We start from the raw sequence: 144,179 nt of genomic DNA, 5'->3' as shown, positions 1-144,179 counted from the left end.
TTCATTTATTTTCTGGCTTGCCCTGGTTAACAGGAGTCTCAAAGGCGAACATATAGTTTAGTCTTAGGAAGTGCGTTAATTCTGAAAAATTGTATTCACATTTATGCATTACCTATGATGTTTTTAAACATTTTTTAACGTTAACCTTATTGTTATACTTTGTTACAAAGTGACTCAATTCTTTGGAGAGGGAAAAGATCAGCATTTTCAGTACATTAATAACATCTTCAAGATCTAGAAAACCTAGTAAGTGAAGACATTTAAGTCTCTTTTCTCACATCAATAAGCAATAGCTCCTGTTGACAGCAGTGAACATTGCATGTAAGATAATGGAACAAGAGGTATACCACAAATAAAACGATATTTATTCACACTCCCATATTAAGCTGTCAATTGTTAATTACATTTTGAAAAATAATGCTTTCCTCTTGACATACATGAAAATTCCTGTGAGTTTCTTTTTCACTTTCAATTATTTATGTCAAGAGGAGTCCAACGTTATCTTTCTAGGAATAAGACTACACCACCACTGGAATATGAATCGGCGTCATTCACTGACATGAAAGTTTTATTTTATCCAATAATGTAGGCTAACGTGCCAAACCACTTAGCGATACCTGTAACTGGAGTCCAACTGATGGCCAAATCTCTCAAACATTTGCATGAGCTATCCTTTCTCAGTATTTCCCTTTCATACATTCTTCATCATAAGTCAAGCAAAGCAATAAACTAGAAGACAACTCTTAGTGCAATCAAACTGTGATAATAATATACCTACATATCTCCCAAACCATAAGACAAAATCCAATTTAAAAAAAAAAGTAGTATCTAGACAGGATCTTTACAGGAGAAAACACTTGAATGTGGAAGACAAAAATGTGTGCAGCCAATGAACAATGGTCAACATCATCCAAAAATTTTTAAAAATGAGATACCTACAGTTTTTATTCAAGTTAGCAAAATTGAAAATATCACAAAGAATTAGAATATCTTCATACATTGTTTATGACGGCAATGGATTCCTACATTTGGGGGAAGAAATTTTTATCTCTTTAAAAACAGAGAAAGAATATATTTTGACCCCACAATCCCAAACTTGGTGATCAGTCATGCAATATAAGAGTACCAATATATGGTATAAATAAACAAGAATGTTCACTATAACACTGTTTATATAATGAATAAAATTCAAAGACTGATAGCTGCTGTACTTTTTGAAAATCAGTGCCATTCTCCATTCTTCTTACTTGTTCGGTGACCCGGGAGTATGATCTGTATGAAATGCACCAGGGATTTCTTACATTCTGACCAACTCTTCCACTCAGATTTAGATAGCGATGGGAAGGAAGAGAGGGGCTAAGCTCAAAGTTTTATTCTCCAGACTTATTTCCTGCTAGGTTTCCATGGATTGGTTAAGTCCATCAACCAAAAACCACAACTCCCGTCAAGAATTAATCTTCCTGCTGCTCTCTCTGAATTCTACTGTCTGCTCCCTTCTCTTGCCCATCCTGGTTTTTTGATGTTAGTGGTTCTCTGGTGTTACCAAACCCTTGTCGTTGTTTGTCGTTGCTGTTATTTTTCCTAAATGGTTTTTAAATAGTCACTTTGTTAAATTATCTTCTGCTTGAATGTGCCATTTCATTCCAACTGGGATCTTGACTAGTAAATTTATTAAGAAGAGAATGATTCAATAAATTCTAACATAGCTATACCCAGAAAGTGCCCTCGATCTGTATGTTTTGGCTTAGAAGAATATGTGTAAGATACAGTAAGAAACTCAATTTAATAGAAAATATGACATTAACAAAAAGAAACAACAGCACATTAGAAAAAGATCTATTTAACACAAAAAAACTGAACATATTAGCCTCCAAATTATACATGAAATATCATAAATCAGTTAGAAAAAGACAAAAACCCCAGCTTTAAAAATATGGCAGGGGGGCACACGGGTGGCTCAGTTGGTTGAGCGACTGACTTCGGCTCAGGTCATGACCTCGCGGTTCGTGAGTTTGGGCCCCACACCAGGATCGTTGCTGTCAGCTTGTCAGCATAGAGCCCACTTCAGATCCCTGGCACCCCTCTCTCTGCCCCTCTCCCGCTTGTGCTCTCTCAAAAATAAATAAACATTTAAAAAATAATAATAACAATAAAAATATGGGGCAAATCGGGGTACCTGGGTGGCTCAGGCATTAAGCATCAGATTCTTGATTTCAGCTCAGATACGATCTTGCAACTGTGAGATCAACCTGGCCTTAGGCTCCGCCCTGGGCATGGAGCCTGATTGAGATTCTTTCTCTCCATCTATGCCTCTCTCACTTGTGCTATAAATAAGTAAGTAAATAATAAATAAATAAATAAATAAATAAATAAATAAATAAAATTTATAAAAAATGAAAATATCTGGCAAGTAATATGAATGAATAATTTACATAACACAAAATATCAATAAGCTAACGTGAAATACATGTAAGACAAACACATGTATGAAAAATGTTCTATTTCACTTATAATCAGAAATATAAATCAAAATAAAGGCCATTTCACAGACACTAAGTTTTTTAATATGAAAAATATGAATTTTTTTTAATATGTTGGAGATGGTACAGAAGAAAGGCAGTACCAATAAATTGAGATATAACATATTTTATAAAATGAGTATGCACATAGGTTTTGATGCAGTATATATATATATATATATATATAGTGTCTATAGTTGTGTGTGTGTATATATATATATATATATATATATATATATATATAAACCTATATATAGTGTCTCAAGCAGGAGTCAGCAAATTCACCTGCATCAAAATCAGCTGGAGATCATGCTAAAACACAGATTCCTGTCCCTACCACCAGAGTTTCTAATTCAGTAGGGCTGGGGTGAGCCCTAAGATTGATACATTCTGAGAAAAGATAAAATGGGATTTGGGAGACAAAAAGATTCAGCTGAACCTGTAAAATACTGTACCTTAAGCTGATTTGAAGGGTTACATGGGCATTCATTATATTAGTCCCCACAACATTTTATGCATGAAGTTCTTAAGTCAAAACAAGTTATGGGGCAACATGCCTCATATAAGTTATGGGGCAACATGCCCCATTAAAGTTATGGGGCAACATGCCCCAACAAGTTATGGAGCAATTTTGTCATATTTGTGCGAATGCCCTCCGCTGGCTTATAGAAATGTGGATGTATAAGTATATAGAAATATAATTTACTTTTATATGTATTGAAATGATATCCCTTAGTTATTAGTTCTAGGAGGTTTGGGGGTTTGCAAACCTCCTTAGCTGGGGCTGAGGATAAAAGTGAAGAAAAGCCGTGCTATAAGAGTGGCAGTTTACGGAAGAATGGAAAAAGAGCTGACTGAAGATGATGCCCTATGCATGGGTCCAACATGCTTCTGCTGCCCACTGTACCACCTGATGACACTCTGCTCATATCGGTAAGGGAGGAAGGTTGATGAGAAATGGAGAAAGGACTTTGCTGCATGTGTTTCATGCCATTTTTTTTTTTTACACGGAGATCTAAAATACTACCAGTATAGCAAGGGCAGTGGATTGCTTCTTCCAATCTTCCTGTACCCTAAGCTCATTCATGCAGAGTAATCCAAGCTTGACTCAGAGCCCAGGACTAGTAACAATTGAAAGGCAAAAAACATGTGATAAGGAGACAAACACAGAAAAACAATGTGCGTGTTACCTGTTAAATGTATAAATAATTCACTATTGCTTTAATAAAAATGAGGGAAGGGATATTGGGAAATTTTCCAATTGATGAAGAGATAACACCTGGAAAATAGTGGCACAGTGTCTAGTTATAATAACTCAAAAGGGAAAATGTCTTTGATAATGCATTTGGTACACACATTTGTAGTTTTATTTTTGGCAATTGTAAAAAAATAAAGGTTTCTGTACAGTCACTGTAGGCATTGGCTCTTCTAAAAGTTACTTTACATATAAAAGATTAATGTCTTCTATTTCTACTTTTTTTTCTTGAACATTCTCAGAAACCTGTCAACTTGAGGAGTAGTAAATGTACACCCTTACATCTCTACCAGGGTGCCTGACTGTGTAGGAGTTCTACATGTAACTATTGCAAAATAAGTGAAATGACCATGAACATGTAAATGAATTTAAGACTGTAGCATTTGAATTATTTTATTATTATTTTTAAGGTATCATTAAAGATGTTACAAATTTAGTGCAAGAAAGTTTGCATTATGAGTTTAGCCACAGTTGAGCCCCCCAACCGTGGCAAACCCTCTTTGTTAATTATAAAATGCTATTTGTTTTAAGAGGGAAGCACAAGGATTTATTGTTTTCATTTATTGTTTCTTTTGCCAGATAGACTCTTTAAAATGTTCATTTAGAAATCATCTATTTTGAAGGATATTTATCCAGTGGTTACTATATCCCGAACAAAAACATTTTATTTTTATATTGTATACTGTATCTTGCAACAATCGTTGCTTAAAGTCACCACATGCCCATCTGAGGGTAGTAATGTATTTGGCAGATGGCCAATATCATCTCTGTTCATTCTTTTTTTTTTTAATGTTTATTTATCTTTTGAGAGAGACAGGGTGAGCAGGGGATTGGCAGAGAGAGAAGGAGACACAGAATCTGCTGCAGGCTCCAGGCTCCAAGCTATCAGCAGGGAGCCCAATGTGAGACTCAAACCCATGAACCACGAGATCATGACCTGAGCTGAAGTTGGATGCTTAACCAACTGAGCCACCCAGGTGCCCCATAATCTCTGTTCATTATTGAAAATATCTGTAAGAAACCACTGTATCTGACTTAAGGAGACTTTACTTTCCACACAAGATACTTGGTTTGCAAATCTACTTCCAGTAAGAAACTGACAGGTAATATAAAGAAACTGGGAGGTTCAGTGTTAACAATAAGGCATGGTGGGGACTGTGGCAAATTGGGTAATGCATGACTTTTCTAAAAGTGAAGCCATTAATGGTTACTAGATCTCCTGAATTTTCATGAAATTTTTTTTTCAGATCCCAGCCTTTTTTTTTTTCATGTTTTTAATTTATTATTTTTTAAATTTACATCCAAGTTAGTTAACATATGTGTAATAGTAATTTCTAGAGTAGAATCCAGTGATTCTTCAGCTACATATAACACCCAGTACTCATCCCAACAAGTGTCCTCCTTAATGCCCCTTGTCCAAGTAACCCAACCCCTCACCTCAAACTCCTCAAGCAACCCTCAATTTGTTCTCTGTATTTAAGAGTCTCTTATGGTTTGTCCCCCTCCCTGTTTTTATATTATTTTTGCTCCCTTTCCCTTATATTCATCTGTTTTATATCTTAAATTCTTCATATGAATGAAGTCATATGTTTGTCTTTCTCTGACTAATTTCACTTAGCATACCCTCCAGTTCCATCCACATAGTTGCAAATTGCAAGATTTCTTTCTTTTTAATTGCTGAGTACTCATATATATATATATACCACATCTTCTTTATCCATTCATCCATCGATGGACATTTGGGCTCTTTCCATACTTTGGCTCTTATCGATAGCGCTGCTATAAACATTGGGGTGCATGTCCCCTTTTGAAATAGCACTCCTGTGTCCTTTGGATAAATACCTAGTAGTGCAACTGCTGGGTCATAGGGTAGTTCAATTTTTAATTTTTTGAGGAATCTCCATACTATTTTCCAGACTGGCTGTACCAGTTTGCATTCTCACCATCAGTGCAAAAGGGTTCATCTTTCTCCGCATCCTCGTGGAGGATCTGTTGTTGCCTGAGTTGTTAATTTTAGCAATTCTGACTGGTGTGAGGTGGTATCCCATTGGCTTTTGATTTGTATTTCTCTGATGATGAGTGACGTTGAGCATTTTTCATGTTTCGGTTGGCCAGCTGGAGGTCAAAAAGTGTCTATCCATGTCTTTTGCTCATTTCTTCACTGAATTATTTGTTTTTTGGGTGTTGAGTTTGATAAGTTCTTTATAGATTTTGGATACTAACCCTTTATCTGATATGTCGTTTTCAAATATCTTCTCCTATTCCGTCTGTTGCCTTTTAGTTTTGCTGATTGTCTCCTTCACGGTGCAGAGCTTTTTATTTTATTTTGATGAGGTCCCAGTAGTTCATTTTTGCTTTTGTTTCCCTTGCTTCCAAAGACATGTCAAGTAAGAAGTTGCTGCGACCAAAGTGAAAGAGGTTGTTGCCTGCTTTCTCCTCTAGGATTTTGATGACTTCCTGTCTTACATTTAGGTCTTTCATCCGTTTTGAGTTTACTTTTGTGTATGGTGTCAGAAAGTGGTCCAGGTTCATTTTTCTGCATGTCGCTGTCCAGTTTTCCCAACAGCATTTGCTGAAGTGACTGTCTTTATTTCATTGGATATTCTTTTCTGCTTTGTCAAAGATTAGTTGGCCATACGTTTGTGGTTTCATTTCTGGGTTCTCTATTTTGCTCTAGTGATCTGAGTGTTTTTGTGCCAGTACCACACTGCCTTGATTATAACAGCTTTGTAATACAGCTTGAAGTCTGGGATTGTGATGACTCCAGTTTTGGTTTTCTTTTTCTGGATTGCTTCGGCTATTCAGAGTCTTTTCTGGCTCCATACAAATTTTAGGATTGTTTGTTCTGCTCTGTGAAGAATACTGATGTTATTTTGATAGGGATTGCATTGAATATGTAGATTGCTTTGGGTAGTATTGACATTTTAACAATATTTGTTCTTCCTATCCAGGAGCATGCAATATTTTCCCATTTTTTTATGTGTCTTCTTCAATTTCTTTCATAAGCTTTATATAGTTTTCAGTGTATAGATTTTTCACCTCTTTGGTTAGGTTTATTCCTAGGTATTTTATGTTTTTTGGTGCAATTGTGAATGGAATTGATTCCTTGATTTCTCTTTATGCTGCTTCATTATTGGTGTATAGAAATGCAACTGATCTCTGTACATTGATTTTATATCCTGTGACTTTGCTGAATTCATGGATCAGTTCTAGTAGTTTGTTGGTGGAATCCTTTGGATTCCATGATACAGTATCATGTCGTCTGTGAAGAGTGAAAGTTTGACTTCTTCCTTGCCAATTTTGGATGCTTTTTATTTCTTTGTGTTGTCTGATTGCCTAGGCTAGGACTTCCAACACTATGTTGAATAACAGTGGTGAGAGTGGACATCCTTGTCATTTTCCTGACCTTAGGGGCAAAGCTCTCAGCTTTTCCCCATTAAGGATGATATTATCTGTGGGTCTTTCATGTATGACCTTTATGATCTTGAGGTATGATCCTTCTATCCCTATTTTCTTGAGGGTTTTTATCAAGAAAGGATGCCACATTTGGTCAAATGCTTTCTCTGTATCTATTGAGAGGATCATGTGGTTCTTATCCTTTCTTTTATTAATGTGATGTATCACACAGTTTATTTGCAGATATTGAATCATCCCTGCATCCTAGCAATAAATAACACTTGATCATGGTGAATAAGTCTTCTAATGTATTGTTGGATCTGGTTCACTAATATCTTGTTGAGAACTTTTGCATCCAGGTTCATCAGGGAAATTGGTCTGTAGTTCTCCTCTTTAGTGGGTTCTTTGGTTTTGCAATCAAACTCAGAGGATGAGTTTGGAAGTTTTCCTTCCATTTATACTTTTTGGAATAGCTTCAAAAGAATAGGTGTTAACTCTTGTTTAAATGTTTGGTAGAATCCCCCTGGAAAGCCATCCGGCCCTGGACTCTTGTTTTTTGGGAGATTTTTGATTACTGATTCAATGTCTTTATTGCTTATGGGTCTGTTCAAATTTTCTATTTCTTCCTGTTTCAGTTTTGGTAGTTTATATGTTTCTAGGAATTTGTCCATTTATTCCACATTGCCCAATTTATTGGCATATAATTGCTCATAATATTCTCTTATTATTGTTTGTATTTCTGCAGTGTTGGTTGTGATCTCCCTCTTTTATTTGTGATTTTATTTATTTGGGTCCTTTCCTTTTTGTTTTTGATCAATCTGGCAAGGGGCTTATCAATTTTGTTAATTCTTTCAAAGAACCAGCTCCTGGCTTCATTGATCTGTTCTACTGTTTGTTGTTGTTGTTTTTGTTTTTGTTTTTTTTTTTGCTTTTTTTTTTTATTTCTAGATCATTGATTTTTATCTAATCTTTATAATTTCCCATCTTCTGCTTCTTTGAGGCTTTGTGTTCTTTTTCCAGCTCTTTAAGGGGGTAAGGTTAGGTTGTTTATCTGAGACCTTTCTTCCTTCTCTAGGAACACCTGGATTGCTATATACTTCCCTCTTATGACCACCTTTGCTGCATCCCAGAGGTTCTGGACTGTAGTGTTTTCATTTTCCTTGGCTTTCATATATTTTTTAATTTCCTCTTTAATTTCTTGGTTAACCCATTCATTCTTTAGGATGTTCTTTAATCTCCAAGTATTCGTGGTCTTTCCAAATATTTTCTTGTGGTTGATTTAGAGTTTCATAGTGTTGTGGTCTGAAAATATGCAAAGTATGATCTCGATCTTTTTGTACTTGTTGAGGGCTGATTTGTGCCCCAGTATGTGATCTATTCTGGAGAATGTTCCATGTGCTCGTGAAAACTCTTAAATCTAAATATTTTTAATATTAAATCTCAAAGCTTTGGAATGTTAGCAATTAATTAAAATTAAATCTCTGGAAGCCCAACAAAATATAATTACAGACTATACTCAAGTGCTGTCAGGGTCATACTTCTGTATGGTATTTTCCATATAGATTATGTCTTAGTTTATAATTTGACTTTTTTCTAACTTAAGTCCTCACCAGTAGCTTAACAGTTCCCTTAGATAAAGTAACACTTATTTGAAGGGGCCAAAAGTGGTTATTTGGTCACAGATTTTCAAAACTAAAGGAATATCAGCAATAACAAAATTCATGTATCAAGTAAGGGAGCAACATCATAAATAAAAGTTACCAGATAAATTGAATGAGGCCTTTAATAAGTTAAGTTCACTGAAAACGAACCCAGAAGGACTTGATATCCTATCTTTTAGGTCAGAGCTCTTTCTATTATCTCATGGAATCACTTATTTCTTAGCAAAATACACATGGAGATATTAAATCAAAAATGAGGTTAGAACAAGAAGCTAAGAATGAGTTCTTAGTCACATCTGTCATTTTGAATTTGTTGTTGGTAGAATCTGAGCATTTAGAGGAGAAAGTTAATTATGAATTTAACAATAATAAAGAATATTTCCAATGAAAGTCATTTGTTTTCTCAATCATCTTGACCCGGTAGGGATTGAATTCAGTAAATACATGAAAGGACACATAACCTGATATAAAAATGTAAGGGATTGTTTAAAAACAAAACAAAAACAAAAACTATAGTACTAAAAAACTACTCAGACCAAACACTATTGTAATGCAAAGATCTGACAATGAAAACTCATGACACAAATGGGAGGAAGTCCTCAATACTCTACAAATAAGAAAAAAAAATTCCAAAATTATTGACTACTAATGAACTATTTGTTTTTCTTTTATTTAATTACTCTTGAGGTTATTTTTCCATATAGTTTCATGGCTTGTGCTTTTTGTTTTTTGTGGTTTCTTTTTTTTTTTTTTTTCTTTCTTTCTGTTGCTTACTCCCTTCACTGGTTTCCATTAAATTTATTTCAATTAGCAATTTTTCCATTTCGGTGTTAACACATATCTGTTTTAAATCCTACTAAGAAGAACAGACAACACTAGCTTTCTTCCTCAAATTAAATCAACTTTTAATTTTGTTTAATGAATAATTCTAACATGTCTCCATGAAATGCATTTAGCAAGAAGATTTAAAGTGATGAGTTGACAGTTGTCTTGTTTTTTAAGTTAATGTGTCACTTTAGGCAATCATCTTGCAATATGCTTTCAAGAGTTAAGCTCTATGCATCAATTATTTCCATCCAGAATTTATTTCCATCCAGAGTACTAGAGATCTCACCCAAATACCAGATCTTAATATGGGAAAGAAAGCAAGCTCTTTAGGTGTGAAGACATTGAAAGATTTTTTGTTTTTCATTGGTGAAATATTTAAGCATTTTGTGATATTTTCTAAGAGGTACAAGGAATCTAGTGTGCAATGAGCATAAAGAAAGAATGTCTCTTTGAAGAAGGACACTTGTGTCCAAATTCAATGTTATGAAAAACAATTAGAACATATACTAGCTAAGTGCAGCAAACAGCACAAGTAGAAAGATCTGGGACACATGGGTGGCTCTGCTGGTTGTGTCCGACTCTTGATTTCAGCTTGGGTCATGATTTCATGGTTCATGAGTTTGAGCCTTCCATCGGTCTCTGTACTGACAGCATGGAACCTGTTTGGAATTCTCTCCATCTCTCTCTGCCCTTCCCCCACTCACTCTATCTGCTCCTCCTTCTCTCAAAATAAATAAGCAAACATTAAAAAAAAAAGTAGAAAGGTCTTACTACTGGGTTTTATCTCATTCTAATTCAAGAAGACCACTTTGTTCACTTACTGACCTATGTCTGAGAAAAGAACATTTAGAATTTCTTTGCAAACACATCCTTTGAGTACTATTTTCTCAAGCTGGCCTTAGAAAAATATAGATTCTTTTTTCTTCTTATTTTAAAGCAGGTAATGTTTAGAGGAAAGTTCTTTAGCATTTTTTCTCCTAACAGTCTTGTTCTAATTTTGTCTTTGACATGTATCAAACACAATCAGTAGGCTCAAATTCTATTGTTAAAATATTTGTCCTCTGTTCTTAAGGATGGAGATGTTGCAGGAGATTTTTTAAATAATTATATTGGGTATTTAGTGCAGTTAGTTCTACACAAGGGTGGCTTTAATTAGTGTAATTATATAAATCATAGCAGAGCATTTTAGAGCTACTTGGATTAACAAGCTAATTGTAATTTATTACTTCTCAAGAATTATTTTCTGGCAATCAAGCCAAACAATACACCTTACAATGAACATTCAGCAGTTCTTTGTTAATATAGTTCAGTTGTTCATTTTTATTTTAAATGTTCTCAACTCTATAGCAATGGCCTTTCCCCTTTTCCTTTGAATAAAAAGATTAAAGATAATTACTTTTAAGTGAAAGGTAGTGTGTTTCACTACACTTAGCACATAATAAGACAGTATATTCCTGAGTCACCAATTAAAAATGATGAGTACATCAACATGCAAAACAAGAATAAATTCACCAGGTTGTGGGTAATGGCCATTAACTGTATGAATGATGTATTCTACCAAAAGTCCCAGGAGTAGGGTAATTACTGAGTCAAATATAGTTTGAATCCAATACTTAATTATTTATGATAATCAGTCCTGTAGAAAACTTTCTGACTCAATGGCATACGAAAGGCTTTTAGAAGAAAGTAAACATACTTATTATAGTATTGTTTGGGATAGTCAAATAAAAAATAATTAACAATATCCAGGAGGAATTTTTAAAATATACATGCATCCAACAAAGCTTGATATCTGCCTTTGTAAATGTTCTGACCGTATTTCTATCTCATTTTTCACAACATATATTGGTCTTTACAACCAGAGAAATATACCTAGGCTTTAGTCAAAGACTATTTTAGCAACAGATAGAGAACAGAGTTGAATTCTTCCCCAGTTGACTACTTCTTCATCTTTTTATTTATTTATTTTTTGGTTTATATCATCAGACATGATTGTAATACCAATGTTAAAAACGGCAACGGTCCTGTGAAAAGTTGACATCATTACCTATGTCTAGGGATCATAGGGACATTACAACACCTGGCTGAATTAATGTACAGCAGCTCAGAGCAGCTTCCCATTTCCACAGAAACTACTTAAAAACAAAACAAAACAATTATCAAAGAAACAGAGGCACTAGAATACTGTGTTGTTCAGTCTGTCACATAAACTAATCTTCAGAGATTCACCTTCTTTATTCTTTTTTTATACACCAAGAGATGGCTGCTCATCCATCCATCCCCATCTATAACTATACCGTGATGTCAAGAAGGAACGCCACTGACAGACGATAACAGATTAGCCATGTCCACTAGAGACTGAGGACCTTTGGTCACTAATGTATTCCTGTTGCTACAATTGTCTTTGTTGGAGGGCATCTGAGTGGCTCAGTTGGTTAGGTCTAGCTCTGGATTTTGGCTCAAGTCATGATCTCACAGTCTGTGAGTTCAAGCCCTGCCTTGGGATCCTTGCTGACAGCACAAGCCTGCTTGGAATTCTCTCTCTCTCCCTCTCTCACTGGCCCTCCCTGCTCGCTCGCTCTCTCTCTTTTTCTCAAAAATAAATGAATTAAAAAGCAAAAACAAAACAAAACAAAACAAAAAAAACACAAAAAATGAAATGTCTTCGCTGGATGTAATACAGTCCCTCCTGTTGAGGTTAAAGACAAATAAAGGTGTTCCTGATTAGAACTCGGCCTTCTACATGGCATCCAGAAATCCAAGTTATCTTCCACATTGTGGCTCTGCCCTCCTTTAGGACCCCAGAGTGCTCTGCATTCGACCAATGAATAGAATCAACATTCTCAAACTAGTATTTGTCAGAATCACCCAGAGGATATGTTAAAACAAAAATTGTTCAGTCCACCCTGAATAAATTATGATTCAACAGACTGGGGTGAAGATCAAAAATTTGCATTTCTAATAACATCCCTGGCAATGCTGCTGCTCATCTGGGTACTCCACTGAGAAAATCACTGAAGTGGGGAATAAACACAGTGGTCACACTTGAAAAGATTTTATGGAACAGGTCTGGAAATAGCACATAACGCATCTACTCATCCCATTAAATACTGCTCAGGCAAAAGGCCTTATCTACCTGCAAAGGAGGCTGGAAAATGTGGTTTAATTTTATGTCTAATAAGAAGAGGAAATGGATTTTTTATAGGAAAAGTTGTTTTATTACTCTGAAGTAGCATAAGAGTTTTAAAATATCACACAAAGGAAAATATTGATAATTTTTCATTAAAATTTTAAACATAGGGACAAAATATAAAAACTAGGTTTATCAGAGAACTTTTTTTAAGTTTATTTATTTATTTATTTTTTTTTTTTTTCAACGTTTATTTATTTTTGGGACAGAGAGAGACAGAGCATGAACGGGGGAGGGGCAGAGAGAGAGGGAGACACAGAATCGGAAACAGGCTCCAGGCTCTGAGCCATCAGCCCAGAGCCCGACGCGGGGCTCGAACTCACGGACCGCGAGATCGTGACCTGGCTGAAGTCGGACGCTTAACCGACTGCGCCACCCAGGCGCCCCAAGTTTATTTATTTTTGAGAGAGAGAGAGCATGCAAGTTGTGTAGGGGCAGAGAGAGAGAGAGAGAGAGAGAGAGAGAGAGAGAATCTCAAGCAGGCTCTGCATTGTCAGTACAGAACCTGGAATTCTAATTCAGGAATGGTAAGATCATGACCTGAGCTGAAGTCAGACATTTAACCAACTGAGCCACCCAGGTACCCCATATCAGAGACCATTTTTAGAAAGTAAAAAGATAAGCCACAGTCTGGGACAATATGCATAAGTCAACAAATCAATTAGAAAAAAAAATTATTGTTGGGGGTGCCTGGGTGGCTCAGTTGGTTAAGTGTCCAACTTTGGCACAGGTATTGATCTTATGGTTTGTGGGTTTGGGCCTCATGTCAGGGTCTGTGCTGACAGCTCAGAGCCTGGAGCCTGCTTCATATTCTTTGTTTCCCTTTCTCTCTGTCCCTCCCCCACTCATGCCCTGTCTCTCTCTGTCTCTCAAAAATAAATAAATGTTAAAAAAAATTTTTAATTATTTTATTTTATACACAGTACATATGTAATGGAAAAGAAATATGCATATGGTACTATAAAATACAATTTTAGGGGCTAAATAATTTTAAAGGTTATAGATGTTAAAGGTTTCTATAAATTGATTTGTATATGAATTAAGTGAGAAAAAAATCTTGTTGACCCATCGCACATGAAACAAGAATATTTTCAAATAGTGGTTATGAGAAGTAAGTTATAATAGAGATTTAACTCAAATTTACTACCTAGAAAAATCACAAATTAACTCTAATAGTTGCTACTACCTCCTAGTTGTTTTGTCCATGTAAGCTTAAATTATTTCTATTGACATAGGGCTTCCTCATCGTTTTCTTCCTGTTGATATGAAGAAATGGATTTTTATAAGAAGCTGGCTATTTCTGCCACAGGTGACAACTATTCCATATTATTATTTTTGCCTTTAACAGGCCATAATCTATATCTATCTATCTATCTATCTATCTATCTATCTACCTACGTTTTTTCTTTCTATCTACATATTTAGATTTAATTCCTTTTTCTCCAGTCCATAACCAAAAACAAGGCATAAAGGAAAAAGTAATAGAATGTAAGAGAAAATTCTTACACAAACAAAAACAAATTATCTTCATTACTTTTGAAATTCTCAATTCCTAATAAAACTTATCAAATTCCAGGAATTTGAAAGCATGTCATACTAAAGATATCATAGAAGAATGCAAAACGTGTACTCAAAGTTATCAATATGGCATTATTTATAGATGTAAAAGTCTGATAAGAAACCAAAACCTATCAGTAAGGGCCTGATTGAATAAATTATGGTAAATAAATAAATATAGGTCAAAAGTTTTGTTTCTTTTTTCTGAAGTTCTCTACTGGGATAAGTCTTTTTGTAGAATTTCTAGAAACTTTGAATGAAAGATTCTCTGGAGAAGGTGAGAGGAGCCTGTGGGAGCATAATAATGAGATGTGCAACTTACCTGCTTGTACTCTCCTGAGCAGATTCACACATGGTGTTTAATTACTTTCCACGGCAGATTTGAGTTAGGGAGGTTGATTTACAGTCACTAAAACTGAAGCGTGTAACCAGAATGCCAGGTAAGTATATTACAAAATGTAATCTTGTGAAAAGATCAGATGTTTAGATCAGCTGAACTATTATATTCTCCTCTTGAGAGCCACAGAATATTAGGATTTTTTGAATGAAAATTTACAAAATGACTTGTTCATATTATTACTTTTACCCATTTGTATGGTGGACTATACAAGTAGCATTACTACTTTTCTGTTCAGTTCTTATACTTCTACTAATTTTGGTCTGTGTGATTCAAAGAAAGATTATTTACACTGGAAAAAATCTCTAGCAATTCTTTCCTTCTTGTGAGTTTTACCCCTTATTATTGCAAAATATTCATCACGATTGTCTTTATCTCTTGTCTTGACTAAATTTTGCCTAGGATAAGTATCATAATGACTGTCCAATTTCACTTGGTTTATGTTTGCCTTATGTAATGTTGCATGATTTTTGGCATTTATAATTTATGTGTTCTTCCTAAATAGTATTTTGTTTAGTTTTGTTTTGTAATTAGAACTAAGAGGCTTTAGTTTAACTGGAAAAAGTTATTACATTAGCATTTTCACTATAATTAGGATGATTATTTAGGCGTATGTCCATCATCTTGTTAGGCAGGATGAGTATGAACTACCTAGATTCAAATCCTATCTACAACACTTACCAGTGTGTGGTCTTGAGCTGGTAAGTAAAACTGTCCATCTTAGTACCATTTGTAAAAAGAGTAGTAACAACATTAGAATTCTACATTTTCATCTGATGAGCTCTTTGACTACATTCTGCATGCTTTTAACAACTGTTCCTCTCGTTATAATTCAGTCCTAAATAGTTATTATTTCTTCAGTAGTCATTATCTAGAATTTTTTTACTTATTAATTATATAAATAAATTCTATTTTTTGAGGTTGGTTTCTAATTTTATTATGTTATAATTGATAAATTTAACTTTCATGAAGGACCTTATTTATGAGGATTATACATTTTTGATACTTATACGTTCCTTTTGATACTTGTACGTCAGTTCCTTTTGATGAAAAATTTTAAAAGTTAATTATGATAAATATCAGTGTTTTCTTATATATTTAGATAGCAAATGTCAAGCTACAAAGTAGAATATATTCTCAAATCTTATAACTTATGAAACCAGCGTGGTCAGAATAATTGCTTTTTGCAATGCCTCACCAGAAAATGGAAAATTGCACATGATAATGTTTCAGTGACTTAGAGTAAGTCCAGACCTTCTAGAAGCATAAATGTGTCCCTGTAAGCCAAGTTAGAAAAGAATATCCCTGTACTTGTCTAACCTAGATGTTTAACCAGAGACCAACTTAACAGGTCAAGAGCACTTGATGATGTGACCTTATACACATTGTATAGTGCAAGATAGAACACACAATACACCCAGGAAAGAACCAGGCTACTGTGGGTACTGTCTAGTGGACATTCCTGAAATCCCTACGTGTCTCCAGAATCCCTGCCAACCTTTGACCAGAAAAAGTGTTTACCCTACATGTGTTCATTGTGAGTAAAATGTAGAGTTATGCAGGGAAGCATACTCAAAGAAGGCTTTTTCATTGTAAATAATGTCTTAACTTTTTTACAGGAAAAATGGTAATTTATTATTGTTTTAATTGTATTTGTGTCATGTGAAATATTATGTAAAATGCACAAGATAAAGGAATATAAAGGTGAAATCTCTACTATTTGGCAGTTCTAATGATTTTCTAATATTTTTATTTCAGAATTATGTCATCTTACCTTCCTCAAAAAAAGTTTCTATAACATTCTGTATATGTTTACCAGACTGATGAGTATAATGAAGTCATGAAGAGTTTGATTCCTGGAAATAGACTATCTCCATTTGATCAAGTCTTCTCCATGTAATAAATGTGTGATTTTAAGCAAAAATTAATCTATAAAATAGCAATCATGATAGTACCTACATCATTAGGCAATTTTGTATATCAGGTAAGATTTTCTACCTTAAGTTCCTAAGCACATACTCTGGCACAAAGGAAGCACTAGGTGAAGGCCAGGGATTATGAGATAATAGATATGAGAGGGGTAACCAGGCAAAAGTTAAAAAAAAATTAAATGCTATAGTTACTCATGTCCAAAAATGACAAATTTATTTTTGTGTCTAGTCTTATTTGATACATTAGGAAACTTCATTCGTGTGTCAGAATTATGTTTTTGTTTTAAATTGCTAACAGTAGTTGTGAAGATTATAAGTGGCCAAGACTTCACTTCATTAGGCACCTTAAGAAAAACTGATTGTCTCTTAGCAACTGGCTGATGATATCGCTAGGAAGAAGCATTTAATCTGTTCTATTTTCAAATCTGCTTTCTCATTACTGAAACAATACAGATATAATTAAGGCCTTTGCCAGGGATTCAAAATGATAGGAGGAAATAGAATGGCTGCCAGTTGTCCTTGGCTGGGGTGACCTGCTCTCAGTGAGCACATTGTCTATACATTTGGTCAGAGATGCAATGATATGATTTTTCCCCATAACCTGGTATATTAAAACTGAAAATTTGTAGACTATGCTTCTGTGCTTGTTTCTTAAGGACTGGGAACAAGAAAAAAGGAAAGAACTTCGAAGTTTCCTTGGAGGAGATTTAGTTAGATGTATGAAATAAAACTTTCTTCTCAGAATACTTGACCCTCAAGAAGAAGAAGAAGAAGAAGAAGAAGAAGAAGAAGAAGGAGGAGGAGGAGGAGGAGGAGGAGGAGGAGGAGGAGGAAATTGGGAGAATCAGAATAGAAGAGTGCAGTTTTCTGGGACTACAAAATCACATGGTAAATAAATCAATGAAACTGAATTGAAGTGCTCCTTTTTTAATTCAGTGTGAAAACTCATTATGAGAAAGGAAAGCTCATATTCCAAAAACAATAATGGCTCAGTTTTGTAATGAAAAAGTCATGTGCAACCATCTCATTCTCTGCATTTTTTAAAAAAAAATAGTTGATGAGAAAATGAAAACTAGGATGCTTTTTGTTCTTTTCATTTGAAAATTCCAAGCAGGCATTCATCAAATAAACCTATATTTATTTTACTTCCAGTATCCATTAAAATATGTGAGGAGCTTGAAATTACAATAGAACCTAAGGGAAGCAGTTACTACAGTTGTTTTTTGAATAAGTGCCAGCTGAGCACTCTGCCTTTTCTGAGTGCAACTACTCTTTGAATTAAATTATTTCCATGGTAATTTAACAGCATGAGCATTTAGAAAAAAAAAGTCCCCTAAAATAACTGTTATTATGTGCATCTATAGAAATGGTGAGTCAAGATAAGGAGACAAGGTTTTACTGAGGATTGAGGTTTGAAGTATGGATTAAGGTTCAGAAGAATCATAGAGGGAATAACAATTAAACCCGAAGAATACAGAGTCTATTTTGTGTGTGGTTGATTTCCCATAGGTAATGGCAAACACTCTTGAGTCTATGGAATTCCATTCATTTTTGGAAACGTTTTGACAATACCTCAAACTCAGAGAAAAATATATCAGTTAGGTTCTTATTGCTTTCTTCCTTTAGCTTCAGTCCATAATGGAGAATTCAACTGGTTTTTCTACTTGTATCCTTTTTTCTTTAAATATTTGTTAAGAATGTATTTTAGTTTTGGGGTTCTCAGCAAAATATTGTCATCGGAATATTATCACTTAGATATTACACTAGGTATCTTAGGTTAGATAGTCTTCAGGGCTATCTTTCTGATCTCTACAATTTTACAAATTTGGATATCTAAAATGTTCAAATATTTGATGAAGTTCATGGAACTGTGCCAAGGGCTATTAATAGTCTAAAGATATTTTTAAGCATAACTACATTTTGGGAAATTGATGACAGGAGATCCTTGAAGTATCCAAATACTCTGATCTGCATCATTGGTCACCTTGGTTTTCAACAAACAGATCAGACACAATGAATTTAAGTGGAAAAATAATTGCACAATACTAAAGATCTGTTAACTAAGAAATGTGTGTGTGTGTGTGTGTGTGTGTGTGTGCGCGCGCGCACGCACAGAGATAGAAGATAGATAGGCTGGTGATAATATGATTTTAAAGTATTATCTATTCCCCTTCAAGTTATTTGTCTGGGTTCCCTTATTCATTTTCATGAAACATCACTCTTTAGTTGTTCAAGACTCCCCAAATTTTAAATAATCTTCAGCAGTACCTTTCATTTCATTTACCTCCTACATTTACTCACCTAGATTAAACCTTTCCTTTATATCGGTAATTCTCAAACTATGGTGTCCTCAGAATCCCTGGAGAGCTTGTTAAAACACTGGTTGCTAGACCCTATCTCCGCAGTGTCTGATTCAGTAGGTCTAAGGTAGAGCCAGAGGATTTGCATTTCCAGGAAATTACCAGGTTATGATGATGATGCTTGCTTAAGAGTCAGATTTTGAGAATCATCACTTTTAAAAACATAGCCTCTATTACAGTTTGGCCCTTGTCAGCTGGCAATGATTGCCTACATTTTTCCTTGACTTCCATCATTACTCCCACCCCCAAGTAACTTGCTCTGCTAAATTTAGCTACATGGAATTTTTTTTCCAGTCATTGCTTCAAAATACTGTACATAATATTCCCATCCTTATTTCGGTACCTTTAGTGATTCCTTAATTTTCAATTATTTACAAAGTGTTTCCTAAATGCCTAGTATGCACTAACTATTAATCTAGACAGCGAAAATATAATAGGGAACAAAAGACACAAAATTCTGCTTTTATTGAGCTTACATGCTAATGGAGAGGTAAAAAATAAACCATATTAAAGAAAGTTTGATATACAGAATGCTAGTGATGGGGCTGATGGAGCATGAGAGAAATGTTGGAATGGGTTTGAACCCTTAGATAGGATCACTAGGAAAGCAGACACTGAGAAAGTGATACTTGTGTAAAAACTTGAAAAAAAGAATTAGTAGTTTTGTATTCTTTGGGTAAATCCAGCAATTGAACCATTAGGTATTTACCCAAAGAATACAGAAATACTAATCCAAAGGGATACGTGCTCTCCAATGTCTATGGAAACATTATCTATAATAGCCAAATTATTATGGAAATAGCCCAAGTGATCATCAACTGATGAATGTATAAAAAAGATATACACACATATATGTGTATTGTATGCACAATACACACATATGTACATATATATACAATACATATTGTATATACAATACATATGTATATACATACATATATATGTATATATTGTGTATATATTGTATATAATATATATACATACATAATGTATAATATGTATATAATATATAATATGTGTATAATATATACACATATGTACAATATATATGTATATAATGTATATGATATATATACATTATATACATATTTTATATATGTATATTGTATAATACACACATATGTACAATATATATGTATATAATGTATATATGTATACATAATATACATATATACATATGTATACATATATACATATATACATATATATACATATATACATATATATACATATATACATATATACACATATATACATATGTATACATATATACATATATACATATGTATATATGTATATTATATATACATTATATACATATATATTGTACATATGTGTGTATTATATATAATATATACATATGTGTGTATATATATAATACATATTCATATATATATAATGGAATACTATTCAGCCACAGAAAAGAATGAAATCTTGCCATTTGCAACAGTGTGGATAGAACTAGAGAGTATTATGCTAAGTGCAATAAATAAATGTGGTTTCACTCATATGTGGAATTTAAGAAATAAAACAGGGGTGCCTGGGTGGCTCAGTCAGCTAAGTGTCTAACTTTGGATCAGGTCATGTTCTCATGGCTCATGAGTTTGAGCCCAATGTCAGGGGGCCTGGAGCCTACTTTGGATTCTGTGTCTCTTTCTCACTCTGCCCCTCCCCTGCTCATGCTCTGTCTCTGTCTCTGTCTCTCTCTCTCAAGAATAAATAAACATTAAAAAATTTTTAAAAAAAGAACCAAAACAAATGAGCAAAGGAGAAAAAAAAGAGAGATAGAGACACAAACCAAGAAACAGATTACTAACTATAGGGATCAAACTGATGGTTACCAGAGGGAGAGAGGTGGGGAGATGGGTTAAATAGAATATGGGGATTAAGGAGGGCACTTGTTGTGATGAGCACCTGGTGTTGTGTGGAACTGTTGAATTGCTGTATTGTACACCTGAAACTACTGTTACATTGTACATTAATTGGAATTTAAATAAAATTTAAAGTTTTTTAAATAAAAACTTAAAAAAAACTGCGAAAAAAAAGAGAAAATTACGATACTAAAGGCTAAGCAAGTGAAAATGCCCTGAGGCAGAAACATACTTCATGTTCCTTGAAGAGGAACACTGGAAAACTAGTGTGGATGACTAGTGTACAGAAAATGAAGAGAAAGTTCTTATAAAACAATTCCCGAGTTCAGCATTTAACATTATCCAGTCTTACCCTCCTATATTTGCACTGCTCATTAACACTGTACTCATGCCTAAAGACTCCATGAGCACTCTCATCAATATTTTATTCTAGTCATTCTCCTTGACTATTGTATAGTCTTTTCTTTCTCTAAGCAATCTGTAGGTTGTCAAGTGAAATACTACGTCTGATGAAACCTATGCCATTTTCCCAACCTATAGCAATAGGTTTTTAAAGTTTGTTTATGTGGAGAGAAAGACAGAGAGACCGAGCAGGGGAGGGGCAGAAAGGGAAGGAGAGACAGAATCCAAGCAGGCTCCACATTGTCAGTGCAGAGGCCATGCAGGGCTCAATCCCACGAACCATGAGATCATGACCTGAGCCAAAACCAAGAGTCAGATGTAACTGACTGAGCCACTCAGGTGCCCCCCAACCTATAATAAATTCATTTTTCTCTGAATCTCTAATAGCACCATTTCTTTCCTTCTTTCTTTCTTTCTTTCTTTTCTTTCTTTCTTTTTTTCTCTTTCTTTTTCTTCCTTTCTTCTTTCTTTCTTTCTCCCTTGTTTTCTTCCTTTCTTTTTATTTTTCTTCCTTCTTTTCTTTCTTTCTTTCTTTCTTTCTTTCTTTCTTTCTTTCTTTCTTTCTTTCTTTTTCTCTGCTTGTTTCACACACCTACAAATGCCTTAATATAAGCATAATGTATTTATATTTTTCTATATCCAGATCTAAAATTATAAGCTGAGAAATGGGGAGCTATCTTAATAGTATTCTGTATCTTATAGCAACCAGAGTGCCTCACAGTAAGTCATTTTTACATGGATTTAGTTGTATTTGTCTGTAGGATTGAAAGATAAGTAAAGTGAACGATTATCTTTCATTTGACAAACACATATCGAATCTTTACTAAATATTGCACCAAGGATAGAGAAGAAGGCCCAATTCCCAGTGACAAAAAGATGATAAGCTAGTGTAGAAGACCAACTAGTAGATGTGCAAGTACACTACAGCCTAATGGGTGTCTAATTAGAGATACACACAGGGGTGTATGTGTTATTCTGAGTCCTCTGAGAAGCAGATGCCAAGACAGGATCAAGTTTGCAAAGATTTTCTTAGGGGAAATGCCTACGAGAGAACAGAGGGAGGAAGTGGAGAAGTTTGAGAAACAGTCAGTCATGATGCAAGTGTGACCCTGAACTGAGAGAGAGTGAATAGTGGATGAAGTTTCCAGGACTGCTGTGTCATCTAAGGAAGGTCACACAAATTAGAGGAGTCACTGAAGCATGCAAGAATCTGGAGTCTGATGTCTCCCAGGATTAGTCTGCCTGAGTCTCACCACACTCAGACATTGACTAGACACGGTCTATGAGGGTTGTTGCCTTGGCATGTAGCCATGGATTTCATAGCACAGCAGCTGGGTTCTTGGTCAAGGATGCTCCTTGTTCCAGGTGACTGCCAGACAAAGCATCAGTGCTGCTACCTTGTGGGAATAAGCTGGATCCAAAATTTAAAGGAGGACCTTTTAGACTCGAGTTGAGTCATAAATTTGTATCAAGAGTGACTTCCATGAAGAGAAGAGGGAAGAAACAAACTGGAAAGGCACTGAGGCATGAGGTGCTCCTTAGGTTCAGAAAACCACATAGACTAGGTGGTTTGAGCATAGAGTATGAAGGTCATGTGGTGAGGAAGGAAAATGACAATGGGAATGTGCAGAGGACAGATCATAATGGGTCCCATGAAAAGCATATGGGTTTTGTCTTGAAGGAGAATTGCCAGAGAAGGAGTTTTAACCAGAGCAAGTGCATGACTGACTACATGCTATGATGTTATTAAAGAGTAAAGAGTAATCCCACTACCATTTTGGCAATAGTCAGATTTTCTATTTACATTAAACAATAGGTTTTGAAGAAGGTAAACTGATCTTTTTCACAGTCTTATTTTTAGTTTGTGAAGGATTTAAAATTATTTTGAAAGAATTAATATCAAGTCCTTGGAAGAATCTAGACATTAAATTTCAAATCTCCTAAAAGAAGGCACTTAGAATTAGGGAGCTGGGATTCTTTTGTATTAGGAGCTGTTTTGTTAAAAAATTTTAAGTAAAAATTTTCTAAAATTTTATAAAACTCCCTGAAGAGGTTTTGGAACTATAAGGAAACTGACGTGCTTGAGCAAGTGCTTAATCTAGGAAAGACACTGAGCAGGAGTATTTGTGAACCTGTTTGGCATCCTCTGCCACTTCTCTAAGGACTTCTAACACATTCAGTCTTTCTATCACAGAAATATTAAAGTGTGATATTTACCATCAATGAACACAACAGGATATATGTGATCCTTCTGCAGGTTCCCTGAAGATTTCCTGTAATTCTGGCAACTACCATTATATAGTACTATAAGTGGTTCTGGGAATGCTACTCAAGTATTATTTACGCAGTGTTGTTAATTAAGACACAAGAGATTATTCCTACAATTCGAAGTCTTAATTCGTTCTTTCTAACAAAACGTTTTATTAAAATAAATATGGTCCCATGATTCTCATCACTAGCTATGGATTAATAAACACAGTAATTGGCCAGACCAGTTAATTAAAAAGATAGAGCAATACTTTGGATAACCAAAGTCAAAATCACTTCTACTCACTACATTCATACATATAAGCATCTACAAAATTAGACCACACAAAGAGTTTTGCACTGCATATGAGTGATTGTAGAAAAGTGATTCTGAACTGAGAGAGAGGTGAGATTTTATACCTACCCCTGGCGACTCTTGGCAATGTCTGGACACATATTAGGTCATTATGTTAAAAGGGTCACTACTTACATCTAGTTGGTAGAAGCAAGACGCTGCTAATCCTCCTACAGTGCACAGGATAACTCCCATTCCCCAAGAAAGAATTATCCAACCTAAAATGTTAGCAGATTCCATGTTGGGAAATCCTGTTGTGGAGTGTCCAATCCCAATAGGGTCCTTACTAGGACTCATCAAGTTCTGATCTGAGAAACAAATATAAACCAGCCCAGGATGGTACATAGAAGATTCAGACAAGTACAATCACTGGATGAGAGAAGATCTGCCTTCACTCCACATGATACACACATGAGACATGATGGGTACTCCACATGATACATTTTTTTAACCTGGCATACACATACTCTATGACTAGGAAAACATCTATTTTTTTTTAATTTTGAGAGAGAGAGAGAGAGAGAGAATAGGGGAGGGGCAGAGAGAGAGAGAGAGGGACAGGGAATCCCAAGCAGGCTCTACACCATCAGCACGGAGCCTGATGTGGGGCTTGAATCCATGAACCTTGAGATCATGACCTGAGCTGAAACCAAGAGTTGGGCCTCTAACTGACTGACCCACCCACATGCTCCACACTCGACTAATTTTTGACTTTAGTGACAGAGAGGATCTGAGGGCAGCATGAAAGAAAGTTCATTTGTATTTCTGGGGAGAATGTGGTTGCATAGGACATTCTATCATCCTAAATGGACAATAGATTAGGCCTCCACTATGTGTCCTAGACATGTAGTGACAGTCTCCATTATGCATGAAGCAATTAAGTGACCCTGTTTTATTATTTACTACAATACATATATATATGTATATATATATATATATATATATATACACATATGTGTGTATGATATGCAATATATATTTGTATATGTATTATATATAATTATAAATAATATGTATATAAATGATGTATAATTTATATTTGTTATATATTTAATATATTTACATGCATATATAAATTACATGTATATAAATTACATGTATACAAATTAATTATATATGTAATAAATATATAAGTTCCATATATTATATGTATCTGTATAACCTATTTTATTGATGAAGAAACTGAGGAAGAGAGGTTCGTTAGTTTGCTCAAGTTCTTACGGCTCATAAGCAGGGCAGTTTAATGAGTTGTATATCTTCTAAGCATTATCATTTGAGGTTTTTTTCCCCATTTGTGACTGTGGTTGCAGTTATTGTTTTTTTAATTTTGAAGACATTTTCTTGACACATCTTTATTTCAGTGAACTCATGCTGCCTTCAAATAAGATCCCAAATTACCTTCTAGTCACCGAATATAATTACCTTAACCTCAATTTTCATCTCTGAGGTTTCTGTTTCATTTGTTACTAGTGAGACTATCCACAGTGACATGACAACTGGCTAGTTCTATTAGTCTTTCTACCTGACTCATCAGCCTTTCTTCTGTTTCCCTGTTTTCTGTTATGACTATTTTTACACTCCTCCAAATTTAATTATCTTCAATGATTTTGTCCTTGAACCTCCTCCCCTTTCTGTATCCATGTTGTTGACATCTTAACTTCACCTCTCCCTTCAAGGCAGATAAAAAAATTAATTTTAATATAGCAGACATGTGAATATACAAGTGTTTGCTGAATAAAACTGATAAATATACAAGTGGTTTCTGAATAAAAGGTAAACATTATTTAAGTAACAAAAAGAACCAAAGAATAAAAAGTAGGGAAGACTTAAACTTTATGAGCTGGCAAAAGTATATTTATTAAAGGAGTCTATGACTTAATTTTTATGTGTCAACCTGGCTAGGCCACAGTGCACAGATATTTGCTCAAAGACCAATCTAGATATCTCTGTGAAGATTTTTTTAGATAAGATTAACATTTAAATCATCAGACTTTAGGAAAAGCAGATTGCCCTCCATAATATGGACAGACTTGGTCCAATCAGCTGAAGGTCTTAAGAGAAAACAAATTGAGTTTTCCTCAGGGAGAAGAATTTCTGACTCCAGCCTGCCTCCACACTCATTCTTCAACACCAATTAATTCTTCCTTGGGTGTCTGGTTGCAAACTTGCCCTGCAAATTTTGTACTTGGCATCCCCTACAAAGCTCTCTTTATGGACACACACACACACACACACACACACACACACACACACATCTTATTGGTTCTGTTTCTCTGGAGAACACTAACTAATACAGAGTCTGATATAGAATGGCTAAAAATGTTAGTAACAAGCCCAATATTATCTTCCAGGCCATCGAAGGAGTTTCAAGTAGCATTAGGTGTTCAGTAATGTCAAGTGCTACAGAAACTCTGTATTTGCAACAGAGAAGGGACCAGTGAGTAATAACCTCTCATCAATGATAAATTAAACAAGAAGAGTTCCAGGAGAATGCTGGGACAAAACTGTAATGAGTTAAAGAACAGGTGAATATGAGGATTGGAAGAATTAGGTAACCCTTTGAAGACATTTGATAATGTCAGATATTATTGACTGTATCTCCACTTTTTATGTTCTTTGTCAATCCTGAGTTAAAGCCCTCTGCCTGTTGCAGAGTCTATCATCCCATAACAGTTTGTTTTAAATAATAGCTTTGATATTTAAATCACATACCATAAAATTCCGTTTGTTCAAGTGCATAAGTTAGTGGACTCACAGAGCTGTGCAACCACCCCTAACTATTCATCACACTTCTGCTGACTCTCACTGTCCCACCAATCTGCTCATTGCCTCCATATTTATCTTCGTACAGTACAGAATAATCAGGTCTCTTCTCATCCAAAAATCTGCCAGTCTCTGTTTACTCTATTGTTGTTGTTGTTGTTGTTGTTATTATTATTATTATTTTGGTTTGGCCTCAAGGCCTCCAGACCTTGACTCCTTTCACATACTCTTACTTTTGCAAAGCTACAGGATTTTTTTCTAAATTTCTGAGCAGCCACTTGGCTTTCTAGGACATGCTGTCCCCTAATCTGGAATCCTCTACTCCCACCAAGCCAGTATTGTATACAATTCTTACTTATCAGTCAAACTTATCTCCTATGTCATGAACCACTCTACTTCATAACTGATTATCTAAATTTCAGTTTGGCTATGCATAAAAAATCATGGAAATGGTGTTTTACAAAGGTAGAGGGTTAAATTTTCTCATAAAAAAGTCCAGAAATGGACAGTATGTAGGGTGGGAATGATGACTTTCAGTTGTGGGGTCACAGGCTGTTTCTAACTTCATGTTTCACTAAGACAAGGATGTTACCCATGTCCCCATAGACAAAATTAGACTCACAGAAGATGCATCCTAAGCAACAAGATGGAGAAAATAAGACATATGAAGTCACATTCCAGTTCTCTTTTTAAAAAAATTAACTGAAAGCTTCCAGCTTTGACTTCCAACTTATTGATCAGCATGTATTCAAGCAAGTGATACCACCTACCTAAATGGATGCTGGCGAATGTAAATTTCATTCTTGACAGTGAGCATTCTAAAAAGGGACATTGGATATTGGAGCAGGCAACTTGACTACTCTGTCATAACTGTAATCTAAGCTCTTTGAAATTTTTGGCCTAATATTGCAGTTATTTGGGTAATAACCTTGGGTAATAATCTATTCCTATTTAGGTCATAAACCCTTAGAAGGCCAATATTTGACTTTTGTATCCACTGAGCCCCCACACTGTTAGTGCAGAGCTTGCTTGGGATTCTCTCCCTGTCTCTCTGGTATCCCCCCCACTCATGGTCTCTCTCCCAAAATAGATTTAAAAAACATTAAAACAAACAAACAAACAACTACCGCTTTACACAATTAGATCTTACTCTGATGCTTCTTGCACAGAAAGTGGAAATAGAGAGGACTTAAGCTCTTTAAGGGATGGGTTCAAGAGATGGGTTCTGAGAATGAGAGACAATAAGAGAGACAGCCATGAGTAACGCATTCTTAGCACCCCTTTTACTAATTCCACCAGATAGGTAAGTTACTGATTTTTCTGTCATATGGACAAGTAAAGGGTGCAGGAAAGACCCAGAGGTGATTTGTCAATACTTGTATACCTGGGTACCAGAATGAAATTCTACAGAAGCAAGAAGAATGGATAATTAGTGTTTCTCTTACCAAGTATGCAGTACACTTATTAAAGACATAGTCCTGAGAACTTCAATACTTTCATGCCTAATGACTTTGCACACATTGTGCAGTAATTATAATAGGAGCTCAGCATCATATGGATTATCAGTTCTCCCACTTCAGGTCTGACCATCATTTTTAAGTGATTTCTTAAAGACATAAGGAAAGCGAAGAGTTAACTGCTTTTTAAAATATGTATTAGAACTTATCTGGAAGTTGCCAAAGCAAATCAAGCAAGTATTGTTTGCAGGAAACACATTTTTTTCTTCTGTATTTTATTATTACTAATAGAGTCTTTGGTCACAAATGACCAAATCAGAAAATGGAAATTTATGGGAAGTGTAGTAGAAGCGTCAAACATTAGGTGCTAAAATTAATCAGCTTTTTCTGAACACTTTTTTAACTCCTCTATTCTAGTTCTTATCTGACTATATTGTTTGCTCTTTGAAATTCTGTCTTGCCTGCTGGACTACAAGTTCCTTGAGTGAAAGAAACTGGGTCTTAATTATCCTTGGTGTTCCCAGAACTTAGGCCTTTTCCCAGCACAAGGCATATTTATTATAAGACTAATGAATACTCCATTTTTTTGAGATGAAGAAAATAATATATCCCCAATGTGGGAAGCTGGTAGTTTCTATTTATCTACTTGTCTGTTTGTGAACAAAAATAATGACTATAGAAATGAGGAAATCATTTTGTTCCCAAATACACTTTGTTTTGAATTTATTAAGGCCTTAGAGCATACAAGTGCGTGAGAGGAGTTCGAGAGCGAAATACAAATTACTAAAGCCTTGAGAAATATTTTATAGGAATAAAGAAATAAATGATAATTACTGTACTAAAATCAAGGGACCTAGTAGAGGTGGACACCTACACATATCCAAGAGAGTAGTACAGCCATAAACTTTAACATGGACCCCATTTCACCAATGCCAAGAAATCCCGTTACTCTAAGTCACTCGGGCATGTAATGAAGTATTGTTGATTCAACACTTCACTCTTGAGGTCTTTCTCTGAATTAGTTCTTGGTGTTGAGTTTACGGTGCTGAAAAAGGCAGGCTTTTGTGGAGATTATGCTTCGTAATGGCAGGGAGTATGCACACATACAGAATGTTACTGAGATGTGAGAGATACTAAACAAACACCCTGATACTGTATAGCAAAGCTTTCTTCCCTACAGAATCTATTTTTTATAACAGAGCTTAAATTCAAACTTTAGAAAATTAATGATCTCACAATTCACTAAATCCTACCAAACTCACACACACACCATCTATGAAACAGATTATAGCTGTATTATAAATCATAAATCATCATGTTCCTGCCCTAATGAGATAACACAAGAGTAGATGGGATATTTATATTGATTATTTCCCCCTTGAATTCCTGGGTACATCATTGGAATTGCTCTAATCAGCCCTTATTTTTTCTTAAGTCTTGGGTCAATTCTGAGCAGGATAAAAGGAGATCAGCAACCTGTGTTCAACCAGAGGATATGGCCTAGAGTTAGTCTTTCTTCAATGAAACCAATATCTTGAGTAAGTTCTAGTTACCTATAGAGTTTCCCATTTAGCTTTCCAAGTGTCCCCATACCCTCTCTTCCTGTTCTTCACCCTCCTTCCTTTCATCACCAAAAGCTTGGACACATCTTTTGTGTCCACATGAGACTATTTTTTTCTTCAATTTTTTTTACCTGAACTTTCAATGATATGTTAGAAACAGAACACTGTCTTAAACTCCTTAACTGAAAAAAAACTATTACTGCCAACAATTGAGTCTTATTTCCCAGTCTTCAGTGCCTGATTGGGGTCCTTCTTAAAAAAAACCACCACTGATTTTAATATTAGCTCCAATCTGAAAACCAGCTAACACTGGCTGATAAATACTTCTTTCATGTACCACAACTTGCTTATACCAGGTGTTAAGTTTCATCCCTTTGGACATTGCTCACTATCATAACAGCCTGACCTTAAGCAAGCCAGCGAGAGTAGGACACACGGTTTTTTAGATACCATACAAACTCAATACCCTCTTCTTCCCCCCATACTGCTCATATTACTGAGAACTCAGTATATCTTCAAATGTACTCAAATTATGATCATATATAAAGAAATATTTTATTTTGCATTGCATACCTAAAAAGAATATAGAATTAATGTACACAAAGAAAGATAAAAATAGTCATGCTGGTGCATTACATTGACCAGCAAAGAACAAGACTCAGTTGTTATTCATCCTTTTCAGACACACTGCTTGAGTTAAGCGAATTTCAACTGGTTCTGCAGCATTAGTCAGACCTCCAAGCTTAAAATTTTGCATTGTTTAATATTTTCCATTGCTGTGAAGGTAAACATAGTCATTAATCCAAAATGTTGGCAACAGCAATGTTTTGTGTGTTACCACCAAGACTGTGGTAAATACATGAGTGCATAGGAAATTTTGATGTACAGTGTTTGGGAGAATGGATAAATAATGTTTTTGAAACATAGTTGACTGGATGTTTGTTCTGTAAATCACCATAACCATTTAAATAAGAAGCCTTAGGATGATGTTAAAATATTTTTGAAATAGTCCAAAAGATCCTCAAATATAATTCAAATTTATTTTCCAGAAATCATATGAAATCAAATCATCTTCTCCAGTTAAATGTTATTTTCCCCACCAAAGAAAATGAAGTAATGTTATGGAGTCATTTTTTTTAAGAGAGACATATTTGAGAGTAAGCCAAATATCTAAGCCAATACTTGTCTTTAAAATAAGAGAAAGCAAAAAAAAAAGTCAGTTTGGGTAATTTTTTATAAGTTTCAGTTTTATAAGACATGCAGTCTAGTAATAGTAATTATTTATACTTCTTTACATGAATTTGGGCAGCATAAACTTAATTCATAACATAATTATTTGCTATTTTAATGATCTCTATGGTTTACTGTAGAAGAAAAAGTAAAACCTAATGATATATAATTCCATTTACTGAATTTTCCATTATTGACATTTTTAATATGTGTATGGAGGAATATATATATTTTGTGATCTTGAGTTATAAAAGACATGTCATATCTGTACTTAATTTCCTTTCTTGTTGCTGCACGAAGATTTATTGAGGATGACCACTAAAGTGAGCCAATGGATGGTTGCCTGATAAACACAGACAAAAAGAAACAATTTCAGGATAACTATTTAATGTGTCAGGTTGTCTGGGTCCATAACCTGAAGAATGAGAAGGGGTCCCCACTCCTACTTCCAAATAAAATGTTTAAAATTTTTTGAATCCCCCTAATGGAATCTTATTATATGGCTAATTTCCTTCTGATGAGACTGAATTGGCACATATATGACCAAAATAATTCAGTAAGAGACAAAGCATTTTCCTAAACCATGTCTTTCTCCACTTTTAATTTGTTTATAAATTTCAGAGATAGAATAGAGAGCCAATTGTGTACAATATGATGGAGTAATTGTGGTTTCAGTCTGAGTCATCTAAGTTTCCTGGCTTTTTGATATAATTTATATTATATTTTCCATTGTGGAGGATAATGAATTTTGGGAAACTCTTAAAAATATTCATTCAGGATAAGTTGTATTATGTGGAAAGGATTTAAGGAAATAGAATTTGATATAGTTATTATATAAGATTTATGTGGTTCTTTGGAAAACAATGTATAAAACAATGTATATATGAAGTGGCCATCATAATGCCACACTTCCCAATCAACTACAAATATACAAAATGCTTACGACTGAAGACAAAGAACAAAGAGAAAGGAATAATAAAGAGCCACTCACCTCCTTTCCTCATTGATTGAATTCTGGACTTCTATCTTTGTAATCAAAGCCCAAGTAGAAAGTAGTAGACTGTGAGACGACATGTAAATAACTTTTCACTCTGAAGTCCTTTTGGTCTTATTTATAACATGAGGATTGTATCTATGTGGTTTTTAAGATCCCTTCCAGTGTAACACTAAATTACCATGGTATATCGCTGTGGTGTCCATAGGAAATTTAATTCTTATAAAATTAGCACAAGTAAGATTGATTTTGCAAACATGTATAAGATTAACATTTTATTTAAGTTTATTTATTTTGAGAGAGAGAGAGGGAGAGAGGGAGTACATGAGAGAGGGACAGAGAGGAGGAGAGAGAGAATCCCAAGCAAAATCCACACTGTCAGCACAGAGCCCAACATGGGACTCAAACTCACAAAGCCATGAGATCATGACCTGAGCCAAAAACGAGAGTCAGACATTTAACCAACTGAGCCACCCAGGCACCCTGAAGATAAACACCTTAAAAGAAAAGATTAACTTTTGGCAAAATTTTGCCAGAATTAAAACATACTAACAGGAGAAGTAACAAATATAAAGGAAGAATCAAGTGGAATATACCCCAACAAAGTTACTAGAACACATAGAACAGAAAGCATAGAAGTAGCTGTTTACTACAATGCAGGTCTTGACTAAATGGATGGAGAGTTTGTCATACTTCAAGAAAAGTTAAATACAGGGGTGCCTGGGTGGCTCAGTTGGCTGAGCGTCCGACTTTGGCTCAGGTCATGATCTCGCAGTTCGCGAGTTCGAGTCCTGTGATGGGCTCTGTGCTGACAGCTCAGAGCCTGGAGCCTGCTTCGGATTCCTTGGCTCCCTCTCTCTCTGCCCTTCCTCTGCACATGCTGTATCTCTCCCTCTCTCTCAAAAATAAATATAAAAAAATTTGTTTAAAAAAAGAAAAGTTTAATACTGAACATCCAAGGATAAGACATAAACTAGTATGTAATAAAAGATATAATTACCATTTTGAACCCAGACCATTCAAGCTCAACAGTCAAGCACTGAGAACTGAGAATCAATATCTAAAGAAGCTTCAGGGAAGAATATTAAATGTGTGCTCTAAATAAGGGTGACATTCACTTAAAAAGAAAACAAAACAACTTTTTGACATATACAAGAATTTTTACAAAATATAGCATCTCCACTAAAGTCTATTTGAAGATGTCATCCAGTCAGATAAATAAGAAACCAAAATTAAACACATATGAATCAATAGGTCAAAGAATGAAATGACTAGGAGAGAATTCTGAATCCAGGTAGACATACCATTAAATCCTAATAATTACAGCAACTTGCTGCAAAACAGAATGCAAGTACTTTAATTTTAGAAATAAAAGACAACACATTGAAAAATAATAGAGAAGCAAAAATATCATAAAGTATGCAAAATAATTGGAAGAGTTCATCAGATAAGGAAGGGGATAATAGTCCTTCATCTTTCACAGCAGGGGATCAAAGGATATTGTTTAATTTCTATAGATGATAAGCAAAAATGAAAGTTTAGACATTATAATTTAAAGAACTACAGGTAATTACTCTTCACAAAAACACTGAATAGACTATATGCCCTCTAACTTAGCAAAGATACAAAAGAAAGAATGACAAAAACAACTAAAATAAAGGTTATATATATTATAAAATAAAACAAAATAGAATGTTTAGGCTTAAATACCTGAAGCCATACAAAACATATGATAAAGCAGTAAATGAAATTTCACCAAACTGATAGGGTACATCCTGAAAACTTCTAAAGGGAATAAATTAAGCTATAAATGAATAAAAATCAGATCAACTTTTTATTTTTCATCAGTAAAACTGGATGCCAAAAAAAAAGCACCTTCAAAATTTTAGATTAGAAATAATTTTTAATCTAGAATTCTGTACTCTTGTAGATTATAGAATTACTGAAAAATATTCACTCCCTCATAGTAATAGGATTATATAACTCTGTCAATTGATCTATGATTTGCTTGTGCTTATGCTGCCACGGCACTGACAACAGATTTTGACCAGGTGACACGGTTTGGCAATTGGGATGGGAATGGACACGGTATTTGCCAGATCTGAGGCAGAAGCTTTAAATGTTGTTGCATAATTTGGTTTGACATGACCCTGTATCCCTGCCTTCTGCTGTGGAAATGTGAATCCTAGACAGGGTCTATTCTATCAGCATGGGGCCGGGGATGGGAAGAAATGGAACCATGCTGAGCTGCTGATCTAAGGTGAGCCATGCTGAGTCAAACCAGAGCTGAAGTTGGCCCACAGCCCTCATGTAATTGAGCCAGAAATAAATATGTGCTATTGTAAATCACTGAGATTTGGGGACTGTTTATTACCATAGAAAAATTGAATATAGCCATAACAAAGACGTTTACCCCTTGAAAGAGGAATTTATAGTATTCCCAACATCTATTCTCTCTTTATCTAAAGTTAACACAGAGATTTTCACTTGGGAACTACTCCTTCTCCAAGATCCATTCAAATAATTTGGGCGATTCTGATTCTCTGCACAATTCCTAACCCCATGAGGGAGGATAAGCCTATCACGAAGCATTCAACATATTCCTCCCATTTGGCCAAGCTGATTGAATCAGAAACATGTAGTTGATCCCCTTCAGGCAAGAATAGCATATTCAGTAGTTTTATTTAGTGGTATGGTTACCAATGCAGAAAAAAAAAGCTTTCTCTGTATTTAAGCTCAGATAAAGTCCAGATATCTCAAGAGACTTTATGAGAAGATAGACTGTTTTAAAAAACCAAACAAGAAAGCATAATTAAGACATGGAGAGAGTCTGAGCTGTGATGACATCATTAAGACCTTGAATACAACTACTGTATTCCTGGGTGTTTCCTAAACCAGTAAATCTCTTTTTATGATTTAGCCCGTTTAAGTTAGATTATTTTCTACTCATAACCAAAATAATGTGTATTATTATAGCTCCCATCCACCTTTTTTTATTTGATAAATTACTCAAATTAAGTAAATGTATCAAAAAAGAGGAAGGTCTTGAACTCAAGAAACAGCATAAAACTCAATGAAACTGACACTTAGGGAAACAGATGTACATTTGTAAAGTAATGGGTCACAGGGTAGGAACTTCAAGAAAGTTCCAAGAAAGATTTCCTCAAAAATGTGTCTCAAACAACAGAAAAAATTACTGAGAAACTGGAAAATATTAGTAATTGAGTAAACAATGTCCATGCTTTGTTTTTTTGTTTGTTTCTTGTTTGTTTGTTTGTTGCCTTGGTAAGAGAAAAGAAAGGCAGTCAGAAATATCCAACCCTACCACAAATAGCTCTACAGGAAAGTTATCATTTGTAGTTGATGCAAACTAGAAAGTACATTATTTTGTGAATTTGATGGAATACAGGAGAGGAAGATCCACCTCTCTATTTTGGAAGAAGTTAATTATGTTATCAATATTAACACAATTTTAAGGTAAAATTGACAGAAGTCTAGAAATGGAAAATCCTTCCATTAAGCAAATAAATATAAAAAGTTGAGAAATTGAGAAATAGGAGGTTAAGTGTCTTACATTATAACTTTATATCAGTTGAAAGGTATTTAATTTTCAATATTTGTAAATGTACTTTATAAGTTAGCTAAATTCTCAACTAGCATGGCAGAAAGTGAACAGATAAGATCATAACGGAAAGATAAGTCAATAAAAATAAAGCCATATCTAAATCTAGATATGGAAATGCCTCTCAGAACAACTAAAGTCATAAATAAAATGATTGCTTTATTATGAGAAGGACTAAGAATGCAGAAGGTTAGGAAGGACAGAAGAAATTTGCTTTTCATCACATGTAATTTTCTACAAACATACACACCTGAATTTCCCACCACTTTTGTGTATTATTTTCAATTTTAGAAAGTAACAGAGCTAAACTCAGCTATTAAAACAAAATTTTAATTGGGGAGCCTGGGTGGCTCAGTCTGTTACGTGTCTGACTTTGGCTCAGGTCATGATCTCAAGGTTTGTGAGTTCGAGCTCTGCATCAGGCTCTGTGCAGGCAGCTCAAAGCCTGGAGCTTGCTTTGGATTCTGTGTCTCCTTCTCTCCCTGTCCCTCCCTCCCCCACTCGTGCTCTGACTCTCAAAAATGAATAAATGTTAAAATTTTTTAAAAAATTTAATTAAAGTGAAATAAAATAATTTTTTAGAATTCACACTGGAAAGCAATCTGCCTAACATAAAATCTGCCTAACATAAAAACATATAAGAACAAAAAATAACAACCTGAACCCTAAAAATGTATTAATAAGGAAACAAACACCCAATTAAAAAAAGACGAAAGATTTGAAGAGACACTGCCAAAAACATACACATGATAAAGAAGCACATGAAAAAGTGCTCAATATCAGGAGTCATTAGGGAAATTCAAAATTAAAGTTACAATGAGATGCCACTACATATCTATTAGAAGGTTAAAATGAAAATGACTTACTATAACAAGTATGGGAGATGCCGTGTAGGAGTTAGAACATTTATATCCTTCTGATGAGAACGCAAAATTTTGCAAACATCTTGGAAAACAGTTTGACCATTTCTTAAAAAGTTAAACACCTGGGTCCCAGTTAGGGGCACCTGGATGGCTCAGTTGGTTAAGCGTCCAACTTTGTCACAGATTACAATCTCGTGATCCGTGTTTGAGCCCCATGTCAGTCTCTGTGCTGACAGCTGAGAGCCTGGAGCCTGCTTCCGATTCTGTGTCTCCCTCTCTCTCTGCCCCTTTCCTGCTCGTGCTCTGTCTCTCTTTCTCTCTCTCTCTCAAATGAAAAAAAAAAACAAAACAAAACAAAAAGCCCAAACTTAAAAAAATAAACAAAACGAAACAAAGTTAAGTTAAACACACATGTGCCATATAACCTAGCCATTCCACTCTTAGATATTTACCCAAGCGGGGGTATGGGGGAAGCATATGCCCACAGAAATGACTTTTAAAATAATATTCTTAGCCATTTTCAGCTTTCTATATATAAGAAAACTGGAAACAGGACTTCCAGAATGAGTCTGAGGAGCTCCTTCAAACTGCTCTTCAGTGAAATATCTTAAGAGTAAAAAATTCTCTAAAAAGGCATATTTAGAAAAATGTTGCTAAGGCCAATCTCAGAGAATTACTGCTTCTCTTCCAGAATTTTCATGGTTTCAGGTCTCACATTTAATTTTTAATTCATTATGAGTTTATTTTTGTGTATGGTGTAAGAAACCAGAGAGGATGTGGGGATGTAGGTGGGGGGGTTCCAATATTATACATTGGAAACTAACATAAAAGTGTATGTTAATTATACTGGATTTTCTTTTTTTTTTTTAATTTTTTTTTTAACGTTTATTTATTTTTGAGACAGAGAGAGACAGAGCATGAATGGGGGAGGGTCAGAGAGAGGGAGACACAGAATCTGAAACGGGCTCCAGGCTCTGAGCTGTCAGTACAGAGCCCGACACGGGGCTCAAACTCACGGACCGCGAGATCATGACCTGAGCCGAAGTCGGCCGCTTAACCGACTGAGCCACCCAGGCGCCCCTGGATTTTCTATAAGTAAGTCAGTAAGTAAACAACAACAAATTTTTTTTTAAAAGCTAAAAACCAAAAAACAAAACCCAATCCTTTAAATTCACTGGAAACTGTCCAAAGGATATACATCAAGTGAATAAATATTTACATAATGAAACCTACCAAATGCCAAAAGAACAATGGGTATCTATGGCAATTGACCCACAACCTGCTCCCTCTTTCCCCATCCCCAGCTCAACATGGCAGAAGCTCCACTCTGATCAGGTGTGGTCAAGATAATGGGGTTTTATCTCGTCCCACATCTGCATAAGATACTCTAGAATCTCCCCAGAAGGAGAAATTGCATGCATTTCTCATCCTCCCAGGTTTTGTCAGCAGAAGCTAAATTCCAAACAAATCCAGTCAAGAGGTAGGGGTCTCCCTTCCTCCACTGAGGTCTGAATCATTGCATGGAGGCTTTACCTAGGCAAGGCTGACTGAAAATAACAAGGCTTCATATATTTAACAAATAGTCTTTGCCCCAGCTTGTTCATGGGGCAGAGGTTCCATGCTGGTCAGCCAAGAAAACCAGAGGCTACTCTCCTCACACAGCACTTTGTTCATAAAGCAAGAGAGCCACTCCAAGAGAAGTGATCCACTGTCCTCTCTCTCATTCCTTTGGAAATGACTGAAATTTTGCCCATGGGGAGAGGCAGTCCATAAGACCAGAGAGCATCAGCAGTCACTCTGAAAAACAGTATGAAGGTCCCTCAAAAAATTAAAAATGGAACTACCCTGTGACCCAGCAATTGCACTACTTGGTATTTATCCAAGGGACAAAAACGCTTATTTTGAAGGGGCACATGCACCCCAATGTTTATAGCAGTGCTATCAATAATAGCCAAATTATGGGAAGAGCCCAAATGTCCATTGACTGATGAATAAAGACGTGGTACACACACACACACACACATAATTGAATAATACTCGGTGATCAAAAAGAATGAAATCTTGCCATGTGCAAAAATATGGATGGAACTAGGGTGTATTATGCTAAGTGAAATAAGTCAGTCAGAAAAGACAACTTTCATATGATTTCATTCACATTTTGAACTTAAGAAACAAAACATATGAACATAGGGGGAGAGAAGGAAAAATTAAGTAAGATAACAGAGAGGGAGGCAAACCATAAGAGACTCTTAAATACAGAGAACAAACTGAGGGTTGTTGGAGGGGAGATGGGTGGGGGATGGGCTAAATGGGTGAAGGGCATTAAGGAAGGCACTTGTTGGGATAAGCAGTGTTACATGTAAGTGATCAATCACTGAATTCTACTCCTGAAATTATTATTATACTATATGTTAACTAACTTGTATTTAAAACAAAAAGAGGGCGCCTGGGTGGCTCGGTTGGTTACACATCCAACTCCTGGCTCAGGTCATAATCTTGTTGTTGGCAGGTTCAAGCCCCGCTTTGGGCTCTGTGCAGCTCAGAGCCTGGAGCCCGCTTCATATTCTGTGTCTCCCTCTTTCTCTGCCCCTCCACTGCTTATGCTCTGTCTCTCTCCCTCTCTCAAAAATAAACATTAAAAAAAATTATAAATAAATAAATAAATAGGAAAAAAAAAAAAAAACAACTAGAGAGCTTCAAAATGCTCCTCAGGTGAACAAACTTTATTGAGAGTAGAGTGTGGGACATGTCAAGCCTAAAAGGATGCTCTTGAAAACAGTAAGTTTGGAGGACAAGCAATTAAGAGGAGGCTGGTAGCTCTAGGAGAGCAACAAGGCAAAATACAGGCCAGTTAGTTTATCAGAGGGAACAGGTAAGAAACAGCTAAAAATACCCCTTCTACTTTCAGAACAAACCTCGAAGACTGGCTCCTGAAATTATTCACACACACACACACAAAGGCACCTGTTAATTGGATCAGATAGTGCATCAATTTATATCCCAAAGAATTACCAAAAAACGACAGAGTAATCACCTGGCAATTAGTGGAGCCTAACAGCTGGGTGTAATACCAAGAGAGGCCGACATCTTGACAGAAAGAATGAGAGAAGAGTGAAAGAGACCTCTGCTAAAAAAATGTCATCCTTAGATAATTGATTATATATTTGTCCAACCCTGCAACCTCTGAGGAGTGACATCAGAGGTTTCACACTGCAGGGAAACAGGCTTCACAAAAATAGTCCATCCAAATCACTAAACAAATAAACAAATAAGCAATAGCAAGAAAAAGCCCTGAACAGGGAGATGAGCACCCAGAGTTACTATAATATATTATCTAAATGGCCAGTTTTCAATAAAATATTATGCGACATGTGAAGAGACAGGAAAGTGTGATACACACACACACACACACACACACACACACACACACACATGAGAGAGCAAGTAATAAAAACAGTCTGTAAGAGGGCCTGATGTTTACTTCAGCAGACAAAATCTTCAAAGCAAATATAAATATGTTCAAAAAGCTAAAGGAAATCATGTTTTAGGAAAGAAAGGAAGGAGTTGTATTGGTTGACAGTGTGAGGGGCTCCACGGGCCTACCTGGAAAATGCCAGAAGAAATTAAGTATGTACTGTAAGAGTTTATATAAAACTCTAGGAAATGTAAACGAATCTATAGTGACAAAAGGCAGATCAGTGGTTGCCTGGGTATGCCAGGGATGGGAGGGAAGTTGACAGATGTGATGGAGTAATTACAGGGAATCACAAGGAAACTTTTTGGGGTGACATATAAATTATTTTGATGGTGGTGATCCCTTCATAAGTGTATAGATATATCAAAATGTGTCAAAGTTTACACTTTAAATATGTACAGTTTTAATGTAAGTTTTTAATAAAGCTCTCTAAAAAAAGTTGGACAAAAATACAAAAGGGAAAAGCTAACAAAAGAATGTACGGGTCACAATTCAATAGTTTTGTCATAAGAGCATTTAGCTCAGGAGATGTCCTTAAAAGCTGCCCTCCCATAATATGTACTCCATTATTGCACATTTTGCAATCACAAAAAATTGTTGATTTTTTTTGAAAAACTTATAGAGGATAACACTAAAGCGTTGAATTAACCCTGCAGGAAGACAAAAACATTTTGAAGTTCTCCATCCATCCTCATACTCCTTTGCAATTGGAGGGTTATTCTGCATGCAGAATGGTTTGATTACTTGAACATCTGCAGAGATAAATAGTTTGTTCCTTTCTGAGACTAGTGTTTATCAAACTGCATAAGAATTACTGTGCTTATTTTATATACAAAATAAAATTATGTATATGGAAAGTATGAGCAATTTAGGGAGGTTTCAAGTGTAATTTGGTTAAGGTGTGATTTCTTTGCCTTACAAGCACGAATATAATCAAAATCAAAGCCAAAGGCATGAAATCAGACAGTTACTTTATCACAATGGGTACATAATCAGAATTACAAAAGTATAATAAAGAACCTTTATTCCCTCAAAAAAGTTTTCATCAAATATATGGAAAATGATATTAAGGAATACAAACTAGTAGCAGAAAAATACTAGTTTGAGACATTTTCTTAGTCCTTCATGATTATTTAAATCTTGACGAGTGTCAGATAAATCCAAATGTGCAGTAAATAAGTGATATGTCTTATTTTCAAAAATCTGACTTTTGTTTGTAGTACACTTATTAATATAAAATAATTTATATTTATTAGTCACTTAAGAAGTATAATTTGACATTAAGGACCTTGATTTTGCAGATATGTTTGACTCTACTTTGGAGACTGCCATTTGTGTTAATTTATTAACATTTGCATTTGCCATCATTAGCATTGGGTTTTAGAATGAAGATCATATCACACTATTTTCTATTGCTGCTCAACAAACCCCTCTAAACCTCAGCTGCATGCCAAACAAAAAAGGTACTTCATTATTTTTCTGTAATCTGTAAATGGGCTAGTGGTTCCTCTGATATTTTACCTAGACTCATGTATGCAGCTTCATTCAGGTAGAGGGTTAGCTGGGACTGGAATATGCAAGAAGGGCTAACTTTTCAGGCAGTTAGTGCTGACTTTTAGCTGAGGTATCTTAATCCTTCTGCATGTAGCCTTCCATCCTACAGCATTCTTGATTAGCTTCTGAAATGGTATTCTAGGGCAGCTCAAAGTGGCAGCTGAAACATTCTCAAGGGCCAGGCTTGGGAATAATTTTCTATTGGTCAAAGCAAGTCACAAGGTTACCCCCATGTTCAAGTGTATGAAACGAGGAAGGGACAACTGCTCCCAAGATTCTTAGAGACCCTTCTGGTATTCTTTCTCTCCTAAAGAGAAGGAAAATGAGGCACCAACTTAAATCCCTCAGAGAACGTAACAAAAATCATATTGCCACAGCTTTGATTAGATCTTTTCCCCTGGGCTCATTTTATGTTGAAAACGTTTTACTGCTAGACAGAAAGAATACAGCTACTTCTAACAACATGCTCTGGGCCTTCTATATTTTTCTAAATTCTAATTGCAAATCATTTCATTCTTTAGCTCATCTTTTCTTCCAATACCTTATCATATATAGGTGAATGAAACCCATCTACACTCTCAATATTCTGCTTATGAATATCCTTAATCCATTCCTGTTTGTTATGTGCATTTTCCACTTTCAAGTTCTTGCAGTCAATATTTGTGTTAATTGTTCTGCTGCTACATCACATTGATTGACCTTTCTCTGGCCTCAACAGGCCCTTTTGCCATTGTCCCTGTCTTTGCTTACAGATTTCTCACTCCTTTTCCAGGTTGTACCGGCTGTTTAGGCTCAAAGTCAATGACACAGTTATTTTAAAGTTATATTAGAGTAGCTCCCAACTTTTGGGTACCAGTTTCTGTACCTGTTAACTATTGGTACAAAACAAACCACACCACGACTCAGTGGGTTAAATGGCCTACATCACAAATATTTATCATTTCTCTTCATCCTGTAAGTTGGCAGGTGATCCCTCTACTGTTTTACCTGTTTTACCTGTCTACCCTTAATGTCTGCTAGAGGACAAATTGGGCTATTTGGGAAGAAAAAATAAGTTTTCTTTTACCTCTGTGAATTCTTGCTGAGGACCCCATAATAAAAGATAAACAATAAATAAATAAATAAATAAATAAATAAATAAATAAATAAATAAATTTTATTACATGTGTGCCTCCTATATACATGGGAGATAGCAGGGAAAAATCAGTAACTCAAAGAAGTGGCTTAGAGTTCAGACTTAAATGGGGGAAAAGAGATCTAGACCTCTTAGAGGAGAGTACATGACTTTTAGGAAATATGAATGGGCCCTTAAAAGAATAGATGAGAGCTATATCTAGTTTCCGACAGTTTGTCTGGGTGTGGCGTGGACTTAGTTTTCTTTCCCTATAATAAGATACCATCTTTCCTGATCGGTAAAACTCTTAGGGAAGGAAATTATGACAATTGATCTTTTGGAGGTTCTGTCTTTAAGCAAATAAAGGGAATCTGTAGAAACCTTCTCCCTGTGTTTGCTGTTTTTCAAGTGCTTCTAGTTCAAAATAATCAATATGCCAAAGTGGCCTGTTTAGAGATGGCATGTTTTGCTACCCTTAGCTATATAATGTAAAACACGGCCTCACTCACCTATCTGAAAATTGATGCTATGTCCTTTTTGTGACAACACAGTTCTCCAAGTTGTCTCTTACCTTTCAGTGGGCTGGACCACCTTTCTTAGAGTAGCAATTTAATAGAGCAAAGGCAAATACTGGTAAGCCTCTTCAGGCCATAGCTTCTGAACTCACACAACAGAATTTCCAGTGCATTATTGTTTACAGGATGTTACAAAGCCAGCCAAGATTCAAGACATAAGGAATTACTTTAACTCTTCACGCTAGTTGCTATGAAGAACTGGGGGCCTTATTTACTGTATCACAAAGATTAATACAGTGATAAAGGTGTTTGGAAACATTGTACTTTCAATGATACTAATTTAAAAACACAAATACTAAAGAGAAATAATAATCATTTTTCCTAGCTTTTATAGAAATTAAAATAAATAGTAAACTTCAGAAGAAGAGGAAAACAGCTAGTCCCTCCACATAAGCAACAGTTTTCTTTATTTTTTTTCTGTGAATGGCTTGACTTAATATTTTGGTTTTAATCTTCTTGAATAACATAGGTGTTCCAATAATGGAAACCATCATAATAAAAATTTCCTGGCATGGAGAATCCTACTTTTCATAATAAAAGAGGGAGAACAAAAAACATGGATTCTTCATAAAGCAGCTTCCTTTGGTGTCACTGAAACACAGGATGTGACTTACAGGTGTCACAAAAAGTATTTGGTCTACATGTCTGTAATTGAACTTACATAGAGAGACTTAAAATCAAATTAACATTCTACCATATACACTATTGGAAAGTAGTCTCATGTCTCTTCTGCACACAATCATCATTTTTACATATTCTACTTAGGGTAATCTTTTTTATAAAATTTGGCTTTGCTTATTCAATATTATTCTCGCCAAATTTATATACATTGACAGGTTGACATTAGTTAATTTGTGTAACTGTTTTAATTAAAGTGTTTCATCTTACGTGATATATTTGAAACGGTTTATCCATTTTTGTACTGATAGTATTTCAAAATGTGCTATTATAATCAACCCTGTTATAAATATTTTGTTTATATCTCCTTGTATACATTTGCAAAATTTTGTCAAGGAATGGAATGCTGAGTTGTGAGATAGGAACATCTTCAAGTACTCTAGATATGCCGAATTCTTCTCCCAGTGATTGTAACAAAATACATCCCTACCCACCCAAAGCGTACAGCTGTTCCAAGATGTCCACATCATCTCCCAACACTTGGAATTGCTGGATATTTTGATTTTTCATTTCAACATGTGGACTGTCTCATGGTTTTTAATGGGAATTTCCCTTATAACCAATGGTCTTGGGTTGTTTGGCTTTTTCTTATTGATTTATAATTCTTTATAAATTCTACTTGCCAAGTCACCATCAGTTATATATGTTACATTAGTCTCTCAGGCTGTGACTTGAATTTTAACATCAGCCTTCGGTAATGCTAAGTAGGTGTCCTATGGACCACACTTTGAGAAAAAATATTCATAGCTTAGAGTGAAAGATAATGTCCTCAAAGTATTAAGATTCACCAGGAAATTAAATAATAGAGGAATGATATAAATCTCTCCTTTGTATTCCAATTATCCTCATAAAAGTATATTTATGATATAGTAACAATAAATGATTGATTGACTTGTTGGTAATGTTACACCTTAATGGGCATTGTACTCTTATGCCAACTCAGTAATATATGTATAGACACTGTTTTCAGACTTTTTTTTCACTATTTTCAAAGTATTCCTAATGTAAATAAAGAATATTTATTTTAAACTCATTCACTTATTGAACAAACATCAATCCAGGCTTCTGCATGTGTGACATTGTACTTACCACTCAGGATAAAGAGTGAAGAAAATACTGAACTTGCTCACTAGCAACTTTTTGTCTGGAAGAAATAAAACACTAAAATATGAATACTTTGATTACAGTTTGTGGCATATAAATGCTGTTATTGAAAACATAATAGAATCATTTAAGTAAAATTATGAGGTCAACTAATGTTCATGGGAGATAGTCTTAATGACGAAAGTGACTTTAATTGGTCAAGTGTTTCAAAATCAGCCCGATTATCTCAATCTCTTGGGGGTCTTTTGTAAATATAAGATTTACAGGTACCACGAGGGATCTTCTAAATCCAAATCCTTGAGGTTGGGTACTTGGAATATGTATTTTGAAACTCCCAGGTGATTTAAAAAATCAGCTCTTTTGTTGGAACCATTAAGCTAGACAAATGAGAGGGAAAAGCCATTCCTAGCATAGATACAGGACAGGGAAGGTGTGAAAGTATGCTGAACCTGAGCATGTACTGGGGATTGCAGGTCGGTCAGGATGACTATCATGAAGAGTGTCATGGTAGGAGAAAAGCCTAAAAGCTAAGCAGAAACCAAATGGGCAATGCAACTAGTAAAGAACATGACATATAATAGATGTTCAATAAATATTTACTAGATAATGGATAAATCAATAAATGGATGAGTCATTCTGGCTTCATATACCTTAGAGTTGTATGTTTATCTTGAAGTTTATGAGGGATCAATGGCAGGCTTCAAGGAGTGGGGTGGAAATAAAGATTAAATAAACACAAATGAAATATTGTAAAATGACAAAAAATCCCCTATGTTGTTTTAGTTTCTTAAAGACTCTCTGGAGCTATGATCACCATTCATAAGTGATTGTTTTCTTAATTTCTATTAATCTTCTACTGAGAGTACTTAGACTTAGTAGAACTGATAATCAAATTTCACTAAACCCATTGATATAAGAAACAATTCAAACCTGACACAGAAAGGACTGACTGTCCTATTTTTCACCAATATGAGAAATATGCCATGCATAATCATCTTAATTTCCTGTCATTGTAGTGAATAATTTATTTTTTTTAACATTTATTTATTTTTGAGACAGAGAGAGACAGAGCATGAACAGGGGAGGGGCAGAGAGAGAGGGAGACACAGAATCTGAAACAGGCTCCAGGCTCTGAGCTGTCAGCACAGAGCCCGACACAGGGCTCGAACTCACGGACCGTGAGATCATGACCTGAGCCGAAGTTGGACGCTTAACCGACCGAGCCACCCAGGCGCCCCATGTAGTGAATAATTTAAACATATAAATGATACTCTGAATATTTTATTTATAATGGAGCATGTCATTTCTTTTGGTTTTGATAGCATGCCTCCTCCCAACCCACCCAATTCAATGTTTAAAATGCTGTACTTTGGAAGAGCACTTAGCTTATTAACAAAAGTAGGAAGAAAACATCCTCCTAGCCCTCCATAAATAGTAGGCAGAAGAAGAAAATAAGAACAAAACATAGAGGAAGGGAAAGAAGAGATGACAACTGGAACTACAGTTGCCTTGAACTTTAAGTAATGTACTTTATAACACGTCTCCAGAGCTTTGGTATGAAGGAGCAGCTTAGAGGCCAAGGTATGTGATTTAGTCATTTGGAGTGACTCCCCTCCTTCGAAATGGATGCCACTTTAAGAATAAATCATTCTAAGTAGCCAGAGAAAGCAGCCCCAGAGAGCAGATGCCCAGGATGAGTGTGAAATTAACTCAGGACCCAAGTAAGTAAGGACTAGGGGAATTTGGTCCTGCAAACCAAATAGGATTGGGCCCAGAAGAGTAGACACTTTTAAACATTTATCTTCAAGTTAGATGTCACCTGGATAATATGCGTCACCATTAGTATTAACATTCTATTTTTAAGATGAATCTCAGACTTCTTGTTGAAGTATAGAAGGCCTTTATCTGGCTTCAGACTCTCTCCTTCAGACATCTCCTCATTTTTTGCCTCTATTCTCATAGAACTTTACTTGGTGCTCATCTATAACACATGATCTTGCTCTAGTTGCCATGTCTTCATATGTATTCTTTCCGTTGCCTGGGAAACTTTTTTTTTTAATTCTCTTTTATACTGGGATAACGGTCACGAGTTTTTCAAATTTATGTCTTCATTTACACCAAGATGGGTTGTATGATTCTCTGCATGTTCCCACAGTGCCCAGTGCTCTTTGCAGATCAATTAATTGAATTTGTTTAATTAAAGAGCTCAAAAACAGGGGCGCCTGGGTGGCTCAGTTGGTTAAGCATCTGCCTTTGGCTCAGGTCATGATTTCACAGTTTGTGGGTTCGAGCCCCACATAGGGCTCTGTGCTGACAGCTCAGAGCCTGGAGCCTGCTTCAGATTGTGTGTCTCCCTCTCTGTCTGCCCCTACCCTACTCATGCTCTCTCTCTCTCTCAAAAATGAATAAATGTTAAAAAAAAAAAAGAGCTCAAAAATAAAGATGCTCCACTTTATTCTAAACTCAGGATCATTGGTTCAACACCTTTAGGAGGCAGGTGGGGGATACAACTAGCAAAGGACCAGATATAATAAATAGAGAATGGCAGAGAGTTATGGGTTTAGATATGGCATGTCCTCCAGAAAAGAACAGTAATACTCAGTTTTTCGTATGGCTTTCTTTGACAAACAATATACAAGCATAAGTCAATGCAATTTGTTTTATAGCTGCTACTTTCTTGAAGTCACATACCATATTTTCGTGTGTGTGTTTTCATTTTACAATATAAAGTTGGCACAAAAGGATTCAAAATATGAACTGATAGAAAAAAAAATAACTAAATGAATGGACGGGATTATGCCTGATCTCTAGGAGTCCCAACTTTCTTGGTTCTACTTATAGAGACTTCAGTTAGTTGACAGACTAGTAAGTGCTGCAGAAAAATAAAGAAAGTATGTGAGAATGACTTTCAAATATTTAGTACCAGATAGATACAAGGTAAGGAGCTTGAGTATGCAAGTTCCAAATCTTGAGGTTCTTAACAAGAATTGGTCTTTAAAAAATACTCATTTCTAGCCTTTAAAAATAATATAATATAGTATTTCTAGCAATGAAATAATTAGTATTGGTTAAGATAATTTCCTTTTTATCTTTACTTATTAAATTATAGTTTTTAAAAGTAATTCTAACAACGTCAGGATACTATCTATATTTCATGTCTCATCCTCAAAGTCAGCATTTTGGGAAGAGTCAATTTGGTTTTGACTTTTTAGCCAACTCGTCTGTATCCAACTTTATTTTGAAGAAAATAACTAAAATTTTTAAAAGTATTAAATTCTAACTGGATACTATTGCTGTTGATGATTCTGAGCTGAGCTCTGTTCTCATCATAAAGGACAATTAACAAATATTAAAGAGGTAATAACTATGTATTCCAAAAGTAATACAGACACATATACATGCAAAGACTATTTATGAGGTCAACAAAAGGATTAAGAGAGTAGAAAATTGAATATTCTTCACCATGTGAATCAATGTCATTTAATGCCATAACTTTTGTTACAACTCAAACAGTTTCAGATACAACCTGAGATATGTATTCCACATTTTGAAAATATAGGGGCTAGATGAAAACCACTGACCTGGCATGACTAAATTAAATTCTTGGACTCAAATCCAATGTGTGTGCATGGAGGCTTCCCCCCACTGACAAGGAAACTCTTGGATACTACCTGGGTGTCCTGCAATTCAACTCCATTCTGATACTATTTACCTAGACATAGCATCAGATTCTACAGGTTAAGGGTTCAGTCCTTCAAGACTGCACACTTCCCCTGCCTCTTCACCTCCCTCCCCAAGACACCAATCTCAAGTTCAGGCTGCTATACTTCTGACTAACTGGCTATAAATCAAAGGTTCCCATGACACCCTGGTCGGGTTTTATTACTTTGCTAGAGTAGTTCACAGAACTAAGAGAAACATTTTATTTACTAGACCACCATTTTATTATAAAAGAATATGACTCTGGAACAGTGAGATGGAAGAAATGCACAAGGCAAGATATGGGGAAAGTGCACAAAATTTCCATGCTCTCTCCAGGTGTGCCACTCTCCCAGCACCTCCACATGTTTTCCAACCCAGAAGCTCTCTGGACCTGCTCTTCTTGGGTTTTTACAGGGGCTTAACTGCATAATCATGATTAATTACATCTCTGGTCATTGGCCATTGATTAAACTCTCTCCCCACCCTGGAGATAGTGGGTGGGACCAAAAGTTCCAAGCTTCCAGTCACGTGGTTTGTTCTCCTAGCCACCAGCCCCCATCCTCCAGCTTTCCAAAACTCACCTCATCAATATGACAAAAGACTTTTTTTTTTAAATCACTTTCAACACTCAAGCTATTCCAAGGCTTTTGGGAGCTATGAGTAAGGAACTGTGGTGAAGACCAAATACAAGTGAAAATATATTTTGGTCGTCTACGTGACCATATATATATTTCTTATAAATCACAATACTTAATGACATTTGCTGTTTTGTAGTTTTATTATGTTGGTTCTTAGTTTCTCTTTCCTGAGAAAAGTGTCCCACTGGGCAGACAGATAGTAAGAGTGGTGTAACCAGAGCACAGTGCCCAAGAGCACCTGGCTCCGAGGGTCTCAACCAGACCAGATTTGACCACTCACCACTAGCAAAATCCAAAGGCAGTGGGACGAGTGGTGATGAAACCAGAAAGGCATTTATTTCAGTGAGGCCAACATTGGAAAGACAGCAGACTAATGTCTCAAAGACTGTCCCTAAAGTGCTGAAAATACTAGGTTTGTATAGGGAAAATGTGGGACAAAGGTCAAAGGGGAACTGGAACTGGGTGGCAAAAGTCAGGTAGATCAGGTCTTGGAATCAACCATGTAGGGTGTGGGATGCTTTGCCCACTATGTCTTTTGCCTGAGTTAAGAGATAAGCTGGAAAGAAGAACTTAATCAATTAAAAAGTACAGACTGAGGTCAAAATGGCAGTAGTTGAAGTCCTCTTTCATTGGGATGCTATCTCTTTCTACTGTGTATGTAGGCACCAGAAACAGACAGGCTTACGGACTTGTGTCACTGGTACTTAAGAAAGGAGAAGGGTTCTAGGAGACAATTTATACTTCCCTTATCCTCACTTGATTACTTCATAATGTCGCTACAATTTAGTTTCCTTTTTTTTTTTTTTTACTTAATTTTTTTTTTGAAACTATAGAGGTGGTCTTCCATAAGCGAACATTTTGCTGGAAGCATATTATGCATTTGCCTGTCCATTAGTCCATGATCACCTTAGACATTTCCAGGGCCTGGAGACTGAATTAATTAAAGGACTCAGTGAAATAAACAAAGCAGATCTGTTGTTAGTTGTACTGATTAGCTCTACAAGAATGAATGGTTTATGAAGGTAATCAATTCCAAGGGAATGAGGTTGATTTACCCAGAAATACTTCCATCAGACCACTTACTTCCTTTTGGTTGTTTGATGGAAACTGGCTATTCACGTCCATTTTAACCCGGTTTCAGAGGTAAGAAAACGTTGTGGGTAGAGGGAGACTGGGTTAAATAGGATTAAGCTTCAAAAAAAGCTGGATAGACGAAACTTATAAATCCCAACAGGGATAAATGCAGCTACCAAGATGTGGCATTAATTTATTTACACACAACAATTTGCCATTAGCGGACAACAAAACCACTACAGCAGAACATGACACGCTCCTTCATCTCTAGGTGTTTGATAGACAGAAGATTTGAGCAGATTTGAGCTCTGTCATTTAGCCCTTATTCATACAGCCACCACATATGCATTGCTGTGATTGCAGCAAGCGCTTTACATCATAATTTTTTTCTTACAAATCTCTGTAAACAATAGTTTTTTTAATGCTTATTTATTTTGAGAGACAGAGAGTATGGGTGTTTTGCACATGGTGGGGAGGAGCAGAGGCAGAAGGAGAGAGAGAATCCCAAGCAATCTCTGCGTTCTCAGTGCAGAGCCCAACACAAGGGTCGATCTCACAAATACCTGATATCAAGACCTGAGCTGAGATCAAGAGTCCGATGCTTAACTGACTGGCCACACAGATGCCTCCAGAATAGATTTTTTTTAAATTTTTTTTAACGTTTATTTATTTTTGAGACAGAGAGAGACAGAGCATGAACGGGGGAGGGTCACAGAGAGAGGGAGACACAGAATCTGAACCAGGCTCCAGGCTCTGAGCTGTCAGCACAGAGCCCGACGCGGGGCAAGAACCCACAGATCGTGAGATCATGACCTGAGCCTAAGTCGGACGCTCAACCGACTGAGCCACCCAGGCGCCCCCAGAATAGATTTTAATAAAGATGTATCATTCATAATGCAGAGCAGACTTCTAGGCAAGAGTTGTGAGTTTAGCTTCTGAACAGAATACTTCGACTCTGTCATCCACTAATTCCCCCATTATTCTCATAAAATAAAATATTTAGGATTTCCATGTATATCATGAAATATTTCATTTGATGGCCACAGTTTATCATACCATTTTCAAAAGGATTTGTGATGTTTTCTGCTAAGTATTCCAATGACAAAATGATTAACCATTCTTGTAGTACTCATTATCATTACCTGAAAATTTGGGTAAAATTCAGGGAGAAGCTTCAAACTTGAATTATAGAATACAACCTCACCTTAAACAATTGAAGAGGAAATAAGAGGCAGAAAAGATTTTTTATAATTATCTCTTAAATATAAGCCCACATCACTATTTCCTTTAAAAAAGATGGTTTCATAATTTTCTTAGAATATCCTCTCACTTTCACTACATATGGGATAGTTCAGTCTAAAGCTATATTTTGGACAGAGTAATTTTCTACATGTAAAGCTAAAATAATTTTATAAATTATCTAAGAAATCATACCAAAGATGCAATTCATCAAGACAGCTGACTGATAAAACATAAAGCTGATGCAAAAGTCTTTATCTTCAAGTCTACCTTCAAATTTAGGAGACTTTAGATCTCTCAACTTCGCACAGAATTTCAAGAGGACTGAGGTTCCACCGTGAATGCTAAAATGTTAAGACCAAGACCATAATTTACATTTCTATAATTTAAATAACATTAAAAGAGCTCAAAACCTTATACCTACCCACAATAACTATTTTAGCAGTTTATCCTCAAATCTCTCAAAAGTTACCTATTCATTTTTTTTAGCATGGTATGTCATGTCTGGATGGTAGAAACAAACTAAAGTCAGAGACTGTGAATATTTTTTCAAAATATATCTTTATTCTCTCCTTACAGGCAAAAAGCATGGTCCAGTTATTTCTTGGATTGCAGTTAAAAGTGTGTATGCGCGCGCGTGTGTGTGTGTGTGTGTGTGTGTGTGTGTGTGTGTGCATTTGAGTACATGTATGCAACTCTCTGTTTTGTTGTTCCCAAGGGGAAACATTTCCTCTCTGGGATTTTTGCTTGTAGCTGCATATAGTATTTTTAGGACATTTGCCTCCACTCATCTTTAAATCGTCTATCCTCAACTCTTGGGAAATGATATTTGATATGAATACTTTTAGCCAAACAGGACAATATGTCAAAGCATAATGATTTTTTGGCAGTAACTTATGTGAATGTAAGCTAATGTTATTTAGACTATTGGAAGTATTTTCAGATTTCTTTTCATGTTTTAATATATGCTGAATAAATTCTTGATAAATGTATGCTCAAAGACCTTCAAGAAGCTTTACCATTTTCACTATCAAAGGCACCGGTATAACAGTTTCAGTGAGCTCTTTCCTAAATAGGCTGCTTCTCCTTCTCTGTGTTATACCACCGAAGAGATTCTTAAAAACAATGTATTCTAAAAAGCAATTTCTCCATATTTTTAACATTTATATTTCACGTTAGATTTCAGCAGTGAGAATAATTAGAAAATATCTACTAAAAAATTACCCACCTCGAAATTTATATTTTGAATTGAGTACAATGCCACAGATGTTGGCAGTGAGTTATTACCAAAGAAATTAATAAGGGTGAGTTTCTACCCAACATTTCAAGAAAGCTCAAATTATATAATGCCACAGACCTGATAAATAGAATGATTTTGCTTTCAATATTCACAGATTCCATCCTTGAAGATTGATTTGTCACTATATTTACTGCTGATGTCAGTCCTCCTCTTTTAGATTTGGCTGGTCTACCTTGTATAGGGAATAGAGTGTGTTTCCATGAGGTGAGAGTCACTTTTGAACAAGGACTCATGGTCTCAAAATAATGAATATGTATAACGGAAGTAAGAAATGAAGTACTTCAGAGGAGAATAACACAACTAAGACTTGGATACTATGATATCTACCTATTTTACAGGTATTCAAGCATAATCCTTTGTTTTTATTAGTGAGATGAAAGGATCCATAAAAGTTACTGGACTCACTCAAAATCACAAAGCCAGCTGTGGTAGGCCGGATTCGAAGTGGGGTATCTTGGCTAACAGGAATCTTTTTTAAATTAAGTCAGTAAATGATCATTGGTTTACGGTGGTCATCTACCAAAAATATAGCAACTTATCCACACAACCAATCATCCAATGGCATTCTGAATCCCTTTTTACACAAGGCCAAGTCAGATAAATAAAAATGTACAAGATATTTGGTTAGCCTCAGGGAGAGTTTACAGGATTAAGACATTCAGGTAGAACTGGTTATTCATGTAGAAGGAGGCCAAATTCACCCAGGAGTTTAAAAATAAATAAGTCTCCAAAGAAAAATACCAACTGTGAGTGATTTAATCAAAGAATGGTTTCTTCCATTTAAATCCACATTTTAATAAACTTAGTTTTCTTTTAGGGTTTTCATAATAATGAATCAAAAGATATATATTTTTCCATGTATTTTAATGTCATTTCGGCTATTTCTAATCAAACAGTAGAGATCTGTAGGGAATCATCTCAAAATAGGCATACACCCATTGTTTAGCTCACATGACCTTGTTCTAACTGACTTCTCTGCATTCATATTTTTTAAATGCCATGTGAGATAGAAACAGCATAAATGTCTTGTTTGTGGCATTTAAGATTTCTGTATCTTTCAGACTTTCCAAGTCTACAGTGAATAAATAGTACATGTTCTACTTACTTTCAGTCGACTATAAGATGTAAAAGGAGCTGGAGATGTAAGCACTTTGCAATCTGCGAAGAGTTAAAAAGAAGTTAGTTGCCATTACGATAAAGGTCATGATGGTGAAGACGATGCTCGTTGCTTTAACACGTTTTCTTTCTGTTATCTTACACAGCCGAATATGCAATTAAAGTTATTAAAGCTGTGTTGCTGTTGATTGGTCCCTTATAGCAGTGTAGTAAATCAGTGGAGTTCTGAATTTTGATCAGGACTTTCATAAATTATGTGAATGTTGGTAAGTTCCAAATCCACATCTGAATATTCTTTGCTACACCTAGACAAAAATTTAAAAAGAAAGAAAATCACGTTTTATTGGATCTCAGGATAGTGTATGACTCATTTTAATTTTGATATTAAATATTTTTTAAAAAATCCTAGAATGTTTTTGGCTAATTGGGAGATTAGAGGCCCTTTATAAAAGATCATAATGTATATGAATAAAAAAAATTAACACTTCTATTACTTTTAATATGTATTCCTGTTTTAATTCTTATCCTCAGAAGCTCTGATGTTATTTTTTAAGTTTATATATTTATTTTGAGAGAAAGTGAGCATGAGCAGGGGAAGGGCAGAGAGACAATGAGAGAGAGAATTTCAAGAAGCTCCACGCTGTCCGAGCATGGGGCACAGCCGAGCATGGGGCTTGATCTCATGAATCATGAGATCCTGACTTGAGCTGAAATCAAGAGTTAAACGCTTAACTGACTGAGCCACCCCAGTTGTCTTCTCCTACCAATTTCAGTTTTTTTTCATACTTTAATTTATGGGAATTTTCTAAGCTACCTAAAGTGTATTCTCAAGGAAAGAAGATGAAAATTTTCTCTCCATCCATTTCATGCATTCCCCCATTTTCTTTCCAAATAACCATAATTCCTTTATGGATTCAAACTGTAATAAGAGCTATTCTACAATGATGCAGTGATACTATTGTGACAATCCACTTTCATCACCCTCAGTGCTACCTTACTTGATAGAATATAATATGAAGAAGAGCCCAAATATGTATATTTCACAGTAAAATCATTTATTTCTAAATTTAAAAGCTGTAAGAGGATTATTATTAAAATTCATATTTTTAATGCATGAATTTATACTAGGTAACAAATATAACTTAATTAATGGAGATGAAATGAAGTCAAAACAGTAAGACAGTATCAAAGTTAGATTGCTCAACCCACAATTAGCTCCCAGAAGTGAGTAGGATTTTTTTAAAGCCTAAATTAAATAACTGAGTGATTCAGTTCAGAATATAATAGTTACTCCCTACAAGTTTGAAAAAAAGTTAAAAGAACTTGTTCTTACTTTGCAATCCTATAATTCCTTTCTTTTAAGCACATTTTTTGAATCTACAACTATATGGTCAATTAATCTTCAACAAAGCAGGAAAGAATATACGATGGGAAAAAGAGTCTTTTCAACAAATGATGTTGGGAAAACGGGACACCAACATGCAAAAGAATGAAATTGAACCACTTTCTTTAACCATAAACAAAAATAAATTCAAAATGGATTAAAGACCTAAATGTGAGACTTGAAACCATAAAAATCCTAGCGGAGAACACAGGGAGTAACCTCTTTGACATTGGCTGTAAGAGCTTCTTTCTAGATAAGCCTCTGGAGGCAAGGGAAATAAAAGCAAACATAAACTATTGGGACTTCAAAATAAAAAGCTTCTGCACAGCAAAGGAAACAATCAACAAAACTAAAAGGCAACTGACAGAACGGGAGAAGATATTTGCAAATGACACATCTGATAGTATCCAACATACAAAAAAGAACCTATAAAACTCAACATCCATAAAACAAATTGATCCAATTAAAAATGGACAGAAGACATAAACAGACATTTTTCCAAAGAAGACATACAGATGGCCAACAGACACATGAAAAGATGTTCAACATCACCTATCATCAGGGAAATAAACATCAAAACCACAATGAGATGTCACCTCAAACCTGTCGAAATGGCTAAAATCAACAACACAAGAAACATCAGGTGTTGGCATAAATGTGGAGAAAGGGGAATCCTCTTGTACTGTTGGTGGGAATGCAAACTGGTGCAGCTGCTGTGGAAAAAAGTATGGAGGCTCTTCAAAAAGTTAAAAATAGAACTACCCTTGGATGCTTGGATGGCTCAGTCCATTGAGCATCCAACTCTTGATTTCTACTCAGGTCATAATCTCAGGGTCATGGGATCATGTCCCACATCAGGCTCCATGCTGAGTGTGTAACCTGCTTACAACTCTCTCTCTCTCTCCCTCTGCCCTCCGTCTCCAGGCCATGCTCTCTCCCTTTCTCTCTCTCAAAAAGAAATAAAAAACAAAACATTGAACTATCCTGTGATCTAGCAATTCCACTATTAGATATTTACCCAAAGAATACAAAACTACTAACTAATTCAAAAGGATATATGCACCCTGATGTTTACAGCAGCATTATCCACAATAGCCAACTTATGGAGACAGCCCAAATGTCCATCAACCAGTGAATGGATAAAGAAGATGTAGTGGATATATATATGTATATATATATATATATATATGTAGTGGCATATATATATATGTATGTACACACACATATGGAATATATATATGGAATATAACTCACCCATTAAAAGCAATGAAATCTTGCCATTTGCTATGACATGGATGAAGCTAGGGAGTATAATGTTAAGCAAAATAAGTCAGTCAGAGAAAGACAAATACCATATGATTCCACCTATATGTGGAATTTAAGAAACAAAACAAAGAAAAAAGAGAGACAGAGGCAAATCAAGAAACAGACTTTAACTATAGAGAACAAACTGATGGCTATCAGAGGGGAGGTGGGTAAGGCGGATGAATTAAATTGGAGTGGGATTAAGGAGTACACTTGTGATGAGCCCTGTGTGATGTATGGAAGTTTTGAATCACTGTATTGTACACTGAAACTAATATAACACTGTATGTCAACTAACTAGAATTAAAATACTTTTCAAAAAGTAATAAAATAAATATATTTTTAAATATCTTAATTAAAATATTTTAATGGACAAAAATTACAGATATAACATTTTTAAATATATTACTATATTTTTATATTTGCATCTCATCTTTAAAAACTAAATATAGCTAACAACAAAAGCCTTGGCCACCATCTCAGTGTTTTGCCTCCCCAGAACTATTGCCTAATATCAGCAATATATTTCTGTGAATGTTTTTACACCTTTACCACATATGTCTATACCATTGATAATCATGCTGTTTAGTGTGCTTTAAGGTTTACATTATGATTTTTATATCGTACATAGCACTCCATTGTCTTAGTTCCCCCAAATCATAAGTAAAATCACAATAAGGTCAAATAAAATTTTAACTGTTTCTATTCATTGAATGTGTCTTTTAATTTTTTGTAATGTTTATTTATTTTGGGGCGAAACAGAGTGTGAGGGGGGAAGGGGCAGAGACAGAGACAGAATCTGAAGTAGTCTCCAGGCTCTGAGCGGTCAGCATAGAGCCGATGCGGGGCTGAACTCACAAATGGTGAGATCATGACCTGAGCTGAAGTCAGACCCTTAACCAACTAAGCCACTCAGGCACCCCAAATGTGTCTTTTAAAAAGCTCCCTTTCTGTCACCTTTTCATCAAAAGATATTTAAGAATGCAAAACAAGAAAGGTCAATAATAACATTCACCATTTGCAAGGGTGCCTGGGTGGTTCAGTTGGTTAAGTGTCCAACTCTTGATTTCGGCTCAGGTCATGATCTTGAGGTTCGTGAATTCCAGCTCCCGACCGGATCTGCACTAACAGCATGGAGCTTGCTTGGGATTCCCTCCCTCCCTCTCTGCTCCTCCTCTCTCTCTCTCTCTCAAAATAATAAATAAATAAACATTTAAAAGAATTCACCATTTGCAGTACCTACCTATAGCCAGACCTGTAGCTTTCACATTCTAGTAAGCAAATACTCCTTAGTTCTGTCTCCTCTTAAGCAACATGATGTTGACAGAGGAATGAATTAGTGTGAGACACTATTAGGATCTGATATAATACATTTAGCTAAGACAGTGACTTGGCATCATGAAATTCATTTCTTAATTTTCTGAACTGGTAAAATAAGTGTATAGAGAGATGTAGATCTGACACCTGCTTCATTCAACTTCATTATATAACTGAAAAAATGAAAGCAGGGAAATGAGCTTACCAATTACAAATTGATGCAATGCAAATGTTCTTTGGAAGTCAATTATTTGGAATTTCACAGATATGTCTTCACAGATACAATGTTATACACAGTGATTATTATCCATTCAGCACAGGGAAGTCTAGTGATTTCGCACAATGAGTACAAGGTTTAGAACTCTATGCAAATTAAAAAGTGCTACCAATATTTATATGAAGAAATGCTATATGATAGAAAATGTGAGTTTCTAGGCATATTTACATTCCTACTGCAATGAGTCAGGAAGTTCTGTCCCCAGCTCCCCATCTCTACCAAGCATCAGGAATAAGATATTTCCACAGACAAATACTGTCTCTATTTGACAGCACTTGAGGCCAAGGATCCAGTTGGTGTCTCAAGAGTTAGCAGCTGCGGTGGGCCACTCTTTAATGAAAGACAATCTGAGGAAAAACATCAAGGAAGGGGACTCCACAGGAAAAGGCCTCAGGACTTATGGGTGTCAGTGGTCCCTGATACCATGTGCCTCCATCTTGAAACAGTTTATCAGTCACCTCCTTTCTCTTATTCCACTTACTTTAGACATTGGCCTAATATTCCCTATTTCATTACTTCACTCTTCCTTTTGACAAGTGTTTCCCATTATGTCCTCCATGGGAGGAAATCAGTCTGATTATGTGGCCTATTTTCAGAGTCAAATTCAATGGACCATTTGGCCAAATCTCCATGAATGAAAGACTTCAAAATTTTGACTTCTCCTTTTTTTTTCAAGTGTATTTATTTGAGAGAGAGACAGAGAGAGAGAGAGAGAGAGTCTCAAGCAGGCTCCATACTGTCAGCACGGAGCCTGATGCGGGAAACTCATGAATCACAAGATCATGACCTGAGCCGAAACCAAGAGTCAAATGCTTAACTGACAGAGCCACGCAGGTGCCCCTTGACTTCTACTTTTATCACCAAATAAGCTTATGTATACAGTCATGAGAATATATCAAAAGGAATGAAAGATGATATTCAGAAGTCTTTATTAAATTTAAGGAATAAAATATTTTACCATATTTATAATATTATCTTGTACTTCTTTGGTTTTTAATATAGTTAGATCTCAAAAGTATGTATGAAGACTGATCTCTTCTGAACTCTGAGAAGGCAAACCTACACCATTCCTAAAGACAAAAAAGACCTGCTCATTTGAACTTTCCTTTTGTAGTGAAAATTCTCATCATCCTCATTTTATTATTTTGAAAGAGCACCAGGGTACAACCACCTGGCCTGAATGCCATTGCTTCTCCTCCTGCAACTGAGAAAGACGTCCCTAACTGATGAGGGTGTTCTTTCTTGCTGAGACAACACACCGGACTCAAGCCTTTCTAAACATAGCATTCCAAGAAATCACTAAAGATTTATCAGTTAGCAAGTGAGATGAACTATACGTATGACCTGTAACTTAGATGGTATAGGAAAAATCAAATTATAGTGATTTGCTAAAATGAGTCTCTGAGTATAAAAGGACTGAAAATTTAATTACCTCTGAGAAGAGGGAGAAAAAGAGACTCTGCCTCTCTAAGGCATCAGATTAGCTGAATGTGAAGGAATGCGGGATGTAGAATAATGTTGGGGCAATGTGAGTGACCTGAGAAAAATAGCATAAGGAACTGAAGATGCTACCCTGAAACCTTAGAGGTGGAAAGGAGAAGTTTGAAAAAAAAAATTAAGTTTATTTTTATTCTCCCATATACCCTGTCTTCCACATCATTCCTGTTCTTCCCAAAGTCCCTTCTAGACCAACCTTGTATAATATATTAGAGTTGATATGAAGGTAGGGGCTACTTAGAAGTAGTTGACAGAGGAGAAGGAAAAGAAAATCCCCAAAAGCAATAGTGAAGAGGGAAGCATAATCATTGCGCTCTTGGGAGAAATTTCTCATAAATAATTTTTCATACATAATGACATGTAGATGATGATGTAGTGTGTTGGAGTATGGCACAAATTGTACAGTATCCTTTATTCCAATAAATTTCCTCATAAAAAAGTTTATTTATTTTGAGAGAGAGAGAGAGCACATGCGTGTGGTGGAGGGGGCAGAGAGAGAGAGAGAGAGAGAGAGAGAAAATCCCTAGCAGGCTCCCTACTGTCAATACAGAGCCTGAACGGAGCTTGAACCCACAAACAGTGAGATCACGACCTGAGCCGAAATCAAGAGTCGGATGCTCAACTGACTGAGCCACCCAGGCACCCCTATTCCAATAAATTTCCTAATTAAGTTCCACCATGTGTATGTGTCCTACTGTCCCTAAAAGGGGAAGGAGAGAAACACTGGGATCATGTAGTATGGTGCCTGGTGGCAGGTGATCTTCTTTAAAGGATTGGATACTCCCCCCAACACAGGTTTTTATTGTTGCCACAGGAATCTGCAAAATGCTCATGGTCTCTTATGAACATTGAAATTCCCGGTGGTTTCCACAATTGATAAAATAGAATATGAAAACAGACAGATAAGCATAGAAAAAAATCTTTCAAATGTTACCGTTATTTTAAAATAAAAACTAATTGCACAACAAACAAACATAAGGTACTAGCTGCTGTAATAACTACACCCCAAATCATAGTTGCTTAGCACAAATATTTGTGTTTATGGGTGGGTGGCATTCCATATTATCATTCAGGAACCCTGGTTTATTCTATCTTGTGTAATTTTCATGTTCAACATATGGATCCCAAGGAGGCTTTGTAGGTCATCTCACTTAGCCTGCCAGAAGGGGAAACAATTGTATAGTTTGACTGTGGAGGTCTTTTCAATCCAAACCTAAAAGTGGTTCACATTCCTTCTGCTGCATTCCATTGGCCTGGTTTTAGTCACATCAACTCAACTGACCACACGATGTACTGAGAAATGCATTCTAGCTGTGTGCCCAGAAATAAAAGAAAATGGATTTGGGTGAACATATAACCATCTCTTCCTCACCCTACCATAGAGACACTGTTCTCTCTGAACTGTGCTAGACAGTCTCCTTGTGTTTTTCATGTAGTCCTCAGAACAAATTAATGTGGATATTCTCTTCATTTTATAGATGTGGGAAATTCAAGATTATTTGGACTGGATCAGGACTTGCTGTATAGACAGCATCAGAGCTAGAAATTTACTTATTTCAAAATTTAGTAAATGGATTCCAAAGGCCAGTCCATGGGCAGCTGCAATACAATTCTTTAGAGAACATGTTTAAATATAGCTTGATGGGAAAAAGCCCTGGAGATTCTCATTCAGTAACTTTGGGTTAAAGCCCAGTAATATATATTTTTAAAAAGCTCCCTAGGTGGTTCTGTGTATGTCCAGAATTGGGACCAGCTGCTCTGAGTTTTCTTGAAGTCAATCACCGAATGGACCCTACAGGGGCATGAAAATTAGCTGTAATCAATTGCTCTCACAGGACATAAACAACATCAGACCATTCCCTCATTCTATCAATCTTTCATTAAATATGAAGAGAGGACATTGAAGTATTCAGTAGCTTCTCAGGACAAACTGGTAACACGATGATGATATTTGAATGGTAGCATTTGTCCATATGGGAGTGAACTGAAGGATATAGTAATTCCAAGTGACATTAATCACCAAGCAGACATGAAATAATAAGTTTGGTAACAACAACCAGATCATTACTCAGCTGGGTGGCATTTGAATTGGTATCCTAAAAAGCTCCCACTGTTTTGTTTCCAAAGCTGAGTCTATCTTAAAACACTGTGAGCATTGGTGTTACTGGAAATGATGATGGTTAGACAAAATTTTCCTCATTTGTCCAAACTAAAAGTGTACACTATACTTTGCATCTTCCCCTAAATGGCTGTTCCGAAAATCTTGGAGACATGGAGAAACTTTGCTAAAGGACATTTCCTGTTTTGAGCTCTTTGATATTAGTGTAATCTCCCACTGTTAACCTTAAGAGTACATCTGAGTTTTTAATCTAACATTGTTCTGTGTCAATTCAGATAACAACACATCATTCTTTAGAACAGATTCTGTTAGTCTTTGTGACAGTTTTGCAGCTCTAGCTGGAAACATAAAAAGATGCATTCTACAGTTTGAAGTTAGGATGCAAACCACAGTTTGTAGTTATATATATGTATATATGTATGTATGTATATATATGTATATGTATATATGTATATATACAATGATATATATTGTATACAATATATAATATACATATATATGTATTGTATACAATATATAATATACATTATAATATCAAATATATGATATATATTGTATATACAATATACAAATATATATATATACAATATATAGTATAATATATACATTCTCATTATACTAGTATATATATCCTTAGTGTACACATATACTAAATTACCAAACACATGAATACACTAGTGGAGAGCATACACATATTGAAATTACCAGCTATTACTTAAATCCAAATTTACAAGACTATAAAACACCAGATTAAAAATAACTTACATAGTCCCCTCCACTTAATTTCAAAAGGGTTCAGGAAACTGATGTTTGCTAAAGCACTCAGTCACACAACATTTGCACATTTGGACAATATTTAATATAAGCCATTATTTGAAATTACATATAGCTCACTTAATAAAAAGGTAAAATCTGCTGTTCTCTTTGTCTTTTAAAAATTATTTCCATGTGTTGTAATTTAGCATGGTATAATTTGTTTGGAAAATTAAAGTAATAAAACCTTAGTTTGTTGTGTGTCTGAATGGTGGCAATGATTGTCTCAGTGGGTGGCTGCAAATGTGGGGAGAAGTCATTGTCAAGATATGCAGACAGAATAAATACTATTTACTAAGGGCTAATGTATAAGAACTAATAATAGACATATTGTTGCATGAAAAAATTACCTCCCTAGGAGAACTAGAACAGTTAGCTTCACTGCAGTTAGCATGCATATGTTTTCCTTCTAAACCACTAAAATAACCTTCTGGGAAAAAAAAAAAAAAAGGAATCTAGAGCAATCTTCTCTTTGTCATCTTTTTGTGTTGCATTTTCTGGGATTGTGTGGTAGCCTATGAAGTTAGTAGTAATTAATGATGATTATAATCATTGGATTATTAATATTTTAGAAGCATGTTAAAATGATTATTGTACTCATGTGAAGCACCATGAACACATGTAATTGTGATAATGCCGCCTATTACTTTAGTAATTCAAGCAATGAGTGCATAATAAGAGACCAATGAAGGACAATTTCAAAATGAGTGTATGTGTAATTCATGTAAGAGGAAAATTATTAAAATGCAAAGCTAATCAGCTGGACAAGAAACTTTCTAGAACTGTTCATTCTCAGACCTTCTTCTGCAGAGAGTTTTGAATTTTCCCAAAGCAACACCCCCTACAAAGAGTGAAATTTTGAAAAGTTTTCTTGGATCTATAAAGTTCCAAGTGCCAAGGCACAGAAACTTTCTGTCAAGATCTAACGTGCTCAGATATGAAAATACCAACATAGATTAAAAACGAAGATGTGGCTCTCACATACTTTTTTTCTCTGATGAATTCTTTCAAAACTACAAATGAGTTTGTCTTTGCTTTATAAGAATTTGGTCATGGCTGGTAATTTTGAGCCTATTAAATGGAAAATAGAAGGAAATGTCAGACTCCTCTGTGAAGCACCTTTTGTTGAATTTCTAAATTAATTTCACAACAGCTCTATGGGATCAATAATATTATTAAACCCGTTTTACTAAAGAGGAAAGACAGACATAGAGATATTAAGTTGCTAGTCTGAAGATGCACAGTTCTCTAGCAGCAAAGATATCAAACCCTGGCAGGCTGTCTCCAGAATTTAAGCCCAAGGCTACTTCTCTATACTACGGTACACAGAATTTAAAAACTACGTGGGCAGAAAAGCATTCCTACCCAAAGGCTTACAGCTTAGTTGAGGAGATTGAACATAAATACCAAAAACGCATTTTCCGAGTTGTAAGTAGGCGTCAACTTTTTTAATTCAGACGAAAGAGTAGTTAGGTCTCTTCCTTTGCATATACACTGACCGAGGTAAAATTCAATGAAATACTTAGCTCATGCAACTGGATTTAAGAGGACTGATTAGTACCTTTCTTCTGCTAAAATTCATTTGTCCACTATTTCAAAGGATATAGTGAAATCTGAGGTTCTATTTTTATAATTTTTATATAAATTCACAATTATTCTCTTTGCACAATAAAACAAGCTATGTTCTTTTTAAATACGTTAATCATCTGTAATTTGTTCATATGAATTTAATGAGTGGTTTCTATTCATTTGCTAATAGTTTGCCTATGTAATATAATATTACAAATTTCAATGAGTGGAGTGAAAGTATTCCCTCTTTTTATAATATTTATTTTTTATATAGAAAAAGGAATTCGGGGTGCCAGGGTGGCTCAGTCGGTTAAATGTCCGACTTCGTCTCAGGTCATGATCTCGCGGCCCGTGAGTTCGAGCCCCCTGTCGTGCTCTGTGCTAACAGCTCAGAGTCTGCAGCCTGTTTCGGATTCTGTGTCTCCCTCTCTCTCTGACCCTTCCCCGCTCATGCTCTGTCTCTCTCTGTCTCAAAAATAAATAAACATTAAAATTTTTTTTTAAAAAGGAATTCAGGTTGAACAAAAGATGCAAATGCCCCTCAACAATAAAATAAATAAAATTTTACTAAAAAGATTCTTTTAAAAAATGACATGTAGGGGTGCCTGGGTGGCTCAGTTGGTTGAGCGTCCAGATTAGGCTCAGGTCATGATCTCACCGTTGGTGAGTTCGAACCCCACGTCGGGATCTGTGCTGACAGCTCGGGGCCTGGAGTCTGCTTTAGATTCTGTGTCCCCCTCTCTCTGCCCTACCCCTGCTTGTGCTCTTTCTCTGTCTTTCAAAAATGAATAAACATAAAAAAAATGACACGTAAAATACTTTAAGTTTCATTAAAATAGAAGATTAAAATAATGGGAATATTCAATAAGTATTTTTCAGAGATTAGTAAAATGATTTGAAGAATATTAAAATCAAATTGAAGCTAAGATAGTATAGAAAATAATCCAATAGTCATCAGGTTAAATCCCACAGACAGGTTCACTTTACATCTTCAAAATGAGGGAAAAATCTATTTTAACATGTTTTCCTTTAAATTAAAGTTAATTTGATTGAAGACAAAAATCAGAAACAGAACATACAGTAAATACTGGCAATGAGAATATTACACATGGACATCAAAGGAATTTGAATAAAGCCATATATTTGAAGTTATGGTCATAACTTGAAAATTTTCAATTATTTAGGAAGAATGAGAATAAACAAACTAAGCCAAATGTGTTGTATGTGAGAATTATCTGTGGAGCTCTGTTCTATAAAATGAAAAAATCCACAAAAGTTCTGATTATTTACATTTGATGTTGGGGAAGAAAATTCTCCTGAAATTCTTTTCTTTTTTTTAATGTTTACTTATTTTTTTGAGGGGGATGGGCACAGAGAGAGAGAGAGAGAGAGAGAGAGAGAGAGAATCCCAAGCAGGTTCCACGCTCAGTGCAAGCCCCACACAGGGCTCAATCTCATCACCACGAGATCACAACCTGACCCAATATTAAGAGTTAGAGGCTGGGGCGCCTGGGTGGCTTCGTCGGTTAAGCGTCTGACTTCGGCTCGGGTCATGATCTCACAGTCCGTGAGTTCGAGCCCCGCGTCGGGCTCTGTGCTGACAGCTCAGAGCCTGGAGCCTGTTCCAGATTCTGTGTCTCTCTCTCTCTCTGCCCCTCCCCTGTTCATACTCTGTCTCTCTCTGTCTCAAAAATAAATAAATGTTAAAAAATAAAATAAAAAAAAAGAGTTAGAGGCTTAACCAAGTGAGTCACCCAGGCACCCCATAAAGTCTCCTGAAATTCTAATGCAGGTGATCTTTGGCCCACTTTGAAAAACAGTAACTGAACATTAAACTCAAGATTCTGCTTTCCAAATGGAAAAGGGAATATCTAGTTTTAGGCAAAGCTTTTTAAATACTCACTTGTCACAAGCATCCAACATAGCACAATTAAATCTTACTTATATTACTAGGAGGTAAAACAACAAAACTGTACAGGAGGAAGAACAAATCTTTTACTTTCTTCCCTACACATTCTTTGATCTTGATCTCTGCCTTAGAATTTAATTCACAGACATGGAGTCATTAAAGAAAATTGCTAATGCCAATGTTTCTGTTTTCTTTGAACTAAGACTCTCTGAAGGTGTGTGCCTCAATAGGGTGGCAAGTTAGAACCCTAGAAAATTAGAGGCCAGTACTGGATTCTTCTATAACAGAAATGCCCAAAGGTCTTTAAGAAAATGTTCCCTTATATTTGACTTTAAATCACTCAGTGCTTTCTGTAACTGTCTATTGTATCCAAAAAAATTGAGCTTTAGGAAGAGAAGGAGCTTATTCTCAAATTTTTGTTATCAAAAGAGAACCAAGAAATGGGAGAATTGTATGGCATATGAATTACATCATAATAAAGCTATTTGGAAAAAAAAAAAGATGAGAGAATCAAGATATCTGGAACAACTCACAAATCCAATTACAAGGCAGTCTGAATAATGAATGACTAAAGAGCAATATATGGGAGGAAATATCTCCCTAGTATCCATGGGAATACTGGAAAGGATGTTGGACTTGTCACACTATTAAGTGAGAGACTTCACAAGTTATTTTAAATAATAAAAGGAAGGATAGCTCTAGAATGCTAGATATTTTGAAGACACAACAATTATGCTTGGATAACCACCAAAGAAGAAGAAGAAAGGAGAAGGAGAAGGAGAAGGAGAAGAAGGGAAAAAGAAAGGAAGAAAAAGAAAAGAAAAAACTAAAACTAAAAAAGCTAAAACTTTTTATAATATTTAAATTTTGTAATACCACTTGATTGATAAACTTTCCTTGGAACACAGTACATATTGTGGCTCATGGGGTTCTAGAAGAGAAAACAGCTCATATAAAAGAGATCACATTTGTGCTAACACTAATATTGAGTAAATCAATAACCAAATGTATATTAATTAATTTCTGGCTTTTACTTTCTATATATTCACCTAAATACATGAGAAAAATATGAACTGACCAAATTGTCAAGCAATTATGTACCAAAATTCTTTTTACATTGAAGTTTTTTCTTGAGTTTGAAGAAAAACTATCACAGGAATCAGAATATGAGTAAACATAATGAAACAATGGAGAACAATCAGCAATCTTAAATCCTTTGCAGAACTCTACGGAGAATGAACAAATGGATGAACTAATAAATTAAGGAAAGATTAGCAAATTTGAAATGTATAATATTTTTCCTTTTGTGGAATTTGTGTCCTACTTTGTCATTTACAGCTTAGGATGTAAATAAATTCAGGATTTATATATAAATGAAAATTAAGAAGATATTCATAAGTCACTCTTTCAAAAAAGGGGGGGAAAGCCATATAAGTTCTATATATGTGAACAGAATAGAAAACTGTCATCTTTCATTAGAAAAACAAATATTTTTTAGTGGTCATGCCCTCTTTTTAGTATCAATTATGCTGGCCATTGTTATTCTCAGATAGAAAGAACAGATTTTCTTCTTATTTCCCTTCTACGCTTTAATTGTTTTGAATACCACTACTTAGTTAAGGTTTCCACAGAGAAATTGTTGTTAACATAGTCATTTTTTCTTATATGTTAGTTCCAGCTCTGCAAGTTCTATCTCTGAATATACTAATACACGTCTAAGAAAATGAATAAGGACAAAAGGAATTTATATAGACATTAAGCACATTGACCCATATCATGGTTGTCCAACAGACCTAGTACTCTGAGTTGTATTAATTTAAGGCTTTATTGTGAAATCAGTCTTTTCTAAGACATAAGCAGAAGAGAACAAGGGCCAGAGAGCATTACTTTACTTAAGACTTAGTGATATTTAAAGATCATACTGGCAAGATTTTAATTAGGATAAATATTTGTTAATTTAAATGTATCAAAAAATATATATCTTAATTTTAAAATTCTTTCATCTTAAAGCAAACAAAGCTTGTTATTCTTTCCATAAGATGTTAATAAGATGCTGACAAATTCTTGGTATTTTTAACATAATTAACAGTAGATTATTTAGGATCTTTCAAGCTACTTTGCAATGTGGTTTTTGTTTTTAACCTCCTTATAATTAGGCCAAAGATAACAGTTTAAAATTAAAATTAAAATCGCTAAATTTTGATGGATTTTTTGAGATATCCTATTGCCCAATGTGATAACTCTCCCAGTAAATTTAGTATGTCATGATTGTAACAAAATGACAAAGAGTTTTGTGGTTGTAAACCTTAAAGACCTCTGAAGACAATGACTTTTATCAACTTAAGTTAGAGAGTATAATCAGAATGAGAAAAAAAAAATCAAACTGGATCAAACTATTAAATAAGTTATTTATTTTATTTTTTTGCCTTGGAGGTAACTTATATACATAATTTGATCAGGTAGGATGGAAAGATCACTGATCACTGAGTCAGAATCCCTGGAGACTTGCCTTATTCAATACAGTTATGACCTGTTTCCACATCTATGAAAAGAAGGCATTGGACTGAGTCCTTAATGATCCTTTCCCGCCAGATTTCACACTTCATTATTACAACCAAAATATACATTTCCTCTAGAGATTTTCATTTCCCTACATTACAAAAATTACATAGTTATTGGGTATTCATGTTCTTGGAATCATGAAACATATTCTGTTTACTGTTAACTTGAAAACCTATGGAAAATATTGGAATTATTCTGTAGCTGTCTTCTAATCCGATTTGATAAATGTTTATCAAATATTTATACACTGAGAAGGAATTGTAATGGTAGAAATATGAAAACATAAAATTCCAGGCCAATGCTGAGAGATAAAGTATTACATGGTGAAGTGTCATCCATGTTGTTATGTGTTACATTAGCTTATAAAACAACTAAAAAAGGAGTGCTCTCTTTTGTCATGAAAGGAAAGTGTTGTGGAAGAAATAGCTTTGTGGCAATACTTAGATTGTTTGAATTTCAAAATGAAAGATTTTTGAGCGATATAAAGAGGAATGGAATAGAGGAAACAACAGACTTACACAGAAATAGTTGTAAAATCACAGAGTTCAGGTTATGGTGAACTGTAAATCATACTGATTAAACCAACTTGCTAGCTCTCCTAATCTAAGAATCTGGCTTTCAGTGGAATGTGCTCTTGTCTTTTTTTCCTTTATGATTGATGGCCCTGGTCCAGCCACATTCTTCCTCTCAGGCCCCACTGTAACCAACAATACAATTTTCAGAAAAGAAAAAAAAAATATGTATCTCCAATGATTAAAGAATTGTTCATACCAAAATTAATTAATTGCACTTAAAGGACCCTTCCTTGGTCCATCTGCCTTCTGTGACACTCTAGTGTGACTTGTTGGATTTTTCTAAGAAAGAACTAAACTATTCTTCATCTTTGGTTCTCTTATTTGTTCATTCACCTAATAAAAAATCAAAGAGAACGAATTACATGTAATATTTGTTTTAACCAATAGACATACAATTATGATAAAAAAGAAGGTACTCTTAACTACAGAGAATAAACCAATGGTTACTAGAGGGGAGGTAGATGGGGAAAGAGTTAAATAGGTGATGGGAATTAAAAAATACACCTGTGACGAGCACAGGGTGATGTGTGGAAGTGTTAAATTACTACATTCTACACCTGAAACTAACATAACATTATATGTTAACTGGAATTAAAATAAAAACTCAAAAAAAAAAAAAAAGACAGGTGCTAGCTTATATTCTAGTTGGGGAAAATGGTAGATAAATTACAAATAAAGAAATTAGTTTCACATAAGTTCTCTCAAATAAATAAAAAGAGAAAAATGAATTAGAATGAATTAGGGGGAACAAATGCGAGAAGAGTTAAATTATGAGAAAGAGGAAGTCATAATAATATTGAAGGAAGGACTCCCTAGACCTGACTACATGACTACCTGACCTGTCTCACTCCCCTCTTTATCAGGCTTACTTCCAACACCATTCAAGGCTCAGTTCAGATGTCATTTCACCAGGAAAATTTTTTTGATGACAAGATTGGATTAAGTGCCCAATCTCTACTCCAAAGTTAGCACTTATCCTAGTGAATTGCAATTTCCTGTTTCCTTGTCTGTTACCCCACTGGATATATTGAACGTAGACTAATGTAAAAATGATAAACTCTGGCATTCTATAAAATTGCATCTTGACTTATCTCTTGAGGCACTGGTAATTCATGTCTGATCTCCTGAGATACAGGGCTTCATGTCTAGGCCAAACTTTTTGGCAAATTCTTGAGTGTGACCTTTCTTTAATATAAGCTTCATGTTTCCTTTTTAAAAATAAACTATCAACAAGGATTTTTTGATCAGATGAGGTTCTAGAGACAGAAAAAAATTGTTTTAATTAATTTTTTTTACATTTATTTATTTTTGAGAGACAGAGAGAGACAGAGCATGAGCAGGGGAGGGGCAGACAGAGAGGGAGACACAGAATCCAAAGCAGGCTCCAGGCTCCGAGCTGTCAGCACAGAGCCCGACACAGTGCTCAAACCCACAAACCACGAGATCATGACCTGAGCCAAAGTCAGATGCTCAACGGACTGAGCCTCCTAAGCACCCCTAGAGACAGAAAACTTTAACAGAACAAAAGAAAAAGTTAAGTTGCCATTACATTTAACTTAAAAGCTGCCAAAAGTGGCAAGTTTCCAGTTCCCTTCCAAAGATTTATAGTAAAAACAATGTCTGGATTCTGCAAAGCTAGAAAAGTGGCTCAAATCCTTAGAGTAGTTCCCTGCACTTGGGGAGGCTCCCCACATCTGTATTTAAAAAAAAAATAGAAGTAATCTTAGAAATTATCACACTGCTACCCTGCACAATAACATTTAATATAGATGAGAACGCATCCCTATACTTTTACTTTGAAGTATAACCTTTTTTGTGTATTAATTACGTCACCATTCACTTCTCAGAGCATTTCTGTTTTACAGAAAAAAAAATCACCAGAGTATACCTTTTCAAACAATGTTACATGACTGATTGATGTATGTAACTTTTCACAAGTATGTGTGTCTAAAAATGTATGTGAATGTGTATTATGCCTTTTGTTTTTCTGATTTGTCTTATTCCTAGCCCACTAAGACTTATTTCCATTAGTTCTTGTTGAATTGTCTTCTACAAAAATATCGAACCTCATAATTTCTTCCTTACTCATCCTCAGCGGCCTGGGTTCCATGGTGCTCCCTAGAACTTACGGTAAGCACCTGCAATTCATGGATTTCCCAAGTATCAGAACAAATACTAGAAATTAGTATATCCTCAATATGTGTTTATTTCAAAAACCTATTTCTTACATTTTCTGGAAATATAAATTTCAAACGTGGGACTATTCCTTATATACATTCTAATTTTTGTTAGTGAGGCAATTTGTTTTGCCCTGCAAACTGCAATTCATAATTATTCTCACCTACCCTGCTTGGAAAGGGTAGGAGCTTTTTGTTGTTTATTGCTCCTTAGCAAAGTCTCTTCCTGGATAAAAAAGAAGGCTCAAACCTGGCATGCCAAAAACCAAAACTTTGATTTATTTTTCAAAAAACTATTTCTTTACAGTCCTCCGTCCATTCTCCTAGTTGTTATATTCAAAATCCTTGGACCCATCCTGTCTCTCTCTTTTGCTCATATCCCACATCCAATCCATCAATAAATGCTGATAGCTCTAATTTCAAAATGTATCCAGAATCTTTACCTTTACTACTGTCAGATAAAACTTTGACTATAATAATCTACTTAAACTGATCTACCTTTTTCCACCCTTGTCTTCCTACTCTTACCACCTAGACTGCACAAAGCAGTGGGAGTAGGCATTTAAAATCATGAGTCAGATCATGTCACTCAAAGCTCTCCAAGGTTCTCCCATCTCAGTCAGACTAAAATTAAAAAGAATTTTCCATGCGATGTAAGGCCCTACATAAGCTGCTTCAATTCATCTCTCTTATCTCCTACCCTACCAATTCCTCTTTCTTTCTTCCTTTCTTCCTTCCTTTTGTACTCAATCCATCTCAAATTGAGCCCTTTACCATTCTTTACACATGACAAGCAGCCCCCCACTTCAGACTCTTTGTACACTATTTTTTCTTCACGAAACATTTTTCTTTCAGATGTCCATATAGCCTTCTCTGTAATTTATTTAGATCTCTGCTCAGAGGTGTGTTTCTCAGGGACAGTTTTCCTAATCACCCTTTCTAACACAGCCATTCACTCTCTTCACCCAGTCTATGTCCATTCTTGATCTCCCTACACATTTTTTTTAAACCTGACTTCACATCATATATGTGGTCATTTTTAATACTAGCCTCTACCACTGGAATATAAGCTCCATGAAATAAAACTTCATTTTGTTCAGGGCTGCCTGAGAATTGTTTCTTAATCAGAGTAATGAAGGTAGTGCTTCCCTCTGGAGCAAATCCTGGACAGTTTGGTAGCATCCCCCCTCATAAGAAGGGGGTTTCTTAACCTTGGGGTTCTTTGGCTGTGACCCACTCTGTGCACAGGATCAACCTGAGTTATTTCTCATTATCCCTGTGGGATGAGAGAACATGGAGCTCTTGTTGCTTGCTGTGCTGTAAGTTGTAAACTCCTCTCTCTCTGACTCAGGATTCTGCAAGCATCTATGTAACTGTGGAAGGCTACTTTATTTGTGGCAAGTAGGGCAAAAATCTCAGATCTTTTACAGACCTCACCACATAGGACCCGGCACTCTCTACTAATGCTGTGTACTCCATAATCCTCAATTTACATGGTCATAACTAATACAGTTTGGGACCCAGAAAAATGCTTCTCCGTGCCTCTTGCCATATGCTCTTGAGAAGACAAAAACAACTGCCTCTCAGTTCTTGAAGATGTGTGGGTTTTGCTGCTCCCCTGGGTGATAGACATTGCTTTGGAATGCAGGGCAGTTTTGAGGGATGAAATCTTACGGTAGAGAATGATTAACTCATAATTAATCAGAGTAATTAACTCAAAATTCTTCTCGGAATACATGAATGCAATATGTTTTTGCATAAAGTATCATTTCATAGTAGTATTGATGATTCTTGCTTCTTTCTCTTTTCGTTTGTAGATCTAGATGTACTCAAGAATTAATGTGATGCTATTAACAGTTGCACATGGTACTTGAAGACTAGTTTACAATATTTAAACAATTCACACTATTCTTTTCTTTAATGTTGATTTGTTTATTTTGAGGGGGGTGGGAAGGAGAGAGAGGGAGAAAAGAATCCCAAGTAGGCTGTGAGCTGTCAGCGCAGAGCCTGACTTGAAGCTCGATCCCACGAACTGTGTGTGAGATCATGGCCTGAACCGAAATCAAGAGTTGGACACTTAACCAAGGGAGCCATCCAGGTGCCCCCAATTCAGATGATTCTTAAAATAGAATATACGTTGTTCCAGATACAGCATGCGTGGGACATGATACCTATGCTTTGAACTGGTTTTTAGATCTAGATGCTGCTTTATGAGTCAGTAAAAATTGTTTCTATAAGTGATAATAGTTTATGCGATAAAATTAACATTTCTGTAACATATGCTCCAATAAAAATAATTTAAGCAACTTCATTTCAATGTTTAAAAATAGTATGTGAAATTCATGGTTTATGTCCAAGTTTTCTTTGAGAATTTTATTCACAATTTCAGTTGCCTCTACTTCAGTAGTCCAAAGTTTCTCTAAATTAAAAAATTATCAAGAACTACAAAGAGTTAGGAAAAGTTAATTTGGCATTATTATCAACAAAACACAGATTATATGAAAATTGGTAACAAGAATATACTTAATGATTCCGTTATAATACAAACAAGAAAATGAATGTCATAGAATAAATGTATAATAATTTATGAATTATGTAAGTCAAACATCACTGACTCAAACACACAACACCAAAATATAGATAAGAATAATTAAGTTCCATTATATCTTATATTTTGCTGATTTTCAGTCATATAAAAATTTAATTTATCACATATTTTTGAATTTTAGTATGAAGGTATATTTTTCAAAGTAATTCACTTCATAAATTTTAGAAGTTAGAAATTTGGAGTCTAGGGCTCCAGTTTTACCCTGTCCTTTGTATACACATTGCTAGGAATGAAACCAAATGCTTTATTTGGGGTATGCAGATCAGAGCAGGTATTTGACGTACTTATTTTTTTATTTTTAATGATTTATTTATTTTTTTTTCAACGTTTATTTATTTTTGGGACAGAGAGAGACAGAGCATGAACGGGGGAGGGGCAGAGAGAGAGGGAGACACAGAATCGGAAATAGGCTCCAGGCTCTGAGCCATCAGCCCAGAGCCTGATGCGGGGCTCGAACTCACGGACCGCGAGATCGTGACCTGGCTGAAGTCGGACGCTCAACTGACTGCGCCACCCAGGCGCCCCTGATTTATTTATTTTTGAGAGAGACAGAGTGCAAGTGGGAGAGGGGCAGAGAGAGAGGGAGACAGAGAATCAGAAGCAGGCTCCAGGCTCTGAGCTGTCAGCACAGAGCCCGGCGCGGGGCTCTAACTCATGGACCACGAGATCATGACCTGAGCCCGAAGTTGGATGCTCACGAACTGAGACACCTAGGCACCCCAACATATTTCTATTGAATAAACAAGTGAAGGGTTACATCTGACTTCATCAATATCAGCAGTTTCTCACTTGTATATATACTTTCAGCAATTTGTCTTTTCATGTGTAATATTTTCCACATTCACTATCAGTCCTTTTTTTCTACAATTAGCCTAATCCAAGCTTTCTAATTTTTAAAGAAAGATAATGTGTAGCTACAGTTACTAGGTTACATTATTTCCTCCTTTAAAGCTCTATACACATCATTTCTCTGTCTTAGGAAATTTATTGTTTTACTGAAGTCTCTTACTAACCTGATTTTAGTTCTTTGGGGGATAATTTATTTTCTTTGCTTGGATACGTTCAGAATTCTTTCCTTGTTTTTGAAATTTAAAATATTCAGACATGCTTCAAGGTAGATGCTCCTTTTATTCACTTGTCCTAAAAATATATTAAGGCTTTTAGTTTCCTGACCCAAAATCTTTTCCTTTTTATTTTTTCCCCCAATGCTCTGGAAAGCTTTCTTCTGAAAAGTGTTTGATTGTTGGCTCTATTTACTTTTTTCTGTTTGCTTCTAAATATTTATCAATGTATAATAATTTATTTGTGATGAAAGAGGTAATGCAAGTTATTTGAGGAATTAATCAGTTTATATCCTCACTAAATTCCATACCAGTAATGTATTTGTAGGTTAAAAGATACTATTATAAGGGGCACCCAGGTGGCTCAGTTGGTTAGGTGACCAACTTCGGCTCAGGTCATGATCTCCCAGTTTGGGAGTTCGAGCCCCGCGTCAGGCTCTGTGCTGACAGCTCAGAGCCTGGAGCCTACTTCAGATTCTGTGTCTCCATCTCCCTCTGCCCATCCCCCATTCACTCGCTCACTCTCTCTCCCTCTCTCAAAAATAAATAAGCATTAAAAAATAAAAATAAATAAAGCAAAAGGAATATGAATCTGAGTTTTATTTCATAATACAACTTGGTTTTCTCCCTGAAATTTAGTATCAATCTTTAAAACCATGATGCACAGAAACAAAACAAATAGTAAACAGGCATGTTAGCTCATATTAAAAGTTTTGATGTCAAAAGAGGGAGATATATAAATTCAACTCTGGAGAAAGCTGTTCTCCTATGTTGTTAAAATCATCTTAATGTAGCTTTTAGTTATAAAGCTGCAAACATTTTGAAATGGCAGTGTTTGTAAAAATGTGGCACTGAGGAGTTAATGCATTCTTGGCAACATAAGAGAAGAAACAATTTTCTTTTCAGTCAGAGGTATGTCCCTGTAGATTATGTTCTCCCAGTTTCAAAAAAAATGTTTTTAAATTTTATACTTAGATTTTATTTGCCTGAAAATTATGCTTTTACTTGTATAAAATCCTGTGTGTAGGCATGTGGGTTCTTAAGTAGTTACTTAGACTGTGAGGTAAAAATTGGAGCTGTAAAAAGGATGTTAGGCGTGATCCTCACCTCACCTTGACAGAAGGATGATAAATGAGAGTGAACTATTGACTTGGCAAGTTCAACTCCACTGGCCTAGACATTTGATGTCCTCCACATGATGTTATTTTTTGCATACACTGTTGTCTTACTCAACACTCAATCCCAATACTCTTTTCTCTTTACTGTGATTTCCCATTTCCTGCAACAAGAGATGGTCATGTGGCCCATTTTGGGACAACAGGACACAAGTAGAGGTGTGCTGGGTAGGTCTTCTGGAGACGTGTTTGCTCTCCTAATAGAAGAAACAGAGGTCCCCATTCCCCACATCTTCCTGCTTTAAATGTAGGTATGTTTCTGCATCTGAGCCAGATATCAAGCTATTACAAAAAGCAACTAAAAAAAATTACAGAAATGATGAGCTTGACATTGTTGGTCCATTGGCACATTAACAACATCCTCTTACTTCCTGATTATGTAAGAAATATCAAGCTCTACTCTCATTCATGGACACTGGGACTTGTCTGCAGGATAACGACTATAACTCTGTCAAATATTCCAAGACACTGTATACTTTGCATAAAAGTTAAGGCAGGGGTGTTAGATTTTATTCTGGAAAAATATTCTGGAAAAGCTTTATTTTGCTTTTTTTTTTCTCAGTGTCTTGTGGCCCTTACATCTGGAAACAAAAGACCAAATATCTTTGATGCATCCTCAGTGGTAAAAGAGCTGGTCCCTGGTCCACAGGAGCATATGGAGAGATTCAGAAGAGTATTATCCTGTAAGGGATGCTGAGAATGAGCCCATATTCATTGAGCATAGCTTCCTATAGGTGGGGAATTTTCCTGAGTGCTCTCCTCTTCCCTTATCCATTACCCCTGAAAATTTAGTAAAGTATTACTGAATGTTGAGTCTGGAGTTAACTGGATCATGAAGAGATAAGTAAACCATTTCCATTTAGAATGGTAAAGAGGGGGGAGGGGGGTGCAGTTGATTCCTTAGTCCACAGTGTTCACAAAGGATAATAGTGGTGTATACTTGAATGGTCTCATTAGTATTAGAGGAAATGACATGTGTGCTTAAAGGAGAATTCAGAGGAGAATGGTATATGGGACATATTCCTGAGTATCTGTGACATGACACTCAGGAACTCTCAGAAGCAACAGATGACACTGAGATATGCTCAGCACATCAAAGACCCTACATCATCATACATTGGATGCTGAAGAAAATGCAATTAAAACAACAACAGGAGTTAGTAAGTCTAAAAAATTGTTAGTAAATCCAGGAAACAATTGAGTTAAATGAGTTTATATTAATATAAAATATTATATTTACAAAACCAAACAACATACTCCTCTCTCTCTCTCTCTCTCTCTCTCTCTCTCTCTCTCTCTTTCTCTTTGCATTCAATGTGATGCTATGATTTCCAGTGTATTCATTCTGGGGAAAGAAAAAAATTGACTTAATTGAAGAGTGTTGACATGGCCTACAAAGTCCAACATCCAGAGAATTTCTTCTGTCTTGATTTTACCATACTTTGTGAAACCATAATCTCCTAAATGGCAGATAATGAAACATTATAATTTTTCAAGTTTGTCACAGCACTTATTGAAGAGAGATTATGCAGATAGGGTGGTTTGACACAATATTGTTTGTGTGGTGTAATAAACTAAAAATGATTCTGATTCACTGGTTAGTTTGATTTTTTTTTTCCTTAGGGACTTTTTATTAGTGATGAAGACAGATTGATGGTTTTTACTCTATAATTGTACTTTATCATCAATTATGGTACACATAAAGACTATCAGGTAACTCATAGTCTTGAAGGCCGTTCCATGTATTCAACTATCCAACTTTATTTCATTGCCACATTTTTGTGAAGCACAATAAAAATATACACATTCTTTCTTGTAGTTGTTGATAAAGGATGATCAAAAATTAAATAAAATAAATTAATTGCTCATGTAATTTAGATAAACAATGAACTAATTCTCATATCTAGTTCTTTACATTTGCTTTGAAGAAATATTTTCTTCATTAAAGGAAACTGACAATATATATAACACTAATTTTGAAAACTATGACCATGATCTTTTTCATGAGCATATTTGTGTATTGGAAAGTAAATCAAGTTTTGGGGGCACCTGGGTGGCGCAGTCGGTTAAGCGTCCGACTTCAGCCAGGTCACGATCTCGCGGTCCGTGAGTTCGAGCCCCGTGTCGGGCTCTGGGCTGATGGCTCGGAGCCTGGAGCCTGTTTCCAATTCTGTGTCTCCCTCTCTCTCTGCCCCTCCCTCGTTCATGCTCTGTCTCTCTCTGTCCCAAAAATAAATAAACGTTGAAAAAAAAAAGTTTAAAAAAAAAAAATAAATAAAATAAAATAAAATAAAATTCCTGCTCTATGTCCTTACAAATATGCCTAGAAAAGATGTATATTCAAACAATTGCTTTTATGAAATCTATCATTTTATAATCTAATTGGAACTTTGAGATTCCAGGGAATGATGAAGTCACTTTCAATGCCTCTAAAGTTGGCCAGATGAAAGGCTGCACAGGCTAACATTTCCTCCATTTTGATTGTCATTTATTTGGTCCCTTGTGACCATTTATCCATATATTTTTCCTAATTTATTCAAGTTACTGATAAATTTAAGTGTTAAATTTTAACACTTTTATTTGCTAGGTACTATGCTTACAATTTCACCTGTTTTATCTCATTTAACACTGTCCCCCCAACATATACACAAAAACATAAAAACAAACAAACAAAAAAAAAACACTTTACGATCTAATTAGATGTCAGGAAATTTCTCATTTTCCACAAAATGGTTAAGTAATGTTTCCACCTTTTATTGGCTAATATATTGCAGAGCCAGAACTTGAACCCCATAAATTTAACTCCAGAGAACCTTTTTGAACCTCTCATTTGTCCAGCAAGGGACTGAGTATAGGTTTATCTTCATAGAAAATATTCTTCTAAATATAGCAATCAATGATCAGTAATGCTGTAAAAGCTCTACAATCTTTTTCTAACTATTCCAAAGCCCTATTTTTTTCTTCTAACTGTTTGATGGAAACCTTGGGAGCGTCTTTGGGTGAAATCTGAAACTGGCCCCCAGACAAGAGGGCAAGGAGAGACTGAAGAAAGAGGCTGACCACTCCAGGTTAGTAGGTGGCTGGTTTAATAAGAGAACTTAAATATTCAAGGATTCTCTTGAATGTCTGCAGGATGACTAAATTTCCCCAGGTACCCACTAGAATCTTAAAAGTTTATAAAGAATCCTTACCTGAGTTTAGTCACATATGCCAAAAACAACACATTGCCTCTCAAGGCTGCATCCTTAAAGATAGCTTCCACTGTGGGAATGGTGAGCAGAATGTACATTTCCATGGACAGGGGAGGGGGTGAGGAGCCTCCCATTGACTGGGTCCAGTTCATGGGTCAACTGGAGGTCATATCTCCTCTATGACCTTCAACATAAGGCATAGATCAAATTGTAACTATCAACATATTGTAAAATACATTGCTTACATCATAAGTAGAACCTATCATTTAATTATGTCAGTTGAGAAAAGAATATTTTACACTGGCCTCATTTTTCAACCTAATATTTAATTGATCCTTTATCTTCACCTCCTCTAATTTTGAGTTTTATCTTCCAAGTTACTGTTTTTTTTTAATTGTTTATGGCTCATTTATTTTTGAGAGAGACAGACACAGAGCATGAACGGGAGAGGGGCAGAGAGAGGGAGACAGAATCAGAATCTGAATCTTAGGCTCCAGCACTGTCAGCACAGAGTCCCACGCAGGGCTCGAACCCACAAGCCTTGAGATTATGACCTGAGCTGAAGTTCGACCTTTACCCCATTGAGCCACCATGCGGCCTCTCTAAGGTACTTCTTAAACAGAATTTGGAGGAAACTTCTGGCAACATTCTTACAGTTTTGTTTTGTTTTGTTTTGTTTTTGCCTGTTTGTTTTTTGTTCCTTGCCCAAAGTGTTGTGTAGTTTTCAACTGAACACAATCTAGTAGTTTTCCTCAATTATTTGCATAATTAATTTTTGATCATATCATTCAATTGTCAAAAAAGAAAAAAAAAGCGTTTAGGTCCATTTTCTTTCCCACAATAATACAGACTATATATTTTTTTTTTTTAATTTTTTTTTCAACGTTTATTTATTTTTGGGACAGAGTGAGACAGAGCATGAACGGGGGAGGGGTAGAGAGAGAGGGAGACACAGAATCGGAAACAGGCTCCAGGCTCTGAGCCATCAGCCCAGAGCCCGACGCGGGGCTCGAACTCACGGACCGCGAGATCGTGACCTGGCTGAAGTCGGACGCTTAACCGACTGCGCCACCCAGGCGCCCCGGTACAGACTATATTTTAAGGAAGCATCAAAAACTGTCTGTGCTTTCATAGACTGACTACTGCAGTTTACTTCTAATTGACTAGTTGTGGTATTATTTTCACTGTGAACAATGTCATTACTTTAATAACCACCAATGATTTGGGGTTATTACAAATATCCCTCATTATCTTGAGTGTTTTTGTCAGATCACAGACTAACAGTTCAAATTTTTGCTTTTAATAATTCATCCACTTTCTCAATTGAAAATGTAATTTTTAAAAGCTAACACTTGGAAAGCATATAAGTAGAATGTCATTTACTGGATGGTTGCTAATTATTAGCTGTCTACCATCAATTCCTTCCTCTTCAGTGAAGCCTAATTTCCTTAAAGGACAATCTAGACACCTACCTCCCACTAGCAAATTTGATGCTCATGATAACTGCCTCTTCTTCTCTACTCATCGTCCTATGGAGTAAACCCATGAGCTGAGCTTGGAATCAGGCTGAAAAAGGACAAACATCTCAACAATTTAAACTGATAGCCTTAGCCAGCCTCTGAGGATCTCTACAAACTTCCCTCATAATTTCTCTATAAATATATCTCCAATAAAGCTTGACATAATGTTCATGTATGTTAACACAATCCATTCTTCTTTAAGCCTCCAAAATGTCTCCCTGATTTCTCACTCTCATGATACTCTCTTATGTCTTTGAACTTCTATAGCACTTATATTTGTAGCTTTGGGTATTAAATTATATACTATAGATTAATGCCCTTGGGCATTAGATAATATACTCTCTTTTGCAATGTTACAAAGGCATTTTCTGAAGCCACATTTGTCAATGAATTTATAGAGACAAAGGCCTCTTTCAGCAACCAGGAAATTGTAGCTGATATAAAATAACTGTTCAAATTGTTAACTTGAATATTACAATGTTTTTAGTCATTTCTGAAAATCTGTAGAGAGATATTTTAATTACTTAACTATTATAGCTAATGCCTTTTGGAAGTTCAATATACCCAGTTTTTCTGGCCCATAAGAAAGGTTATGAAACAAGTTTGAATCCTGTACATAATGCATTTAAATCAAAGTTTGTCTTAGTTTCTTAACCTGAAAATGTACAAATATCTAAGTCAATTCATGAACATCATTCATTTTATGTAACAAGAAGGTAATTCATTAGACTCAAAAGAAAAGTCAAGATTATTCCATAGTCTTTCAATTCAATGAACCAGACTTTGAGTTTGTGGCATCTATGCCTATGCCACACACACACACACACACACACACACACACACACACACACACTTATGCATAAGTGAAAGCAGTGTTAAAGCAGTGTTAAAAATTATGGGGAAAAATTAGGAGTAAGTTGTTATTCTACTGCCTGTGACATGGTATAATCTTATTTGAAAGTGAACCTAGTTTAATTGTAACTGTATATCACAAAACCCACATAAAATGCCATAGATAATTTGAATAGGTCTATATCTGCTAGAGAAATTGAGGCAATAACTAACACAAAATAGAAAGCACTGAGCGCAGAAGATGTGTTCACTGGTGATTTCTACCAAATATTTAAGAAAACACTGTACCAATTCTCTACAATTTCTTCCAGAAGATGAAATACTTGATAACTCATTTTATGAAACCCACATTAACATAATACCAAAACCAGAAAAAGATATAACAAGAAAAGAAAAATATGGATCACCATTGCTAATGACATAGATACAAAAATTATCAACAAAATATTAGAAAATTGAATCCGACAATGTATAAAATAATTATACACTATAACCAAATGAGATCTATCTCATATATATAAGCTGGTTCAACATTTGAAAATCAATTAATGTAATCCATCACATCAACATGTAAAGAAGAGAAATCACATGATTATATCAAAAGATGCAGAGAAAGTATTTGACAAAATCCAATAGCCATTCATGATAAAAATTCTGAGCAAACTAGGAATACAGGAGAACTACCTCAACTTAACGAAGAACATCTACAAAACACTTATAACTAACATCATATTTAATGATAAGAAACTCAAACTTTTCCTGCCAAGATCAAGAATAATGCAAAGATGTCCCCCTCTTACCACAGCTTTCCAATGTTGTACTGGAAGTTCTAGCTTATGCAATAAAAAAAGGAAATATTAGATATACAGACTGGAAAGGAAAAAATAAAACTTTTTTTCACAGATGATATAATCTTCGATGTAGAAAATCTGAAAGAATTGACAAAAAAAACCCTCCTGGAACTAAATAATTATAACAAGGCTGCAGAACGCAAGGTTAATATTCAAGAGTCAATTGCTTTCATATATACCAGCAAAAAACAAATGGAATTTAAAACTAAAAACACAATACCATTTACACATTAGTGCTGCCCAAAATTAAATACTTAGGTTTAAATCTAGTAAAATATGCACACAATATATTTAAATACTAAAAAACGCTGGTGAAAGAAATCAAAGAACTAAATAGAGAGACATCCTGGGGCACCTGGGTGGCTCAGTCAGTTAAAAGTCAGACTCTTGATTTCGGCTCAGGTCATGATCTCATGGTTTCGGGAGTTCGAGCCTGGCTTTTGGGCTTTGTGCTGACAGTGTGGAGCCTGCTTGGAATTCTCTCTCTCCCTCTCTGCCCCTCCCCTGCTTGTGTGCTTTCTCTCTCTCTCTCTCTTTCTCCCCCTCAAAATAAATAAATAAACTTAAAAAAGATAGACATCCCATGCTTATCAACAGGAAGGCTCGATATTGTAAAGATGCCCTTTTCTACAAACTTCATCTATAGATTCAATGCATCCCCAATAAAACCTCAGCAAGTAATTTTAGATATTGACAAACTGAATCTAAAGTTTACATAGAGAGGAAAAGACCCAGAATAGCCAACTTAATATTTGAGGAGAAAAAAGGCAGTTGATTTATACTACACGACTTCAAGACTTTACTAAAATTAATGATATAAGCTACAGTAATAAAGACAATATAGTATTGGTGAAAGAATAGACAAATAGATCAATAAAACAGAATGGAGAGCCCAAGAATAGATCTTTATATAGTCAACTGATCTTTGACAGAGGAACAAAGACAATACAATGGAGAAATAATAATTTCTTTAACAAATAGTAATTCAACAACTGGGTATCCACATGCAAAAAAATGAAACTAGATGCAGGCCTTACATTCCTCACAAAAATTAACTCAAAATGAGTCATAGTAGATAACACAGGAGAAAACCCAGTGATCTTGGGTATGATGATGCCTTTTTAGACACAATGCAAAAGGTATGATCCATGAAAAAAAACAATTTTAAAGCTGGACTTCATTGAAATTTAAAACACCTTCTCTGTGAAAGGCATTGTGAAGAGTCCAAGAAGAATACAATCCACAGACAGGCACAAAATATTTGCAAAAGACACATTATACAAAAGACTGTTATCCAAAATATACAAAAATATTTTAAAACTCAACAATAAGAAAATTGAACAAACTGATTAGAAAATAGGCAAAATATCTAAACAGATATCTCACCAAAGAAGATATGCAGATGGCAAGATGGTGAATATCGTAAGTCCTTAGGTAATTGCAAATTAAAATAACAATGAGATACCACTATACACTTATTAGAAAGGCCAAAATCCAGAACATGGACAACACCAAATGCTGGTTAGGATGTGGAGCAACAGGAACTCTCATTCACTGCTGATGGGACTGCAAATGGTACAGCCACTTTGGAAGACAGTTTGGTGGTTTCTTAAAAAACTAAATGTACCCTTACCATATGATCCAGCAATTGAATTCTTTGATATTTACCCAAAAGAGTTGAAAACTTATGTCCACATAAAACTTCCACATGAATGTTTATAGCAGCTTTATTCATAATCGCCAAAACTTAGAAGTAACCCAGATGGAATGGATAAACTGTGGTATGTCTAAATAATGTAGTAGTATTTAACACTAAAAAGAAATAAGCTATCAAGCTATGAAAAGATATAGAGGAAAATTAAATGCATATTACTACATGGAAGAATCTGAAAAGGCTATATTCTGCATAAGCTTAACTATGGTACATCTGAAAAAGACAGAACTACGGAGACAGTAAAAAGATCAGTGGTTTATAGGGATTGAAGAGATGTATGACTAGGTAGAGTATAGAAAAATTTAGGGCAGTGAAACTATTCTGTGTGATATCATACATATCATTATACATTTGTCAATATTTATGGAATGTACAACATCAAGAGTGAAGCCCATGTAAACTATGGACTTTAGGTTATAGTAATAGGTCAACATAGGTTCATCAACTGTTTTTTTCAGTTTATTTATTTATTTTGAGAGAGGGAGCACAAGCGGAGGTGGAGAGAGAGAGGGGGAGAGAGATGGAATCCCAATGTGGGGCTCAAACCCACAAACTGTGAGATCATGACCTCAGCCAAAGTTAGACGCTGAACTGACTGAGCCACCCAAGTGCCCCACACATGTTCATCAACTGTAACACAAGTACCACTCTGATAGTGGCGGTGGTTTTGGGACCGGTGGTATATAGGAACCCTCTGCACATTCTACCCAATTTTGCTGTGAACCTAAAACTGTCCTAAAAAATAAAGTCTATTAAAACGTTGTCAATTTCATAAAAACTACAATGATATATTACCTCACACCTGTTACACTGGCTAAAATCAACAACACAAGAAACAACAGGTGTTGGCAAGGATGTGGAGAAAGGGGAACCCTCTTGCACTGTTGATGGGAATGCAAACTGGTACAGCCACTCTGGAAAACAGTATGGAGGCCTCAAAAAATTAAAAATAGAACCATCTTACAATCCAGCAATCACACTATTGGGTATTTACTCAAAGAATACAACAACACTAATTCACAGGGATACATGAACCCCTATGTTTATAGCAGCATTATTTACAATAGCCAGGATATGGAAACAGCCCAACTATCTATCAATAGATGAATAATAAAGAAGATGTGGTATGTGTATATTCAGCCATAAAAAAGAATGAAATCTGGCCATTTGCAACAACATGGATAAAGCTAGAGAGGACAATGCTAAGCAAAACAAGTCTGAGGAAGACAAATACACATGATTTTACTCATACGTGGAATTTAAGAAACAAAACAAATGAGCAAAGGGAGAAAAGAGAGAGAGAAATCAAGACAGAGACTCTTAGTTATACAGAACAAACTGATGGTTACCAGAAAGGAGGTGGATAGGGGACGGGTTAAATAGGTGACACGGATTAAGTAGTGTGCTTAGTGCGATGAGTACTGGGTGATGAATGCAAGTGTTGAACTACTATTTTGTACACATGAAACTAATATAACACTACGTGTTAACTAACTGAAATTTACATAAAAACTTGAAACACAAAAAAAGACAAAAACATTCAAAAAGAAAAAAATGGTGAATTTCAAATGTTCTTTTTATTTTGTCTCAAGTTTCTTTTCCTCAGGACTACCTTAGTAAGGAGTTTTTATTTGTAAATACATAATAAATAAACATATACTGTATATACTATGCTAATGTATTAGTAACAAATAAACTTTAGATGACTTCATGGTCTGAATTAGTCTTTTCCATTTATAATAGGTGGTTACGAATATGGTCCCAAATATATTTCTTTTAGGTTTACAGGTTACTTGGGGATTTAAAATTTTCCTATGATATAAACTTTCCTTTTTTATTCTTTTTCTTTTCTCTTCTTTCTTTTTTAGAATTGGCTAATGTTTGTAAATAGATTGTTTCAGTGGTATAGCTTCAGGATGTTTAAAGGACATATATGTGGCAGTGGAAATGAAAACTAAATGAAAATGGAACTCAAAAGGCTTAGGTTCATTTCTTAGTTGTGATCTTCACAATTTGGGAAGTTGTGAAAACTTGGGAAAGCCCTTAATTTCCTTAGCTTCAATTTCCCCATCTCTATAATAGAAATAAGGAGGTTCATCGTACATCTTTAGGATGGTAATCACTGTAAAAGCAGATGAGTGAGGGAGAGGGGAGCCAAGCCCAGTGACTGACAAACAGGAAGTATTCCAAAATTGTTACTATACATTGAGCTCTTAATATATGGCAGGCACTGCTAAATATTTTATGAATTTTAACCATAGCACCAACATGATAAAGATATTTTATCCCCATTTTATGAATAAGAAAATGGAGGTTCAAAAAATTTAAACAGTTTTCCCAAGGTCACATGGCTAGAAATCAACATGGTGCTCAAAATCCTATCAGTCTGATTCACCAGCATCCAGACCTTCCTGGGATTCCTAGCATTGATTGATGGATGGGGATTCATTTATATTGACAAGCAGTAAAATATTATTATTTACTCTTCTCCATTAGAGTCTGACTGACATGACAGAAACACAGTAAAAATCAGAAACGAATGGCATGGGAGATGTGCTGTGAATACAAGGTGAGTAGCAACATAAATAGCAAAAAATGAATTTTTCTAGTCAACGGAGAAGAAACGTGAATGGAAACCATGGAGGTTCTGCCCATAGCTGCATCTTTTTTATCTTTCTATATTTTTTCCCTTAACATGCATTAAAGAATGAGAAAGAGCCAAAAAAACATTAACATTTCTAAGCAGAAATTACTGAGGAAAGTGGTTGCCTAGCAGCAAAAATATACTGTTTTGACATTATAGTGAGGGTTGGATGAAACCTTAAAATAGTTCATTTTAAAAGCTTAGGGTTGCTTTGGAAATGTAAGGACATCTGGTCTTTTTGTAGAAGTTTTTTGTAAGAGGCTTTGTATTAGTTTTATATGCTGTGTAACAAATTACCAAAAACTTAGTAGCTTAAAATAACACTTTACTATTTCACAGTGTCTGTAGGTCAGAAGTCTGGGCCCAGCTTAATGTGCTCCTTGGCCCAGGGCCTCTCAAGGTCTCAGCTGGGCTGTGCTCATATCAGGGGGCTGGAGTAGGAAGGATCAGGTTCCAGGCTGCCTCAGGTTTGGGCAGAACTCATTACCTCGAGACTGGAAAATTCCTGACAGCTTACTTCTTCAAAACCACAAATAGAGAAAGTCTCTCCCGTTTGGAGTCTCTGCTTTCAAGGCAAGTCTGGGCCTGCTTTTATAGGACTCACCTGATTAGGTGAGGCCCACTTATGTTAATCTCTTTCATTACTCAAAGACAACTGGTTAATGACCATAGTTATATTTGGAAAAATTCCTTCACCTGTACAGTGTAACTTAATTACAAGAGTGATACCCAATTAACTTGGCATATTCTATTGGTTAAAAGCACATCACAGTTTCTACCAACATGCCAGGAGCAGGTACTAGGTTACAAAATCATGGGGACCACCCTATGGTGTGGCTACTATAGGCACAATCTGCTAGCTCCATTTTTATCTTCCTATAACCACTGAGATGAAGATATAAAAGAGCAGCATTAAAATTGTTTCCCATGGATCAGCATTCTTTTACTAGACAAACTGTCTTTATAGTAATTAAAAAAAAACATTATTCACTAATTGCATAAAAATAATTCTTTCATTCTTAAAGTGCAGCCGTCAGTGAATTATCCATGATACATGTAAGTAAGAAATAAGCAATGATTCTTAAAAGGGGGAAAAAAATAGATGTAGGGAAGTTTCTGAATCCAAACTAAAGTAAAGCTATTTTACTTATTTTGACATATTTTACCTCTAATCAGTCCGTGTTATTAAAAAGAGCTTATTGGGTTTTCTAGTATGTTTTATGTGTCAGGATGTGAAAAGAAAATTAATGCATAGGTATAAACTAAAAGTACACTTATACAACAACAAATATATCAACTTTGACAGTGATCTAAAAATTACTTTCAAGTGACAAGATCAAGTGTTGATCTTAACAAAATAATTTTACCCTAATGTCCACATAAATGTTTTTCATATTGCATTAATTTTTGGACACAAACTATTCTAATGAGTTTGGCATTCTGCATTATTTCTTGAGCAAAGTCAATTTATAATTCTGTGTATTTTTTCCCTATAGATGAATCTTGAATACTTTGGTAAATGAGGTTCACCTGAACAGATACAAATGTCAAAAATAATTTTCCCTCTAGTTTTAAATGGGGTAAAATGAACTTAAGAAAAAAAATCACAGAATCTGGTTGAATCAGTATAATTGCTTTACTTCAATTTGTTTTTGATTCACCATATAGCTTCCTTCTTACTTCTAGATATCTTGGCTTCATTTGAAAAAATGAACAATGGAAAGTTTAATTACACTTTGAATTTTTCACAAATCACTTCAATTGATTTTTTAAAAAGTCATCTAACTCAGATGAATTATATTTATTAAAATCATGTATGTTGATATAGAAATGTACTACCTATAGCTTTCTGAGATTACTGTTCTTTTCTAAATAGATAAAGTGAGCTGAATTCTCATTCCCTATGGAATACCATTTTTCAACATTTTGAGGTTAACCAAGGATAGGTTTTACTTTTTCTTGTTTTTTTTTACCTGTTACCTCTTGGGCTGATTTGCTACTTCACTCCTCAGGGCTCACCCTCTGGCTCTCTCACTTTTAAAATGTTTATTTGTATATTTATCAAAGTTAGTTATGCACATAGTTCAATGAAGCCAAGTATTTTATAAGATATTTATGTTAAATATAGTAACTCTTATACACTCAAATCCAATGATCTCTCTCCCATGACAACTTTCAAAACTTCCTGCTTATACTTTAGGTATTTATCTGTGTATCAGTTGAAAGCATCAGCCCAATGCAGAAAGCACCACTGTAATTCCAACAGGCAGGAATTCTAGAAGGCAGATTATAAGCATAAATTAAGAAATGGTTGGTAAGGAAAGTGTAATTCTTCCATTTAAAATCCAACTCATTGTTTTTATATATGTTCTATTACCTACTGACCAGAACTCTATTAGAGAATCATTGCTTGCATCCTAGTCATTTTTATCACCTGCCTTCCCATTTAGAGTGTGGAGGTCCTTACATGCCCTTAATATTCATATTTAAAGCTACATTTTCTAAGAGAAAATCTGCTATATAGTGGGTTCCTAAAATAGACTTTACCAAATCAAATTTTAACTATTTTTGGATGTCTACGTGGCATATGTTGTATGCTGACTTGCTATTATATTAGATTCTTTGGGGACCTATACTTCTTTAGGTTTTAAGAGTTATGAAGCACCTTCTGAATTGTCATTGAGTCATCACCCTCAAGTACTTCCCTATCTTATCGCTAGAACCCTAGTGTGCTAAAGATACCTCTTCAAGTTCATACACTGCAAAGGGAAATATATAAAATAAAACAATGATCATCCTTGTCTCACAAAATCCCTTAGCAGAAGCATAATACTGAGAGAAAGACCTATCACCCAAGATGAGAAGGGTAATCGAGGAAAACTAGCTATGTTGCCACACTTCCCTACAGGTATTTTAATGCCAATTTTAAGGTATCATAGAATCCCTGGCAAACGGTAGTCTGTTTTATCACTGGTAATTTTAGGGCAGACATCCAGACACAAATCTAGTCTACCTTTAATGTTTTTCACAAAATAGTTTTAAAGTATCCTATTACACATTCTAAAATACAGACCATAACAGTTGTAAGAAAGAATATCTACCATGTGCAAAACACTGCTCTAACATTTTAATGATTTCTAATCCTTTTAAAAACCGACACAGAGAATATATTAGGACTGGCTACAAGAAACAGAAGGCAAGTTGATCTAGATTAAGAAAAATGGGGGGGCTATTATAAGGATACAGGGGTGGGTAATAGAACCCAGTGACAGACATAAGCAGAACTAGGAAAAATTGAAAGCAGAAACTTGACATTTGCCAGAAATGTTATGTTTCTTCTTTTATCTCGTTTTTTTTTTCCCCTTTACACTGCCAGGCTTTAATTCATAAGCCTAGCTGACACTAAGGACTTGAGGTGTTGGTGCAGGTCAGTTTAGGAATTCTCCAATGTAAGCTGACAATGGCATATATTAGAGTAATATATGTTATAATTGACTATAAAACCTTATTGGCCTTGATATCCAAACAAAAGTCATAGAAAACAATTTATGGTATAGAAATATCAGCATAGGAGATCATCAGTATTGTAATTTAGAGCACTGTTCAATAATCAGTGCAACTTCAGTTCAGAGAGAAGCACTTATTACTGTTATTATTATAGCCAATATGGCTGTAGATGTTCAGCCAAACCCAATCATGTTTTTTTTTTTCTTTTCCCCTGGCAGTAAAAATAATAGATTGTAGCCATTGTAAAATTAGTCTAGATCTTGCATTTAATTTGTTCCCTGAAGGCCTAAATAGAAAAAGAAATGGCCATTTTCAATACCATTTCTTGAGTTTGTGAAATTTTTGCTCTTTCTAATTTGCAGAACAATCATAGTTATTGCATCTCTTATAATTCCATTTATGTTGGAGCACAGACAATCCTCTGGGCACTGTTGTTTGTAATTTGAAAACGATACTGTGTTATGTTAGAGACTATTTTAAACTGTATTAATTACAAAATCAAACAATATACCACTTCATGAAGTCAAATCAAAATATTGTAGCATTGGGGGACAATATGTGTTTGGAAAAAATAATATATGGATAAATTTAAGAATATACTTTTCAAAAGTTTTGAGAGATTTTAGAGTTGATATTTGGGGAACAGATAAACTTAATGTGAAAGCCATATTTTATTGCCCTAAATGTTTGCAGCTTATAAAAAGTATTTGTAATTAATAGAAATACACATTCTAAAGTAATCCTAATGTAAATGAATCTAGGACTTGTCAATAAAATATTTTGACTACTTTCATCATGGCATGTATCAATATGTATTGATATTTTTATTGGACAAATTAATTTTGTTCATTCTTTAGCTGAATAATAATTTCTTAAATACCTGCTATGTGTCAAATAAAAAATTAAACAGATGTGAGATATAAATTTTCTTCACAATGTATCCAGTGAGGTCAGAAAAATAAATGTTTTTAAAATACATATGTAACAAGAACTTTAGGAGAGATTTTGAATAAAACTTTAGATACAGAAGAGAGCAATTTTTTCTCACTGAAGCACATTTCTGAAAACTATGTTTTTGTTTTTAAGTATACATTTTACATATAAGAAAACTGGATTTCAGGTTGCATAAAGAATCCATCTTCCAAGAGTCAATCACATAGATACAGAGTCTGAAATTAAAACCCAAGTCATCTAATTTTTACTTCATTGTTCCTGTCATTTGCTGCCCTAAAACACTCTTCCATGAGGAAATACCATAAACAGAACATTAAGTGGTGAGAAGTATTTGTCCAAGAGTCTCTTATGTTTTGCCCTCCCCTCTGTTTTTATATTATTTTTACTTCCCTTCCCTTATGTTCATCTGTTTTGTATCTTAAAGTCCTCATATGAGTGAAGTCATATATTTGTCTTTCTCTGACTAATTTCGCTTAGTATAATACTCTCTAATCCCATCCACGTAGTTGCAAATGGCAAGATCTCATTCTTTTTGATTGCTGAGTAATACTCTGTGTGTGTGTGTGTGTGTGTGTGTGTGTACGCCACATCTTCTTTATCCATTCATCCAATGATGGACATTGGGCTTTTTCCATACTTTGGCTATTGTTGATAGTGCTACTATAAACATGGGGGTGCATGTGCCCACATCTTCTTTATCTGTTCATTGGTAGATGGACATTTGGGCTCTTTCCATACTTGGGCTATTGTTGATAGCACTGCTATAAACATTGGGGTGCATGTGCCCCTTCGAAACAGCACACCTGTATCCCTTGGATAAATACCTAGTAGTGCAATTGCTGGGTCGTAGGGTAGTTATATTTTTAATTTTTTGAGGAACCTCCATACAGTTTTCCAAAGTGGCTGTACCAGTTTGCATTCCCACCAGCAGTGCAAAAGAGATCCTCTTTCCCCACATCCTCGCCAACATCTGTTGTTGTCTGTGTTGTTAACGTTAGCCATTCTGATGGGTGTGAGGTAGTATCTCAATGTGGTTTTGAGTTGTATTTCCCAGATGATGAGTGATGTGGAGCATTTTTTCATGTGTCTGTTAGCCACTAGATGTCTTCTTTGGAAAAGTGTCTATTCATGTCTTTTGCCCAGTTCTTCACTGGAAGAAGAAATGTTGTTTCTTGGGTGTTGAGTTTGATAAGTTCTTTATAGATTTTGGATACTAACCCTTTACCTGATATGTCGTTTGCAAATTTCTTCTCCCATTCCATTGCTTGCCTTTTAGTTTTGCTGACTGTTTCCTTTGCTGTGCAGACTTCTTATTTTGGTGAGGTCCCAATAGTTCATTTTTGCTCTGGTTTCCCTTGCCTCTGGAGATGTGTTGAGTAAGAAGTTGTGCAGCCGAAGTCAAAGAGGTTTTTGCCTGCTTTCATCTCTAGGATTTTGATGGCTTCCTGTCTTATGACTCCATCTTTTATCCATTTTGAGTCTAGTTTTGTGTATGGTGTAAGAAAGTGGTCCAGGTTCATTCTTCTGCATGTTGGTGTCCAGTTTTCCCAGCACCACTTGCTGAAGAGACTGTCTTTATTCCATTGCATATTCTTTCCTGCTTTGTCAAAGATTAGTTGGCCATACATTTGTGGGTCCATTTCTGGGTTCTACATTCTGTTCCATTTATCTGAATGACTGTTTTTGTGCCAGTACCATACTGTCTTGATGATTACAGCTTTGTAATACATCTTGAAGTCCAGGATTGTGATGCCTCCAGCTTCAGTTTTCTTTTTTAAGATCGCTTTGGCTATTTGGGGTCTTTTCTGGTTCCATACAAATTTTAGGATTGTTTGTTCTAGCTCTGTGAAGAATGCTGGTGTTATTTTGATAGGTATTGCATTGATTATGTAGATTGCTTTGGGTAGTATTGACATATTTTAACAATATTTGTTCTTTCTATCCAGGAGCATGGAATATTTTTCCATTTTTTTGTGTCATCTTCAATTTCTTTCATAAGCTTTCTATAGTTTATAGTTTCTACAGTGTATAGATTTTTCATCCCTTTGGTTAGATTTACTCCTAGGTATTTTATGTTTTTTTGTGCAACTGTAAATGGGATTTGATTTCTCTTTCTGTTGCTTCATTATTGCTGTATAGGAATGTAACTGATTTTTTGTACATTGACTTTATATCCTGTGACTTTGCTGAATTCATGGATCAGTTCTAGCAGTTTTCTGGTGGAATCTTTTGGGTTTTCCCACGTCACCTGCAAAGAGTGAAAATTTGACCTCTTCTTGGCCGATTTGGATGCCTTTTATTTCTTTGTGTTGTATGAAAAGTTGCTCTTGTTTTGAGTCCAGATTAGAAATAAAGCAATCTGGAAGACAGGAGATGGGTGGGTTAAAGAGATAATGAAGATTAAATCAACCCAGTGAGTCAGTGAGGGAAGAGATAAAATGGAAGGTGAAAAGGAAAGGATGAAGTGAAGAACTAGTTTTGTTTATCTGTAAACTATTAAGTTGATAGATTTATTTTATAATACATCCATCCAGCATTTATCTATGCCTGGTATTAAGGAAAAAAGAAAATTATAATTTTAAATGTTAGAAAGTTATTTACCATAGCTTTATAAGGTAAAGAATACATCAATTACTTCAGATTGTTTTTGCACAAAAGATTGTTTTCATTTACTCTTTTACTGCTTCATGCACCCAAAATTTGGGGGGGGGGGCATTTATTTTATATTAAGCTGTATGGTAGGCAGTGTGTGTTCAATGGTAAGCAGAGTAGACATAGTGGTTGTCTTCAGAAGCTTAGTTTAGTGAGTGAAACAATTTTCATTCAAGTAATTACATAAGCAACGAAGGAAATGCCAGGAAAAAGGAGGAGATCACTCTGTAAGACATTTTTTAGAGAAAGTCAAGCTAGTTGGGGAAGAGTAAACCTTCAGGAACAGTTCATGAAAAATCTGAAGATGACGAAGGTTTATTTGGGTGAAGCGAGAGGAAAAGAGCACCTCAGGCAAAAATATTTCTTCTCTTAACTTTCTACTTTTTAAATTTGTTTTAAAGTTTATTAATTTTTGAGAGACAGAGAGAACACGAGTGAGGGAGAGGCAGAGAGAGAGGGAGACCCAGAATCTGAAGCAGGCTCCAGGCTCTGAGCTGTCAGTGTGGAGCCTGAAGGAGGGCTCGAACTCACGAGCCGTGAGACCGTGACCAGAGTCAAAGTCATACACCGAATCGACTGAGCCATTCAGGCACCCCTCTTCTGTTCACTTTCAATGGCCGTACTATACCATTGCAGTGGTGAACTGAGACTCCTGTTGGTCACTACATGTTTCCTATGCTTAATTACATTTGGCATGTCCCTGAAAATATGTTAGGCATTTGACTTGAATTTACCATTAATTAACAGTGAAAACTAAAAGGAAGAAGTACAAAATAAATAAATAAAACTAAACAATTTATTGTTACTTTTTTAAAAGCCCTGTTTAAAATACAAACATGTGTGCATGCGTAAACACACACACACACACACACACACACAGAAACCATGCCAGAACAAAGAAGCTATAAATCTGGATAGTAATTTTCACTTAATATACTTTATATTTTTCATTTTAAATTATAATAAAGGTTAATCACATATTACACATGTGCTTTTTTATATGTCATTCTAAGTGTGGTTAATCAGATGTAGTTCTTCTGGAAACTGGGACAAAATTATGAATTTGAAAATGGCAGTTATTTTTTCCCCCATTTCTTAAGTAAAGCTTTAATTCACTGAAACCAATTGGGCTAAAATCACTTTTTTAATGTAAAGCATGAATCATCCAGTAAAGTAAATTTCAAAATTGACTTGAAAAGCTTTTCCAGATAGAATAAAAGTGAGAAAGGGAAAATGCACAATATTCTTTCTTGCTTTTAAGCAGCTACTCAGATGGAATCATCAGATTTACACCTGAAAGAGAACAGTGATCATTTGATCAAATCTCCACATTTTACAGATTAAGTAGTGTTTCCATGTTTAAAAATCTGCTCTCTTCCTGTCCCCCATTTTTTTATGGACTTTAGTGTTCATCAAAGGACTAATTAATAAGTGGAAGAAACTCATGTTTACCTTTTATTTTGAAGAAACATGTTATTATTGTTATGACATTAAAAATATCTAAAAACTCTAAAGGATAGGAAGAATGTCCCAGTAACCTGAAACCACCCTCTCATTTTATACTTTGTTTCCTTTTTAGCCAAGACAGTGAGAGAGGGAAAACAGAATCAGATTATTGTCCAAAAGTTCTCACTTCTTTCTTATCAGAAGACGAAAATCAACCATTGAAGCTAAAGACAGACTCAGATGGGTGGGACAGACAAGATAAGGGTTATTCTATTGAAGAAAGTGGACAGAATCATCTTACTCTGATGTCTGGTTAATAAAATTCCCTATGTCACAACTCTGTACTCACTACAAATCAAGCTTAATAATGGTTCTTCAGTAAAATCTGAACTTCTGATATGGACTTCAGATGTCTTCACCAATTCTTTCTCAGTTTAGCTTAATTATTCTCTCTCTCACATGAAACTGATTGCCCACAGTCCAGAAAATTTCCTGGAGGGTGCAGAAAAAACAAGCATGGAGCTCATAATTTCCTTAACTTCTTTCAAAAAATAATAATAATTTCCTTAATGTAATGAGACGCATGACATCTTACACAAAACAGTCTGTGTGTAGTTAATATTAATTACTTGAATCCTTAATGATATTCACCCAAACTGAGATATTTATAAGGAATAAGTCTACAGGCATTCTATTTTTTGTTAATTTGTTTCCTTTGCCTACCCAGGATTAATTCTTACTATTCCTTCCCCCAAATCTCCACTGTTGTTCAGATTATCTACTCTTCATGAACTGACCATGAGCCTTAGAGAAAGCCTACTTCATTGGCAACCAAAATATTAAGTCTTATCTGTCTAAACGCAATAATCTTATTCCTCTTGCCAGCTCTTGGTTCACAAAAGAACACACTACCCAATTTTCACCAATGGGATTTGAGGAAAAATTTGCTGGGGTACAGGGAATATTTAGACCATGATCTCGCAGTTTGTGAGATCAAACACCACATTGGACTCTCTACTATCAGTGCAGCGCCTGCTTTGGATCCTCTGTTCCCTTCCTCTCTCTACCTGTACCCCACTCACGCTTTCTTTCTCTCAAAAATAAATAAACATTAAAAAAGAGAAAGAAACCACATATTTTACATCATTATCAAATTTCTCAGTTGAACAACCTATACCCCGACTTATCTCTGGGTTTCTATTATGTGAGATAATATATTCCCTATTCTTTAAGGAAGTGTCAGTAAAGTTTTCATTTCTTGAAGCAGAGATTATCCTAAGTGATGCAGATGGGATAATTATTTAGCTTGAGTTAAAGTATTTTACTTCAATTTTTCTGTGTTGGTTTGGCCTTCTCAAATTATTCCTTTATATGAGGAAATAAATTTTCGTTACTATCACTTATATAGTGGTATAGTGATCTTAAGAAAAATATAGTGTAGCACTGTATCCTACTTAGTGCACTGATTCACCGGCCCATGCATTTGGTGTTTGGCAAAAAACATAACACAAAAAATAGGGTATTCAAAGCCTAGCTGCATTACTTAGGAAGGAAACAGCTGTTTTTAAAGTTATTTTGCAACAACATTTTAATGGCCTATGAAGTAGAAACATGTGGATTAAATTTCCCACAAATCAGTGTTTAAAATAATGAAAATAATTAGAAAATATTTTCACCAAAAAAGAGATGCCCCCCAAAATCTCTGAAGATGTCCTCAACTTTTTTTCAAAGTTCAATCAATTCACTATAAAAATTTAAGGAGTCAGAAATAGCTAAATCAAGGTGACAAATGTGTGTGAAAAATCTTGGCAAGTCATAGCAAAATATAGAATGAAGCTGGGTAAAAAGTTAATACTTATCCTCACACTCAGAATTAAAAGTAAGCAAACTTATGGTCACCTCTGACTCATAAATTGGGAATGTAGCTTTTTTGAAATGTTTATACAAAAAGAAAGACTAATTGTTTTAAGTTTTAAATGTTAAAGTACATGCCTTATTTCCCTCAGGACACATTCCATCAGAACAATAGCTAGAGATAATATGCTGCTCTCAGGATATCCTCCCAGTGTGAGTTGGCATTTTGTAGTTCATAACCCATACACAAAAGTATAAACAAGATGAAATATAGCCATCCTTAGGACTGCCAAAAAGACATGTTTCTCTTTTTTTTTTTTTTTTTTTACTATAATTTTCAACCTTTTCATTAAAATTTTGTCATACCTCTTTCTTTTCTTGAAGATATACTTGAAATCACTTACCCCTAGGTTTCTTACTTAGGATTAAAAAAAAAAAAATAATAATCTTGATTTTTTACAGTGTGAATAATTCAAAGAGGTCAGGATTTTGCCTATCAATTTATTATCATTCAACTTTAATTTTTTAAGCACTTACATGGCAGGTACTGTACTCGGTGCAAAATGCATGTTGACCAGGATAGCACCGTGCCTGCCTTCTCTGTATGTTCTGTCTTTGGCAAAGGTAGAAAGTTAAACAAATATTAATCCCAAATATGTCTAGTGCTATAATATGAGAGTACAGGATCTAAGGGAATCAGAACACGAGCATCAAGCTAGTTTAAAGGATCAAAGAAGACTTCCTAAAGTAAATGATCTTTAAGTCATATTTTTCAAATTGGAGCCTGTAAAAATCAATTTAGCAAATCAAGAAGAGAAGAGAACAGACACTGTAGATGCACCGCACATAAAGCGTATGAGTATTGGGGCACCTGGTGGCTCAGTCAATTGAGCATCCAGCTCTTGATTTTGACTCAGATCATGATTCCAGGTTTGTGGGATCAAGCTCCATGTCAGCCCCACATTGAGCATGGAGCCTGCTTGAGATCCCCTCTCTCTCTGTCTCTCTGTCCGTTGCCCGTCTTCCCTGCTTGGACTCTATCTAAATTTTTTTTAAAAAGTGTGAATATTGTTACATGAAACATTTTTTTCTCAGTTGTGTTTGTGTGCGAGAGAGATCAGGGTTTTAAAGTAAAAAAAATATGTATATGTGTATATATATGTATAAGATATATATATGTAATATATATACATATATGTAAAGTGTATATAAAAGATACATATATATAAATATATATGTATTTATATATATATATAAATTTATCTAATTTCTATTATATATATATATATATATATATATATATATATATATATATATAGTGTATATATAAAAGAATTTTTGTGTCAGGACCATGAGTTTTTCTGGCAGAGAAAAGCATGTGCTAATGCCCATAGGTATAAAAGTTTGTGTAATTCTAGAAGATGCAAGAAGTTCAGAAACGCTGGAAGAGTTGAGTGGAACAGTAGTACATGAGGGAGGGAGGTTGGTGGCTGAATTCAGGGTGGAAAGGGGCTATAAAGCTTAGTCTTATAAGCCATGTCATGAAGTTTGGGGATTATTTTCAGGGTATTTAACTGCTGAATGGTTTTAAGCAGGAGAGTACGATCATGGTTGCATGTTAGAGAATAGTTCTGACTATATTTTACAAATGGGAAAGGAAAATCAATATGGGAGACTTGAGGTTTGCAGTAATTCAGATGGCCTGTTCAAGCAAAGTGATTTGGAGGCTACAGAGAAGTGGATGGATGTGAACGCCTGGTGGAAAAGAATAGTACTAAGATTGATGTTTGGCTGTGGGAAGGAAGTATGGTAAGGGAAGTGCCTGTAATGCCTGTCAAATGGCCGGGGATAACAACTGCTGCAGTAAGTAAACAGTGGAAAAGAAACACGTTTCGTGGATAAGGACAACAAACATGTTTGGGTTGCGACATGTTGATTGTTAAAATGCTCATCCTCCAAGAAAGATTAAAGAGACTTCAAAAGGTTTTTTGCTAAGTGTCAATTCCTGGTGCAACTTTCTGGAAGGTTTGCTAAGTGAGGAGCTCCATTTTCCAACTTATACACATTTCAATATAGGTTTTGCCGCACCGATTTTCTCACCGTAGTTTAATTAATCATGATTAATAAGTGGTGTTTCAATATGCTATCCTTTTGAACTTTACATTTGCTTTCCTTTTCAAATTCAAATTAATTTTTCTATAGAAAAATCTAGAGTTAGTAATCATTATACTAAAACAGTTTAACAAAAACAATCTTCAATATGACATATTGAACTATCCAACACATGGTAGAACTGAAGCTTAATTTTTTATATTTGGGTACATGGAATGAAGATCATTTACTGTTTAAGCTGATGCATATGTTTCAAAAAAGAGAAACTAAATTTCATAGATATAAAATTTTCATTTTGATAAAAAATAAGTGGAGATACATTTACACACATGAGTAGTTTTATGGATATATACATTTAAAAAAAAAACAACAAATTCACACTGATACCACATCATTGTAATGAAGAGGTTTTCCATCCTGACAATTATAATTTTCTGCTGCTTGAGCACTCACAATGTACCAGAATCGTAAAGCACAAATACTAAGTCTGCTCCTGTGTCTAGCGACTCAAGAGGAAATGTCCATAGAATTTTTGTATTAAGTTAATTCCTGTTTCTTCAATTTGGGGATGCATATATGTACAGCCTTGATATGAGTTTTTCATGTCAAAAAATGCTATTCAGTTCAATAACGTTACTGATCAATTATCAGATGATTACCATGATCAAGGAGTTTTGCATCACATGTTTGCTACCTGAAAGTGCTTATGTTCCTTTTGTTGCAGGATTTTTTTTACCTCAATACTCAGGTTTGTTGTCTTGCCACTTGGAAGAATGGTGGACACAGAAAAAAATGAGCAGCAGGCAAGTTTATTAGGGTATAGGTCAGAAAGTAAGAATAGTATGCAAGCTCTTTTCACAGAGAGGAGACATTCAAAAGTGATGCCCCCAACTATAGGCAAGGGACTTTCTTTTATAGGGTTTTGGTTGGTCCCCTTCCCTTCCCTTCCCCTCATTCCTTTTTGGGTCCTACCCTTATTGGCTCGATAACTCTAGGTGCTGAGTTGTCCATTCCTTTTTTTTTTTTTAATCTTTATTTATCTTTGAGAGAGAGACAGACAGAGTGGAAGCAGGGGAGGGGCAGAGAGAGGGAGACACAGAATCTGAAGCAGGCTCCAGGCTCTAAGCTGTCAGCACAGAGCCCAATGTGAGGCTTGAACTCATGAGTTGTGAGATCATGACCTGGGCTGAGGTGGGTCTTCTAACAAACTGAGCCACTCAGGCGCCCCTGGGTTGTCCATTCCTGATTTGCTCGATTCCATTGTGTGAGGAGTTAGACTATGGTCCTTCTGTACTTCCTATAACATAAGTTTTATGGCTTATTTATTTTAATTAGGTTTTTCCCCCACTCAGGGACCTCAGGTCCTAACCTTTCCCTCTCCGCCTATTTTCTCCTATCTTTCCCTATTATACTGCTGGGAGGATAGAGCCTTCTCTGAAGAATAGATGGTCCAAGGAAAATGTTCCTATTAGCCTCTTCCATTCCCATGAGAGGTAAAGTTGGGTTAAGCCTGAAATTGAAACTGGACTACAATATGAGGTGCTTTGGTGGCTCAGTCGGTGGAGCATCCAACTTCAGCTCAAGTCATGCATGGTCTTGCAGTTCGTGAGCTGGAGCCCCGCATCAGGCTCTGTGCTAACAAACAACTCAGAGCCTGGAGCCTGCTTCAGGTGCTGTATCTCCCTCTTTCTCTCCCCCTCCCCTGCTCATGCTTTGTCTCTCAAAAATAAATAAATGTTAAAAACAATTTTTTTAATTGGACTAAAACCTGTAGAATGTGAAAGTGGTAATGTAAAAGGGGCATAGAACTTGGAGGGTTATGGATGAAGTGGCATGCATTCCAGGCCCTGCTTGTATATACACTGTGCATTTTACACATGTAGGTGGAAACTACATGTTATCGTTCCTGTGTTTGAGGTTTGGTTTTGTTGATTTGAATTTTTTTCTTCTCTGAAAAAGCAGGACTCTTGAAAATTAAAAGTTTTGGCTTTCAATACTGGCTCACTGTTATCATTTCTTTCAGTTATTTTGAAAGGACAAGGCATGGACTCTCTTATTAGCCTATTTCTCCAGCAGTGGCCATTCCTGAGTATGTGTGAGGAGAGACCTCAGGAATGACCTGGAAAGTTGTCCTCAGTTTCATTCTGTCACACAAGCTAGGTCATAGTGTACACTTCCAGCGATTGTGGCAAATATGGTGGAAATCAATTTCCAAAAAAAGGCCTAGAGAAACCAAAGCAGACCCTCCAGATAGAAACCATTCCATTAAAATATTTATGCTTACAAAAGAAATACTCGGTAGTTCACAAAAAGTTTATATTGACATGCAAATATTTATATCATAAAGGAAGGTATAATTAGCAAGGTTTATCATGGTAAACAGTTGTCCAAGAAACTCAAAATAATAAATATATAGACTTAAAGGAATTTTACACAAGATTCACAACATTCATTTCTGAAACGTAATATCACAAACAAGTTTTCCTTTTTTATGTAGTTTAAACATATTTTAAAGTGAAATGGATTACTTACTAATGCAAAATATAACCTGTTATAAACAATTGTTTCCTTCTGCAAACGTGTACTCCATGCTATTATCCAAAGTCCAACCGCAAAAGACAATTAAGCAGATAATCTGCCTAGATGCTGACAAACTTTAAACTATTTTGCCACAGGTTTGGTTTTACAAACCAAGAAAACTTCCAGTTAGGTGTATCTCCATTTATTTGCCACAATTCTAATTTCTTATTAATATCAAGACTCTTGTCATTATGGTGCTATCATTATCTTGTGTATTATGCTACAGTTTGATAGGAGAGAACTATCTTTGCAATAGTAAAATTTATTTCAATGATATAATCATAATCCATTTTCTTTCTGTACAAATTCACCTATAAAGAAATGGATATTTAATAGGTAGACTCTAAAAATCTAGCTCCAGGGGCACCTAAGTGGCTCAGTTGCTTAAGCATCTGACTTCAGTTTAGGTCATGATCTCAAGGTTCCTGAGTTTGAGCACTGCATAGGACCCTCTGCTGTCAGTGTGGAGCCTGCTTTGGATCCTCTGCCTCTTCTCTCTGCTTCTCCCCTACTCTCTTTCTCTCTCTCAATCTCAAAAATAAAAATCCAAAACATAAAAATATAAAAATCTAGCTCCAAAAAATGCACAATAGTAAATATTTCCATATCTGGATCCAAAGGTTGGACATTCAACTCAATATATTAAGATGGCAGTTGAGATCAAAAGGTACAAAGTAGGGCTGAAAACCATTCACCCATGCATTTTACATCCTGATGTCACCTTTATACCACAGTAGAGGAATATATAATCTCTCTCGCTTGCTCGCTCTTTCTCTATTAGCATGAAACCTGCTTTGCAGTTCTCAAAACTGCAATCCAATCAGACATATAGAGTAATTCCCTGTTTCAATGTTTTTCCCCCTTAGTCTAGTTCAGAATACAAATGCAGACAATATTGCTTTCCCAGAGGCAAGCTAGGAAAATCTTTTTCTTTCTATGATAGAGGCAGAGAATAAACATTTCAAGATTGAAACCCACTCATCTGTAAACAGAAATGACATAGCTGACATTTACTAGAAAAAAACATAAGCAGAGATTATCATTTCATAGCCTGCAGTAGATTGAAACTAGTTGAAAAGCAAATACTTCTTTTAGCATACCATTTTCCTCTCTCTGATAATGGGTGTTGATCTTTGTCTTGCAGTCCTTCTAATTGCTTTGCTTTTATTTTTAATGAACCCTCATTTCACATACTCATCAGCCACATATGTGAAAATGGATGGTGATGCACAATCATTTACAGGGGCACGTTCATTAAAGATAAAAAGCTTCTGGGACTGTGGTCTTCGGAGGCAGCTAAACGGTTTCATTCTTCCAATTCTTTTAGCTGTGTCTTTCAAGTTCTGTAAACCCTCACAGCAAAGGAAAGGAGTTCAGAATGTACATAAAATAAGAAACCCCTGAGTTATTATTATTTAATTTGTATGTGTACTCCAGGGAACTGAGCATATTGATTTGTGTTTGTGTCTCCATGACCTAAAAATTGGGACTGGGATTCTAAAGAGACATGTAGAGTTTTTGACATGTTATCAAGTGCCTGAGTTATCTGAGATCAAACGTTATCTGCGATTACGTCCTTTCAGGAGGGAAGGTAGAACCATTCTGTCTAGAGCTTGAAGCTATTTAAAAATCACACTGAGCCAAGAAATCACAAAAACAAACTGGACGTGACCTTAGAGTAAGGAATGGAGCATAGGATTTGGAGGTCAAACACTGGAATTTGAATGCTTACTCAGTTTCATGAGAGCTGTTTAGCTTTAAGCAAATAAATCAGAGCCTCGTTTTCTTCACACTGAAAAAGGAGGCAGCAATACTATCTAATGAGCTTACCTCACAGTACCACAGAGAGGATAAATGAGAGAACATTGGTGAAAACCTTCAAAACTATGGCTGTGTCTGTGAAGATATAGCATCAAGAAAGGGGACATTTCACATCAGTTTTAAAGGATGTCTTGTTCAATTAACTTTGTTGAGAAAACTGCCTAGATGTTTGAAAGGGAAAAAAAGAATTTAGAGCCCTAGCTTACACCTTTTACAAAAACAAAGTATGGGTGTATCCAAACTTGAATGTATAAATCTTACCCACAACATACTAGAAGAAAATATTTTAATATACGTTTATGAAGTTTAAGTAAGAAAAAGCTTTCTAAAGCAGACACAAAAAGTGAAACCCTGCATGAAAATATTTAGAGTATGTAACAATTTTCATACATGCATATTTAGAAATAGAGAAATATATAGGGTATTGTGAGAAGTAAATGAGATGATTCATTTTCAGAAATACCAAGTAAAAGCTGTGCTGTCTAGTTAACAATAGGTTTACAACCTATTAGAAATATGTACAAACCCCTCCCCCCGCCCAATGGAGTCCCAAACCCTTAGACACTTCACTTCCTGGTTCTTCTTCCCCCTCACCATTTTAAGGGCTTATTTTTCGCAGGCTTTGCAATGAGCATGTACCAAAAACTGAAGTCTGCGTCATCTCAGGGAATGTACGTTTGTTCCAGTCAGACTACTTTTTGGCCTTACGTGGGCATAGATGCCTCTGGGTAAGGCTATAACCTCTGTAGTACTCAGCCAATGAGGATTCAGAGAAGGGACTTCACATTAGGAGATAAATTGCCTGCTGTAACCACCCCAAGCGTGCATGTCCATCAGACACACCTGTTCTTGCAAGAACGTTGATTAAAGCCTTGCTTTACTGTGCTCCAGTCTCTGCATTCCTCCTTTGATTGGGACAGTGGGTTTATTTTTCCCAGATATATTCTTTTGAAAACAATAAGACAAATATCCTGATTAAAAATGGGCAAATAAGTGAACATATATTTCATTAGAGAGGAAACACACATGATATTTCATGCATAATTTTAATGAAGTTGTAATCTTTTATTATATTCATTGGGGGATATAATGAGCTGTGAAGAAATGTTACTTCTATATTTTGTTGGGAGAATGTAAATGGTACAGCTACCAGAAAAGTAGTTTGACTCCATAAATTTTGAATTGCCACTCATTGATGTGAAGAACAAAGACAAAAGAAATACAGATAAAATTAAATCTTCTTACGATTTATAGCCTATTGACAAATACTTGAGACAGGTAGAAGAGAGTGCCTCCAGGAACTCCCAACTGTCTTAATGTTAATGTTTTGCTAGAGGCAAAAAACAACCTTAGCTTGACAATAGCCAGGCCTCCAGGATCCTGTAAGTCTTCTTTAACATACAAAAATCCTTTTGGAAACTTCCTTTGTCTCCACCCCTCAACTTTAAAGTATATAATCAATCCCTTCTCATAGTCCCATTGCAGCAATTTCTACCCACAAAACCTGTCCTCATGATTTAGTAAAACCACGTTTTTTGCATTAAAAAGTCCGAAGAATTCTTTCTTGACCATTTGCTTCCAGACCCCACATCAGATCACATCACTGATTATTACCTGTCCTAGAAAATACCCACATCATCGGGGCGCCTGGGTGGCGCAGTCGGTTAAGCGTCCGACTTCAGCCAGGTCACGATCTCGCGGTCCGGGAGTTCGAGCCCCGCGTCAGGCTCTGGGCTGATGGCTCAGAGCCTGGAGCCTGTTTCCGATTCTGTGTGTCTCCCTCTCTCTCTGCCCCTACCCCGTTCATGCTCTGTCTCTCTCTGTCCCAAAAATAAATAAACATTGAAAAAAAAATTAAAAAAAAAAAAAAGAAAATACCCACATCATTGCATAAGAAAGCATATACATGGGTAGTCATCACATCTTGCTTATAATACCAAAATATTAAGAAAAAATGCTCATCAAAAAGAGAGGCAAAATATCCATACTATACTCAAATTATATAATATGATGAAGTGACTTAAAAATTATGACTTAGTTCCACATATAACAAAATGGAAAGAACTGGTAGTTACATTACTGAGTAAAAAAAGAACAATCACTAAATGACACAGATGATACCATGATATCAGAACATGCACAAGACAAGACAACTTAAGTGAGCCCTACAGTTGCTCCAGATGACTGACTTGAGAGTTTACAACAAATGGCTCAGAGAGAGGGAATTTGGCATCAGGCAGATTTGGCTGAGTTGAAAGAGACAGAGTAAAGGGTCCATGAAACCCAAGAGCTAGAGTTCACAAAACAGAGCAGCGGACATGAAAGAGCTTCACAGAGAGAATTGTGGAGATCAACAGAGAGAGTTCACTCTAGCAATCTGCAGAATAATGATCAGTGCACGCAATGATGCTATCTTAAGGAGACGAAAGCATCATCCAAATGAATTATAGGGAACAGTACACTGGGCTCATATAAAGAACAGAGCATGTTCCAAAAAGCCGTAAGGAAAAACTTCAAAATTCACAGCCATTGGTTAGAATACTCAGAAAGGTTTTTTACTTCAGAAATGAGGAATAATTAGCACTAGATTAAATGCTGCTCTGTTCCTACCAAAAAAAAAAAAAAAAAAAAACTAGTAAAAGACCTATAGGATCAAACAGTTAATATGTAACCTAACTGTGCCCCAGTATAAAGCTCCATAATGTATACTTGACCCTTGAACAGCATGAGCTTGGACTGTACAGGTCCACTTACACACTAATTCTTTTACAATGTGGTACTGTTAATGTATCTTCTCTTTCTTATGATTTTCTTAATAACATTCTCTCTCTCTCTCTCTCTATGTATATGTATATGTATATGTATATGTATATGTATATACATATATATACAAACACATACAAAAATGTGTTAATTGGCTGTTTATGTTATTGGTAAGGCTTTTGGTCAATAGTAAGCTATTAATAGTTAATTTTTCAGGGAGCTAAAAGTTATACACAGGTTTCTGACTGTGCAAGGGGTTGGTACCTATAACTCCAGTTTTATTCAAGGGTCACCTGTACATAGGAATGCAAAACCATGTGGCATCAACAAGGTAATCTTCACAATTCCTGGCATACAACCAAAGTTTTTCAGACATGCAAAGAAGCAGGAAAATATAAACCATAACAGGGAAGAAAATCAGTGAATCAAAACTGAGCCAGAACTGACATAAATGAAAGACTTAAACAGGAATATTAGAGACACTTGGGTGGGTTAGTTGGTTAAGCATTCAGCTCTTGATTTTGGCTCAGGTCATGATCTCACAGTTATGAGATTGGGCCTCAGGTAGGGTTCCATGCTGGACGCTCTCTCTACCTCTCCCTCTGCCCCTCCCCTGCTTACATGCACTGTTTCTTTCAGGGAAAAAAAAGAATATTAAAATAGTTCTTGTCACTGCATTCTATATGTTAAAAAAATGTGTCTGTGGAACCCTTCAGAGTATATTATAAGAAAGAATATAAAAACAATACTAATTTAAAATACTGTCCTTTCATTCTTTTTTTATTTTTCATGCTCAAAATATTAACTAAGTAGTTATTTCATATAAAGCAGTAAGCTAGGCAAGAGATATTCAATAGAATATTCAATAGAAGCACAGTAGACATGATGACTATCTTCAGAGGGCTTACAGTTTAAAAAAAATAATAACAATGTGGCGTGGAGTTTATATTGTACATAAAGGTGAAAATCTATGAGGGAGGGAAATTATGAAAGTACACTACCTTAAGATTTCAAGAGTTTACATGATATTATATCATATCACTTGCAGGTAGACTGTGATAAATTAAAGATGTAAAATATTAAAACAACCATTAGTGTAACAAAACAAAGAGTTATAAGTAATAAACCAACAAAAATTAAGTGGATTATAGTTATACTAAATCCAAAAGATGGTAGAAAAATTTGAAAAAAAATCATCAGTGAAGAACAGGTGAGATAAATGATGTGGGGAACAAAGGCAAAAGAAAAAAATTAAATTTCCTTGAGACAGTCAGAGTGACCTTCCTCTAGGAATTCAACTGCCTCAATGTTAACACTTTGTGAAGGACCAAAGGCAACCTTAACATTATCCTGACCTCCAGGATACTGCAAGTCTCCTTTAACATACAAAAATTCCTTTGGAAACTTCCTTTATCTTTAGCCCCCAAGATACATGTTAGCAATCATCCCCCAAGCATATAGCCCACTGATATGTATCTGAAAAGTCTCATGACTAATGCTTATTAGACAGTAATAAATGACATTTTCCTAGTAATAGCTAGCCCCCTCAAGGTCCTGGAAACCTTGCTTCCAAAATGCCTTAGAGACTTACGCTATCCCCAACCCCCTGCCAACTTGAAAGTATATATAATCAATCGCTCCTCACAATCCAGTGCAGCTCTTTCTGCCTATGGATATGTGCTATATTCTGCCCTGTGCTATAATAAAACCACCTATTTTCACCGAAGGTGTCTCAAGAACTCTTTCTTGCCATTCACTCTGAACCCCAACATTTCCACATCAGTAAACAGAAACAAGTATCAAGATGATGATTTATACTAATCATACTAATAATCACATCAAATGTAAATAAATACCCCCCCCCCATTAAAAGGAAGAAACAGGCATACTGAATATAAACAAACAAAACCCAGTCATAAGTTATAGAAAACTTAATTTAAATATGAAGACAAACATGATAAAAGTAAAAGAATAAAGAAAAAACATGCCACGCTAAAGCTCATCAAAACAAAGCCGGTGAGGTCATATTAATAATATCAAAGTAGATTTCAAAGCAAAGAATATCACTCAGGAAAAAGAATCTCATTTCATCATGATAAAGGAAGTCAATTCATCAGGAAGAACCAACCAACAACTCTAAACACTTATGCACTTATAACGGAACTTCAAATACTCAAAAGCAAAAACTGATACAACTTCAAAGAGAAATACATAAATTCACAAATATAATTAGATATTTCAATACCTCTCCTTCAATTCTTAATAAAACAAACAGGCAGAAAATTAGCAAGGATATGGTAGACTGAAAAACACTATCACCCAAGCTTAACTTGATTAATTTTTAGAGAACACTTCATTCAACAATAACAGAAGGAGCACTTGGATGGTTCAGACAGTTGTTGAGTTTGAGTCCCACATCAGGCTGTGCACTGACAGCACCTAGCCTCCTTGGGATTCTGTCTCCTTCTCTCTCTGTCCCTCCCTACTCATTTTCTCTTTCTCAAAAATAAATAAAAAGATGGGGCGCCTGGGTGGCTCAGTCGGTTAAGCGTCCGAGCTCACCTTGGGTCATGATCTCGTGGTTTGTGAGTTTGAGCCCCACATCGGGCTCTGTGCTGACAGCTCAGAGCTCAGAGCTCGGAGCCTGCTTCAGATTCTGTGTCTCCCTCCCTCTGGCCCTTCCCCTCTTGAGCTCTGTCTCTGTCTCTCTCTCTCAAAAATAAATAAACATTAAAAAAATTAAAAATAAATAAATAAATAAATAAATAAATAAATAAATAAATAAAAAGAAACTTAAAAAAAAACAAACCAGTAACAGAATATGTTGGTTTGTTTTTTCAAATACATACAGAACATTCACCATATTTACGTAAGATGCCAGTTTAACAACAGCCAAAAAAGGACACACAAATGATACTAATGTTTTATTACAGACTTTATTTTTTTAAGTCGTTTTAGGTTCACAACACAATTGAGAGAAAGGTAGAGATACCCCATGTGTTCCCTGCACCCACACGTGCACACGCTCTCCTATTATCAACATTTGGCACCAGAGTGGTACGTATTTTTTTCAACTGATGAACCTACATTGAAACATCATATCACCCACATACATAGTTTACATTACTGTTCACTCTAGGTGGTGTACTTTCTATAGGTTTGGATAAGTGTATAATGACATATAGCCACCATGATAATGTCATTCAGAATGTATTCACTGCCTTAAAAATTCTGTGTTCTACCTATTCATCTCTTCCCCACCACTAACCCCTGGGAACCACTGGTCTTTTACTATCTCCACAGTTTTGCCTTTTTTAGAATGCCACGTAGTTGGAATCATATGGTACATAGGCTTTTCAGATCAGATTCTTTTACTTACTAATACGCGGTTAAGGTTCCTCCATGTCTTTTCATGGCTTAATATTTCATTTCTTCTTAGCGTTGAATAACATTCCAATGTTTGGATGTACCACTGTTTCTTTGTCACCTATTGAAGGACATCTTGGTTGCTTCCAAGTTTGGCAACGATGAATAATGCTGCTATAAACCTCCTTCTACAAATTTTTGTGTGGACATAAATTTTTAATTCCTACGGGATACCAAGGAGTGAGATTGCTGGATTTTACGATAAGAATATGTATAGTTTTTTAAGAAACCACCAAACTGTCTCTCCTAGTGTCTGCACCATTTGGCATTCTCAACAATGGTGAACATCTCTGCTGCTCCACATCGTCACCAGCATCTGGTGGTGTGAGTGTTCTGAATTTTGGCCATTCTAATAGATACGTAGTGGTATGTCATTGTTGCTTTAATTTATAGTTCTCTAATGACATTGGGTATGGAATATCTTCTCATATGTTTATTTGATACCTGTATATCTTTCTTGGTGAAGTGTCTGTTAAAGTCTTTGGCCTATTTTTTATTCAGATAATTTGTTTTATTACTATTGAGTTTTAAGATTTTTTTTTGTATATTTTAGATAACAGTTCTTTACCAGATATGTCTTTTGCAAATATTTTCTCCCAGTCTGTGACCTGTCTTTTCATTTGTTTTACCAAATAAGTTTTTTAGTATAACTATGCCCCATGTTATACTTAAAATATACTTACACTCAAAAATTATTCAGTGTTTACCTAAAATTCAAATTGACTAAACATCTTGCATTTTATATGGCAAATTTAATTCCAGGTCATAAAACAACACACAATTAAATTAGACATCAGTAAAAAATATTTTAAACTTCCTAAATATTTGTAATCTAAGTAATGCAATATTATATAACCAATGGATCAAAGAGAAAAAAATGAAAACTGAAAACCATTTTGAATCGAATGAAAATAAAAACACAACATACCAATAATCAATACTTCTCATGAGTATAGATGCAACACTTTTAAACAACGTTTTTGCTAATCAAATCCAACTGACATACTGTGACTAAGTGGTATTCATCCCTGAAATATAAGATTGATTTTTAATATTCAATAATGAATCAACTGGGGTGCCTGGGTGGCTCAGTCAGTAAAGTGTCCAACTTCGGCACAGGTCATGATCTCACAGTCCAAGAGTTCAATCCCACATTTGGGCTCTCTGTTGTCAGCATTGAGCCCACTTCATATCCTCTGTCCCTCTCTCTCTCTGCCCCCACCTCGCATTCACACGTGCTCACTCTCTCTCTCTCTCTCAAAAATAAACATTAAAAAAATGAATCAACATAATTTATTACATTAGTAGGGAAATAAAACTTATTATCATCTGAATAGACGCAGAAAAATAGTTTAAAAAATCCAACGTGTATTTTGAGTTCAAAAACTCTCAGTAAACTAGGAATGTAAGAGAACTGCCTCAGTCTCAATCTGATAATGGGCATCTATGAATAACTTACAGCTGGAATCATATAACAGTAAAAAAAAAAATTGGATACTTTCGTCTTAAGGTCAGAAACAAGACAAGGAAGTTTATTCTCATCACTTCTATTCAATATTGTATGGGAGATTCTAGTCTTTGCAATAAAGCAAGGAAAAGAAATAAATGACATCCTCATTAGAAAGGAAGAAATAAAACTTTCTTTATTCACATACAACAGAATACTCTATGTATAACTCAACACCTACTCAAAACAAATTATCCAGTTAAAAAATGGGCAGAAGATATGAACAGACATTTCTCCAAAGAAGATATACAGATGGGCAATAGACACATGAAAAGATGCTCCACATCACTATCAGGGAAATGCAAATCCAAACTACAATGAGATATCACCTCACACCTGTTGGAATGGCTAACCTCAAAAACACAAGAAGCAACAAGGAACTCTCATGCACTCTTGAGGAGATGTAAACTGGTGCAGCCACTGTGGAAAAGAATATGAAGCCCCCTCAAAAAACTAAAAATAGAGCTACATATGATCCAGTAATGCCACTACTGGGTACTTATCCAAAGATTATAAGAACACTAGTTCCAAAGGATATATGCACTCCTATGTTTATTGCAGCATTGTTTATAATGGCCAAACTGTGGAAGCAGCCCAAATGTCAAATGTCCATTGGTAGATGAACAGATAAAGAATATATATATTATTCATCCATAAAAAGAATGAAATCTTGCCATTTTCAACAATATTGATGGAGCTAGACAGTAGTATGCTAAGCAAAATAAGTCAGTCAGAGAAAGACAAATACCACACAATTTCACTCATATGTGGAATTTAAGAAACAAACAAAAATGAACAAAGGCAAAAAGAAAGAGACAGACAGACCAAGAAACAGATTCTTAACTCTAGAGAACAAATTGATGGTTGCCAGAGGGGAGGTGGGTGGTGGGATGGAGAAATAGGTGATGGGGATTAAAGAGTACGCTTATCATCACGGGCACTGAACAATGTATATAGAACTGTTGAATCACTATATTGTACACCTGAAACTAATATAACACTCTATATTAACTATACTAGAATTAAAGTAAAAAAACTTAATAAAATACAATCTCTACAAAATCTGATGTAATCTGTAAAGCTATTAGAACTAATAAGTGAGTTTGGCAAGTTTGCAGGTATATGATTAACATATAAAAATTTCTAGGGGCGCTTGAGTGGCTCAGTCAGTTAAGCATCTGACTCTTAATTTTGGTTCAGGTCATGATTTCATGGTTCCTGAGTTAGAGCCCCAGTGCACTGACAGTGCAGAGCCTGCTTGGGATTCTCTGCCTCCTTCTCTCTCTCTGACCACCCCTCCCCCCAACCCTTTCTCTCTCCAAAATAAATAAACATTAAAAATATATTTTGTATTTTTATTTACTAAAAATGAGCATTCAGAAATTGAAATTAAAGAAACCATACCATTCACAATAGTACCAAATGAATTAAGTATTTAGGGATAAATTCAACAACAGGCATGCAAGGCTTCTATACTAAAAAGCACAAAGCATTGTTGAGAGAAAGTAAAAAACATCTAAATAAGTAGAGATATATAGTGTTATTAATATATAATCCTTCCTAAATTGATTAGTAGGTCTAACACAATTCCAGTAAAAGACCTATCGGGTTTTTTTTGTTTGTTTGTTTTAGGAATTGGAAAGCTGATCTAAAATTGATGTGGAAAAACAAAGGACCCAGAAAAGCAAAAACAATCTAAAAAGATAAATATTCAATATTTTCTCTGTATTGTGTTTTTCAACAATATTTTATTTTTTTCAACAATATTTTAAATAGCAAAATCCTTAACAGTATAAATTATTTAAAAAGTGTTGCTTTGCTTTAAAGAGTTAAAACTATTTCCAGAAAAGAAAAAAAAAAAAAACAAAACAGGAGACAGAAATTGTTGGTTATATTTTATACAGAGGAAACATTTCAGAAACAGAGGAGTAAAATGCATCAAAAAAAAAGCCATATGAAAAGTTGAAGAAAGTTAAAGCAAGCTCAGGTAGGATAGGATGCTAAAAATGCTAGTCTCAGTAAGGCATCCAATATGCAAAACAGTCCAAAGAGCTTCCTTCTGTCTTCTGTATAGTCCTTCTTGTTCTATATTGTATACAAGTTTCTTTTTTTTTTTCTTATGTATACAAGTTTCTAAACACAGCATGGGGGGACCACAGGTGAGATTTTCATTGTCTTAATGCTTCATTTTGGAACTGCTTCCATGCAGTTTTTTCCAAATTTTGAAAACTATCAAGTGAATCACAGAATTCATTTAGATTTCTTCTTTTTTGTGTTGGCAAAAATAGTAATAATGACAATTAGTACTTTGGATAATTTAAATTTGATGAACTATGATGTCCCTAAAGTCCTAGCTGGTTTAGAATAACCCAGCTTCTCTTAGACTATCTTTCTCTTTCTTTCCCTTTCTCCATTTCTCCTACTCCATTTCAGGCTTTCTGTTTCTCTTTCTGTCTGTAGTCTTCAGCAGGTCAGGATAACAATTTCTGAAAACAGTCTTGGTCCCCAGCCTGCTTATGCTTTTAACAAGCTCCCTTCTTGCCATCACCCTGGAACTCTGTGTCCACTGCCATCGCCCGTTTATTTTATTGGACTGAAACACAGGCCCATTTGCACGTCAACTCTCCTAATAGTTCGTGAGTTCCTCGGTAACTGTGCCTTTTTTCATGCTTTTATTACCTGTGCCTAGAACATTGCTTGGCTCTTAATAGCCAATTCCTATCTATTGAACAGACGTACTTCCTTTAGTAATTTCTGTAAATACTGCACTTGTTTCTTGGTATACAATAAGACACTATGGAATTCACATTTGTATGTCATGGAAGAAGAGATAGATGAAAGGAGTTTGTGATATTAAAAAAAAAAATCCTACCTTAAGAAGCAATTTTTCTTCCATGGAAACATACTGCTGGCAAAGGAATTTTGGCAAAGATAACTCAGTAGTGGAAAATAAAGTGCTGATGGGGTGCCTGGGTGGCTCAGTCAGTTAAACGTCTGACGTTGGCTCAGGTCATGATCTTGCGGTTTGTGGGTTCAAGCCCTGCATTTGGGCTCTGTGCTGACAGAGCCTGGAACCTGCTTCAGATCCTGTGTGTGTGTGTCTCTCTCTCTCTGCCCCTCCCCCACTAGCACTCTGTCTCTGTCTCTCAAAAATGAATAAACATCAAAAAATTAAAAAGAAAAGAAAGTACTGATAATTCTAGAACATCAAGGTAGATCATCTTCCCTTCTAAATATATAGTACTGTGATCCTCTAAGTGGCCCAGGTTAAAAAATAACAAATACAATAATGACACGTTGAATCATCTTTAATTGTCTTTCTTTTCCTCACCTCCCTCCCCATATTTAAGCTATCACCTTGTGTCTTTTTATCTTTTTAGCATTTTTTTTTGTTTTAGATACCTTCTTAATGAGACAGGATATCATTAGGTTTTGATTTTTGACTCACTCTGAGACTAATTTTAGGAGGTGAGTTTGTCCCACTTACCATCTTGTTATGAAATGTGTTTCTTGACTTTTTTAAAAATTTGTTTTAATGTTTATTTATTTTTGAGAGAGAGAGAGCAGGGGAGGGGCAGAGAGAGAGGGAGACACAGAACCCGAAGCAGGCTCCAGGCTCTGAGCTGTCAGCACAGAGCCCAATGCGGGCTTGAACCCATGAATCACAAGATCATGACCTGAGTCAAAGTTTGTTGCTTAACTGACTGAGCCAACCAGGCGCCCCGGTTTCTTGACTTTTAATTTTAGCATGCCATTTTATCTTTTCTTACTTTAATAATCCAATTTCTATATTTTGCTAACTGAATTGACATTGTTTTGTCTTGTTTATAAATGCATTCATTAAATATTTATTAAGTGCCTACTATTTGTGGGTGACACTGATTTAAGTGCTCGAATAAGCATGAACCAAACAGACAAAAGTCTCTTCCTCTGGATCTGAGTGATTTTTCTAATGGTAATTTGGATTATTTTATAATCTATTTTATATTTTATATTAGTTACCTTTAATACTTTATATTTCATATGTAAAACTGTTTCTTAATTCATTTTATTTTTAGATAATATGACTGCCATCACCCCCATGAGGAATGGAGTTTTCATTCACATATTTGGTTGATGGTTTTAAGTGGCAAACTTCACCTATATTTCTTGATTTTTCCACTTTGGGTAACAGTTATATTCTGCTAAGCCAGACCAGAAGTTTTTATCCTCACCCTTCCTCCCTCCACTAGCCCTTGATATAATGAGTTTTGGTTTTATTTTATTATTTTTAAATTGTCAACATTTATAATAATTATTTTCTGTAACCATACTTGCCTATATCTTGACTTAGTGCTCTGTTCAAATAGACCCAATGACCATCATTGCATTAGAGCATGACTATGATCAGTCAGTAGTTTATTGTTTTTTTCTTTTGTTTATTTGTTTTTTCAGGAAGAGCTCAAGGGTTTATTAGGCAACAGATTCTTGAATATTTGAGAATGTATACCTGTTATCAATACATTTGAATAATGACTTCATTCATTCATCTCTGGGAACAGAATCTGCAGCTAAAATTCCGGGTGCCCTTCTCCTCTTGGTCTTCCTTCCTGAGAATTTCTTCATGGAATCTGCCTTTGCAACTAGAGATTCTTCTGGGTAATTATGAGGTTTCTCCCTTCCTCTTCAGCTTACCTCCAAATGAAAGTCGAAATTACTGAGTCTAACTTTTCTCATTTCAAGTGAAATAATGTTGATGTTTTTTTTCTACATCTTTTCCTTGGGATGCATAGGTATCTTCCCCATCCATTCGTTCCTAAATTGGGAGAATGTCTCATTTCTTGGACATTGCATCTGTTTGTTGTTGAAGTTTTTAATGAAGGCACAAAGCAAAGTGGTTGTTTGTCTCCTGAAAGTTCTCACAGGATGACATTTAGCAAAGTTCAGCTCTTAACCTCAGCATTGTACGTTCTTAAGTCTCACTGACCCAAAGAAACAAACAAAAATTCCAGTTTTTAAAGTTATTAACATATAAAACTTTTTCATTAGCAACAAAATATTCTTATTGATATTATACAGCTTTTCATTGGAAGCACATGTGCATTGGAAGATAATCATAATCAGAAATATAGCTTCTGAGTCTCTTGTCAAACCAAAGAAGTAATAAGTTAGATGATTTTTGGAAATTTTCTTCATTTAAAAAATTTAATGTTCAAAGTCTATGAATGACCAAACACATCTAGCTCATCATATTCTCCATTTAGATATGTTAACACTTTAAAGAGAGTCCAGCTTTTGTTCGTATAAGTTCTATCCTCTAGGGGTAATTATGTATTTGAACTTTGGTGCTACTTTCATAACAGAAGAATTGAGATTAATGATCCCAATTTTAGAGGGGAGAAAATAAAAACTTCGAGAAGTTAAGTCACTTGGTATAGATTATATAGCTAGATGACATAATTAAACCTAGTCTGATACCAAATCTTTTTTTTTCTATTTTACCACCTAGGCATTAAAACTTATATATTTCCAAGATTTTCATATTATTTCCTATGCTTGTTTACCTTGTCCCTTTTATTTTATTACAAGATCTTTGGAAACATTTCATTCATTCATTCATTCATTCATTCATTCAATCGACACTCTTCTATGGAACAACATAGCAGATAGGCCAATGTCCCTCTGATATCTCCTTGTGACTCACTTCCTAAAGGCTGCTTCCTGTAAATATCTCTTATGTTGTACCATGGGACTGAATTTCCATTTTCCAGATTGAAAACTTGTCTGATGTCACAGTCATTTAGGCTTTCTTCTGTTCCCTTTCTCACTTCTTCACTTCCCTATTAGTTTTTCTGGATCCTTTTTCAAACTACAGGCATTCAAATCCTTGCCTCAAGATCTGCTTCTTGGAGAACCTAACCGAAGACCAAAAAATACTATTTTCTCATTATTGTTGAAAGATTTGATAATACACACAGCAAAAAAAATTAAATTATCTAACTTGTAGAAGACAAAAAAACATTTGCAACTTGGAAATAGGCAAAATTGATTACTGAGTGTCCTTTTAGTACATTTCTGAGCTTGACTTACCATCAACTGAGCTATTTTACAACTCTGTTGGAGCAGAGGTTAATTTGTAAATTTTGTCCAGTAGAGGTCAAATAATTTCTGTCCAATGGAATAGATGGTGCCAAAGGTTATATTTTATTTCCCTGTAAGATATTAATCAGTTCCGTATGTAACCCAGCAATCCTGTTCTGACATTTCTTTATTAAGTGCCTGGTTTCACCCAACACTTTTGAACAGATTTTAACAATATACTGGTTGTCTTATTAACAGCAACAATAACGAAAAGAAGATAACATTTTTGGTATGTGTTCTTTTTATATTTGTCTGAGAATCATATTTTGTAAACTTTGGATAATTATACTTTCACATAATGGAAACAACGAATAAATAACAATAACTCTACACACTCACTTATGTATATTCATATATATATATATAATATGTCGCGGCTTCATAAATGTTAAAAAATAAAGCTGGGTAGAAGTTAGAGACTGATAGTTTGAGACGAAGTGGTTGAGAAGTCATCTGTGTGGAGACGTAAAGGAAGAGAGATAATGGGTTGTACCAATTATCTAAAGCACAAGCATTCCAAGCAAACAGACAAAAAAGTAGAAATGTGGAAACTCTGAAATAAGATTGTGCTTGACAACTTCAAGTAACACCAGGAAGACCACTGGCGAGAGATTGAGTGAGGTATAGCGTGGGAAAGGGGAGGGGAATGGAAGCAATCAGGACAAAGAAGTAATGTGGATCAGATGATGTGCGACCTTCTAGGAGGTGGCTTATATGCTAAGTGACATAGAAAGAAACAACTGGAGAATTTTGAGATAGCATGATGTGATCCCCTCTGTTTCTAAAGTAATATACAAGCTACATTATGGAGATTAGGGACTAGAGCAGATGCAGAGAGAATAGAAGAATTGTCAATATTCTTTTTTTTTTTTTTTTTTAATTTTGGCAAGATATTTTGGTGGCCTGGGCCCAGTGACAGACGTGATGAGACGTGATCTGATCCTGGATAAATTCCGAGATAGAACCAACATAATTCTCCCTGATAATTGGATGTTACCTATAAGAATGAGTATCAGTCTTCATTTATTCATTCTTCACTTCTTCAAATATTTAGTGCAAGGCACTGGGTTAAGTGTACGATAAAATAGCTTTTGAAATTCATGTGGACTTTGGTTGCAGGTCTAACAAATTTGAGATTAATATGGTCATGTCACTTCAGAGACATTTTAATGTTTAAAACTGCCACTTTCACAAAATGGTGATAAATGCATCAGCAAGAAATCTCATCACAGTAATTTAAACATAGGTTATCCTGACAGTCAATACTGAGCCACACTCTACTTCTCAGGGAAGATATTCATATAAAGTAACAGCAGGTTTATTTTCCATTAATGGAACAAGAATATACAAAATGAAACTTGGGGTATGAAATCTATTTACAGCAACCCTAGAAATGTGAAACCGGCATCGTAAAATTTTAGCAGTTTATTTTTAAAAATCATATTGGTTTCAGAAACTGGCAGGCCATCACTCAAAATACCCTGAATCACTAACTTCTGTAGTACTTTTGTTTGGTATTGTTTATGATAGTTTTGTTCCTAAATCACGTAAGTATCATGCATTTCATGCTAAGAATTGGCCTGTCATTTTTTCTGTCAACTAATACTTTTTACCTTTAAAGAAATACTTGATTCATCTTCAGTAGTCAACAAATTGATCTTTAAAGCAAGATGTGCAAATCAGAGATGGTGTGAAAGATAATCCATTGACTAAAGAGAAAAAAATTAGATCTTCAGCTCATAATTAGTTCTTTTTTTTTCAATGTAAAATTTAGTATCTTTTAATAAAGTAATGCATGGATATAATTTCTAAATAGTAGATATACATGGGAGTATATTTATAATTTTTATCTAGGGAGGTACAGTCAAAAGGTTTGGACATATATCATAACATACATTTATTCATTATGCTTATTTTTATAATCTGTGTCCCCCTATTACAATGTAATCTCTATGAGAGGTATGATTTGTTTTTATTGTTGGTCACTGAGGTCTCCCCGACACACAAAAAAACTGTGCCTCACATATAATACACACAAAATAAACGATGTGCTTACTTAAAAAGATGGACGAGCATTCATAATCATATCTTACTATATTTCTTGGGGAAAAAAAATCCAAGAAAGAAAATTCTCTGACCTGGAATCTGGATACATATGTACATTGTGAAGAACACAAAGAACAACAAAAGAGAAAGACATAAGGTCCTCCAAGGTTTTACTTTGGTATTGCTAAAAAAGATCCTCTATTATTTGAGGGCAGGACCTAACAATAGGCTAGACAGTATAGTGAAATAAAAGTCATTTGGGGTAGTAGAAGATGACATTAACAATAATATAGCTATCATTTATTGTTTACTTTGGGCCAGTCAAGTATTTTTATGGATACTGTGGTTTTAGCCCCAGGGACTAGAATTCCTGCTATATAATAAATGCTCTATAAGCATTTATAAGACTTAAATTTTCTTTTTAATTTGCAAACAACCTCATGAAGAAGGACTATATTTTTATAATCCTTTTTTCAGATGATGATATCTGCAGCTAGAAAGGTTGAGACACTTTCCCCAAATCACACAAAGAACCAATAAAATAGTCCAGAGTTACATCAAATTCTGAGATGAGAAACGAGGCTCTTACCCAATATGGCTGTCTCTGTTTTTAATGGAAAATAAGATAATTTCACAGTATGAGTAATATATATGCAGTATTTTATAGAAAGACTAATAGGTGAGATGTGCAGACCTAATAAATCAGTTATTTATGTAGAGCCTTACATATTTTTACCAGTCTGAAAGGTGAGGTGTGCAGTATTGAGTGAGGTATACAGTGGTAAAAAAAAAAAAATAGATGTATAATCCACAAATCTAGTGCCCAACTCATGACTGTTTAGAAGTTTAGACTGGTAAGTGTGGAAAGGACACAAGATGGAGCTACTGGGGGCGTGACTGTGTACTGCAAAGGGGAGCTCTTACTCTTTTCCCACCTACAAGAGAGGACGTCGCACCTAGAAAAATCAAATTAGAATCCACTATTCAAATGATAAGGAAGGGGCAATGGGAATAGGTCATACAGAAAAAAAAGGCATGTAAAAGTTAAAGTTGGAAGAAAGCAATGCTCTTGCCAGTTGATTCAGGCAGGATTGAAGTACTGAACATTGTAAACCCCCCCCCCCCCACACACACACATACCCTCCCAAGTTAGATGGAAAGAAAGAATCCCAATGATAAGCTTCTCTGCAAAATAAAAATAAAAACTTATTCCAGAACGACATCAAGAGTGTCTTAGCTGGCTCCTTTAGAAAGCAAAGATGAAGATGAAGTTGATGCCAGTATATTTGAGAGGTACCAGCCCAGGGGGGTGAAGGTAAGATAAAAGAAATCAAAGTGAAACAAAGAAATATGCAAAGCAATGCAGTGTGATGTGTCATTGTTCCAGCCATGGCTTCATGACAAGCTGTGAAAAGACAGAAAGGATCTCTCAGCAGGTCTCTGCTCAGCATGTGGTTCTTCTTGAAAAGGGCTGCAAGGAAGAAGTGCCTCTCAGACTAGCCCATCAAGTACAGTAAGAAAGAGAAATGTATCTGTCCAATGTCCTTTTACCTTGCACTTCTCATTTGTCAAGATACAACTCCCAAACAACTGGGCTGCATCTAGTCCCTTTGTTGCTAAGAAGCCAGGAACTTTGAGGTGTTTTACCCAAGACGAAGAGAAGATTGATGACCAAGTATGAGTAGTATGCCAAGAAGACAGAAAAATTTTAAAAACTCAGAGTATTTGAGGAGACAAATAGTTTTCGTGTCCCAATATGAAAGAAGATAGGTCAAAATAATACATTGCTTTGTGCTGTCTCTTTATCCTCATCTCATGTAATGCTTTGAGTAAAAGAGGGAAGACCTCAGAAAAGAAGGAGTTTGCCCTAACATTACTTTAGGACAAAACAGAAATGCTTGGGATAAAACAAAACTAAGAGTCCAACCCAAGCAAAAGTGTGGCAAATCCAGGTGAGACCGAGGTCAGTATCAATATCCTAAAAGTGGGACCTAAGGAAACATTGATAGGTAAACTTGAGAAACTAAGAAAAAAATCAGTCGGTGCTGTGGTAAAAGCTGGGATACATGAGGAATAGAATAATGTGTCAAAAAGGTGATTAAAAAGCAGGCTCCAAACCTAGGAAAAGAGCTAACTGGATGGAGAATGGGCATTGTTGAATCCAAGAATAGGAGCAGAAGGGAGGCAAATATACGACATGACTTCTCAATGAAGTTTTTCTTTTAATAATATCTATGATAATAACATTGACTGACATTTATCCCATTCTTATTTTCCAAGCTTTATAGAATCTTTATCTCTATTTTGGTATTTATGAGGCAGGTACAGTTACCACCCCACTTTACAAATGAAAAAAAAAAAAAAGCCAAAGAAAAGACCATCAAAATGCCCAGATTACACAGCTGAATAAGAAACAAAGCCAAGATTTTGAACCCAGGTAGATAGGCTCCAGAGTACATAAGGAAAAGGGGTGGTAGCTGCCACCAGCAACATGGAAGGATATGACAACTCTAGCTTCCTGTTTTCCAAGGTGGACACTCTGTTATTCCCCGTGAAGCTCTTTAGAAAGCCCAGGAAGGCAGTCTTGGATCATACTCTGTGCAGAGGTGATATGAGTCTAAAAATAGGAAATACATCTCTCCAGCTCATTTAACATAAATTCAATACACAAATTCTCAAACTGACCAAATTAATTAAAAAAGGATTCCAACTTATTTTAATGACCATGAATTCTCAGGGGAATCTTCACATTGAAATATATCATATATGAAATGAAATCACTTATTGACAAAATGTCCAACACTCTTCACAATCACAAACACTGAGAAGAAAATGAAGAAGTTGAGAAAACCTCCCCGTGACTTAGAAATTCTTATTATTCAGATAAGTTGGAGTAGTCAACAATTGAGAGAAAATATAAAATGTAGAGTTACACTAAGAAAATATTTCAACAAAGAGCACACTTGTATACATGGTACATTAGCCAACTTAACAATAAATTATATTAAAAATAATAATAAAAAAGAAAATATTTCAGTATCACAGCGGCAAGGCTACCATTTTAATTCCTGCCCTCTCAAAGATTTCATTATTTTTAGGTTTTTGCCATGAGAAGGTAGCTTCTCTTTTATATAGAGTACATCAAGTGAAAATTGTAGTGCATTTTATATAAAAGATAAACCATTATAACTTTGCTGGAATGCCTGTATCCAGAATGTCCAGGCATCTTTATAGAAACAGAGTGTCTGCCATGTAAAAGTAAATGCATCTGGGCTGCATTTAGGATTTTTGTTTCAAGATACTATACTGAGATATACTATCTTTTTTACATTAATTTATTTTTGAGAGACAGAGTGAGACAGAGCATGAGCTGAGGAGGGGCAGAGAGAGAAGGAGACACAGAATCTGAAGCAGGCTCCAGGTTCTGAGCAAGCATTCAGCACAGAGCCTGATGGGGGACTCGAACCCACAGTGAGATCATGACCTGAGCCAAAGTCGGACACCTAACCGACTGAGCCACCCAGGCGTCCCTGAGATCTACTATTTTAAATATTTCTTGAATATATTTAAAATAAGATAGGAGTATGCTTTACAGGGACCTTGATTTTGAAACCAATTAAGTATAAATTAGCTTTCTCACTTACATAGAATTATTAGAAGATTGCCTGCAATTTAAACTTCATCAGGTGTTGATCTGAATATATTAACTTCAAAGCACTAATAATCACTTATAAAAATCTCTTTATGAAATTTTTCTCTTTTACACTTTGAACAAAAAGAGTGTTTCTCTTTTGAAGAAAATACTTTAAGAACAAATATGAATGTCTACTTCATGTTGAAAATAAAACCAATGCAAAAATCCAAAGCCCCCATGAAACTAAAGGTTTATTTGAAGAAAAAGTAAAAGTGGGTGGGAGAAACCCAATGTGTACTCATGTATTCCTGGCCTCTTTCCTTTAATCTTACAGAATGACAACTAACAGAGACACCTGTCTTCTCTGAAGGAAAAAACAAAAACAAAAAAAACTTTTAGTCCCAAATTTGAGATATCCACAGAGCTTTCACCAGCCATTAATGTTTGTGTAAATGCCTTTTGGAATGACTTGCCCATCTAGGGTTACAAATGAGCAAAGCATTTAAAATATGGTACCTTTTACTTAAAGCAAATATCATGTTAATGACTAGATGAGAATTGATGAAAAGTTCTTATTACATTTTTGTAAGAAATATCCACCGTACTGTGTACAGCTGGCACAAAGTCATACCCAATCTCTGATCGGTAGCTTATCTTTTTCCCTGTTAACACCTCTGCAAACTTTTCGCTCGCTTCTCTCACTCACCTTCCCTTTTCTCTTTATTCTTCCATCCTCTGGGCATTCCTAGCATCCAATCTCTCCGGCGATTTTGTAGTTAAACTATATGGCAAATATTAGCTATTTTTCCTCTAACATATTTCAGCAAATTCAAGAAATTGGTTAAGTATTTCCATTAACGAATCAAGTAGTATATTTAAGGTGGGTGGGAGTTTATGATATATCACTCCATTTCCTAGTTACTGCTTTTGTCCAAGGAAACCTTTGTAAACCATTTTTTTTTTTTATTTTCTAACAAAGTGAAATATCAGGCTCAAAATAATCAGAACTTGATTTCTTTTAATCCTGAATAAAAAATCCAATTGAGATATCTACTGTATTGACTCTAATCTTCATTGAACATTTACTACGGGCCCCAAAAGTTTTAAGAGTTTATGTGTGTAAACACAGTTAATTCTCATAACAACCTTCTGAGGTAAGTACTATCATAATCTTATTTTACAAATAAGGATAATATAATACAGAAGGTAAAGTAAAATGCCTAAGTTTACATAGCTGGTAAATGCTGGAGGACTCAAACCCAGATCGTTTGCCTCAAACACCTCAGGTGTTGACTGCTATTCTATATTACCTTTTATTCCTGCGTTCTTAGCCACAATCCAGGCAGAAAAATTAATACTGAAAATAAATGTCACAAACACAGATGCCAAACAGTTCTGCAGACCTTGTAGAAATTGTATACAGTTGTGTTGTTTACAGACATGAATAGAGCTCTTTACCTATTAAGATTGATGTTTAAATAAACATTTTTGGCACTTTATATTTTTATATTAATATGAAGTAGGCTCATCCTTGCCGGTATTTAAAATAAATACAGTTTTTTTCTTTCTGTAAGTTTCTGCATTAAAAAAAAAAAAAAAAGATGATTTGTGTCTTGAAGAGCTACCCAGGTGCTTCTTATGGCTGGGTTTCACATTAAGAAAACATTTGCCATGGAAACATCTGGAAAACAGATCACGCAGACAACATTTTACTCAGGGGAATATACTTAATTCAGTTGCTCTTTTTTAAAATGGGCCACCCTGTTCATGCCAACTGTATGCATTTAACGCATATGAACCATAAAAATGCCTCATGCTTAAGCAATCAGCTTTTCATTTCTCTTAAATATTTTATCTGCTGGCTCGATTATATTCCACAGTCAAGGCCTTTCCTTTTCCTACTATCTTCCTATTCCTAACTCTGCTCTGAGATAAAGCATGGCTACGAGTCCCCTTCTCATTGGCCATGAAAGAAGTAGTTAATGCCCAGGAGAACCTGATAAATCATAAGGAATAGGCCCAAGAAAGAAAATGTCCATGTGGCCATACTTTGGTGTATAACTCAATAGCAACATATGAAGAATAAGAAAGTTAGATCCAAAACAATGGTTCTTAACTGTGAATAGTAGAAGAAATGACTAGAGAGAAAGCACTCCTCCCTCTGATTCATAAATTTGGAAGGGACTCAGTAAGTGTGTATTTGAACAAGTTTCCCAGGTGATTCTGATGCACTACTAGTGAAAAAGCATTTCTATAAGTCAGTGTTTCCAAAAATTGCTTAATGATAAGAGTGGTCTGAGTTGCTTGTTAAAAATACAGGCTGCCGGAATGCCTGGGTGGCTCAGTCGGTTAAGCGTCCAACTCTTGGTTTTGGCTCAGGTCATGATCTCATGGTTTTGTGAGTTTGAGCTCTGTGTCGGGCTGTGTGCTGGCAGCATGGAGCCTGCTTGGGATTCTCTCTCTTCCTCTCTCTCTGCCCCTTCCCCACTCGTGCTGTCTCTCTCTCTCTCAAAATAAACAGGTACACTTTAAAAAAAAATACAGGTTGCCAAGGCCTTCATCTGGAGAATCTGAATTAAATAAATTTGGGGGTGCGGAAGAGGACTTTTCAGTCACACTTCAGAAACATTGCACCAAATCAGTATTTTACTACAGTGCCCCGAAAGATACATTACAAAGAAATGACTGTCTTGTGAATCATTGCATATAAGAATCCCCTCCTTGAATATTCCCAAACATGGATTAACATAATAAAGGTCCTTAAAAGTCTTGCTAGTAGCAATAAAGTTCTTAATATTGTTTGACTTACATTTTTACTATGAAACACATTTTCTCATCTGACAGTCTCAATATTTCTGAAGAATTAATGTTCTTAAATCCATACTTTGGAAAATCATGCTAGTTCCTAAGTATACATGCATAATCCCACCTAAGTAAAGTTGCAGCCAGCACATGTAGTCCAATTATACAAATTAGAAAAAGACAGTCCATTTGGGTGGAGAATTGAGATAATAATTCTAGTAAGATTGATTTTCTAAGCTTTTGAAATACAAAACCTCTTTCCTTTGGGATTTTAGCCCCTTACTGTTTTTTGAACTGTGTGCACAACCTGCACCACTATCCACTGTGACCCTGTTTCTAAGAGCAGAGTAAAACTTGGTTTTTAATGAAATACAAATACCCTGAAAGAATGTTTGCCCTCAGTCCCACCTTTGTAAGAATGTGCTATAATATCACTGGCACAGAGTCAAAGTCTATAACGTGTTCAAGCAGGGGTCAAGTTGTAGTCACAGGTACACTAGGTGTGAGTCCATTATGGGAACAGGCCAAAGTAAAGCTGAAACATGAGTATATAAGATGTTGAGCCCATTGTGGGAATAGGCAGAAGTCAAGTTGTCAGTGAATATACTAACTATGCGGAGACTGCTGGTTGCCTCATAATGCTTTTTTCCCTCTCCTGTTCTATGTAACAGAGCTCTTGATTTTCAGTTGGGTAAATGACCATCTGGAACAAATTTTATATTTCCCACACTCCTTTGCTTGGAGTTTTGGCTATAACACTAAGTGCTTGCCAATGACAAATAAATAAAAACTGTATGTACAAGTTCCAGGCAATGTTCTTAAAGGGAGACAGAACATCCTTACCCTTCTTTTCCTTCCTTTCTGTTAGATAAAATGCAAATGAAAGGCAACGGCATGGCCAAGAGTGGACCCCTTGGAAAATCAAATGAGCTTAAGAATGGAGGCTATACAGAACAGACTAACAAAAGGGCCTGGGTGCCTGACACCACGGACAGCCATACCACCTGTCTCTGGACCACCTACCTGCAGACTGTGTTGTGAGAGAGAAAATAACTTTTATTTTATTTAAGACACTGTTATTTGAGTTTTTCTGTCACTTGCAGTCAAATTCAATCTTAAAAAATTCAATATGTGTGGCTTATGTGAATTCCCAAGCCAAGTTATTGTAATTGTTAGAGATTATCTATGCTGCTTCTTGCTTTCAATTAGCAACACTAATTAAAACTTGATTTTGCTTCTATAATGCTGTCTAAACTTAAAATACCTTTTCTATATTTTTATATGCACTGTTTCATGAAAAGACAAAGTGTCGATCTGAGCAGCCTCCTAAGATTCAAGAACCTTAAAGTCAGAAAAAAAAAGAATCTGCAATATGTATATTATTTCAACTTTGAAATTGGATATTTCTGATTGAAAAGGAAGATTAATATATTCTTACAGTAAGTATTTTTCTAGATTCTTAATTTATACATTGGTATATAGAAAGAAATATGACACAATTGTCACATTTAACAACCACACAGCCTCTAGGAAAACAGCAAGTAGAAAAATCACTTATAATACAGTATGATAAGTCCTAGCAAAGACTGAATTAAATATATTTCAGTAAATAATAAACTAGCACAGATTGAGTTAAGCATATATGTTAATTAATATAATAGCAAGAAACATAGAACAACAAATTAATGTGTTTCTTATATCTTACAAATTGTACACATATTTTCAATGTTGCCTACTAATACATATCTCTAGTATAATTCATTTATCTTTTTTTTTTAATTTTTTTTTTAACGCTTATTTAGTTTTGAGACAGAGAGAGACAGAGCATGAACAGGGGAGGGGCAGAGAGAGAGGGAGACACAGAATCTGAAACAGGCTCCAGGCTCTGAGCTGTCAGCACAGAGCCCGATGCGGGGCTCGAACTCACAGACCGTGAGATCATGACCTGAGCCGAAGTCGGACGCTTAACCGACCAAGCCACCCAGGCGCCCCATCTAGTATAATTCATTTATCTTTAATTTTTGTTGCTTATTCTTTACTTGAAATATCATATTCCACTAAGAAATTTGACAATTTTATGTAGACTAAAGGAAGAATACTATAAAATCTTGCTGAACGAATTTGACTATATATATATATATATATGTACATATATATATTCAAATATATATTTATATATATGTAATATGCTTTTCATATATACATATACATACATACCTATATATCCTACACTTTAACATTTATGAGGTACTAATCTGACATTCCTCTCTTTTCCTGGGAATACTTCCTCTTCTACTCCATTCACACAAATCTATGTCATGTTCTTCTATGATCTCATTTTCCTAAACATAGGTAATTAATGGTTACTCAGGGTGACCCAATCAGATACATTTCTGATTTTGGAATCTGAGTTTGGAATTTGAGACTAGAGAATGACAATCTCAATCACTATTCCTGTACTCATGGAAGCTGTGAGTTGTAAAACTCAGATTGTCAAAGGTCGTATTTCTCTCCATGTGAAGAGCACAAGTTCTCAATGAGAGGAAGTGATGCTAAGTAGACCAAGAAAAGTATGATCAACAGAGAAAGAGAGAGTTCTGCAACATTCAGTTTTTGGTTCTAACTCTTCTTGAGGCCCAGATGAAATCACTGTCCTGCCAGTGGCTAGAACACTCAGTTTCTTTGGAATCGATGGACTAATCCATATCCCCTTGGGCTGAAGTTCCCTTTATTGGGTTTGGATGATTCCAAATAGGTTATATCATGGTCCAGTAACAAACAACCCCCAACTGTAATGGCTTAAAAAAAAAGATTTATTTATCTCTCATATTTCATAACAATCATGGATTGGCAGGGAGAGCTTTGCTCATCAGAACCAATCGGGAGCTCAGGTAAATGATATAGCCAGTTGTCATGCCAGAGAGAAGTGAGAGAGCTTTAGAGGGTCTCACAGTAGCAATTAAATGCTTTAAACCCAAGTCAGAAAGTGAAACACATCATTTCCATTACCAACTCCTTGTCCAGAAGTGGTAATATGACCCCAACCAACCGTAAGAGGCTAGGGAGTATAGTCTGGCCACATGTGCAGAAAGGAGGAGAATGGGAAATAACACATTAGCAACTGGAGTCCTAATTAATATAGCAGTGAAGTTTTTCTTTTGCCAAGGCAAACCAAGAAAAGGGCAAAGGTGTCTGAAATCTGTTGCAGTAGACATGTGTATTTGAGGGTTTTCTTTGTTGTGCAGCCAGAATTCTCCATGTTTTATAGGTCTTGATAGCCACTTAGAATTCGAGAAAAGTAGGAAAGCGTTCTACAGGTGAAGTAGCAACATGAGATGCAGGAGAAGGATTCCTCAGATTGGAGCTTCTGAAGAAACCCAGGCTCTGTCTAAGCACTGATGATATTGTCCCTGTCCAGTTCTAACTATAGTATGGAAAGAGACATGCAAAATAAAATCTTGAGATAGCAGTGAGTGACTGGAATGATGGTTTTCCAGTGTCACCAGGAATGAGACCCTGTGTCTTTCTGCTTGCTCATATTTAGCTCTAGGCATTGCACCATATGACAGGCAGGAGTATGGGTCAAAGAGGCTAGATTAGCTGTTTTCTTTCTTAAAAAATCTTTTATCAAAGCTCCTTCAAAGCTCCTTATCTAGGACTGCTCCTTCTGGCAGATGTCACATACATTTCATTGGCCAAAACTTTGCCCTAAGGGAACATGGGGAAGAAAATTTTAGCCTTCCAGCCTCTGTAAGTTTAAAACACTGTATCTTGCACAAGTGTTTGTATGTAAATGCTAGAAATTTATGTTCTCATTGGGAACAAAGGAAGGCAAGGACATTTTGCTTAAAATTACTACCTATCTGTGGAGGAAGAAGGACCTGAATGTCCTTGAAGAAAACATATTTGTAGTATTGACCTTACAGATGATTCAATGATGTATTTTTGACCTCTGGTAATTTATGGATTTTACTAAATTGATTCCATTATTGGGACACAGGTGCATTACAAGATAAATAAAGTATGAGATAGAAAATAAAATGCAAAGATGATTTCTTGGTTTAGCTAATTTTATTATTTTGTAGAAAACTGAATTGACAGCAATTTATTGGCTTCTAGATAATATCAAAGAGATTTTAGTGAAAGGTTCTTAATAGTTAAATTGCTTATGGTAGATTGTATTATTTCTTCATGGTTCTTCCTTCCTTTCCCAACCTTGCTCTGATTCACTGTTGTGATATAGAACACTCTACCCCACTGCCTTTGGGCTTGGACATGTGAGAAGTGACAATATGCTGGTTCCATTCAGAACCAATGATAGGTATCATGTGCTCCTGCTGGTCACTCTTTCGCTTCCACTATCTAACTAAAGAAAGCATGCCCAAATGGTGGCTGTTCCTTTAGCTGGGATCCCAGGACGTAAGATATGTGGACCAAAACTAAACAAAGCCCAACCATGTTCAGCCAAGTCCTGTTGAACTACCTTTGATGAGCAGTCCCGTATTTATTGTTGCACTCCACTAAGATCTGGGAGTTGTTCAATGCCACAGAAGTAACTAATAGACTTCCCACTTCACATTTTCAGGTAGAGTCACAGAAGCTGTTGATAGGACTGGAAAAGTGATCCAAAAATATGTATGTGGTGCCTTTCTGGTATGCAACTGATCTCTTAAAAAAGGACAAAATCATCTCTGAATAACTATAAACTAAATGACAGATGTACTGCCTTACAACAAGATTAGAACAACCTATATGGGGGAGCCTGGGTAGCTCAATCATTTAAGCACGGGACTCTTGGTTTTGGCTCAGGTCATGATTTCATGGTTCATGGGTTCAAGCCCCACGTCGGGCTCTGTGCTCTGTGGAGCCTGCTTGGGATCCTTTCTTTTTGCCCCTCCCCTGCTCATACTCTTTTAAAAATAAAAAATTAAAACTATGTTTAAAAAAAAAAGCCTATATGGAAGTATGGGCCTCATAACCTGACATCAAGAGAAGTCAAGGCTTCCTCTTTACCCACTCAAAGAAAAAAAATTTTGACATAAGGACAAAATGGAGATTCACTTAGAAAGTGATCAGACAAGTATTTAGACCCAAAGCCTTACCTCGTAGTTACGATAAGCATACATTTACCTTTACTAGAGTATTTCGTGCATGCCAATTAAGGGCATATCAGAAATGGCAAGTATTTTAGGATCCTGGCTATAGTTTGCTTTATGTACAACCAAAACAACTTTATAAGCTGGTGTTAGTGTTGTAATTACTACCAAGTAAATTACTACCAAATGATAGTCATCTCAATACTCAGAGTTAAAACACAGACAATGCTGTGAGACAAACCTGGCTAGACTCCTGGCTATACACGTGCTGTGTATGCTCTATTAAGTGCCCATCACAGTGACTGTCTCCTCATAGGTTCTCAATAAAACATTTTGTGGGAATGAGCGAGGAAACTTTGTAAGTTATTTAAAGTCTCTAAGTTTCAGTTCTCTCTTTGTAAAATGGATACTGACTGTCCAGAATTGAGAGGAATTAGTGAGGTGTAACATCTTACTGTAGTGCCATGCACACTGAAAGGACTCAATACATTACAATGTTGATTTTGTTGTTTTGCACCATTATTATAAAGTTAATGGTATGTAGGTCAATGCTATATATAGTATGCTTCCATTCACCTACTGACCTGGGGGAAACTTGAATCTTCGAAATTTCTTCTTTGAGTCAACATAATCTTTACTGTTACAGAAGATCCGGTCGTTACATAGCACAGACAATTAAGCTGACATGTAGGATTAACTATAACCCATATTATAGTAAGTTTAAATGCAGACTATGTGAGCTGGTAAAGTATAATTTATTAAAGAAAAATGTGATTTTATGTACTTTCTTCCACCTTTTGTTTAACGTAAGCCATCACGACCATTCTCAGATCCTACAGGCAAAGTTTAAAATACTTCATTAAGGGTTTTGCTTTATCTAAAACCAAAACATTTTGGTAAGAGGTCATAATTTAGTATGAAGCTTAAACTTAAATAATTTGACCTTTGGTACCTTTCCTTTCCTTTGGTCAAGCATCCCATCATGTAAGGACATTGCAGTCGCTGGTAAGTATCAGGCAATGGAGAATAGGGACATAGTCTCCACACTTCTTATTTCTCTGTGAACACAGAAACAAGGGCCCTATTTTTCATGACTTGCTACATTTGAAAGAACATAATGTTGTTTATTTAAACTTAATTCTAAAGATGTAAACATTATCATACTTCAATAAATCTAAATCTAAAGTGTCATTTAAAAAAAAAATAACACTGTCCCATGTACCACTAAGAAATTTAAAATTATTCCTAATCAAACTATGACATACAATTACTTGTCAAGTCAGATCATGATTTACGTTAAAATGTGAAGAACTATGTGTATCTCAGAATGGAATATTATATTTTGCTAATTTGGAAAATGCAATTTAACCTGAAAACGGTAAAAATATCTCCATTATTACAAAAGTTATTGAGTGGGAGGAAAAGAAGTTTAGAGATCTGACAAACTGGGATTCAAATTCTTAACCATTTTTTAAGTTAGTAGTATGACCTTCCCCATGTTCCTTACATTTTTAGTTGAGCCTCAGATTTTCTATTCTATAAAACAGAAATAACTTCAACCTGTTTTCTACGGTTGGTCTGAACACTGGATGAAATTATACATATGAAAGCATAAGCACAATTCATGGCACACAGGAACAATTAAAAACAGTTTCTTTCTTTCTGTCACGTGAAAGAAGGAATATAGACCAAGACCCAGCTGACCTGCCTGCTCCTTGTTCCCAGGCTAGTATTTCATCAACACATTTGTCATTATCTTGTAATACTTATGTGATGCTTCCTATGCCATGGACGTAGTCTCCATTAGTTTTCCTTAACGTTATTACTTTATGTAGTTTCTCTCCTTTTCCTTTTTTTTTTTTTTTTTTTTTTTCAGTTTTGGACTATACAGCTTTGTTTGCTTCACAGGTTTTCTCTGTTTTATCCCTTCAGAGCTTGATGATATTTATACAGCATCTGTTCAAATTTGCTTTCTTGCCCAGCCACTATCTGCATTTTACCTGTGCTGTTATAAATTTCCTCCAAAGCAATGGTAAGGTTAAATTCTAAGGGAATTGTCATTTTTTGCTACATATGTTTTGGTTAGCATACAACATCGGTATCTTCAGCGATGAGTAAGAAGTTTCAACATCTTTTAATTCTCATAGAATCACATCATTTTAGAGGTATGCCAGACCTTATTAGGGAATCCATTTCACAAATAATTTTTGGCAGCCAAATCCTTTCACTCAATTGAAAAGGAAACAAATCCAAAAAGATTATGTGACATGTCAAACGCTATAAAAGAAGATGGCCTATCTCTCATGCCTTTAAGACCAAATAAGAAAATTGTCAAAATATGGAAGAATGGAGAACAACTAATTCTAATATGCCCGGTTTGGACCAGTAATAGAAGCCCAAGATCTTGTAGAAAAGACTAGTGCATCTTAAAGCATTTGTACATGGGTGTTTAGAAGGTAACTTCCTTGGAGAATACAAAGTACTTCATTTTTAAAAGAGATAGTGTGGGGAAAAAACATGTATTGGAAAACATAAAGTCTGGATCCTTTTTATAATGCAATTTCAATCTGTTCCTAGGCAGCAACAGTTCTTTACTGCCTAAAACAATTTCTGCCAACAGAATCCACCAGACAGAGCATGCACACTTTCATTTGCATTTTCTTTTCCCAATTCCAAAGAACGCTCTCTGAGCCTATAACAAACCAATTGATGGTGAGGACAAGTAGGCAGTTCAAAATTCTAAATTAATTCAGATACTTTTCAAGTAATGTTTTAAAGTAATAAATTAGATTAAAAAAGAGAAAATCACTTTTTTTGCAATATCAAGCTGAGTCCAGAACTTGTAGAAATAATTCAACAAACCCTAGATAGAAATAAAGAAAACAACTGCAAAAGAATCCGAAAGAATGAATGACTAAAAGGAGCCAAGTCCATAGAATTACTGGATTAGAACGTTGTATTGCTCCAAACCAATTACTAAACATTTGTTTAAATTCAGTGAGTTAATTTTAATTATGTTTGTATAAGGAAAGACATTTCAATGCAATCTTTGGAACAAATTTTTTGCTGAATTTTGCTTCAATTTCTTTATATAGTAGTGCTCTTGAAATGGCAGAGCATATATATTTTTGGTGACTTGTTACAGAGAATTACAATTTAAATTTGTAGTTCCTACTATGTTGAAAGGTCAAGAGAACAAGTAAATTCAGAGCACTTTCTTTTGTTTGGGGAGAAATCACTCCATTCTTTTCAGCACATAAAATTAGCATCCTGTCCTAGGGAAAGAGTATAATAATAAAGCAGTATTCGGACTGAACAGTGGGAATCCCACCTTTTACCAAATACTATGCAATACTATTCCAAAGCTGCTGAAAAGATGAAACTGCAAAAGGGATGAAGAAGGATCTTAAACAAAAAAGATAAAAATCCTTCACTTTGGGGATTTAGGGTTATTAGAATATTTCTGATGGATTGACATTGGTCTGGAATAAGTTTACCTGAAAGAAAACAAAACAAGACTCTCCCCAAAAGACAAGTGACCAAGAAAATGCTGAGCCTAGGTTTATGACCATCAAAGACTAAACTCCTATAAGGGCAGATAAACAGTGGACAAGTACATGGATAAATCTGCACCCCTTCCCTGACATGGCCATCATAGAGTCGTGAGTTTGCTTAGAAGGAAAAGACTGTGTGTGACTGTAAATAAAGAGCCAAGACCTGTGAATTAAGGCATGCATTGGTCAGAATGAGATGGAGGACAGGCCCTCTTTTCCTTCACTGTCCATAGTTTAAATATAAGGTCAGACACTTTGTGTCAAATAAGTGTTTTAGGGGCGCCTGGGTGGCGCAGTCGGTTGAGCGTCCGACTTCAGCCAGGTCACGATCTCGCGGTCCGGGAGTTCGAGCCCCGCGTCGGGCTCTGGGCTGATGGCTCAGAGCCTGGAGCCTGTTTCCGATTCTGTGTCTCCCTCTCTCTCTGCCCCTCCCCCGTTCATGCTCTGTCTCTCTCTGTCCCAAAAATAAATAAATGTTGAAAAAAAAAATAAAAAAAAAAAAATAAGTGTTTTAGATAGAAATGCTGTGCCATAGAGCTCAGTAGAAGAGTCCTCACCATTAGGAGATTGATCTAGTTAAGGGGAAGAGGTAAAATGTGACTTACACTTAGGGCTAATTCTCAGGTTATTTCCATTGGCTTCACATTCCAATGGCAATTATGATGACAGCAGTGAGCACAGAATCACTTTGGATTGGCCAGATAATTGCTGCATACATCATTTTGGTAACATGCCAAGGTAGTGGATGATTCTGAAGCAATGGTGCTTTCCAGACAGCATGTATGCAAACTTCTACCTTCCCTGTGAGTTCTAGCTCCATTCATGATGCTGACTGATGAGGACATAATGGTGTGAGTAAACAACCTGGAGATTTGAGATTATTAATAGGAGTGCCAACCCACTGGAGGAGAGAGGGATAAAGGAGGCTCAAATTAGTTTTGATTTAAATAATAATAATAATCTATGAGCTAGAAAATTGGGTCATATTAATTGCATATAAAATAAAAATGAAAGCACTACCTTATGGATGGAAAGATATGTGGAAAGGAAAACATGAGTGCAGGTAGTTTAAATTAATGGGAGAGAAAACCTATGAAGATACAGAATCCTTTATCTTCTAATGGTGATTAACTTTCCAGGAGTGGATCTTGATTTCCCATAATTACTATTTTCTAGCAAGTTCCAAGCTTCTAAAATGAAAAAAAATCTGGTATTAATAAAACCTTTATAATCATAGATCTGTGGAGGCAACCTTTCCCTGTAATAGGCAAGATAATAATTTTTTTAGGCTTTGTGGGCCATACAAATCTTTGTTGCTACTAAATTAAGCCATTTAGCTTGAAAGCCACCATGGACAATACTTAAGTGAATGGAATGTGGCTTTGTTTCAGTGAAACTTGATTTACAAAAATAGCAGGTAGCTGGACTTGGCCCATGTGAAGGCCATAGTTTGCAGACTCTTATGCTAGGATTGATGATGCACATATATAAAGATATATATAAAAACTTGCTAAAGTTTTGAACACTGCTTAGATTACACTAGCCTTTTAAAAAAACAACAAACATTTATTAAATTTCTATATTTAAGTTATTATGTTTCCAGCTAGAGATAAAAAGTAAAATAAGATATTGTTGCTTCTAGGAGGGCCAAAAGCAGGAAGACAAGTACTGATACAGAAAAGTATAGGGAAGACTGGCCAAATCAACCTTATGTGTGCATATGTTACCCCAATGCACTTGGACTGTTTTCTGTAGTTATTAATGATAATGATGGTAATAAAAATGATGATCATGGTAAACATTTATTCAAGACTAACTAGGTCAATTCACAAAAATTGATTTCTTAAAACTTACTGCATAATCGATTTTCTGAAATTCTGATGACTGATTTACTGGAAAGGGTTTTAAGTGCTTTAACAGGAATATTCAACTTCTGATACTGAATATATTCAACATCCATAATTGCATAAGGGATAGTGTAAAGCATGCTAATTTTTTTCAAAGCATTTTGGGACTTCTTTGCCAATGTCTTAATATTTACCTTTTCGCACTTATAGAATAATTAACTAGTTTTTTTATATCTTGTCAATTTCATACTTAGGACATAATATTTGAGATGCATTCTTTATACTGGGTGCAAATTATTTATCTGTTGACTCTCATCTCTAAACCAACCATCCTATACTCTGCTTTGTGACATAGGCACTAAGGCTCTTAACATTCTTTCCTCTCCCTAAACTGGCTCCCCATTAGGGTGCAATAGAGAAAGAAAGCAAGGTAAGAGGAGAAAATTGAAGCTTGCTACTTCCTGCTTTCTCCCTGCTTTCTTCCTATTCCTCTCATGCTTCTTCCGCCCCACAGGATCAATTCTTTCCCATAGCAGCACTTGAATCCAGTTTGCTGTTTTCCAGGCACCAACCAGAAGTAAATAGTTCAGTATTACAACTTTCCTCAAGAAGTGGTATTTTAGCAATGGTTTCTAGACTTATTTGGTTATGGAACCCTCTGGGGGAACATCTTATTCAAAATATATTCCACAAAATACACTTACTCTTGACAACATGATCAATGTATGTTCAATAATAATGTTCACTGTGTTCATTGAGGGACTACTATTGGGAGAAACTGTTCTAATCCAGAAACTACTTAAATACTCTATTAGGTAGGTACTATTCATATCAAGTTCACACATTAAAAAAACTGAGGCAGGAGGGCTTATGTAACACTCCTAATCAAAGAGCTGTCAAGTGGCAGAGCTGGGATGCAAGTCCAGAATATGAAAACATAATGGATGTGGAGCATAAAAAAGAGAGGAGGGCAAAATGGCTGTGTTATTTATCCACTGCTGCATTGTAAATACCCTCATCCTAGTGGTTTCCAACAACAGCACTTATTTGGCTGTTAGATCTGCAAGCCCATTGGGAGATGGCTGCTGTAGGATGGCTTTGCTCACGTATCTGCATTCACCTGATGGGCAGCTGTGAGTTAGTTTTACTGTTCTTAGCGGGGCTTTCTCATGTGTCAGGGGCCTTAGCGTGAATCCAGGGATGCTACCACAGTGATAACTGAATATTTTGCTTGAATGGTCAGTAAGATGGTAACCATTAAGTAAGATATCTAAAACCATTAAATAAGGTATCTGAAACTATTTGGGGGGTGAAATGAGTGGAAATATTAGTGTTGATTGAGACATACATAAATTTGAAGTAAGATAGGTGGAGATAGCTCACAAGAAGTTAAATATAGGTCTAGAGGTTGACAGAAATAAAATAGTTAGAAATGGGAACATGGAAGTTAATTTAAAAAGTCACGGGTTTATATGGTATCATTCATGGAGATCATGTGGAGAAGTCAGGACCATTCTGAGACTGTCAATAATTCTATTTTATTTTGCTTCTTATACTTAGGTAACCGAAGTAATGACTATCAACAAAAAGACCACTTCATATCATTGAGGTTGAGAGGTAATATTGGTGTCATATAGTTCTTCTGCAATATTAGATGCACTTTACTCTTAATTTTTAAGGAAAAAAAAACTAATGTCTTCTACAGAGAAAGAAAATAGAAGAAGCAGAGATGAAGTGATCGTCAATTGCCAATGTCTATATTATAAGAGAAATACAAGTGACAGGAAAGAGCAAGCTTTCATTTGCCTAGGAATAGCTTCCTAACATTGAGAGGATGACAGTGATGTCTCTAGACTCGAGGCCAATATTTTTAAGCAGGTTTGTAAGTGATACTTTGGGGATTCAAGGGAATGTATGAAGTGATTTCTTACGGTCTGCACTAGCACCATCATTCCACAAATACAATGTATTCAAGGACCCTAAGAAATGTATCTATCACCAGTTTTGTGTAATACACAGCACACTTAGAATCCAAGTGTTAGTAAGCATTCTTGCCATTTCCTAATTCAAACCTGAAGCATGTGATTTAATTTAAATAAAGATTAATAACAATCACAATAACAATATACATTTTAAGTATATGAGAACATTTTAACTAACAGGCCTCACCATTATTTCTCACATTTATATAATCCTTTTTTAAATGATTAACATATATAATACCAAAAAATCCAACATTTTTTGGTGTGGCAAGAATAATATTCAATGGTTTTTCTCTTTTAACATTCTTGAATTTGGCTGTCCTTATCAATAATATTCTAGATGCATGGCCTTGCCTCTTTGAAGGATCAAAATTATGCAACATATATACAAAGTGAAAGAGGGAGTAAAATTCTGGTTTTGCAATCTAGAGTCAAATTTCTTGCCCATAACAAAATAATACGTTAGAAAATCAGACTAGGTTGAGAAAAAGAGAATGTAAGTTATTTTAACTGCCTTTTACATAACAACATTCAAGCTTGCCCACTACAGCATGGATTTTACTATCTATAAACTAGAGACAGAAGGAATGCAGAACATAACAAAAAGAAAGGTTGGTGAGGGAAGCACATTTCTTGTAGCTCTGAGCATTGTGAGAATGAGAAACAAGAGAGAAGAGAGTGATTTGGGAAGTGGACGGTTACAACTCTGTGCCTGACCCTCCTCAGCATGTCAGATAGAGTGATTGGAAAACTAGAACAAAAAGACCTTTTGGTCAGTTTTCCCTTAAAACTGTGGGGCAAACCACCATGTTGGGTGGCACAACTCAAACCTGGGGGGTGATGCCCCAGCACAGCCAAGAGAGGTGTGTAGATAGATGAGCATGAAGCATCACACCTGAATCTCCACGGTCTGCACGTAGTCTAGACATGTCATGCTTCAGTAAGACAAAGCAGAGTTCTTGAGATGGCCAGGAGATCAGGACACAGAGACAAAAGTGCAGGGACTTCGTGTCAGAGACAAACAGTGGAGACCACAGACGTTTGTGATAAGAACCAGCGGGAAAAGCCAGACAGAATTAGTTGTGTACCTCAGCGGCCATCAGTCAGACTAGATTTGGCATAAGGAGTCGCAAAGATCAAGAAAATATGCCACAGACCTTGTATGAGTTTCCTACTGCTTCTATAATGAATGGCCACAAACTTAATGGTTTAAACATCACAAGTTTGTTATCTCAAATTTGGGGAGAACAGATGTCTGAAGGGGGTCTCACCGGGATAGAACCAAGGTATTGGCAGGGCTATATTACGCTGGAAGTTTTAGATGAGAATCCATTTCCTTGCCTATTCCAGCTTCTAGAGACTGCTTGCATTCTTTGGCTCATGGTTCCTTTCCATCTTTAGCCTTTTTTCACCCTGCATTACTCTGACTTTGACTCTTCCGCATCTGTTTTACTTGCAAGGACACTTGTAATTACATTGGGCCCACCCAGATATTCCTGAATAATCTCCCTATTTCAAGGTCAGCTGATTAGCAAGCTTCTTTCCATCTGCAACTTTAATCCCCCTTTTCATTGTAACTTAACCTATTCATAGGTTCTGGGTAGCAGGGTATGAGTATTCTCGGGGGCTCATTATTTTGCCTACCACGGAGCTGATGCATTTTTTTAAATCTTTAAACCAACCTACATACCTGGACACCATCTTGGAACAAAGCAGAATACAGAGAGGTAATATAAAAGACAGGCTTTCTCAAAAGAAGAATGAGTCATGCTCAAGAGACTATTTAAAGCTGAAGAGAAATGCCATTGATGCATCTCCCCTTTGCTCTTCACTGCAGTGGCTTCCACTTTCCAGTTGCTTTCCAAGGATAGAGAGAGGCTCTTGAGGAAGCTTAGATCAATTACAAAAACAAAGAAGCTAATCTTCCAATGCATATCTGAGGAGTGAGTTAAATTTCTGAATCTGCCACATGATTGCGAATCACAATAATAACCCCTAATGATGAGCTTTAAAAACATAACGGATTTACTTGATCCTACAGAAATGCTTTAAGAAGAAACTTGCACGTCATTATTTGACAGATGAGACTGTTACCTGTTAAGAGACTTGTCCATAAAACTGAGTAGCAGAGGAATCTGGAGGACCCTCAAGTGGAAAAAAAAACTTTTTCCACTGAGTTTGTGTCTTCTACGTCCGTGTCATTGTCCCTGAGCAGAGGATTTAAGTAAATTAATTTTCCTAAGAACTTGCTCTATTTATTTATGACACGTGTCCCTCCTAAACTTTCAGGAAACCCGTCACTTTAGTTACCAGAACTAAAATAGTAGAGATGGAAAGTGAAATGTCACTAATCGCACACTCTCTAGGTCCTCCGCAGAGTCTTCCTCAAACACGTATGAAACCATTAAGCAGAGAAAAAGAATTTAAGAGCTAAGTACTTCGTAAGACCATGTCATAAGTGTGTTTAAGGGAGAAAGATTGATTTTAGAGGTGTTGGCAGTTTTATGAAGTTATTGTGGATGGAAAGTAAGAAAGCATTTCAGAAAATAAACTGGAAGAGAAAATTTCAAAGTCCTAAATCCAAAGAGTGGCACTGAACTGTGAAATTCAGGAGAAACATTTCCAGCAGCACATAAAAGTGTCAAAGTGGCAGTAATGGGGCTTATCATTACCCAGGTGTGTACCTGAGTCCATTAAGGTGATGGAAAGGTGGCTGCAGAATATCTGTGACGCCGGAGCACAAGAAAAGATAGAGTGCCTTTTTCTTTAATTGGCAAATCAAGAGCAAGTAAGAGAACTGCGATCCATTTTTAACCACTTCTCTTCATTGCACAAGGACTTTTACTCAAGAGTGGCAATATATCACGGGATAGAAAACAGGACCCAGATTCTTTAAGACCACCAAGGTAAATAACAGCCAGGAAGAAAGACATCAAAAATTATGTTAAAATTAATGATTCCAAAATTCAAATAGAAGCATCCTGAACTGTGATGAGAGAAGAAACTATATTTTAGTACCTATGAGGCAATATATATATAATATATATATTATATATATATAATACATATCAATATATATTATTATACATATATCATATACCATATATATCAATAATATCATATATATTATACATATATAATTATATATACACACACATAGATATATATATGTATGTGTGTGTGTGTGTGTGTATATATATATATATGTGTATATATATATATATATATATATAAATGAATAGGTTTTACTAAGTAAGTCTCATTTGTTCATAATACTCTGAAGTGACTTGGGAGATATTCAGTTTCTGGGGTTTTCCTTTTCTCCAGAATTTAACTAACCTATGCATACAGTAGAAGTCAGCTGATTTGCACAAGACCTCATATGGAAGTCACTGCAGGAAGTGCCTCTTACTCTTTGAGCACATATGGTTTGTGAGCACTGCAGAATTTTCCATAGATGAGTCCTTATACAGGACCATTTTTTTACATACACATAGTTTAGGCTTAGTGGTTTTATTCATATATCACTATACGCATTTTTTTCTATTTTTTGCATTTTTTGTTTTAGTAACAATTTGAGTTGATATGTGGACAGATACCCTTCGATCCTTTTATTTATAATTTGACCACTTGAATAAAATATATTCTAGGGGCTATTTTTTTTTCTTAGAAAGGATAAAGTTATATAAAATGGTTGGAGATTTTTTTCTTTATGCAGAGAATTATTACATATAAAGGATTTTCAAATTGAAAACCATCCTAATGAATATAGTAATACCATTTATTTTTAAAGCTTAACATCTTTTGTTATGAAGATATTTGCAATTATACATTGATAGCTAATATTTATATAAAAGCATTAAATACACTGTCAAGTGCAAACACACACACACACACACACACACACACACACACACGTACACATGGTACTAGTGTTGTCAGGGAAGAGTCATAAGAAAAGAAAAGAACATATAAGCAAAGATTTGAAGGAATCAAGTGATTGACCCAGGTGCCCATCTGGGACCAGTGGCTTCCAGGCAAAAAGATAAGTTTAGTTTTAGTCATCACTAATGCTCAAGAAATGAAGAATTTCTTAGCTGGCCAACTAGCTAAACTTTTGTCAAGTTTCTCAACATTGAAGTTTCTTAGCTGTACGTAATAAATATAGTAATGTCATTTAGTTTTAAAACTTAGCATCTTTTGTTCTGAAGATATTTGCAATTATACATTGACAGCTAGTATTTATATAAAAGCATTAAGTATATTGTCAAGTGCACACACACACACGTACACAATGTGAATGCTATGAGAATCAACTCTATTATATATATAAAGAATATATAGTAGGAAAATCAGAAACAACACCACTCACTCCCTATATGCTTACTATTAAAAGGATTCTTTAAATCCCATGTATTTAATCAAGATGAGTGTCTTTTTCCTCAAACACAGAATATCCATTAATGTAATTATGATAGATTCTAAATCCAGGAGCAATCCATGCATTGCATAACTTGAAATCCTCTTGCTACACACCTAGAAATATTATGTTACATACAACAGTAATGATAGTAAGACAGTCGTTTACACCAATTTGGTAAAAATAACAATAATAAAATGTAACAATACCAAATGTTGGTAAGAATGTGAGTAACAGACACTCATACACTGCTGGTCTGAGTATAAATTGGAACAACTACTTTGAAGAGCAATTTGGCATAATCTAGTAAATTAGAAGATGTGCTTATTCTTTAACTCAGCAGTAACAATCTAGAGATACAAACTCTGAATACACACACACACACACACACACACACATATATATAGACAGAGAGACAGAGAAAGAGAGAGACTGTTTTTGCAAATTTTTAAATAATAAAATGGAAAAATAAAAGCCCATAAACTAAAAGGGAATAGATAAAAAATTTATGTCACTTTTACAAAATGTGATAAATCACATCGAGTAGCATGAATAATCAAAACCATATTTTGTGAATAACAAAGTTGAGGATATATGTGTATAGTTTAATATCATTTATATAAAGGTATAAAAATTGGCAAGCAATATATCAGGTTTACATATATGCACATGTATAGCAATGGCATAAATTATGCATAATAATGAACATTAAAATAAGAACAGCTCCCTCTGTATAAATGTGGCCAAATACTAACATTCAACAAAATTGCATAGTACGTATATTTATGAGTCTTTGCCACATTCATTTTTAGAATGTTCTGTAAGCTTGAAATTTTTCTAAAATAAAGTCAGTATTGCACTTCTATACAGATGAAAGTCCCTGTGGTAGAATAGGTTAAACATACAC

The 144,179-nt window shown here is 35.4% G+C and overlaps 1 long non-coding RNA gene across 1 annotated transcript; it reads right to left on the bottom strand.

The window, feature by feature from the left end:
• Positions 1-54,018: 54,018 nt before the first annotated feature.
• Positions 54,019-135,868, bottom strand: LOC123590732. Its single transcript, XR_006708953.1, has 3 exons — positions 135,629-135,868; positions 132,422-132,527; positions 54,019-54,071 (listed from the first exon to the last, which is right to left on the bottom strand). It is a non-coding gene; the product is annotated as an uncharacterized LOC123590732 (long non-coding RNA).
• Positions 135,869-144,179: the final 8,311 nt, after the last annotated feature.

This window comes from Leopardus geoffroyi, chromosome B4 (assembly GCF_018350155.1).
Source record: "Leopardus geoffroyi isolate Oge1 chromosome B4, O.geoffroyi_Oge1_pat1.0, whole genome shotgun sequence".
Lineage (NCBI taxonomy): Eukaryota > Metazoa > Chordata > Mammalia > Carnivora > Felidae > Leopardus > Leopardus geoffroyi.
The sequence above is the reverse complement of the archived record's forward strand: the minus strand, read 5'-3'. Positions and strand labels throughout refer to the sequence as shown.